At 36.7% G+C, this 144,179-nt stretch overlaps 2 protein-coding genes across 2 annotated transcripts; both read left to right on the top strand.

The window, feature by feature from the left end:
• The first annotated feature begins 54,685 nt into the window (after positions 1-54,685).
• On the top strand, positions 54,686-86,958 carry Samtor (S-adenosylmethionine sensor upstream of mTORC1). Its single transcript, XM_090333179.1, has 5 exons — positions 54,686-54,896; positions 68,270-68,411; positions 71,628-71,798; positions 77,561-77,675; positions 83,826-86,958. The coding sequence occupies exons 1-5, from the start codon at positions 54,737-54,739 to the stop codon at positions 84,453-84,455; spliced, it is 1,218 nt and encodes a 405-aa protein (XP_090189305.1). The 5' UTR covers positions 54,686-54,736; the 3' UTR covers positions 84,456-86,958.
• A 7,230-nt stretch (positions 86,959-94,188) lies between these two features.
• Tmem168 (transmembrane protein 168) lies at positions 94,189-132,259 on the top strand. The gene is made up of 8 exons (XM_090333178.1): positions 94,189-94,376; positions 98,876-100,120; positions 104,081-104,223; positions 106,971-107,245; positions 112,101-112,834; positions 115,691-115,780; positions 131,231-131,314; positions 132,083-132,259. Exons 2-5 carry the CDS (start codon positions 98,993-98,995, stop codon positions 112,646-112,648), a joined length of 2,094 nt encoding a protein of 697 aa, XP_090189304.1. The 5' UTR covers positions 94,189-94,376; positions 98,876-98,992; the 3' UTR covers positions 112,649-112,834; positions 115,691-115,780; positions 131,231-131,314; positions 132,083-132,259.
• The last annotated feature ends 11,920 nt before the right edge of the window (positions 132,260-144,179 follow it).

Genomic DNA, 144,179 nt, shown 5'->3' with positions numbered 1-144,179 from the left:
CTATGTTTTTATCTGTACAGAAACTTTTTATTTTTAGGTAGTCCCATTTATTGAGTCTCTCTCCAATCTGTTGTGATCCTGGGATTCTGTTCAGGAATCTGTTGCCTGTGCCTATGAGTTCCAGTGTCTCTCCTACATTATCATGTAGCAATTTCATGGTTTCCGGTCTGATGTTGAGGTCTTTGATCCACTTTGAGTTAATGTTTGTGCATGGCGAAAGGCTAGGGTCAATTTTTAGTTTTCTGCATGTGGCTGCCCAGTTTTGCCAGCACCAATAATTGAATAGACTGTGTTGGTTCCATTGTATATCTTTGGCTCCTTTGTCAAGTACAAGTTGCCTATAGGTATATGGTTCTGTTTCTGGGTCTTCTATTCTGTTCCACTGATCTTCTGGTCTGTTTTTGTGCCAGTACCAAGCAGTTTTTGTTACTATAGTTCTATAGTAGAGTTTGAAGTCTGGTATTGTAATACCACCAGCATTGCTCTTTTTGTCTAGAATTGTTTTGGCTATTCTAGGTCTTTTCTTGTTCCTCATGAATCTTTGGATTATATCTTCAATTTCCATAAAGAATGTCTTTGGGATTTTGATGGGGATTGCATTGAATTTGTATATCAGTTTTGGCAGTAAAGCCATTTTCACTATGTTGATTCTCCCTAGCCCTGAGCATGGGATGTCTTTCCATTTCCTAGTGTCCTCTTTACTTTCTTTCATTAGGCTTTTATAATTTTCATTGAATAATTCCTTTACTTCTTTGGTTAAGTGTATTCCTAAGTATTTTATTCTTTTGGGGCTATTGCGAATGGGATTATTTTCTTGATTTGGCCTTCTGTTTGTGTATTGTTGGTGTACAAGAAGGCTACTGACTTCTGAAGGTTGATTTTGTATCCTGCCACTTTGCTAAAGTGGTTTATTAATTCTAGTAGTTTGTGAGTGGAGTTTGTTGGGTCACTCAAGTAGAGAATCATGTCATCTGCGAATAAGGATAGTTTAATTTCTTCTTTCCCTATGTGGATCCCTTTGAAGTTCTTTTCTTGTCTTATTGCTCTGGCTAAGGGTTCCAGCACTATATTGAAGAGAAGTGGAGAGAGTGGGCATCCCTGTCTAGTTCCTGATTTTAAGGTGAATGGTTCCAGTCTTTCACCATTTAGTATAATACTGGCTGTAGGTTTTTCATATATGGCTTTCACTATTTTGAGGAATGTACCTCTTATTCCTATTTTTTCTAGTGCTTTCAACATGAATGGATGTTGTATTTTGTCAAATGCCTTCTCCACGTCCAGAGAAATTATCATATAATTCTTATCTTTAGCTCTATTGATATGATGTATTACATTGATTGATTTGTGAATGTTAAACCAGCCTTGCATTTGTGGGATGAAGCCCACTTGATCATAGTGTATGATTTTTTAAATTTGTTTCTGGATTCTGTTGGCTAATATTTTATTGAGGAGTTTTGCCTGTGTTCATTAGAGAGATAGGTCTGTAGTTTTTTTTGTTGTTGTTGGGTCTTTCCCTGGTTTGGGGATGAGAGTAATATTAGCTTCATAAAATGAGTTTGGTATTGCTCCTTCTGTTTCTATTTCTCAGAAGAGTTTCAAGAGTATAGGTGTTATTTCATCTTTAAATGTCTTGTAGAATTCCGTAGTGAACCATCTGGACCTGGGCTTTTCTTGGTTGGCATTTCCCTGATTGCTTCCACAATTTCGTTGTAAGAGATTGGTCTGTTCAATTTGTTTACCTCACCGTTGTTCAGTGTGGGTAGCCTATATTTATTTAAGAAATCATCCATTTCTTCTAGATTTTCTTGTTTCCTTGAATATAGGCCCTGGTAGTACCTATTCATTATGGACTGGATTTCTTGGGAATCAGTTGTGATTGTTCCCATGGGGTCTCTAATCTTGTTTATTTGAGTCTCCCCTTTCCTTTTTTTGATTAATCTTGCCAAGGGTCTGTCAATTTTGTTGACTCTTTCAAAGAACCAACTTTTTGATTTATCAATTTTTTGTATAATAGATCTTATTTCAATCTCTGAAATTTCTGATTTTATTTTTGTTATTTCTGTCCTTCTAGCTGTTTTAGAATTAACTTTTTCTTGCTCCTCTAGGTGTTTCAGTTTTTTTAAGGTTATTTACGTGCTCTTCTTCTGTCTTTTTAATATGCGCTCATAGTGTGATAAATTTGCCTCTTAGAACTGCCTTTGCTGTGTCCCATAAGTTTCTTTGTGAAACTGTTTTCTTGATTGTCATTACATTCAAGGAAGTTTTTAATTTCATTTCTGATCTGATCTGTTACCCAGGGGTTATTCAGAAGTGTGTTGTTCAGTTTCCATGTGATTGAATGTTTTTTGACTTTGACTGCATTGTTTAGAATTAGTCTGACTCCACTGTGGTCTGATAGGATGCATGGGATTATATCAGACCTCTTGTATCTGCTTAAGTTTTCTGTATGAACTATTATATGATCTGTTTTGGAGTGTGTTCCATGTGCTGCTGAGAAAAATGTAAAAAGTTTCGCCGTTGGGTGGAAGACTGTCTGTATATCTGTTAAGCCCAGCTGGGCTATGGTGTCATTTAAGTCGATGGTGTCTTTGCTTAACTTTTGTTGAGTTGACCTGTCATTTGTTGAGAGTGGAGTATTGACGTCACCGACAATGATTGTGTTTGAGTCTATCTTGTTCTGTAGTTCTAAAAGAGTTTGTTTGACGAATTTGGGTGCTCCCGTGTTGGGGGAGTAGATGTTTACAACTGTAATATTATGGGCATGGATTGTACCCTTTACTAATATATAATGGCCGTCTCTATCTTTGTGTACTGATTTTACTGAGAAGTTAATTTTATCGGAGATTAAGATTGCTACTCCTGCTTTTTTGCATGGTGCATTGGAGTGGAAAATTCGTTTCCAGCCTTTCACTTGGAATTTGTTTCTGTCTTTGGCAGTGAGGTGTGTCTCTTGGAGGCAACATATGGATGGGTGGTGTTTCTTAATCCACTCTGCTGCTCTGTGTCTTTTGATTGGATTGTTCAGCCCGTTCACATTTAGGGAGATTATGGAGAAGTGGTCAGTGTCCAATGTTGTTATTTATTTTTACTTCTATGTTTCTTTCTCTTTTTTCCCCTTTTGTGTTTAGTGAATTATAGATGTTTGCATCTTGATGGGGGTTCTTGATGTTCTACAATTTGTTCTCGGTTAATTAGTATTCTTTGTAACGCTGGTTTAGTGTGCACGTATTCATAAGGCTTCTCTTTGGAGTGAAATATTCTTTTTTCTCCCTCAAATGTAAATGCTAATTTTGCTGGATATATCAGTCTGGGTTGGCAGTTGTTGGTCTTCAGGACATCAATGATGTTTTTCCAAGCTTTTCTTGCATTTAGGGTTTGCGTGGAGAGATCTGCTGTAATTCGAATGTTCTTCCCATTATAGTATAGCTCCTTCTTTGTTTTTGCAGCATTTAAGATCAATTCCTTGGTATTCGGGTCTAATGTCTTTACTATGATATGTCTAGGTGAGTTCCTTCTAGGATTTTGCCTGCTTGGGGTCCTGAAACCTTCAATAATGTGAGTATGTTCCCTTTTGAGGTTGGGGAAGTTCTCTGCTATGATTTTGGTGAATAAAAGTTGCATACCTTTGTCCTGGAATTCGGCCCCCTCCTCAATCCCTATTATACGAAGATTAGACTTCTTTGCTGCATCTGCCAGTTCCTGGAGCTCTCTCTGGTAGATTCTGACTGATTTTTCCAAGGTGGTGATTCTCTGTTCCAGCTCTTGTATTTTGTCTTCCGTTTCTGATGTTCTATTCTCCATCTCCGTCTGCTTAATGCCTCCATTTTTGCTTGAAGTGTGGACACTGAGCTGATCATGTCTGCTCTGAGGGTATTAATTTTTTCTTCCATTTCTCTTTTGAATTCAAGGAGCTCTTTGGAGATTTCCTGCTTATGTTCCTGGAATTGTTTTTGGAGTTCTGTTTTAATCTCTTTAGTCATGTTCACAATCATCTCCTTGAATAGGGTCATGTTTCGTGTCTCTTCAGGTGTCATTTCTTGGGATGGTGACATCTCTCTCATCCCTTTGCTCTTGTTGCCTTTTGGGCTTTGCGTGGGACTTTGATTATTTATGTATGTTGTGATTCTTCTTTAAGCTCTCCTCGGCATCGAGAACTGTTGTTGTAGTTTGCTCTGTGGTCAGTAGGTAGCGCTCTTTACTTGGACTGGGAATATGTGAATACCTGTGATTCTGGGCCAAATTGATTCCTCTGCTGACTATGTCAGAGTTTGCCGTTTTTGTAGGTGTTAGGTCGATTCCCAGAGGCTGTGTGCTGCTGTACGACTAGCTCTCAGCCCAGCCAGTGGCCTCACAGTGGGCCGTGGGATGGATCTGCGAGCTTCAGTCTCAGCGTGCTGGGCGGATGGTTGGTTTTCCTGTGCTGCTTCTAGGGGCGGCCCCCTGGCCAAGGGTCTGGGGTTTGGGAGTTTCCAGGGGCTCTCAGCAGGACCTGCAGCTGTCCACTCTGTTCCCAGGGGCGGGGCCCAGCTAAGGATGTGTGCTCCAAGGGCGGAGCCGAGCCTTTCTGATTCTCAGAAGGCGAGCTTGTCTGCTGGTTGGCCCTTCAGTTCCCTGCTGCTTTGTCAGAGAGTCTGTGACTGTGGGGGGGCCCCTAGGTGCTGTCTTGCTCAGGATTCCCAGCTGGAGAATGCCCGGCTCAAGATTTGAGGGGGACAGATGCTGGCTCCTATTGTCCCATACACCCCACCGCTGTTGTAAGGCAGGGATGCAGCGCTCCCCACTCTCCAGACCCAGTGGCCTGGGAGAGGAACCAGGTGGGTGGGTGGGAGCTGGGACACCCCCGCCTCCCCTAGTGGGGTGCTGGGTCTTGACGTAGCCCGCCTGTGAGTCTCCAGTCAGAAGCCTGGGAGAGTAACCTGGTGGGCGGGTGGGGACTGGGACACCTCCGCCTCCCTTGGTGGGGTGCTGGGTCTTAGCGCCGCCCGCCTGTCAGTCTCCAGTCATTGGACTGGGGGAGGGGGCTGTTGAGGGAAGGGACAGGATTCTAAATTCCTTGCCCCACTCCTGCTCCTCTCAGGCAAGGTGGAGGGGGCTGAGTTAAGTTCTATGGCTTGGCACCCTCTCTGTGTTTGAGGGCCCGCTGTGGTACTCATGCCTCTGCGCTCGTCTGTGGGTGCTGCATGGTGTTGGAGAATCCTTCACTCCCCTCAGATCTCCGCTGCCGCTTGTGGTCCGTGTCTGGGTTCCTCTGCTTGCTGTTCTGGTTCTGCATCTGGGTTCCGCTGCTTCTGTGGCTCGCTGACCTGGTTCTATGCTGGTTTGTGCGGGTTGAGGTTGCCCACCCGGCTCCCTCCACCGCCCCCTCCGCTGCCAGCTTTTCTTGGCTCAGAGCTGGCACGGTGGGGGAGGGGTCCTCGTGTTCCGAATTCTTTGAGAAAGTTGGATGTGAGCTTTATCTGGATTTCTTTTCCGGTTTGGGTCCTTTTCCATTGCTTCTTGAGTTTGTTGTTGTGTATTTCTTAAGGTAATTGATTCGTGGGACTCCCTGGTTCTCTTTTTTTGTGAGAGAGAGCTAGGCAGCATCCCTTTTGTCTCGGCGCCATCTTCCTTTCCCCCTTCTATTATTCTTTATCATAAAGGTTAAAATGAGACAATGAAAATTGTCATTTGTAGAATTTTCAATGTTATGAAATAAGGTAAGATTAACTGGATACATGTAAATGACACAAGATAAAAATTGCAAATACCGCAATGGTGTACACTAGACACTGTGGAAAATAAACTGGATATTTTCTGGAAGGGGATAGAAAAAAACTGGGAAAGAGTAGTGGAAGGGGAGATGTGGTTCAAAAAACCTAGTACTCATACGAGGGGAGTTTGGCCTAGAGATAGAGTGCTTGCCTACCATGCATGAAGACCTAGCTTCTATTCCTCGGTACCACGTACATAGAAAAAAGCCGGAAGTAGTGTGTGGTTCAAGTGGTAGCCTTGCGAAAACCCAAGGACAGTGATCAGGCCCTGAGTTTAAGCCCTAGGACATGCAAATTAAAAAAAATAGTACTCATTATTCACTACCTGATTCGTGTAACTATAAACCTTTTGTATACCAACTCTGCAATAACAATTAACAATTTTTTAAAGTATATGTGTTTCCAAGCTACTTTGGGTCTACATGTAAATCTATTTAATTTATCCTATATTAGAAATAAAATAGTGAGAGTAAAGCAATCAAGCTTTTTTCTTTAGCTGTTGGCTATATTTATATATTGCATTTTATTGTAGGGATAATGTATAGAGGGGTTTGTTAGGTAGTGGGTACATTACTTCTCAATCCTTGATACTTATCAAGTTTTTGTCCCCCTTTCCCTCCTCTCTTCCCCTCTCAGTCATTTTGTTTGCCCCTTCCCTATTTCAAATAAACAAATAAGTGCATATACAGTATATCAGTATACAAATTCAGATACAATAATCTTATGAGATTAACCATCAGTGGAAAAAATGAGAGGAGAAATAACTACACATAGGAACATTGATCACAAAGATAAACCTCTTGTTTCATTAACCTAGAGTTCATTTTCTTTAGATTCATCCTGTATGACTTGATGTATACAGCTTTTGAGCCATTGTGATCCTCTGTTAGGAGAATCCTGAATGTGTATTAATTACTACAAATGAGGGAAACCAGTTTTTTTTAAAGACCTTACTTTTAAAAATTCAAAGTTCAAATAGACCCTTTGATCAGAATCAGAATAGACTAGAAGTTATGCATGATGGATTCCAGCTATTAGTCATGATTAGAACTATTAGAATACTTACCAGAGAAAAACTCTTCTCATGCCAATGAAATTATTCAGGGTGGTTTGAGTTGATGCATTTTGATTTATCTGAAATAAATGTGATAAGTTTTATCAATTATATTGTTGTGCCAAAATAACATATTGCAGACTGTCTCATCTTCAAAGAGTCTACCACTTAATTGCTTTTAATCAATCTTACCACATCCAAGATGAGGACTTTAAATGTCCAGAAATGGTTACATAGAAATAGTATTTTTGTAACTTCCTCCCTTCTTCTTTAGATATACAACAGATGTTTAGGTGTATTTTTTTCCTATGTATGCTTTTGAAAGCTTGTGATTTTTTAATTTTTAGGAATCATGATTTTATATAAAAGATATTGATAGTTATGAAATTTTTCTTCAATGAAGTTTGCAAGTATGTAAGTATGTATATATGTAAATATCTATGTGCATATATGTACACCTATGTACATATATGTATATGCTTTTTTGTTGGGGTACACACTATAATGGATAGTTTGTATCTGACTTCAGAGCATATATGGATTCTGGGTAGGTAATCTTTGTGTTTTCCTTACAACAGTAGTTCTTGTCCTGGATGTGTGAAAAGGATAAACTGTTGAGGGGCTGTCCTGGAAGAGAAGTCAGCATGCCCTATTCCTTTGTGCGCCTTGGCCAGACTCCTGGCTCAATGAGCAGCATGTGGCTATCTTCTCCTTCTGTGTCTACTTTTCATTTGCACTCACACTTTTTCACCTGCGGATTGCCAGCGGGGAAAGAAGGTCCTCACCCCCAACCCCCTTACACCCCAGCAATGCCCAGCTACCTCCAGGTGGCTTTAGCTCAGGACAAGAGAGCTGCTGCCCACAGGTGCAGGCTGTCTCATGTCTCCTGTCCCTCCCTGCTCTTACCTCTAGCCAGAAGATCACATGTGCTTCTTCCAGACTGGCTCCATCTCACCCCATTCTAAACCTCATCTCACACCAGTGAGAGGCATTGGGACTGGTAATGGAAACTCGAATCCTCCCACCCTTCTGGGGGTTTGCTCCTGTATCTGCCTTTCAGAGGGATTGTGTTAAATGTTTACTTAAGAAATAACCCTATTTACAGCTGGAGGAGAAATGTGCCCACACTAGGGTGGAGATATCATGGACTGGACCTGGCCTCCTTTATGGCACTGCCAGTGGTAGGCACAGAGTGAATGTGGCAGAGAAGGTGGGGGCCCTCCAATCCCTCTGCTCCTTGACCCTGTGGTGCTAGGACCTCTCCCACCACCACCATTCCCGTCCATGGTTCTCAGCTACTCAACATATCACTTGTCTCCAATCTTAGAAAACCAGTGTTTGGAACAATAAGATTATTATTTTTGCTTGAACTTCTAAGAAAAGGCAAAGAACTGGTGGTATGAGATCTTTGTTATTATTGTTTACTGTTTTAGAAGACAACTTAAAAGGATAGATATCTGAGTTTTAGCCTCTGGGGTATTTGGGGAATTTTGAAAAGGAAGAGTCAGGCTCTGCCTGCTTAGGGGGGGACCCTAACTACCCTTGCCCAAGAGCACTTCCAGCCTCTCCTCTCCTCCGGGGCTGCTGGCTCTTGTTCTAGGTGGATCTCTTGGTTATTCCTCCCTCTCCATCTCTTCCCCTCACCACCCCAAATCTGTCTGGCTAGCCCTAGACTTAGCTGCTGGAAGTAGGAGGCCCAGCAGCCTCAAGATGGTCAACTTCATTATTCAGCTCTCCAGGCCAGCAGATTTGGGAGGGGGAGGCCCAGAGAGACTTGCCTCTGACCTTGACCTACCCTGGCTTTGAGGTCAGGGACTCCTATCTGGAAAATGCTCTTTCTCTTGGGGTGGGGGGAGGGTGTTATGCAGGGTCACAGCCCCACCACTTAAGTGTGAACCCAGTGCCCTCAGTTGCCTGAGGACACCCCACTCCCCTCCCCTAGGGTTGCACAGGGTACCTAAAGTTACATGCCCCCACAGAAACTTGTTTTTCCCTGGCAAGACCACAGGAGGAAAGAAGCTGATTTGGGGGCATTTTAAGGAAATCTTGTGCCCCTAGAGCTTCTTACCATCAGCTGGGGAGGGCATTTCAGTGGCCTCCTGACTTGTGTGGGGCAGATTTGTGGTGAGGGAGGTTTTAGGCCAGGCACAGGTTAGTTTCAAATACTTAGTTCATCTATTTTCTATTTTCTTTTTTCACACAGAAGCAGATAATCTAGGACCTACTTGTGAATAACTTTATATGAATATATTTGTACTTGGTTTACTTGGGTTGATATAATACATTATATTTAAGTTCCCTGAACACCGTGGATCTCCTAATGTATGAGTAATGTGTAATGACTGAGGCTTTGTAAATTAAGGGATGTTTGTGTGAATAAAGTTATTTGATGGGGGTCAAAAAAGCCAAAAAAATCTAGTGTTTTATACAAACACATGAATATTTTCATAAAACATGACAACAAAATGTATGGAAAGAAGAGGTGACATTGACCAAAATACATTATACTCATAAACTGAGTTGTTAAATTGATGCCCCTTTGTATAACAACTTAAAATAGTTTAAAATATATGAAAGTACATTGGACTTTTTGTGTGTGTGTGGATCATGGGGCTTGAACTCAGACTGGGCACTCTCCCTGAGTTCCCCAGCTGAAGACTACTACCATACCCTTGAGCCAAACCCCACTTCCTGTTCTTTGTGCCCGGGCTGGCTTTGAACCTTGATTCTTAGATCTCAGCCTCCTGAGTAGCTAGGATTATAGGCATGCGCTACTGCGCCCAGCTCTGGACTTTTTAAAACAAAATGGACCAGTGAGTTTATTAAATGGAAGGTTAGATTTATAGCTTGTTGACATATCTCATGGCAAATGGATTTATTTGCATATAAGTTGACAGTGGAATCATGGTTAGCAGAAGCTAGGAGTGTAGACAAGATTGGTAGGTGACAATAGCTTAATAAATCACAGAAGTTCTGTGTGTTATTGTGCAATAGGGCTACTAGAAAAAGCAATGATATACTTACCGCACATTTCAAAAATAAAGAATTTAGAATGATTTCACCTTTGAGATGTGCAAGTGATTAAGGAGAGTGTTCCTAAATTGATTTGAACATCATATGATAAAAAATATGCTATACTTCTACCATTATATACCAATTCAAATCAATTTAATTATGTAAAGAAAGAAAGTAAAATTTATCTGCTAAATGAGGAGCATTTTGTTCCCATTGATGGGAACCCTAGTTCATGCTAACACTGAAGGAGAGATAAAGTCTCACACAGAAATACTGGGAACAAAGGAAGATATTTTGAAGCAATTTTGGCAAGTTCAGTACATTAATTTTGACTTTCATACAAAATGAAGCAAGTTCTGTATTTTCAAGATTTATTTTTATTTTTACTTTTTTTTGCCAGTCCTGGGCTTGAGCTCAGGGCCTGAGCACTGTCCTTGGACTTTCTCAAGGCTAGAGCTCTACCACTTGAGCCTCAGCACCACTCCGGCTTTTTTGTATGTATGTGGTACCAAGGAATTGAACTCAGGCCTTTGTGCATGCTAGACAAGCACTCTACCACTAGGCCAAACTCCCGGCCCCATCAAGATTTATTTTAAATGCATGATAGCCAAGTCTGGAGGTGACTCTCCAGGATTGAGAGAATTCATTGTTCTTATCTTCATCTACTCACCATTCAGTGGTGAGAAGTAGATAACTGATTTCAGTCCTGGTAGAAACATTTATACCATGGCGATCAGCAAACACAACTAGTCATAGTTCTTTTTTTTTTTCCTCAAGAGAGTTACTAACAAATACTCATGTATCACTGAATATAATTAATACTAATTTCAAATTTCTATAGTAAGGCAAAATGAGATTGTAAAATTTGGAATATTCCAGGTGCTGTTTTCAAGATGTTCTCATTTGTGATCTTTTAGCACTATTATAAAAAGAGTAAAGTGTCATCCTGAATTGTGTAAAATAACTAGCCATTCAGTGTGTATTTATATTATTGTCTCTGTGTATGGACAAATGTAAGCATATGCTCATGAAACCACAAGTAGGAGCAATCTGATACCACAATTATAAAACAATAATAATAATAGTAATATATGTGAAAAGTTTTTTTAAAGTGATTAAATAATTACCTTTATATTATATAAAATATAATATTATACATAATAAAATATGAATTATATATGTGACAAAATATACTGCCAAAACTCCACTAATTTCTTCTGCATAAGAGCAAATATGTAAAATGGCTAAAAAAAACTTTGAAAACAATATGAAAAGAAAAAGTCACAGTACCAGGGGAAAGATAACGTATTGAAAATCAAATTTATAGCTTATACCTAGTAGCAACAAACCATGCTTAAAGAACTTAAATCTGAGAGAGAAAAAAAGCTGAGAAATTGTGCTATTGTTATTATTGTTACTATTACTGTTAGTATTATAATCCTGAGAAAATAGCCCATCAAGGTCAGCCTTAAACTAATTATCTTCCTACTTCAGATTCCCAAGTGTCAGGAATACAGGCTTGGTTCACTATGCCACGCTGGAAATTATACTACAGTACAATCAAAACCATTATTAAAGGAAATGGGAAGAGAATCTAAATATTTGGCAAATCCATATTCAGATGGCTATCAAAGAAATATTAAAACAAATGACCAAGTTGTATTGCTGGCTGATGAGCAATTCTCTCCTAAAGAACATGCTATATGATTCTAACTTGTGATATTAGATTAAACACATGCCTACAGCCACATGAAAGCCGGCATTCTCACTTACTCCCCATCACAGTTGTCCTAATTTAGTGTATGTTAACCTTCAAGACCACTGAGCAGCAAACCAGGTTTTCCTATCAGAGATTTCATAAATGATTAACATCTAACTTGCTTTATTGATTTATACTTAATTAAAGGAAAAGTGCAGTGCAAAATAAATTGAAAGTTACTAATTCTAAGCTTTAGGATAAGATAATTTTCTTTTTGAAATGTTGTAAAAAAATGTTTGTCCCCCAAAAATGTTTAATGCATTAGCTCCACCCCATTGTGTTGTATTTTTCTTGGATTAGTTATCATTTTATGCTATTTGAATCTGAATTCACAGCTCTGCAAAAAATGATTACCCCCATAATAGCTTATAAAGTGATAAACAAGACTTAAAATAATGAACTATAGTTTTAGAATCCACAGAACATTCTTGTAATAATATTCCGACACTTCTCATTTGCAAAGAAACTTTGCTAGGAAGAAATTCTCTGCTTTTAAAATTATATGAAGGAATATATAATCACTCTGTTTCTTGCCTTTTCTTAATAAGAAAGGTAAGAAAATCCTCATCTCAGTGGCTCCGACAAGCTACTTAACATTGGCTTTCTTTTAAGCCATCTGTTGATTCCTTGCCACCACAGCCTTTAATAACTCTCAGTAATTGCTTAAGTGCCCAGTGGTTTTATCCACTAGAAATACCTTCCTACACATTTTCTTATTTTCAAAGACAAAATAAGGCTTATGTCAATCTTAATTTTTAACAATAATCATTTAGTAGTTATGACCATCATTCAAGGTTAAAACATAAATATCATAAATAACACTTGATGTAAAGATAGAACAAAAACCTCATGCCCTAACTTCTGCTTTTTTCCATTAGTGATTCATAATTCTTCAAAATTAAAACTATAATAATGATGACAGAATTCTTAGAATTTTCCAATAACTATATAATTGTACTTAAAAATAATTACTTCATGTAGATTTTTTCTTTGGGGGGGGTCACATAAGATTAGAAGATATTGCCATTGTGCAATAATAGTAAATAAGATGATAGTACAGATCCTTTTTGTGCAAAAGGCCCATTTCCAGGTTTATATATTTCTGTATATTCTTTATTCATGCTTTAGTCACTTCTTGTTGCTATAATAAAATACCTGGTAAAAACGAAAAGAGGAGACATTTATTTGTACTCATATTCTCTCTGATTATTTTTGTGGCTGGTAAAGTAGAACACTCTGGTAGGGAGCATGTGCATATGTAGAGCAAAATAGCTCTTCTAGTGACAGGGAGGAGACCCAAAAAGATAAGGCCAGCAGCCTTCAGCTTCTTTTACCATCCTCTTGTGTTATGTCTGGGCCTCCATTCTTCTTGATGGTATTGATCATTTATGGAAGGTTTCTCCCCTCATTTAATTGTTTCTGGAAATACTCTCACAGAAACCCCCATAGTTGTGCCTTATTTGTCTACTATAAACATTAATAAATTACATATGCATTTTCTTTTAAAACACTTTCCTGAATATTCCTCCTTTGAAGCATTTTGGGAAATTCTTTTCTTTCATATTTTTTATTGTAATTAATAGAAGGGTTACATTATATTCACCAGATAGAAGGTGCATTAATTCACAAACATTGATACCCTTTCTCATGTCTTGGTCCTCATTTCCCTCCCACCCATGCCCACCCCTCATCTTGTTTTCCCCCTTCCCTATCCAATTTCAAATAACCAAATACAAATATATCCAATATTTCAGAAAACAAAGTGAGATACTGTAACAATATAAGATAACCAAGGGGGCCGGGAGTTTGGCCTAGTGGTTAAAGTGCTTGCCTAGCATGCACGAAAACCCAGGTTCGATTCCTCGGTACCACATACTTAGAAAAAGCTGGAAGTGGTGCTAACGCTCAAGTGGTAGAGCTCTAGCCTTGAGAAAGTCCAAGGACAGTGCTCAGGCCCTGAGCTTAAGGCCAGGACTGGCAAAAAAAAAAAAAAAAAAAAAAAAAGATAACCAAGGGACAGCAAAAGAGATGAGAGATAACATAGTACATTAAGGACAACAATCACTCATTATATGGTTTTTGTTTCTATATCCTAGAGGTCCTTTCATTTAGCTTCATATTGTATGGCCTTATGTATCTAGGTTTTGCTCTATTGCAATGCTAAATTCTAAAAGTCCAATATGGGTGTTATTTTCAGTAATACATCAAGAACAATGCTTGAATAAATAAATTCTACAAGTAAAGTTATTTTTCTCTCTGGTAATCCATATGGTCTCCACTATATAGACTCCAATAAATTACCACCAGTGGACATACATAAGAATGCTGGTATTGAAAGGGCAATGAACATCTTACAGTTGTGAACTCAAAGAAGACAAGTTGCAGGAAAGCTATTATAAACTTTCTTCACTTTCGAGGATTTCTGATATTTGACTATAGAATGTAAAATTGCCATGTCTATATTTTGCTTTCTGATCTGTGAATTTAACCATTTCAAGCACAGAAAGAAAAAATAATAATGTCCTTATTACTTCTTTAAAAAGAGTTACAAAAATGCAGGAATTCTTCTATCCATCCAATATTCAAAAAATGTACATGCCATCTTACTTCCTATTTGCAGGCATGGTAAATAACTCATCTTAATATTTTCCTTTCATGTTTATGGAAAAGAAAATAATATAAGGTAGCTATAAGTTTTACATGTCAAATTGAAAGAACATCAACTAAATCTGTGCTTTTTAAAATTTATTTTTATTTTTCATTTTTGATAATAACAGGGTTGAACATAGGGCCTCTTGTTTGATTAACTCTTCAACTAAATCTTGACCTCTATTTTCTTGGAATGGTTATTAGTGCCTTGTAAATTCAAGTCAATAAATGAGCAAAAAATCCATTACATACATATACCACCGATGTAACAATCTAATTGATTATATTGTGTTTGGCTTTATGAATGAAACACTATCATACAAACTATTCATCAACTCAATATTGATTGGATAATTTTTTTTAATTTTATTGTAGGGTACAATGTGTAGAGGGGTTACAGTTACATTTGTCAGGTAGTAGGTGCATTACATCTCACACATTGATAACCCCTTCTCATGTTTTTGTCCCGATTTCCCTCCCTCCCCCAACCCCTCCCAATCATCTTGTTTTCCTGCTTCCTTTTGCTATTTCAAATAAACGAATAAATGTAAATGCAATATACCAGGTAACAAAGTCAGATACAGTAACAACATGAGACTAACCATAGAGCAAAAAAAAAAAATAAAGAAGAGAAATAACAGTACATTAAGAACAAAAATCACACAAGATAAACCTCTTGTTTCCATATCCTAAACAGCCTATCATTTAATCTCATCCTATATGACCTTATATGCACAGCTTTTGAGCTATTGTAATCCTCTGCTGGGAGAGTCTTAGATGTGTACTAATTATTACAAATGAGGGAAACCATTGAGCCTATGTTCCTTTGAGTCTGGCTTACTTCATTTAATATGATTTTTTCTAAGTCTTTCCATTTCCTCATGAATGGGAGGATGTCATTCTTTCTGATGGCAGCATAGAATTCCCTTGTGTATAAATACCACATCTGGTTGATCCAGTCATCTACTGAGGGGCATCTGGGTTGGTTCCATATCTTTGCTATATTAAATAGTGTTGCAATGAATTTCGTTGTGCTAGTAGATTTAGTATGCCCTTGTTTCTGGATGATTGGGTAAATGCCAAGTAGTGGAATTGCTGAATCATAGGGGAGTTCTATGTTTAATCTTTTGAGGAATTGTCATACTGCTTTCCATAGTGGTTGAAGGAGTTTGCACTCCCACCAACAATGCAGTAGAGAACCCCTTGACCGTATCCCCACCAGCATCTGTTGTTATTAAATTTCTTCATCATGGCCATTCTAACTGGAGTGAGCTGGAATCTCAAAGTTGATTTGATTTGCATTTCTTTTATGGCTAGAGATGTTGAGCATTCTTCCTATGTCTATAGGCCATTCTTATTTCCTCTTCAGAAAAGTCTCCTTAGCCCACCTCTTAATGGGATGCTTGTTTCTTTGAGCTTTTGTTTTGGAGAGATCCAATTTTTTTAGCTGTAGGTATATTTTAGATATGAGACTATTGTCTGTTGTATGGTTTTCCCACTCGGTGGTCTTTCTATTTAACTTGCTAGCTATGTCCTTTGCCATACAGAAACTCTGCAGTTTAAAGCAGTCCCATTTGTACAAACTTTGTTTAATTTGTTTTATTTCTTGGTCTTTCTTTAAAAAATATCAACTTATGCCAAGGAGCCCTAGTTTATCTCTATTCCTTCTTGTAACGTTTTCAGGGTATCTACTTATCCTTCAAGGTCTTTAATTCATTTGGAATTAATTCTGGTGCAGGGTGACATAGAAGGATCCAAGTTTAGTTTTCTGCAGCTGCTTAACCGGTTCTGCGTGCACCATTTGTTGAAGAGGCCGTCTTCCTTCTATCCTATTTTTTTGGCACCCTTGTCAAAGATTAGGTGGCCACATGTCTGTAGGTTTATTTCTGGGTCTTCAGTTCTATTCCATTGGGTCCTCAGGCCTGTTCTTGTGCCAGTACCAAGCTGTTTTGGTTTCTTTTTTATTCTGTTTTGTTTTGTTTTTTGCCCCTCCTGGGCTTGAACTCAGGGCCTGAGCGCTGTCCTTGTGCTTTCTCAAGGATAGAGCTCTACCACTTGAGCCTCAGCACCACTTCTGGCTTCTTTCTATGTATGTGGTACTGAGGAATCAACCTGAGTCTTCATGCATGCTAGGCACACACTCTACCACTAGGCCAAACTCCCGGCCGCTATTTTGGTTTCTATGTTCTACAACAGTATCTAAAGATGAGTATTGGTCTTCTTCCAGCACTGTTTTTTTTTTTATGAAATAACTGGGATAGAATTTTTTATTCTGATTAATAGAAGGGTTACATTATATTTACCAGATAGAAGATGCATAACTTCACAAACATTGATACCCTTTCTTATGACATGGTCCCCATTTCCCTCCCACCCTCTCCCCGCTTATCTTGATTTCCCCTCTTCCCTATCCAATTTCAAATAACCAATTAAGCACATATAAAATATATCAGATAACAAGGTGAAATATCAGATAACAAAGGGATGGCAAAAGAGATGAGAGATAACATAGTACATTGACAACAGTCACTCATTACATGACTTTTGTTTCCTTCTCCTGGAGGTCCTTACATTTAGTGTCATACTATTTGGCCTAATGTCTCTAGACTTTGTTCTATTGTAAATCTCTGCTAGGAGAGCCCAAGGTTTCTACTGATTATGACAAATGAGGGAAACTATTGGGCCTATGTTCCTTTGAGTCTGGCTTACTTCACTTAATATGATTTTTTCTAAGTCTATCCATTTCCTTACAAATGGGGCGATGTCGTTCTTTCTGACAGCAGCATAGAATTCCATTGTGTATAAATACTACATCTTGTTAATTCACTCATCAACTGAGGGACATCTGGGTAGGTTCCATATCTTTGCTGTGGTAAATAGTGCTGCAATGAACATCACTCTGCTAGTGGCTTTAGTATGTCCTTGTTTTTGGATGGTTGGGTAAATGCCAAGTAGTGGAATTGCTGGGTCATAGGAGATCCAGCACTGTTCTTTCTGCTAAGGATTGCTTTTGCTATATGGGGCCTTTTATTATTCCATATGAAATTTTGAATTGCTTCCTTTATTTCCTTAAAGAATGGCATTGGGATATTAATGGGTATTGTATTGAATTTGCAGATAGTCCTTGGCAAGATTGTCATATTCATGATGTTAATTCTTCCAATCCAGGAGCATGGGACGTTTTTCCACTTCCTCAGTTCTGTTTTAATTTCCTTTTTCAGGTTTTTAAAGATTTCATCATAAATGTCCTTTTCATTCTTAGTTAATTCCTAAGTTTTTTATAATTGGATACAAAAATTTTTTAAATTTATTTCATGTCATATTCAAATTACTTGCTTGTAAGTAAGACTATATTTTTTGTTGGTTGTGGGGCTTGAAATCTGGGCCTGCGTTTTCCCTGAGCTCTTTAGTTCAAAGCAATCACTCTGCCACTTGAGCCACGGCACCATTTCTGGTTTTCTGGTGGTTAAGACTTGTTATTGGTTTATTTACATCTGTATTAGAAGTATTAAGATTTGTCTCTGTACCATTTGAGCCACGTGCTCAATCTTCTGCATTAGGTTACTTTCCATATAGGTTCTCATGAGTTTCCCTGGATTGGACTGGGTCCAAGATCCTCTTATCTCTAACTGCCACATAAGTGGGATCACAAATGTATACTACCAAGTCTAGTTCACTTGTGAGATTGGATTCCACTAACTTTTTACCTAGATTGATCTCAATATGTGACTCTTCCAATCTCCAGCTCATGTAGCTAAGATTGTAAGTGTGAACCATAGGTCTCAATTTTAGTAAGCAATGTAGTCTTTTGACTATAGTAGCCTTCAGAAAAATCTTTTGTTGAACAGTTCTAAAATTAGAAATAAGATAAATTGCATAATACTATTGGCTACCAAATAATCCATCTTTTCTCCTATTCTTCAGTTGAGAAAAATCTCAGCTTGGGTTTCAGGGAAAATAAGTACAGATAATCACTTTTTTGTCATAGAAACTCTTTAAGTTGCTTGCAATATACCTTTATTTATTCTTATTTATAACAATATAACCACATTTATCTCTGCAGAGGCAATGTAATAGTAAAATAAAATACATTTAATGTAACATTGGTGAAATTGTAGATTACAGAACTTTTTTAAACAATGTTTTGGTAATGATTTCTATCCCAATGATTTGGGGGACAGAAGAGATTACAGCTTGATTTCTTATTTTCAGTACATTAAATTCACATTGCTGAAATATAGCATATATGTCTATTAGTCTTGATTCTTATCTTTTTCTCTGTTCATCTTTATTTGTCTTTCCTTCTACAGGAAGTAATAATAACTGGTTAGTTAAAATGTTTATGACCTTTCAAAAAATTAAACCAGTAATAACTGATTAGTTAAAATAAGATGTTTATGATCTTTCACAGAATTAAACCAGTATGGGCCGGGAGTTTGGCCTAGTGGTAGAGTGCTTGCCTAGCATGCATGCAGACCCGGGTTCGATTCCTTGGTACCACATACTTAGAAAAAGCCAGAAGTGGTGCTGAGGCTCAAGTGGTAGAGTTCTAGCCTTGAGAAAAATCCAAGGACAGTCCTCAGGCCCTAAGCTCAAGCCCAGGACTGGCAAAAAAAAAAAAAAGAATTAAACCAATATTGCCCAAATCTAAAAATTAGTTTAGAAAAATATCAATTGAACTGGAAACTAATAGCTAATAATTGTTCCTTCTCCTTGGTCAATATGTTCTTCTATTCTTCTGTCTCCCTCTGGTGGCAAGTGTAGCATGGAATTCTAATTCTTTTCAACAAATATAGATATTCACATTTCTCTTTGTAAGGGCAATTTTTTTACTGCTGTATGAAAAAGACTTCTCTGTTTTAATGCCACCTGCAAGTTTGATGTAACCATACCACTGTCAAAATATTTCAATCAATATGTAGATAAACTAAATCTCTGAATTAATATGGAAATGGATTAAATCTTTGAATTAATACAGACATAAATCTAATTTTTGTCAAGGACCAGCCTGGAATTAATATGCAATAGTTATACAGCCTTTAACAATAAAAAATAAAAACCAGGGCTGGGAGTTTGGTCTACTGGTAGAGTGCTTGTCTAGCATGCACAAAGACCCAGGTTCGATTCCTCGATATCACATACACAGAAAAAGCCAGAAGTGGTGCTGTGGCTCTCAAGTGGCAGAGTTCTAGCTTTGAGGAAAAAGCCCAAGGACAGTGCTCAGGCTCTGAGCTCAAGCCCCAGGACTGGCAAAAAAAAATTAAATTAAATTAAAACCAGCACAATTCATTACAGAAAATGACTCTCCAAGCCCAATTCTGAATTTTCATTAACAGTCATATATAAAGTGGTCAAAATAAACCTGTGTCCACATCCAAAAAATATCTTTAGAATTCCTAAAAACATAATAGGCAATGATGAATTTGAGTTTCCTCTCTGCTACCTAGTGAGTAGGTATCATAACTCAATTATGTACCTTCTCTAAAATGTGATTTTCACACCCATAAAATGCAATACTACCTTCTTTGAACTTGTAAACATCAACAGGACATTGGATTTGAAACCTCATACTGAATTATATTTAGTGAGGTACTTCCTGTCCTCATAGATTCTCCTTTTAATTAACAAGTTGAAGCAAAGAGAGCTAGAAACTTAGTATCTCCCAAATTTGCTTCAAAATGTACCATCCTTTTTTCTTTTTTGCCAGTCCTGGGTTTGAGCTTAGAGCCTGAGCACTGTCCTTGAACTTTCTCCAGCTCTACCATCTGAGCCTCAGCACCACTTTCATCTTTTTTCTATGTATGTGGTACAGAGGAATGGAACCTGGGTCGTCGTGCATCCCAGACAAGCCAAAACTCCAGGCCCATGTACCATCTTTTTCTAAGGCTTTTAAGTGCAATACTATTGAATACATAATAAAAATATGTTACAGTCACTATGGAAAGCAGTATGGCATTTCCTCAAAAGACTAAACATAGAGCTCCCCTATGACCCAGCAATTCCACTACTTGGCATTTACCCAATTGTCCAGAAACAAGGACATACTAAATCCACTAGCACAACGATGTTCATTGCAGCAAAGATATGGTACCAACCCAGATGCCCCTCTGTTGGTGGAATTCTATGCTGCTGTCAGAAAGAATGACATTGGCCCATTTGTAAGGAAATGGAAAGACTTAGGAAAAAATATATTAAGTGAAGTAAGCCAGACTCCAACATAGGCTCAATGGTTTCCCTCATTTGTCATAATCAATAGAAATCTTGGGCTCTCCTAGCAGAGATTTACAATAGAACAAAACCTAGATACATAAGGCCATATAGTATGACCCTAAACGAAAGGACCTCCAGGTTATAGAAACAAAAGTCATATAATGAGTGATTGTTGTCCTTAGTGTATTGTTATCTCTCATCTCTTTTGCTGTCCCTTGGTTATCTTACATTGTTACAGTATTTCACTTTGTTATCTGATATATTGTATATATGTTTATTTGGTTATTTGAAATAGGATAGGGAAGGGGGGAAAACAAGATTAGGGGCAGAGATGGGGGGAGGGACCAAGACATGAGAAAGGGTACCAATGTTTGTGAAGTAATGCACCTTCTATTTGGTGAATATAATGTAATCCTTCTATTAATTACAATAAAAATGTATGTTATGATCTGCTAGCACTGAGATCATGTGTGTGCGCACACGCTCATACACACACACACACACACACACACACACACACACACACACACACACTAACAAAACTAAGGTAGAAAAAATTAAAACAGAAAATCTCCCATGAAGGCATAATGTGTAATGTGTTCTTTAGATGAATGTGAGTTCCAATATCAAAATTATTAGAACTTATTCCCCAAAAAATCCTGATACTCTATTCGATACTTTCTTTGATTTTATCTCCTCTGCAGGACCACATTTTCCATCCTTTCCCATCCTCTTACAGATCAGATATAGTAACATTCAATTTACTCACTCTGCATAGTAAGAAAAACAATATGACCTAGCCGAAAGAAAAACAACAACAAACAAAAGAACAGACTTGAACAGACTTATGCAGACTTAAAGACCAACAGAACAGATTAGAAGACCCACCAGCAAATCATGTATATATCACACACGATGGAGAAAAGATAGCTTATTTGACAGAAGGTGCCAAGAAAACTGGGTATCTGGATACAGGGACCACATCTCTTACTCTGTAGGAATATCATTTCAAAATGGATCAAAATGCAACATCTGAAACAGAAACTAGTACTGGAAAAAACAGGGATGGCATGGAAACTTATTTTGCAGGAAATAGCTTCTTGGATAGTACTCCAGTAGCTCAGCAAATAGAAATGAGGATTGGCTAATGGCATTATTGCATCTGAACTGTAAAGTCACCAGAATGAAAAATAACTGGCTGAATGGAAAAAGTCTTTGCTACTTATACATTTGAAAATGGACTAATATCAAAGAATTGATAACCAGCTCATAAATAGACAAATTAACTGAATAGGCATTTCTTCCAAGAGCTACAAATAGCCAATGAATACATAAAGAGATGGTCAACATCCCAGCATAAAGGAAATGCATTTCAAAATGCACTTCAGTCTGCATGGTCATCAAGGACACAACAACAAAACTGGTGAGGATATGGGGAAGCTTTCCTCATGGAGTTGAGTCAGGAATTACATGACAAAGACAACCATAAGAAAATCTGCTGGCTGGATGGGTACCGGTGGATGGAGGTTCAAAGCCAGCCCTGGCACAAAAGTCTGGGAGACTCTTATTTCCAATTAACCACCAGAAAACCGAACTAATGCTGTGTGGTTTAAGGTGTAGAGCACTAGTCTTAAGCTGAAGAGTTCAGGGACAGCACCCAGGCTCAGAGTTCAAATCCCAGGACCATCAACAATGAGAGAGAGGGAGGGATGGAGGAGAGAGAGAGAGAGAGAGAGAGAGAGAGAGAGAGAGAGAGAGAGGGAGGGAGGGAGGGAGGGAGGGAGGGAGGGAGGGAGGGAGGGAGGGAGAGAGAGAGAGAGAGAGAGAGAGAGAGAGAGAGAGAGAGAGAGAGAGAGAGAGAGAGAGAGAGAGAGAAATCTGGTGATTAGACAGAAGATAGAAAGTGCAAAAGACCCCTTGTCTCTGGAATCTTGATAGCAGTATGCTTCATTAACAAGATCCAATCCATAACTGGATTATAGAAATCTTTTTCCCAAAAAATATGATTGACACTTTTCTCAATTTGCCTAGACCATTTTCTTGACTAGATCAGTCACATGGGCTAAAAATGAGTCAAAAATGCTGTTGAAGACCACTTAACCCAAAGTTCACAGGTAAAATGAAAGAAGATGGTAAGAAAGATTCCTAAAAATGAGAAAAATTAGAATGAACTGAAGCCTGAATTTCATCAACAGAATATTATTTAGACCAAAATTATTTTTAAAATACTTTCCCTAAAAATGGGGACCATCACATGAGAAAGGGTATCAATGTATGTGAAGTAATGCACCTTCTATTTGGTGAATATAATGTAACCCTTCTATTAATTACAATAAAAATATATGAAAAAATTTTTAAAAATCTTTTCCCTAGGTTTTCTAGATTTACCAAGTTTATGTGAGGGGGTTGTTAGTTCTTAGGAGAGTAAGGAGGCAACATTTGGTAGAGCACAAATGTCATAAATTTGATTACTTTAGGAATCATACTATAGAAGTAGTTTTATTTATCTTTTTCTTCTTCATTTTCTTCTTCTTTCTTCTTCTTTTTCTTCTTAGTGTGCAAGACCACATTTAGGTCTGGTTGTATAAATAAATTAATCACCATTTAGAAGTGCTCTATAGAAGTGCTTGGGAGAAAATACAGAACAGACACAAAAGCACACACTATCTCCTAATCTGGTATTCACTAGGTTCATACTTAGGAAATCTGGACAGTTCCTTCTACTCCCTGTCTCAGGGAGTTAAAAAGAACTAGTGGCAACCTCTCAGCATCCCAGGAAAAAGGCTGAATGGTAAATCTCAGGTGACTGTTATAGATGTCCACTGATGCAGAGTCTTGGGAAAACTAGCCCTCCACTTCAGGATTATGAGGTATAATTGATTAGTGCTGCTAAAGTAACATGTAGTAAAGTTTGTAATGTCACTGGATTGAATTAATTTCTTCCTGAAGGAGGCATTTGTAATTTTCTTAAGTGATGGATTTAACCTAATAACCTCAGTGGTTAAAATCTTGATAGTTAAAAATTAAAAGTTAATGGGCTTCTAACGAGCAGATTCCCACCATACGCATAATTCGTTTTCATTTCCATGAGTAGTCCCAGGTTGAAAAGGTAATGCAAATCTCTGCTTCAGATATGGCATCTGAGATCAATTAAAAATGCAGATAAGATAAACTTCCATTCCCAATGAAAATAAGAAAATTTCAATTTTTATTGAAAAATGCTATCATTTTCTAATTGTACAGAGAGGATACTCACTAATAAATGTATTAAGCTATATATAAACTATAAAGTAAGAAGGAATAAGTGGGTAAATAATGAGAAAATAAAAAACCTAAATTCACACTTAACAATAATTATAACATGACTAAAGGCACAATAAAATATAATAACATAATATAAAAGAAAACTACAAACTGTATTCAAAGCAGTATTTACATCAGTATGAAACTTTGATTAATACATTGAAAGCATTTTTTTTTTGCCAGTCCTGGGGTTTGAACTCAGGGCCTGAGCACTGTCCTCGGACTTTTCTCAAGGCTAGAGCTCTACCACTTGAGCCACAGCACAACTTCCAGCTTGTTCTGTGTATATGGTACTTAGGAATCAAACCTGTTTCTTTGTACATGCTAGGCAGGAACTCTACCACTAGGCCAAACTTCCAGTCCCATTAAAAGCATTTTTAAAATAGGGAAAACATTTGTATCTTCAGTTAATTCTCAACCTCTTCCTGTAGAGAGTAATAATTATTTTTGTTATATTTACAACGAGATGTCTAAAGTTTGGAAAGTTACCAGACTGTTTTCCAAGTCACACAGTTAACTCAATAGAATCTAATTATATTATTTTTAATTAACATCCATTGGGCTGGAGATGCAGCTTAGTAAATGGGTGTTTATCATGGCTAAGGCTCTGGGTTTAATTCCCAGCATCCTCCCACCAAATTCTAATATATAAAATATGTAACTGTAAGTATGTACATATAATTATATACAAGTATGTATCCTATACATAGTGAAAGAGTTCAGTGTAACATTTCACTCCATCCATATGACCAGTATTGATTGAGTGATTAGCATTTCCATCTCTTTATCATTTCATCTTGTTTGAAAATTTGAGCTCCTTTTATCAAGATCTTCATAAACTATATAACAGGTTATTGTGAGCAATAGTTATAGCACTACACTGCAGATACCTAGAACTGATTTCTTCTGTCTAATGATGCTTTGGTCCTCATTATCCAGCCTCACTTCATCTATCCTCCTCTTTAACCCTTTCTAAACTCAACTATTCAATGTTCTCATGGAATTATTTTCAGCTTGTACATATAGAAGGGAACATAAAACACTTTTTTTCTGTGTCTGGGTAATTTCACTTGACATTATGACCTCGTTTTACCCATTTTGTTACAGGTAAAAGGATTTCATTGTTCCTTATGACTGAATACTCTTCATTGAAATCATGTATATATGGCATACTTTCTGTCTTTATTCATAATCTACTGATGGAGACTTACTTGGATCCTTACTTGGATCAGTTATTATTCATAGTGCTGCAATAAATATGGCAGCACTATGGTATACTCATTTCTTTTCCTTTCAATGTATAAACAGAACTGGATAGTTGGATCATAATGCAGATCTATTTGTAGTTCTGTAAAAACTACAGAATGGTTCTACTAATTTACATTCCCTTCTCCTCAAGATACCCCATCAGCATTTGTTTCTTGTTGTTGTTGTTGTTTCTTTTTTGTTGTTTTGTTTTTGCCAGATGTGGGCATTGAACTCAGAGACTGGGCACTATCCTTTAAGCTAGTACTATCCTTGAGTCACAGCACCACTTCTGGCTTTTTCTGTGTATGTGGTTCCAAGGATGTGAATCCAGGGCTTCGTGCATGTTAGACAAGCACTTGACCAGTAAGCCATACTCCCAGCCCAACCATTCTGACTGGAATGAGAGGATAGCTCATTGTAATTTTGATGTCTGTGTCCCAGGTGGCCAGTGATATGATATGGAACTTTTTTCCCACATCTTTGTTGGCATCTGTAATTCTTTTGAGATTCATCTCTTCAGACCATTTGTCCATGCCAAAATTGAGTTAAGATTTTTGTTGATGTGTTATTAAAATTTGTTTAGGTTTCCTGACCTCTATTAAAAGAATTTAATGCTGGGTGTTTGGCCTAGTGGTAGAATGCTTGCCTAGCATGCATGAAGACTGGGGTTTGATTCCTCAGTACCAGCTACATAAATAAAAAGCCAGAAGTGGTACTGTGGTTGAAGTGTTAGAGTTACTTCAGGAAAACCTAAGGACAGTGTGCAGGCCCTGAGTTCAAGCCCCAGGACTGGCAAAAAAAAAAAATCTTTCTTTTCACAAAACATTTTGTTACTTACAATTAGTGTTTAAATTACCAAAGAAATACGCGATTCTTAACATAAACCTGTATGAGAACCAGAATGAAAATATATGGCTTTTATTTAAACGTAGTAAGCTAACTTGCACTTAACAAATTAGCCACATTGTCATGGATGATGGTAGATAAGTCAGTCTCTTGGGAGAAAAACAAATAGTAACTTTTTGCTCTGGGCTGGCCTTTAAGAGAGGGAAGCTTTAGTATTCTGTCTGTCCATTGCTTCAGAAGGAGAAACTTATACTTCCATGTCTCAAGACCATTAGAAAAGCTACTCTTTCTTTGAGGGAGACATTATATTTTCCAAATCTGTTCTCTTGACAAACATCCTTGCAAAGATAGTTGGGACTAAAGGTCAATCTGTACTTCACTATGGAGATATGCAGGTCATGCAGAAATTGCAACGTATCCTGACTTGTCTGGAGAGAAGTGTCATGTCAGACTGGGCTGCATGCTGAGGAAGTAGTTTGGGATCAGCTTCCACTATATCTGACAAAATAAAAGTCCCATTTCCAGTTCTCCCTTTTTTTGTGTCCTAGTCTTTCAGTGTCCTGGGACATATCATAGTTAAGGTCTTGGCATTCTGAGTCTTGACTCGAAAATCAATTGCCTTAAAAATAATTTATAGTAGCATTCCGATGCCCAGACAATTCATCTCACTGCCTACAAACTCAGTCTCCCCAAAGGCCCTATTAACCCATAATGTATCTGATTTATAGAACATTCAGTTTCAACTGCATTGTAAATTAAATAAACCTGGTGAGCTAGCTGGAGACAATACTACCATTTAAAGAGTCTCCAGTGTGGGAGAAATGTGTTTTTATTAATGAATTCATTTAACAAATGTCTTTCTGGATCATGTCTCTTATTAGATTACATTTTTATTTAATAATTCAGTTTTAGGAGGAAGTTTACTTTTGCAACTGTCAGTGAAACATGGTATTATTTTCTGTGGCAGCAAAAATATTATCCTAAGCCAAAAGCCCAGAGGAAAAAAATAAGCTTAATTTTTTAATAGGGATTAACTTTAAGAGTGTATGTGCCAACATACTCTGTCAGATTATCATATTTTCTCCCAAGAGAAGTCTGATGGGTAAAAGTATCAAAATTAATATTTTATGAAACTCTTACAAAATGAGGAGTTTGCAGTATGCATGAAAGAAAAATAACAGTGAATTACCTTCTCCCTGGAATAAAAAGCTGTACACCTGAGAACCTTTCTAAATAGTCCCAGTTTATACATTAAATTCTCTTTATGAGGCTTTCACTAGCAATAGGACTTTACCATTTATCATCAGTTTTTTTCTGGGATATAGAACATTACTGACATATTTAGTATTCTAGCCTTTTCATATTATCTGTTCTATGAATTTGTTTTTAGAATTTATGCTTTCTCCAGGTTGAAAATTATCCAGTTAGATTTTTCCCATATGGAGAAACAGAAAGCAAACTAGCAAAGCCAAGTGTGATCTTTCCAAGTTGTGATGAGAGAGGCAATCACTATTTTTGTGCTCTAACAGATTGCTAACATTTTTGTTTATCAAAGTGAGGATTTGGGTAACTTTGCCACCTTTAACTGTCATTTAAATTTTCATATTTCATGTTTTTCTGGGGAGGGAATTTTTTCCATTCTTTTGTATTTGTTACTATTATTTGATTTATTTATCTTATTATATGTGACTTATTTTTAAAGATTTTCAGGATGTAATTTTGAAATTGTATGAAATTTTGTTATTTCATTGTATCAACTACTCTAGAAAATAATCTTGATTATTCTAAGAAAACTCCTATGAATTCATCCCCAAAACTTAAAAAAATCAAAATGCATATTAATTCTTCAACATAACTGCATTCAGAGTTTCTACCTTTATTTCATCAGTCTTGTTACTGTTTAAAATAACAATTTCTTCAGGTTCCATTTATACATTGTAATTTAGATCCTGCTGCTTTGTTTTTACTAAACTCAGTGGGAGTAAACCACTGGCACCTGGCTGCTAATTTTTTTTCAGTTATTTATGATGAGTTGTTTTCCAGGATGTTTTGAAGGAACATGTAGCAGAAAGAGCACTATGAATCTGCTGTGCATTAAGACCTTCTGTATTAAGTTTCTATCATTATATCATCATACGGTCTTATTTCACAACACAATGAAAGAGAGGAAACATATTCTCAGATTAGGACTTAGTTTAACCTTAGTATCTGCTAATTTGTACCCAAATACAAAGCTACAAAGACTCACCTTAGTATCAGAAAGCCTAATTCTGTGCTCTAAAAATCATATTTGTTTGATCTGAGAATTAAATAAGGAATATAGTTTGCTTTTCCCCCTCAAAAATGTAAATTATGAAGCTATGAAAATGCTAAATAAATTTATGCTATTCATGAAATGTTTATAGATAATGACAGGTTTGCCAAAATTATGTAATCAGCCATTTCTAAATCGGTGCTGGTATAATTAATGTTTATTTGAAAACTCCTCAGAGAGCAACAGAAGATATATCTCCAGTTTTGTTATTCTCTTGACTGTTCTTCCAAACACCTGGGTTAACACCTATGTAAATCAGCTCATGCTAATGTGTGCATATTAATGAAGGTCAAACTTTACTGTTCCCACAGCTAATTTAAAAAGGAAATAAAACTAATTTCCTCTCTCAGACAGTATTATTACCAACAGATTATCATTTCCACAATCCAAACAACATTAAAGAGTAGAAACCTTCCCCAATCAATCCTTCTAACAGTCTGTATCTTATTTTAAGATCCTTTTAACTGCTATGTCTAAAAGTTTTGTCTGATATGTTGTGAAAATCTACTGTAGTAGGAAGAACCTTGTTCTTTCATTGTGAAAAACCAAATTTCAATCCTTTAGCTACCATTAAAGGAAACCACTTTTCCTTTGAACTGCATCTTCTGCATCTCTAAAGGGGAGATGGTCAAAGTGGCTTTTAAAGTTAGTTATTGTGGCTGCTCTCAGAAAAAGGAGAACGAGAAAGAGTGAAAGAGAAAGCGAGAGAAAGAGAAAAGAAGAAGAGGTAGGGGAGATATGGGAAGAGGAGAAAAAGAAAGAGGAAGGAAGGGCTATGACAATGTGGAGAATTTGTAAGCCTGTGTACTGTTGGTAGGATTGAAAAACCATGTAGCCACAACAGAAAACAGCATAGACGTTCATCAAAAACTTAACAATATGGAGCCAGGAGTTTGGCCTAGCATGCACAAAGACCCTAGTTGGATTCCTTGGTACCACATACATAGAAACAAAGCCAAAAGTGGTGCTGAGACTCAAGTGGTGGATCTCTAGCCTTAAGAAAGTCCAAGGACAGTGCTCATGACCTGAGCTCAAGCCTAGGACTGGAAATTTTTTTAAAAATATTTAAGAACAGTGTTACAATTATCTCCAATAATTACATTCTGGGTATATTCACAAAAGTATTGAAATTGGTGTCTCTCAAAGCAGTATCAGGATACTCATGTTCATAGCAACATTATGTGTAATAGCCCAAAGGCAGAACCATCCCTAATGTCCATGGATGAATGGATAAATAAAATGTGGCATACACCTAAAATAAGTTACTGCCTAGCCTCTAAAAAGAAACAGATTGGGCCAAGAGTTTGGCCTAGTGGTAGAGTGCTTGCCTAGCATGCAGGAAGACCCGGTTCGATTCCTCGGTATCACATACATAGAAAAAAGCCGAAAATGGTGCTGAGGCTCAAGTGGTAGAGCTCTAGTCTTGAGAAAGTCCAAGGACAATGCTCAGGCCCTGAGCTCAAGCCCAGGACTGGCAAAAAAAAAAAAAAAAAAAGAAAAGAAAAAGAAACAGATTCTGACACACATAATGACATGTGTGAATATTCAGAACATCATTCTAAGTGAAATGAGCCAGTCACAGAAGTATAAATTCATTGTGTTTCACTTGTCTTTGTATCAAAGCTATCAAACTGTCTTAAGTATATAAGCTATCAAATTCTGGAAAAACAGAGAATAGAAGACAGGTTGCCAGGAGATTGAGGAAGGGAAACATGGAAAGAAGCTGTTTAATGGGTATAGAGTTTGAAATCTGCAAAAATTATAAAGATTGGTTGTACAATAATATGCATATACCTCATATTACTCAGCTGCAATTTAAAGAAGATTGTAACAGTATATTTGGTGCTGTCAATTATCAGTATTAATTTTTAAACAACTTAACATTATTATTATGTATGTGCCAGGCCTTTTCCTGAACTTTTTTTAATATATATATATTTACACATATATGTATATATACACACATATACTCTGTATGTGTATATACTATTTGTGTACATGTATATATGTGTATACATACTTATATGTGTATATATGAGTATGTATACATATAATTTTATATGCTTATAATTTAATTATAGCTGGACACTGAAATCTGACAATGATAATCATAGCTGCTCACAAGGCTGAAATCAAAAGGAACCTCAAAAATGTCATATAAACACAAAATAAAATCTGGCCTCTGTCAGCAAGCCAATACATTAAGAAAAAAAGATCTTACTTGGACATGTTTGAAATAAATTAATAATTGCTAAAGATCATAGAACACTAGCATAAAAAGAGTCTGAATTACTATAACTACAGGAAAGAAAATTGAAGGAAGATAAAAGTTTCCAATATAGAGAGATTATTCTAACATTCAGTTTGAAGAGGAAAATTATCCAATAATTGAAGCTAGCTATCAGTGATTTATGTAAAGCATTAATGGATTGCTGATAAACACAGGGTAAGGAATAGAAATATTCAAACTCATGGGGTTTTCCTGAGCCCAAGGCTCAAATCAGTTTTATATATATATATATATATACATACATATATATACATATATACACATATGTACATATATATACACAATTATGTTTATGTATATACACATATATTTAAATGTATATATTTATGTGTGTACACATATATATCTCAACTATATATATGCATGTGTGTATTTATGTATATATATTGGTTAAATTCTTACTCTCCAACTCTAAACTCTTTTCCACAGCCCAAGCAAGACTGGTGTTTGAGAAATAGCTCATTGAGCATGTTAGTCAGGATGCATTTTCTCTGTGCAATGAAGTCTGCATCAGAATAGAGGAACTTGTACCCCAAAGGGCTACACCTGACAAACAATAGATGACTGTTTGCTAAAATGGAAATGTAAGACAAGGACATAAACTGGATTTCTGTGACTTCCTGGGGAGGAATGAAGAGGTTTAATCTGAGGTCAGAAGAAAAATGATACAGTAGACAAGAAAGAGGAACAATGAAGGAGAGGGTGATAGGGAAAGGCCTAACAGGAAGTGGTTAGTTTCTGCTGTGCACTGAGCGATCTGAGAACTTTTCTCCAATCCCTTACAAAATTTTTAAGAAAAAAAATCCATTTCTCACTGGTTCAGTCAATTCTACTTTATAGATAGACTAATGAATTAAGTAAGTAGTTTAAAGATAGAGTAAATAAAGGCTTCCCCTTGGGGACATTACAATATTCCAATACATTGTGTACTGTATTTGTTGACAACAAAATGAAAGGAATTGTTTTCACAGTCTAAATAATGTATTTTGAATTTTCTACTATTATTATTATGTAATTTTACATAAATTATTTTTTGAAGAAAGAGCTCTGGGCTCGTGTATCTTTGAGTGAGGAACAAGGGGAGGGGAAACAGGGGGACAGTGTTGGGAAAGTGTAACAGCAAGATCCTCACTGTGGCCTCGTCTGAGTCACATCTTGGCCACAGAATCATGTTCTGCTTCTCTGCAGGTTTCATAGACTCTCAGAATTCCCAAACAGACTGTGGATTCTCAGAAAAGCTTCTTTGCATCTTAAGAACATAACAAGCCATCAGGAACAGAGTTGAATATGCCTTGTAAAACCAAGTATTAAACTTTCAGCAGGAATGGAAAGCCACTGTACACAATGATCAATAATGTTAACTAAATCAAGCTTGAGGGGCTTAATAAGGGTGTTTTCTTGGTTTCACAATATATGCCTTTTCACCTGAGGAATGACAGTCATAAGCTTTTAAGGAAGACTGTCAAGATAAATAAAATAACATGGGAATTGTTTGGCATATTTATCCATATTATGGATCCTTTAGGCTATGTACGAAGTGGTAATATCTGCAAGCAATGATGTCTAACTAAAGCTTGTTAAAAGATTCCAAAAGTCTACTTTTCTCATTTTGTTTTGCCAGTCCTGGGGCTTGAACTCAGGGCTTGGGCATTGTCCCTGGACTTTCTCAAGACTATTTCTCTTCCACTTGAGCCACAGCATCACTTCTAGCTTTTCCTGTACAAGCACTTTACCACTAGGCCATGCTCCAAGCCCTATTTTTCTCAAAATTTAATTCTACCTAAATTCACAATGTCCTCACTCATGCTTTTTCAACCACGTATGCTTCTTCATATCAAGGTATCCCAAGAACACAACCATCATAATGGAATAAGAACAGTGAAAGCATTTTCACAGGTGGTGAATTCTATGAAAACCAAATCTAAATAACCTAGAGATGAGACATGGAATTAACTGGTTTCTCTATGAAACATCTCAGCTTCCTCTGAAGTATTTCTGATTCTACCCTCAGTTTTTATAATTTAATTAATGATGTTATTTAGAAATGTCACTGTCTGTCTAGCATATCTGAGCATACAGGTGGAATATTGTATCTTGTTTGCTCCAGTGGAGGAAGAAAAAAATATGTGAGGGTCACAGGAATAATAGAATAGTCACTAACCTAAATCTGGAATGCCTAGATTCAAATCCAGCACTTCCTCTTACTAACTGCATGACTCTACACTAACTTTTCTGAGTTTCATTCTCCTCATTGGTATGGTGGCAACAATAGGTATATGTCTTAAGAGCTGGACAAATTGAACAAATGGGTACATTCATGATTTCACCTTTCATATTGTAATTGTTCAATAATTATGCCCATTAACAATGGAAGGCAAGTTCTAATTTTTATTTTAATTTAAATATAAGCTATTATCATACAGTTTCTTTGTGGTGGTCACTGGCAACTGAGACTCAAGGTAACAGAAAATGGTTGTTGTTAATCCCTTGATTCTTTTGAAGAAAGTTCAGCATATGAGTAGAAGTCCACAAGTTTCCAAATAATAACATAATTTCAGAAAAACACGACATAGATATTTTAATTACAACTCAATGAGATTGACATAACATGAAAACTAGAGAGAAAAAAGCAACTTTATTTCCTATTAAGTAAATTTTGGTGTGAATATTAATTAGAAAAAATGACTTTCCCCTTGTTTTCACAACTATAACAAGCACAGCATGAACTTTAATAGGTTTCGAGTCTTGCACAAGGAGTTTGGCCTAGCGTTACAGTGCTTGCCTGTAACCAGGCAAGCTTGCTTACCACATACCCAGAAAAAGCCAGATGTTGTGCTATGTCTTAAGTGGTAGAGCACTAGCCTTGAGGAAAACTCAAGGACCATACCCAGACCCTGAGTTCATGCCCCAGGATTGGCAAAAAAAAAAATCAATTCTAATTAAATAGAAAAAAATAGAAATACATATGGATATATTTGGTTTTTTGCATGCAAAGAGAAAAGAACAGATTTTTTAGCACTAAGAAAACAATCCTTTACTTTATCTGACAGCTTAATCACCAATATAAAAGTGAGACAAAATCTGACACCTGCAAATTAGACAGAGAGGCAAGAGAAATTGGTATTATATTGCACATGATAATACTTGGAAACAGAAATACCAAAGAATGAGCACAAATGTTTCCCAGCTGGATATTTCAATGGGAAGAAAACAAAACTAGATTTAAAAAATAGGTAGGAATTTTTGAAAGAGGGTTGTGGGTTATGAATGTGAATCTGACATTAAAATGGAGAGGAATGTTCATCAAAGATAGCCCTAATAGTCACTGTACATACATAATAATGGGTTTGGAAGAGATAAGTGAGAATAGTATAGATGGGGGCAAGAATGGTGGGAGGGGTGACCCTGATCAAATATAAATCAATATGTTGTGTTCATAGTTCTTCCTACAACTATTTAAAATAATGTAAACTATGTTTTAGAGCATTAGAAAATTTCCCAAGCTTTTCTTAACTATTCCAGATAGAAGAATATTACTAAGGTTAGTGTTATTTAGGTTACAGAGAAATTGTTTTAAAGTCTTCTCAGATTAAACAATTAGCTGCACAATAAATGGAATAACTGAAGATAGTATTTATGGTGAATTGTATTAATAAAATAGACTAAGTTTTCAGGACTGAATCTCACAGACTGTGATCAAGAGTTAGTGATAAAGATTTAAACAATATAATACCATCCCTCGTGAATGAATCAGAGGTAACAAATGCCTTGTCTACAATTCAGGCTGACCCCCGTGCTGGCCTTGTTTTTCCAGGCTGATCTCAGTACAATCTACACTGCCCTATCCCTTTCTCAACCATAGGTATCTTCTCTCTGCCAGCATGTCACTGAAAAGGGATAATCTGCAACTTCAGACTCCCTTGCTAGTTCCAAAGTCAAGTGTCAAGACTTCTCATTCAAGGGGATGACTAAAGTAAAATTCCTAGGGAAGTAACACATTTTCAGTAGTCATATGATGTTGTTACGATTATGTTCCTGCTTTATGGTTGCTGAATTCTGAGAAATCTTTGGAAGGATAACAATACTTCTACTCTACATTTCATTGTCACCTATGAGCTCTTTCAAGCTTCGTGGGTCATATCATCAACAGATCATATAACTTGCAAGTAGGAAATGTTATACAAGCCACAGAGCCCCAACAATAAAGGCCTAGTTTTCCTCACAGCGGGTAATGATCAATTTGGTACTCAATGTTTCTAAATTTGTTATGATAATATCCTTCTAAGAATCCTCTTGCCATTTTATCACCAATTTCAGCAGAACAGATGTGCAATTATAAAGCTTTTCATTGTTAATTTAAAACACAGAAACAAAAGTAAGAGAATAAGTGGACATAATCCAAATCAAATTGCCTGTGTGCCAAACTTCAAATTGTCCAGAGTTAAACTATATTTTAGGGTTTAAGTATGGATTATGATATCAGTTATGATATAAATTATAAATTCAATATTACACTAGAATGGATTTTAGTTCAAATATCTTTATAAGAAAGTTCGATGGGGGCTGGGAGTTTGGCCTAGTGGTAGAGTGCTTGCCTAGCATGCACGAAGACCAGGGTTCAACTCGTCGGTACCACATACATAGAAAAAAGCCGCAAGTGGTGCTGAGGCTCAAGTGGTAGAGCTCTAGCCTTGAGAAATCCCAAGGACAGTGCTCAGTCCCTGAGCTCAAGCCCAGGACTGGCAAAAAAAAAAGTCTGATGGTTGGGCTGGCCATGGTGGCATATGTATGTAAATGTGTGTAATGTAGTCCCAGCTAAACACATGATAGAGATGGCCACAGGCAAAAATGAAAGACCCCATTCTGGAGATAAGGACTTAAGGATATAGTTGAAATGGCAGAGTGTCTGCCTATGACCCATAAGACACTGAGTTCAAAGCCTAGTAACAATGTTCCATATAGAGTCTTTACAATAATAAATTAACCAATACAAGAAAGATACAGCCGAGAAACTTCCCTTCTCAGCCTGGTTTTCTTCCTTAGAAAATAACCATAGTAATTATAACTTGCAGTGGCTATAAAGATTAAACAAAGAAATGAGACTTGCATACATTCAACATTCCATTGTAAAATATTTCCCTATGACAGAATTTAAAATGTGATTGTATCTTTTTTGTCTTTTTTTGCAAAAATTTATATACTATTGATTATAACCCTGCATGCATATTCAAACCTAATGGGAAAAATTGATTGGAGTATTTAAAACCTCGATTTTTATATTTTAAGAATAGGGGGGCCGGGAGTTTGGCCTAGTGGTAGAGTGCTTGCCTAGCATGCACGAAGACCCGGGTTTGATTCCTTGGTACCACATACTTAGAAAAAGCTGGACGTGGTGCTGAGGCTCAAGTGGTAGAGTTCTAGTCTTGAGAAAAATCCAAGGACATTGCTCAGCCCCTGAGCTTAAGCCCAGGACTGGCAAAAAATAAAAATAAAAAAAAAATAAAGAATAGGAAAATATCAAAATATCAATATACCCCCCCACATTAGATTAGTATCATAGTTATATAAAATTTTTAACTATTCACAATTTCTCATTCGTACTTAATTTGTTTTTCACCTTATTTTTAAGTAAAAATTAAAATTCAATGTTTTCTGCATTTAATTTTTCCATTTTCATATATCTAATCCTTCTAATTTATGCTTGAAATTATAGGATCTTCAAAATTATTTTTATATTTTAAGTAGATAGCATTAAGCCTCTTTAAAAATACTCTATTCTGGGCTGAGAGTTTGGCCTAGTAGTAGAGTGCTTGCTTAGCATGCACGAAGACCCGGGTTCGATTCCTTGGTACCACATACTTAGAAAAAACCAGAAGTGGTGCTGAGGCTCAAGTGGTAGAGTTCTAGTCTTGAGAAAAATCCAAGGACAGTCCTCAGGCTTAAGCCCAGGACTGGCAAAAAAAAAGAGAAAATACTCTATTCTGAGGAGTTAATTTACATAACTCAAGAATTATAGTATCAAGTAAATTTTCATTCTATGAAAACCAATATTGAGTTTAGGGAGAACACAAAAGTTTTTCTAAGAAATTAATTTAGATGTCTTTAGACAATAGTTATAGTACAGATTCATACTATATTGTGTTTCATAAAATTATTCTGAGACAACGATTCTGAATTTGTAAACTTTAGTGATAAATGCAATTTTGTATACATCAAATTCATCAACTTAAATTATGATATTGATATAGGAAATAGTCCTCTGCCCTCATCATCAGATTTTACTTTTAAAATAGAAGAGTTGATTAATAGGTACATGTGTTCTTAAGGATGTCATTAATTCATTTTCATTAAGCAATTATCTCATCAAGGTGAGTACAGCAAATTATTACTTGACAAAATAATCTAGCTTCTTGAGGGAATATTTTATATTCAAAGATTTACTTTATCTCTAGGGAAACAATAAATGCCTCATGTAGAGAAATTGCTTAAATTATTATTGTTTCTGGGAAAATAAAATTCAAGAATAAAATATTTTAAGTCTTACTAAAAAGTAATATGAAATGCTAAAAATGCCTGAGTACAATGCAACTAAAAAGTTCTGCTAGAATTAAATAGCTATCTCCTACTAAGATTTAATATTTTACAAATTGAGGCACACCCAACAGTGTGCAACCAATGAGCTTCCATCTATCTATTTATAGCTCCCTCCTGTCCATCTATCGGTTTCCCTATTGATTAATCAATGGATCTAGCATCTATGAACATATTATATCCATGGAGCCATGTCAGAGAAGATTCTCATGCCCTGGAAGATGATGAACAACCTAGACAATCAGGTAGGGTATGGAAGAATAAGGAGGTTGACAGGGGCACAAAATGACTGACTTGGCATATAGGGTCTCCAAAGCTTTAGGATACTTTTGAGAGCATGAGCACACACACGGAGGAGTACATATAGATAATGCTGAGATGTATATGCAAAAAAAAGTACATTGACTTTTGCCATGGAAGCAGGCTGTAATGGTGTATGGGGAACAAAGAGAAGGACATATAAAGAGATGACTATACCACATATTTTGGAAAAGAAACCTGTGAAATGCTGGCTTCTTACTAGTCATCATTATGGAGTCAGCCTTTAAAAGCCCATATGAGATGAAAAACTTGGTTTACTCCCACTCCTTCAACCCCCAGATACAGAGACACAAATACACAAACACACTATAGTTATCTATGCATTATCACAAAAATATTAAATGTTAATTTCATAACCTGTTTCCAGGAGTTCTTAATAACCTAGAACAAGGAAAATATCCCTAGATACATACAAAATAGTAGCATTATTTACAAATGATAAAGAGTATCGATTCTTATTTATTTATTTTATTTTATTATTGTTACTATTTTTTTGTATGTGTGGATCATGGGGCTTGAACTCAAAATGGGCGTTGTCCCTGAGCTCTTCAGCTCAATGCTACCACCCTACCCTTGAGTCAAGGCCCACTTCCCATTTTCTAGAGGTTAATTGGAGATAAAAGTCTCAGGTCCTTTTGTGCTGGGACTGGCTTTGAACTTTGATCCTCAGATCTCATCCCCCTGAGAAGCTGGGATTACAGGTGTGAGCCACAGTATTTTATCTCACTGTTGTATGGTAGATTCCAATACTTCTATTTCCTATTAACAGGCCATAGTAAAAATACAAACTCTTGTTGCATAGAGCAACAGAACTGTTCCTAAGTCTAAATTCTTTAGGAGGCAAGAGACAGGTATCATAAATTGTATATATGAAGTGACCTACAAGTGGTAATCCTGTCATTGTTACTCTTTTGGGAGATAATTTTAGCTATGAAAAAGAAAAAGACTTAACAGAGGAAAGAGATAGTCACAGGTAGCAAAACTCTCCAAATTTCCCCCAACAATTTATTCTTTAAAGTCTACAAATCAAGGGATATACATACTTTCATTGCAAAAGTCAAACAATAAATAGAGGATACACTTTGCTACAGAGTGATCTCAAACACCCCTTTTAATACCTTCAAATAGGAGAAACCATGACTTTTCCCCTAAAGGAGAACTGCAGAGAAGTCAAAACAAAGACAGACTGTTCACCAACTCCATGACGCCAAACATACACCTATCTGCCCTTTGAGAGTCAGAGCCAAAAACATTATAGACCCTAGGGAATGAAATCAGGATACACTTGAACTACAGATTTTCTTGGTTTGGGATCAGCCTGTATTTGGAAATTATAGTTTTGTCTATACACTTGGTGTCAGAAGCAATCCTGAATGCAATGTATTTGTACAACACACTTGTGGAATGTATCTATATCTGATATAGATACAGACAAGAAATCCCAGACAAGAAATCTGGGATTAGATTTTATCAAACTGAAATGTGTTGCATAGTATCAAAATTAATTTCTTTGCTATATAAATAGAGTAATTCACACTTCAGAAAGAAATCTGTTATTTTTAAGTAAATATGATACATAATTGTTACATGGTAGTTTTTGTTTTGTTTTTTGTTTGTTTTTTGCCAGTCCAGGGCTTTGGCTCAGAGCCTGAACACTGTGTCCTTGGGTTTTCTCAAGGCTAGAGCCCCATCACTTGAGCCACAGTACCACTTCTGGCTTTTTTTCTATGTATGTGGTACCAAGGAATCAAATCTGGGTCTTTGTGCATGCTAGGCAAGCATTCTACCTCTAGGCCAAACTCCCAGCCCTACATGGGTTTTTATGTACTAAGATTTACTTGGAATTTCAGCAGTATGGGTTTTTAAATACAATATCTCACTCCTTTGAATCTACACATTGTAATCAAAATTTTCACTTGAAGAATGAGTATTATTTTCCGCATTTATTATAAGTAATATCAATAATAATAACTAACATTTTAAACTCTCATACAAGTATTAAGAAATTTAAAAATTGAATTTCCTTGGAGCTTAAAGCATTATTATATGCACAGATTATTAATAGTATTTTGAGGTAAATTGAGTCATGTATGTTGTATTTGTAGTTGCCACTATACAGATTTTGATTCCAAGAAAAGACCACAAAGGATTAAATTAAATACTTGGAATTTCTAAAACCACTAAACAGTCAATAGGTGCATTAACTTTGTAACACTTACTTGTGACCAGCATATGATTTCATAAGTCTATCACGTACTACCTATGACATCTATAAAAATACCATATTTATACATATGGTATATATTCATATGCAATATGTTTTTTGTAATATAAGTATTTAAATAATATATGTATATACAATATATAGATAAATATAACTGGTTATAGTCAAACATGTCATTTCTAGAAAGTGTACTAGTTTTAGCAAGTTTATTTCAAGTAAAAGTAGTTTGACATTCCTATATGTATATTTATCAGATCATGGGAGAATGTTAAGGGGAGCAGGGAGTGTTAAGGGGAGCAGGGACTGGCGCCATCCGGAATGCCTAAGAGTTTCCCGCCCCATTGTGGAAGGTCGACAATGGTACTGCCTAGCCACCTTTGCCCTTCCAGGGAGGGGCAACCTTGACCTTCTCCCCACCCACCATGAGAAGGGATATCCGGGCTTGGGTAGGGGTGGGCCTACTTTGTGTGGAGACCTGCCCAATTTGCGCCCAACTCCAACTAAGGTGATAGGTAAATTCAAGCACTGGGCTGTAACCCTATTGGCTACCTGCATGTGGCCAGAGCTGACTATGATCCCTCTGTGTATGTAACTATCCCATTGGCCACCTGTGTGGCCAGGTTCGATTGCATGGTTTTGCCCTTAAAAACCCAGCTTGAGGGTGCTCGGGGTCACAGTGTCAGCTCCCGAGTCTGCACTGTGTCCCTGGCCGGTCAGTTCAACATCTATTTCCCCTGGCCAGTCAGTTCACCATGTACTTACCCAATAAATTCACCTTTTTATATGAAAGTGTCTCTGTGTGGTGGACTCTGGTGGGATGTGGAATCCCCTCCTCTTGACCCCATAACAAGAAGAGACATGAAAAGCATTGGAAGGACTTCAATGAATCAAGGTCAACATTGAAAAACAAGGACTTGACATCATAAGAACCCAAACATGGCAACAAAATGTTTTAATGAATTATAGTTAGGTCTCCCTAAATAAATAATGATGTATTTAATAGATAATAAAATTTAGAACAAAAGATACAATAAAATAACAAATTTGAAAAATTAAACAACTCAGAGTAAAGTTTAAAACAGTACCAATACCTGGGGAAAATTTGAAGGTATTTTTTTAATGTTATAGTTGAATCGCTTGGGTTTTTTTAATTTGTTTTGATTTTTGACTTTACCTCCAAATCTCAGTAAGTGTGGATTTTTGAAAATATACTTTTACTGTCATTATAAAGGTAATATATAGAGGGATTGCAATTTCATAAGTTAGGTAATGAGCACATTTCTTTTTGGATAATACCTCTCTCTTTGAACTCTCCCAGGTTTTCCTTTCTGTCCCCAGCCACAAGTTGTAGAGTTCATTTTCAACATAGTGTCTAGTAAGTACCACTGCTGCTTTTGTTCACCCTTTGTTCTTCTATTTCTATGCTCCCCTTATCCCCCCCCAAGCGTAGAGAAATGAACTAACAAGACATAAAGAAAAGAAACCAAACTAACAACAGAGAAAGAAATCCTCATTTTTCTTTCCTGAAGTTCATTTCAATTAATATTTCATGACATGATCAGTGGCATATATGCATTGAATCTTTTTATCCTTCCCCTAAGAATACTCTTCTCTGGTCAAACTGTATGTGAATGCCTAGAGTTCTGCATAAATTACCCTGCCTTGGTGTATTTTCATAGATCTAGCGTCTGCCTATGAAGGAAGACATGCACCTTTTGTCTCTCTGAGCTTGGTTTATCTCATTTAACATGGTTTTGGGGGGGCAATCCATTTCCCTACAAATGACAATAGTATTCTTTCTAATGGACATTCCGGTGTCTTTACAGTATCCTGGTCTGTGATGTTGTGGGTGAATAGATACTGTGTTTTTGCTAATGAATTAATCTATTTCTCATTGGTGTTATGAAGAGTATACATCTTCTCCAACCTTTAAAACTGAATGCATAGCTAGTACCAAAAAGCTCTAACTAAAACTCATAAGCAAAAGGTAGCTACAGGGACTTTTTCTGATATCTTTTATCTCCAATCAACACCAGAGGCTTTGCCAGTTGTTCCTAAATTCCCCCTCCAACCCCCATTGGTGAAACAAAGAATGTAAAATTGTGCAGATTTCACTATCCTCCCCTCCTCTCACTGTGAATGAACAGTCTAGTATTATAGGATGCTCAGTGTCCTAACCCTTCAGAATAACTCCCGTTTTTAAATATGAATATATTATGTGAATGACTAATTGATGTTCTTGTCACCAATCTCTCAAATATTATAGTTGGCTCCAAAAAATCACATTAGTGTCTACTAAAGTTTGCCAAGTTGCTGTTAGAGTGCCTAAAATGGTATTTCATATTATAAGTCTATGAGACCATTAACTTTTAGAGATCATGCCATTTGCCCCTAAAATGAACTTTTTTGTACTTGATTAGAGAAATATGCACACAGAATTAGAAATTTAAGATTGAATCATAGCTTTCACGTACTTCTTTGTTCCCAAGCTATCCAAAGATCTCTTATCATAAACTCAATTTTTCAACCTTTTCTAAATCTGAGCTTTCCTCTCGAGATATGCAAAACATTCTGCTGGTTTTTCAATCTGCAATGCCAGGAATTTGATTAAAGCCTTTGATAATTCTAAAGCTAAATGATTTCTGACAAAAATCTGCTGACTCAGAGATATCCTCAATTGGTAGTCGAAATAGAATCCTTCTCAATGTAGATTTCTTCATTATCATACATTTGCCATCATTTATCATTTCTGGCTACCTGCATTAACTGAAATAGTAATTTCATAGTTAACTATGAGCCTTGTGGCTCATTCCTGTAGTCCTAGCTATTGTGGAGGCTGAGAATGGAAGGATTAAAGCTCAAGGCCTCCATCATAAAACTATCCAGAAAAAAAAAAAAGATTGGAAGTAGCTCAACATCAGTACTACCAAAAATGATATTTGTGCATTTTAACCAGTTTCACAAAATTTAAGTCAACAAATCCTCTGCAGTAATTATGTTAATCAATTCTTAGGGTTTTATATCATTTAGATCTGTTTAACAAGTTATTTATTCTTAAAAGGTAAAAGAGTTCTGAAGAATAGTTCACATAATTTTGAATGTTTTGCCTTTGCAAACATAAGTCTTCTGTGTACTTCTTGATATATCACTTTTGCCTCCTAAATTTAACATACATTCAGCTTCTCTGCCTCATGATCCTGTCCTCCATTTCTTAACAAAATGTTTAACTCAAAGCAATAATCTCATAATATTTCATCTTCACATTAGGTACCATTTTCTACCTTGTCAATTACTGTTTAGGTAAAAATTACAGGAGATTCATTTATACTTTTAATGTGAATCTAGTTCACTTCACATTTGGTGTTGAATTTTCATACATGATTAATTAGACATGCTCATCTGATATCTGTAGAAATAGATGTTAAATAATTGCTAGAAACCAAAACCTGCCAGAGATCTCAAAGACAGCTAATCCTGTGCTCTTATAGGTGAATTGTGTTTCTCAAGTGTTTTTGCAAGTTGCTCAATCATCCAACAAGTTAGCAACAAAGTTGAAACCAACCCCCAATCCCCAGTTTCCTGATTCTAGGCCATTTCCACTGAGGACTGATAACATCCATGCCGCTCCAATTTTATGTTCATTAGACTTTCCTGAAAAGTCTAATTCTTCAGCCCTTAGCAAATATTATAGAAAATTTAAATGCAAATTTTAGTCTGTTAAGATCCAGTTAATATCCTAAGGAAAAACATTGGCAATCAGAGCCTCAGTTAAGACCTGACTTTGAGTCTGAACACTCACCTATAAGACAAAAATGACACTACGTGGAGAAGTGAAAAAAATGAATATCTTTATATTTTGGGCCAAAACTTCAGAGAAATAAATTCTCAACTTGTCTCCACCTTGCCTGTAGTAGTGTCACCATTTACACTGAAAAGGGAACAAAAGCCAGAAAATATGTATGTAAAGAACTCTTTCTCTTAGTGTCAGGATTTCTGGAATTGACTTATATTCATGTTCATAATGGAATTTTCCTATAGGGATCCAAACTTCCAGGCCCCTCTACCCTTCTTTCTAGTAAAATTAGTTTCTTTTTATGACTTTTTTTAAGATCCAAAAGCCATATTTGAAAATAATTATTTCTCCTTTGTATTCCAAGATGGGGAGCTTGGGATTTGGTGGTCTCACTCCTTGTTGGTCTCTCTGATGTCATCATATAAAATTAGTAATCCTTAGCTTCTAGTGGTGGAATATGCATCACGGTTAGAATGATTGGCCAGCATATGTGACACATCAGATCCCCAGCATCACAGAAAAATGAAACAAATTAGGATCCTCAAAATCTTGCTGAGATTGAGCCATTATTGAAGCATCCTTTTTAGAGCCCACTCCTTGTGTAATGAAATTGTGAAAGCTGTTGACTTCCTTCCCTGTCATTTCCTCAATCTTACTTGAATGGAGAATAATAAGTAGACAGGCCATAATCTGATAAAACTAGAAATGTATACTTCCATCCAGATGACAAGTTAATTTTTAACTTCTATACATTTAATACTTTCTGTCAACTGGCACAAGTACGTGAATGGTATTGTATCAAAATGAATATCATGTTCTATAGCATAGAAATACTTGTTAACAAGATATGGTAAACTACCCAGCAAAAGCAAATATTTTTATACAAAAATCTAATGTGTATTAACAGCATTAAAGGTTTTGCTTAAAAGGTGGAAATAACAAATAAAAAGATTAAGATATTTCCAATGCTTTGGAAATAGCTAAATATTGCTTATTGATTCTTTAAATTCAGCTTGGCATTTTTTTGTTTTCTGTACACATCTGTTGAATTTTTAGTCCCTTCTCTAAAACCCTCAGGGTATTTTTGCTCTTCAATCTACAGAATCAGGGCAACCTCATTTCTCATCCTGTACCTTTCATTTCTTATTCTCATAATGTACTTCCTTTTTTCCCAAATGTCAAAAATTAACATTTGCAAGCAGGAAATTCTACCTAGCCTCAAATGCATGAGGATTAATACACTTAGAGAAATGACTATCTGAGTCATGTTTATAACTGAATTCAGGCATGGTTTAATGAAAGAACATCATTTTGTCTTTGAGGAATTATCTCAGTGATAAGCTTCTAAGAATCTTACTTTCCGTACTTATAAAATAAGGATTGGATTCAATAGGAACATAGGCTCCATGGTTTCCTCATTTCCCCAGGTAAGTCCTGGATGCATATTAACTATTAATTGCTTATTTTGAATCATGGAAGGAAAGGGGAAAACAAGATGATGAGTTAAAAGACTAAGGATGGACTAGTATAACATCAATATTCACAAGACATTATGTTGGAAATAAACTCTACAACCCGGGAGGGAGAAGTAGGGAAAGGAGAAGAAAATATAGGAAGAGTTAATAGTGTTCCAGAAGTAATGTAGCCACTATCTTATGACTGTAACTGTAACTCCTCTTTACACTACTATGATAATAAAAAAATAATTTAAAAAAGAAAAGAAAAAAATATTGAAAATGGACAATTCAAGATCAAAATACAGAAAATTCAATCATCCATTTGAACATTTAAAATCATATATACATATATTAGAATTATTGGTGGCATGGCTTAAAAGTGGAAAATAAGCCAGGCATGGTGGCTCATGCCTGTAATCCTAGCTACTCAGGAGGCTGAGATCTGAGGATCGCTATTCAAAGCCAGCCTGGTCACTAAAGATCCTGAGACTCTTATCTCCAATTAACCACTAGAAAATGGGAAGTGGTCCTGTGGCTCAAGAGGTAGGGAAGCAGCCTTGAGCTAAGAGCTCAGGGACAGTGCTCGGGCCCAAAGTCCAGGCCCCAGGACTGACCTAAAAAAAGTTAAAAATAAAAACTTAGCATAGCAATATAATCCAATAATAATATTGCCCAGAAAGTTGTTGGCTTGCAACTTTATCTTTTCTTTCCTGATGCATGCCTATACTCAAGCTTTGAATAAATATGCATTTCCAAAAGGCCAGCAGAGGTCGAATTATGGTATATTTCCTTTCATAGTATAGCTGTGGTATAATTATCATTTTTAATTATAAAATCACAACAAACATGAGATGGTAAGCATTATGATAAACCTAATCACCTTACATTTATATACAAACTAACTAAAGAAGGTTATAATTAGGGGAGAAAGCCAAAGGTATATCCATCTAATGTACTGTTTATCACAATGAATACCACAAAGTATAATCATGTTTTGAGGGGTGATCCAAAGGGGACACAAGATGGAGGCAGGAAGATAGAACAAATTCAGACATTGTATTCAATGTATCCTATGCAAAAAAAAAACACTGAACTATCTAACTTGAGGATAGGGATGGGAAAGGGAGAGAGAAGGACATAGTGACATTGACTAAGAAGTACGGTAGTCATAATCTGACATAGAGTTGTAACTCCTTTGTATAAACTATGTAATAATAGTATAATTATTATAATACAATTTTATAAACACTATTCAGAACCTGAAAGATGAGCTAAGGTAGTATAAGTAGAAGAAAGTGATGGAGAAGTTAGGAATAAATAGTACTTTAATGAAACATTAAAAAAATCAGATTTAGCAGAGCCAGGAATTGAAAGCTAAAAATCACTGAGAACACCAAACATTCCTACCATCACACTCTCCTATTGTAGATTAAAAGTAAGTTGTAGGGCTGGGAGTTTGGCCTTGTGGTAGAGTGCTTGCCTAGCATGCACAAAGACCAGGGCTCGATTCCTCGGTACCACATACATAGAAAAAAGCTGGAAATGGTGCTGAGGCTCAAGTGGTAGAGCTCTAGCATTGAGAAAGTGCAAGAACAGTGCTCAGGCCCTGAGCTCAAGCCAACGACTGGCAAAAAAAAAAAGTAAGTTGTATACTTACTATTTTATGGGAAGGTTTCAAATTTTAAATAGTATTTATAAATCTTAGTTACTAACATAGTAAGTTCAATATTAAATTTTCAACAACACTTAAGGGTTGATGTATATGCCTGTGGGGAATTCCACAACAATTATGTAGTATAAACAGCAGCACTTTATTTTCTTACAGTAGATGAAATACATGTTCTAGATGCTAGTAAATTTAGGGCATATAGAGTGGAATTTATTTTTCTTTATTGCCAGTCCTGAGGCTTGAACTCAGGGCCTGAGCACTGTCCTTGGGTTTTTTCCTCAATGCTAGTACTCTGCCACTTGAGCCACAGCACCATTTCTGGCTTTTTCTATGTATGTGGTACCAAGAAATCAAACCCGAGTCTTTGTGCATTCTAGGCAAGCACTCTACCACTAGGCCAAACTCTCGGCCCCGGGAATTTAATTTTTTAACTATGAAAAATATTACTGGAATAATAATGTAGCTAATATCAGATTACATCATATATACTCTAAAAAATTTAAACATATTGTTATACAACAATCAATGAAGTCCATGTTCATATATCTTTTCACTTAAGGTTCTGGAAGAACCTTTGGCAATGCCAAAGGAACAGGGAATAGGTACAGAAGACTACTCTCTAAATTCTTGATACAAATTGTCTTCTAAGTTTACAGGTTCAGGGAAGATTCCAGGAAGCTCAAGGAAACATAGTGGCTGAAAGGTTTTAAAAGCCAGGAAAGGAATCTAGCTGATAATGACTTCTGCAAAAAGCTAGAATTTGGAGAACTTTTGAGTACAGTCTACTTCAGTGGGTTGGGTTCAATGCTTTGTGCTTCTCATTAAAATCCCAAAATGACTTTGATTGCAGATTAAGAAGAAAACTAAGTTCCAATTTATAAGACTAAATTATGTATTCGAAGATCAAGAGAAAAACTGAACTCTAAGACTGTGATCCAATTTTTAAACAATGAAGTAAAAAATTCAATCCTTTACAAGTGTGAAATAATCAGCCTGTAACTTCACTATCTAATCACATATAAATAGGCACTCTAAGGGAAATATTTAAGAAATCAAAGACCAAACAAAACTCATTAAATTACCATGATATTAGAAGTATCTACAAACAAAGAATTGAATTTCTAGATGAAGGGGGTAAGACCAGTAGAAACTAATCCTTAGTTGATCTGGATGCTACATTTCACAAAGACTTTGTATTAAAAAAATTATAAAGATGATCATGATCAAAGATGATCAAAGTGAGTGCTCAGATGAACTCAACAGAGAAAAAACTGATACAAAAGAACTCAGTGGGAAAAAAAATACTTTTCTGTGCTGGGAATTTGGCTTAGTGGTAGAGTGTTTGCCTAGCATGTAAGCCCTGGGTTTGATTATTCAGTATCAAATAAACAGAAAAAGATAGAAGTGGTGCTGTGGCTCAAGTCATACAGTGCTAGCCTTGAGCAAAGGGACAGTGCCCAGGTCCTGAGTTCAAGCCACAAGACTGGAAAAGAGAGAGGGAGGGAGAGAAAATATAAAGAAGGAAAGAAAGAAAGAAAAAGAAAGGGAGAAAGGAGAGAGAAAGGAAGGAAGGAAGGAAGGAAGGAAGGAAGGAAGGAAGGAAGGAAGGAAGGAAGGAAGGAAGGAAGGAAGGAAGGAAGAAGTGCTTCTCTCTTTCCTTAAACATTAGGAAATTACACAATGAAATTCTAATCACAGCCTTAGGATAGCTAGAATGTAAGTTACAACACAAAATATTGGCAAGGAGGTACATTGCCAAGAGACATGTAAAACAATACAGTAGAACCACTTTGGGAGGAAAACTGTATACTTTCTTATAATGTAAAAGCATATACCTAGGATCCAGAATTTCTGTTCTCAGGTATTCATACAAAACAAGCAAAAAATGTAAGCCCATAAAATCTTAACAGAAACAGTTCAAATATCTACCATCATATGAATGGATCAACTAAGTATAACCAATGTCATAATACAATGGAATATTGTTATTTTAAAAAGAAACAGAGAATGCAGTATTGCACAACATGAATGTGAAAGATGTTGTTTGCAAGAGACCAGACACACAAAAAGCAAATGCTGCAAAATTCCTTTAACAAGAAACTGAAGAATAGACACATTATTCTCATGATGATAAAATCAGAATATTTGAGTATGGGGTTAGACAAAATGTATTAGTAGTGAAACAATGAAACTTTCTGGGATGATAAAAAAATGCCATATCAGGTCAGGAGTTTGGCTTAGTGGTAGAGTGCCTGCCTAGCATGCATAAAGACCTGAGTTTGATTCCATTGCATACACAGAAAAAGATAGAAGTGGTGCTTTGGCTCAAGTGGTAGCGCTCTAGTCTTGAGAAAAGCCCGATGACAATGCTCAGGCCCTGAGTTCAAGCCCCAGGACTGGCAAAAAGAAAAAAGAAATCTGTATCTTACTACAACTGATTTTTATTTGGTTCTATTCATCCATTGAAACTCACCATCATATATATATATGACATATATATATATCATAGCAAGGAATAAAATAGTGTAAAATGTATCTGTAGATTACACTCACTTCTACACTTTAAATTCCTTAGCACCATTAGATTATAATTATTCTCTATGAGAGAATATAATCTCTATGGAATGAAATACTATACATAGCAAATACTAACTATAGAAAGAACTGCAAATATGGAAAAAGGAATAAGAAAATTTCCTGTCTTACAAAACAAGGACTTGAGAAAGTGAAACTGCAAAGAGATTTTCTGTTCCTTATTAACATTCTGCTGCCATCAAGATTCAATGGAAAAGAATTCAAATTGGTACGCTCTTTTGGAATGGATTCTATTGTAATGGATTCTAGATAGAAGAGTAGACTACTTAGCATAGAACTTTATATTGTAAATGTATGCATTTATATTGTATTTTTATAGTCTTACAATTAAAAAGTAAATAGCATATTGAAAGTGAATATATTTAGATAGAAAAATATCATTATTATAGGTTATTATATGATTAAGAAGTAAACAACAAGGCAATAAGTGCTGTTTGTTAAAGCCGAGCTCATCCCTGGAGTCACCTAACCAGATTTTGAAATAAATCAACAATTTGAAATAGTAGAACAGTCTTGAGCCTCATTAATTAAAAAATAATCTTTGAGGTATTAACCTTGACAGACTATAGCTTAATGAAAAAAGGTTGCTTTTAAAGATTTTTTTAAATTATTATATCTCCAGATGTCATTGCCCAGCACATAGTAGGCTCTCCAATGAGTATTTTATGAATGAATAAATGAATGAATGAATATGAGATAACTCATTTTTACAAGCTAAAAAATAATTTTAGTTTTAAATGTGATGCAGAATTCCTTTACAGAATGTTGCACAGAGCAGGGCCAAGCATTTGTTTGAAGTATTTCATGATCTGTATTTGTTTTACTTGAAAATTGACTACTTTTTATTCTAAATTTTTACTGAAAATTTCCTGTAGATCAGACATTGTGCTCAGAGGAGGGTACATAAACATCATCAGAAATGGTCATAATTTAAAGCTGACAGTCTATTAAATACTAGCCATATATCTAGGAATTAGATAATTAAAAAGAAAGGGTACTACATAAACATGGAGATTAACAAATCGAACAACAGAAGGCAACACTGGTAGAAACTTGAAGCAAGGCAGGTAGTATTCAAACAATGGACAATGTCAACATTATTAGAATCAACATTATTGAATCTATTATTTAAATAACTTCTAGAAAGTTGTACAAAGAAGAGTATAATAAATTTGCTATATTAGATTCATACCGGTAAGTCTAATAAAGAAATCACAAAGTGTCCAAGCCAAAAAAAAAGAAAAGAAAAAAGGTGGGGTGGGGGGGAGAAGAACCTGAATTAGGACAGTAATAGTAATAGCATTCACAGATACAGATGCCAGGCTCATTTCAAAGATCCAATAAACTTTTCTAACTACTTATGTTTACAGTTAATTCCCATTTATTACAGTTAGAAGGAAAGAGTACTCCAAGATTGCAAATATGGACAGTGTATTAAACAAGATTGCTGGTAACTGAAAAGAAAATTACAGGCATGAGAAGACAATCTCAACTTTGGTTAAATGTCACATCCAAAGTTCAAGAAAGCTTATAATTCAATATTTGAGAGGTACATAGAAAAAAAGATAGAATTTTAGGGTTATATGACATTCAAGAAAAATCATACAGAGATTGCAGTAGGTTGAAAATTGTCTGAAAAGAAATAGAAGCAGGGCACATGGCCTGCTCTTTCAAAAATGAGGTATAAACTGGACTTCATGCTAGTATATGAAGATTTATTATATTAGCATATATTCTTATACTGGTTGGAATAAAACTAAATCATCAAGGAGCTACATTTGAACCATAGACTCCTGGAGGTCAACTTACACTTAGGCAAATTAATTCCATGGCCTTTTGTAGAAGTAGATCCAATGGCATTATAGCTCATCTTTATTTTCACTGGGTTACATGGTATTGTCTTTAATGATTTTTCCAACCATCATTCCTTTTTACTCCATCTCAGCTCCCAGACACATGACCTTTTTTGCCAATCTCATTAAAGCTTGTGCTCATTTTCTCAAGATTCCTATCAATTGGGGTAATTGCTTCCTACACAAAACTCAGTCTCCTATTAACTGGCTCATTACCCTGAGTTAAAAGTTCAGAAACTTCTTCAAACTGAAATCACTGCAGTGTTCTGAAAAGAACACTACTTTTGAAGATGCTGACACATCCATGAACCAAGGTATTTTTTGGATCATATTTACTGATGTACATAACTAACTTAGCCTTGTCAAGCTCCTATTGGAGCTCCTATTTCTTCCCCTACTCTAGTAACAAATTTATTACTATCTAACTCATAATAATGGCTGTCACACACAAATAGTAGTAGAGGGCAAAATCAGTGTGTTGGTCACAGTTTTATCCATGTTGATAGTGCTAATGTGCTTCAGAAAAAAAAGAAGACTGTTAAAGTTTCTATAGTTCTCTCCTCAGCTAAAGACAATTGTGCTAATAAACACTTTTACTCCATGCTAACTAGTTTCATCTTTGCATTTTGTAGGCTTAACTCATTGACTATACAAAGTATTCAAGTTATACATCGCTTTATAGGTAAGAGTAAAATCTAAATAAAAGTAAAGTGAATAAATATCCCAGTAACTGGAACCATTGCCCTATCAAATAGTTATATTACAAATATTTGGGGGGAATACTTGTCATAGAAATTTCTCAGAACACACACACATATCTTCAAGGATCATACAGGGACTTCGGAATCCAGAAATACTATCCAGGAAAGTAAATACAATATATTTTCACTGAGACATGAGTAGTATGGATAGATTTTAATAAAGGAAAGAGCTACCATACCAATATGGAACAATCTGAAAAAGTTTTCATAAAGGAAATTTTTTATATACTTGCTCTTTGAACTGGATCTGCCAAGAAAGATGAGATGAAGATAAGCAACAAACAAAAAACAACAAAACAAAATTTTAAAAAGCACATGAGGAAGATGAGAAAGGCATTATAAGTAAAGGAATCAGTGATCCAAAGATGTATTAGATGTATTCAGCTGGCCTGAAAATAGCATGTTAGTGTCCTCTTTTGTGGGAAGTTATCCCCCAAGTAAGAAGCCGAAACATGAAGAGTTCACTATGCAATGAGAAGCCTTACCCACTCATGTGGAGAACTGATATAACTGTCCCTGACTGCCCTTGAAACAAATTCAAAATGTCAGCAGGCTGAGAGAGGCCATTATACAAGTGCATCCCCTGATCCTATAGTTGAGCTCACCAACTGATAACTACTTTTGATGTCTGCCAGAGTTTCAGGATTCTTGTACTACAAATGATCAATATTATTTTACATGATAATATTTTGGGGTGAATCATTGATACTTATTTTGATAGAGGTTAAAATGGGGAGAGAAGCAGTTAGGCTTCAGAATATATATCTTTTAAAATTTATTTTATGTTTTATTATCGGGGTAATGTATAGAGGGGATTACAGTTACATTCACCAGGTAGTAGGTACATTACTTCTCACACATTGATACCCCTTCTCATGTTTTTGTCCCCATTTCTCTCCTCCCACCCATTCCCAATCATTTTGTTTCCCCCCCTTCGCTTTCCTATTTCAAATACATGTATATACAGTATACCAGGTAACAAAGTCAGATACAGTAACAATATTAGATTAACCAAAAGGCAAAAAAAGAGAGAAGAGAAATAGCATAGTACAGTATGAACAACAATCAAACAAGATAAAGCTTATTTCCATATCCTAGAGACCCTTTCATTTAGTCTCATCCTATATGACCTTCTATGCCTAGGTTTTGAGCTATTGTAATTCTCTGCTAGGAGAGTGCTAAATGTGTGCTAATTATTACAAATGAGGAAAACTATTGAGCCTATGTTCCTTTGGGTCTGGCTTACTTCCCTTAATATGATTTTTTCCAAGTCTTTCCATTTTCTTACAAATGGGGTGATGTATTTTTACTTTTCTTAATATTAAAAAGGAAGTTAAATAAAAACTAAAATAGTTAAAAATGTCAAACCTTTTATCCAATGCAAAAAAAACATGTTATGCTCTTTAACAAATATTTCCAGCTTCATTTTCATCTGATACGATCTAACATATTGAGAGCCAAAAGAGATACTTTTCTTTCGCTTTTCTTTTCAAGTAAAACGCCCCCAAATAAGACCACCATATTCTCATTTTATTAGGCATCGCCCTGTAATTTCTGTTCATAATTATAATTATTTCTTTTGAAGTTTATACATCCCCGTCTCCTTGTTTGATCTGCCCTTTCACAGTGCTCATAGGGATGCTTCTTTCACCCATATTCTTTCACCCAATGTTCCTCTTGTGATCTGGACAGCAAGGAAGGCTTTGTTTGGGCAGAGCTAATCTTTCTCATTCAGATACAATCACATCATTTAAGCGCCATTCACATGTCTAAAATCATGACGTTTTCATTGCAACAATTTCCATACACTATGATGGAATCCACAACTGTAAAGTGGAGGTCATCCACAATGTGACAACATTCATCCCACAGTTTCTACCTGTTGAATATCTGAAACTCCTGGGCCCTCAGTACCACTTTAGAAGCTGATGCAGTCTCACAACAGTCTTCTCACCTTCTGGACAGAAGTAGGCAACACACTTCCCAGGCCCAGAGAAAGGAGAGACAACTGAGACAGAAGGGGGAAGAGGGGGAGGGGAAGAGATGGGGGAAGGGAGGGAGGTAGAACAGGTTGCCAAACCTGTCTGCTGCACAGATTCCAAATTAAAGTGAGGGCAGTCAGCTGTGCGGCCTTTAGAAGCTCTCTAGAGTTCTGAGGCAACCTACCTTGGACCACGGTCACTGCAAGGGCTATTAAGGACAGCTCTGTGTGTGTGTGTGTGTGTGTGTGTGTGTGTGTGTGTGTGTGTGTGTGTGTGTGTGTGTGTCCTAACTGTCCCCCACTTTCTATTGCTTTTCTTGAAACATCCTCACCCCTTTCCCTATTTTCTGTGTTCTTCATCCAGCAGCAAGCAGCCATGCAGGCATTTGCCATTGCTGGCCTGTGGACTAAATCAGGATTCCATAGCCTGACCTCTCCTGGCACCAAAGAAAGCATGTAAAGCTTCTGCCTCTGGAAGTTTAAAATCTCTGTGAAGTCATCTTTAAAGGGCCTCTAGCTATGGGAAACCTACGTAGGTGTGGTGAAGTGCAGCAGGGGGTCTTGTAGTGGGCCTTGATCGCGCTGTGCCAGGTGATAAACCACAGTGGGAGGAAAAGGCTGGACGACTGAATTAAACACAATCTCGCAAACTGGGAGCTGCAAAAGCTCCCTGCATCCCCACAGGCCTCACCACGGCGCCTGCGTAGAGAATCCGGGGAGGGGTGTGCAGAGGCTCCGAGGCCCCAGCTCTCATCTCCCCTTGGAACCCCGCCCCCTCCAGCTGCTCGCCTTCCCAAACAACCCGGTGCGCAGCCACTGCTGCCCTCCGATTGGCTCCCAGGCTTTTCCGTTTCCGCCCAACCCTCCACCGTTCACCAATCAACGTGCGCCCTTGTCGTAGGGTCCTCCTTCGAGGCCGTCGCTCGGGCTCCGCTGCCAGGCTCGGGCTGCTGCCTCCGCTGCTGCCTCCTCCTTCCCCACCTCCTCCGTCTGGGGAGCGTCTGCGGGGGCCTGAGGGGCGGCGGCGGCGGCGGCGGCGGCAGCGGCGGCGACATGGAGCCAGGAGCCGTCGGTCGAGGCGCTGCTCGCAGGCAGGGAGCCGGGCCTCCGAGCGCCCCGCAGCCCCGGGAGCAGGAGCGGAAGCTAGAGCAGGAGAAGCTCTCCGGAGTGGTGAAGAGCGTCCACCGACGGCTCCGTAAGAAGTATCGAGAAGGTAAACAGCGAGCGGGGCCTGGGGGCGGGGAGGCCCGGGCACCCCCTGACCCCCCTGTCACCTCTCCTCCCTCCTCTCCGACAGGCCACCATTGGAACCTAAGGGAGCTGCACGTCGGCCCGAGCCTGAGTGGCTCACCGAGGCCGGGTCCGAGCCCTGGGTCGGCGTCAGCGGCGAGCTCCTCCCGCCCCCTTTTCTTCCCCGGCCGCGGAGTGGGGCGGGGGAGCGCGGGGCCTGTGCGGGGCCTAGGTCCCAACTAGCTGCACGCTACTGATGCTCACCGGGGTGCTGAGAGTGCTGTCAGCACACACCCGCGCGTGCACACACTCACACTCACGGAAGGGAGGGGGGTCGCTCGCCAAGGTGAAACAGGTAAAATGCATTTGGGAGGAAGTCCAGTTGCCTGCCCCTGGCTCCCTTTTGCTTGCCCCATCAGTGGCTGCCTTCCCTCACTGGAGCTCAGACCCTCTTCCTAGTACGTCTGGCCACAGGCCAGGTCGAAGCTTTCTTCCCTTTGGCGTCCAGGGCTGCTAAGTCAGCAGGCCTTTTAGTAGCCTGCCCTTCACCTGGTTGCAAAGGGAAGGGAGGTGTGGGGAGTACAGCCAGACCTACACCCCAGATCCCACATCCCTCAAATGAGGGCGCTAAGCATTTATATGGATAAAGACTGGGATGGATCACTACAGTTCTGCCTGTTTAGTTTGGATTAGTCTTTAGCCACTAAACCCCCTGAAGACCCAGATAGAAGCCAGTGAAACCAGCAGTCAGTGGGCATCCCATCCATGCAAGATCATAAGCAAGGGAAGAAGCCTGCTGACTTTTGATTGTAACTGTGGAGTATTGATCGTCGAAGTCTACAGATATCCTGGGTCATACTAAGTATAAGCCTTTGTGAGATTTTTGATACCGGAAATTCTCAGTATTTTTATATGCTCAGGAGAAATTTCTTCTAAGATACTATTGTAAGTTAACTTTCAGTCTGCTCTCATTTAAGCTTAACTGCACGTAGGAAAATGTCAGCAGCCTTCTAGTGTTATACTTAGTTAATTTGTGATAAACAAAATTGTGACAGTGAAGGAACAAAGACTTGTGGGATCATGTTACTTAGACACACTTTTCAGTTACTGTAGAAAGTTCAAACTAAGTGTCTTTGTTCTTTTGAATGTAGTTGATGCATTTCATTTTTTAAAAAAACTATTCAAAGTGTCCTTCCTTAGACAACTCAAGCTTAGCTTTGAACAGAGGCTAGAATCATCTCCCAAATATGGCTGATAGTTATTGTTTAATAGGATCCAATAGGAGAGACTTGTCAAGCATAGTAAAGATAACTGAAAATCATTTCTTTAAAGAATGCTTTAAACTCCAACCATAATTCAATAAAATGAGTAGTTACCATAGCAACAATTGCATCATTCTTGATAGCCAAAGAATGCACTTACATAATGACATTCACTGTATATTTTTAAGTTTGGAGAAATGAAGAAATAAATGGACACTCTTCCCTTGATTTATTATGCAATTTTATACAGATTTAGTTAAGTGCATCTTTTTAAAGAAAGAAATGACTAATATGTAATTCTGTTTCCATTTTTACCCTTTTATAATAGTTTCATTGTTATTCATTATTCATTTATTCATAAAGGAATAGGTACCACTTAAATTAACACACTGCTAATGTGTCATCTTCTAGTCAAGTGCTGTTTATGCTTGCTTAGGCCCACATGTTTAAGCATGTCTTTAAGCAGGAATATTAGCCACTGAAATACTTATCTATGAGAACTGATAGTTGGAAAATAGCAGAGCTAGAGTAGATACATTGAATCCAAAAATGAATGATGTGGTGTACTTCTGGACAGGTTAAGTTCTGGCAATTTAAACATTTGAATGAGACTATTCTCCATTTTAATGCTCCTGGATTCTACTGATGATCTAGACTTCTCTAGGCTTTGGTGGGGTGATGCACAAGGCCCTACTAGTGAACTAGCAAAATAGACCATCCTGATGAGCATGTGCTTTCTGCCTTTATTTTTGGCATAGGCCTAATCTTAATTATAAAACAGCTAAAAACCGTGATTGTGCACATAATCCCAGAGAACAAATTTTTAGTGTTTTACTTTAAGGACCTGGTATTTGAATACTGATGGCCCCCAGCCAGTAAATGCATTTTATGTTTTTCCAAGTCAGCTGTTTTCATAGCTTAAATGGTGCTTATGTTTTCGATCAGCCTACAGAGATCTATTTTATCAGTAATATATGTGAACTGTAGTATGTATAACTATGCAAACTGTAATTCTTTTCTAACATTTTTTTTTTCTTTACTGAAAATACTAGCTTAGAATTTTGGAATGCATGACTGGAAGGATCCTTAGTTTTTACCATTGATTCCTACATGGCTCTTCAGCATGTTCACGTCTACACCTTTTAGAAAATTCCCACATTCTACTTAAGATTTAACAGTTTCCAGAATTCCTGTCAATAGGATCTTGAAATTGATCAGCCAGATTTATATAAAAGGATATAAGTTGATTTAACTGGATGATCTATGGGAGAGTTAGGATTTGGGGGAAGAGATAGTTGAAAAATATGTGGCAGAAAGAAGAAAGAAGAACAGAATTCTAAATAGTGAAGCCATTAATGAGAACTGGATAATGGGTAAAGAGTTATCCCTTTCTTTGTCTCGGGTATTGAAATAAAAAATGAAGCAGAAAAAAAGAAGAGAGATTTTCATGCAGTAATAAGAAAATTTTTCCTCATTGCCCCAGTATGTTTCTCCTACCTAATCTGTGTGATAGTGATAGTAGACTTGGGCTTGAGCAGCAGATAGCTTTATAAAAACTAGCAATTTGATTTAATGTATTCTTGCACCACAATTTCACTTTCTACTCCATTTTACTCTCTCTCCTGTGTCACTTCTTTCGTATCCTGTGCCAGTTTGAATAAGCATAAAGTGAAAATTGTAGATAAAGGTCAGTGTTTGAGACAATATTGTGTGTATAAAGTAGTAACTAAAAGAAAACCTTAGGGAGATACTTAGCAGTATACTTAGTATACTTAGTGATACTTAGTAGTATCACTACTACTTAGCAGTAGTAGTGATAAGAAGTGTCAGACATTTGTGTATGGGGAACAGTCTTAGGTGGGCAGTGATTCATGCCTTTAATCCTAGCTACTCAAGAGGCTGAGAGCCTGGGTACAAAAGTCTGAGAAACTCTTATCTCAACTAACAACCAGAAGATTGGAAGTGAGCTGTAGCTCAAAGTAATAGAGTGCTAGCATTGATCTGAAGAGCTCATAGACAGTGCCCAAGCCCAGAGTTCAAGCCCACAACCGACAGGAAAAAAGAAAAGAAAAAAGAAAATCTTTCCTATTGAATTTATATAAACTGAGGTGTTTCCTGCCCTTGCTGTTCAAAATTTTAAAATATGATCCCACATAGAGAAATTTTGAATTTATTTAAAAAAGCTTATTAATAAGCAGCTAGTTTTGCCTTCAAATGTGTACTTCATTGCTTAATAAAATGTGCCTGATAAGTACATCTCAAATTGAGATTTGAACTGTAGCCATGTGTATTTTCAGTTTCCAATACCTAATTTATTTTATAATTCATTTCATATGAATCTTATTCGTGTTATAGTTATTGGACCTAGTATGTTCTTTTTCCAAACTTCATGTAAAAATTGCCGGAAATGTAAAAATTGCCACAACTAAAAGCACAATTTTTATTCCATTTAATATTCAAAATATACTTCCTGAATATGTCTAAGAAGTTTTATCAACTATTTAGTTCCCATCTTTGCATAATATTCATTCATTTATTTATCCATACAATCAATGACAGTACTAGAAATTGAACATTGAGACCACTTGTTCAGTTTTTCCACTTACAGCTGGCACTCTACTGCTTGAGCCACACCCCTGCTTTTAGTCTCTTGCTGAATTAGTTAGAAAAATTTCTAAGATGTCTGCCTGAACTGGCTTGGAACTGTTGTGATCTTCACATTTCAGCCTCTTAAGTAGCTAGGATTAGAGGAGTGAGCCACCAGACTGTGTTTGGTAGTCTTATTGTTGTAAAGAAAGGATTAAAACATGTAACATAAATCCATTCTGTTTTTATTGAGATAAAACAGATCTCAGGCTGAGATCTGAGGATCCTGGTTCAAAGCCAGATGTGACATGAAAGTCTGTAAGTGTAGCTGTGCTCAAATAGTAAAGCAATAGCCTTGAGCAGAAAAAGTTCAGGGACAGGACCCAGGCTCTGAGTTCAAGCCCTAGACTGGCACAAAAGCAACAACTAAAAATAGCCGCAACAACAACAACAACAACAAAATACCAGGTTTTGAATTCAATATCCAGAGCTGAAAAAAAAAATCAATGCAGGTAACAATGATAATACTCTAAAAGTAGCAGTTAAGTAGGAAAGATTACTGATATGGTAGCAGAAGTGGAAAACATAGGCTAGCTTGGCTCTGTAAACTTAAGTCCAGAAAGAATTGATAGAACAAAGTTAAGAGTGGTAAAAAGATAATCTGCATTAGATGATAACTGCTTGTTGATTATTTAGATTCTTCTAACTAGTTTGAAAAAAAAGGTAACAGCAATATTAAAGTTAGATTGAGAAATACAGTTAGAGTTGACTGTTCTCGACCAAAGATCTGAAGCAAAGGAATTGTGGGGAGAAATGGAAACCTTTAAAATAGAAATAATATTAAACTAAATCTAGAATTGTAGAAAGATTAAATGTGGATATTGCCAGGTGCGGTGGCTACTGCCTATAATCCTAGCTACTCAGGAGGCTGAGATCTGAGGATCTTAGTTCAAAGCCAGACTGGACACTAAAAAATGTGAGACTCTTACCTCCAATTAACCACTAGAAAAACAGGAAGTAGGGCTGTGGCTCAAATTGAGATCTTAGACTTTTTAATCTGAACTTTTAAAAAACTTCATTAAGGGCCCTTCAATTCCCTGACCCCAAGAAACTTTAAGCAGATTCTTCTTGTCTTACTCTTTTTTTTAAGTGCTATTTTCTTTTTATGTTTTTCCCCAGTCATGCACATTCTGATCTGGCATCTGAATGACATTTTGATAGAATCTTTGCTGATATCAGCAAAGAAAAGTAAGGTAGTTACTCTCCACACAAAGTCTCTTTAACTTTCTTTTCTTTTTTTTTTTTTTTTGCCAGTCCTGGGCGTGAGCTCAGGGCCTGAGCACTGTCCTTGGATTTTCTCAAGGCTAGAGCTCTACCACTTGAGCCTCAGCACCATTCTGGCTTTTTTGTATGTATGTGGTACCGAGGAATCGAACACAGGCCTTTGTGCATGCTAGGCAAGCACTTTAACCACTAGGCCAAACTCCCAGCCCCTCTTTAACTTTCTTTGCCTTAGGAAACTGAACTTCAGTTGCAGAAGGGGAAAATAAAAACAAATGTTAATAAAAACACTAAAAGATAAAAGAGCATGGATGTACTCAATTCATAAAAGAACATAAGGATGTGAAATATGCCTTGGTTCCATAGAAGTATCATCTTTGGAACAGTGTAGAATACAGGCATTTGTATTATTTAAAAGCTCCATTGAGTATACCCTGGACACTAAAATAAATTGCTATAAGCTGCATTAGAAAGGAATCCAGAAGAAAAGACTGGTTAGGTGATATTTATACTAACCTGATTAGGAGTTGATAATGACAATAGCAGAGGTGATATTGAAAACTGAAAAACAACAAACAGTTTGAAGGTGACAATAAACAGTTTCAGTAAAAGTAAAGGAGAAGAGACAATGAGAATGTAAAGATTTCTTGATGGGAAAATGTAAATCATAGTTTTCAGTTTGGAAATGTATGTATGAATATGGTGTATGTGAGAGTAGGTAGACAGACTTGTTACCTGGTGGAGGCAACGATTTAGTTTGGAATGTATTCTTTGACATTTTAGAATTGGAAACCCTATACAAGGGTGTCAGACATTGAGGTCAGGTGAACCGCCACGTGGACTAATGTGTAACTGAGGAGAGATCCTCTAAAGACACTGGTAGTGAGGGGTTAAAAGAAAAAAGTAAAAGTGTTTGTAGAACACAAAGGATACTCAGGAATTCAAGTTTCTTCTGTTCTGAATGTTAACACAATAGAACAATTATACCCAAAATGTGCTCAAAATGACAACCAAAAGTACTCAAGGAAATTCAAAATTATTAGTATTATTGCATAAGTCATTTTATGTTGATTCTGAAAGATTCTCACTCTTTGTCTTAAGTACAGTGTCTCTCTCTCTATATATATATATAGCTATATATATGTATGTACGTGTGTGTGTGTGTGTGTGTGTGTGTGTGTGATGTTTATAGCCTTCAGTATTTTTTTTGTATTTTACTGTGGCAGAATCCTACAATGATTCTTAAAACGTCAATACCTAGGTCTCCTTAAAGCAGCCCCATGGATCAAGATTAGGACCTAGGAATCTGAAAATTTAATTATCTCTTATATGAGTCTCAGGCAGGTGTACTTTTTGTACATTGAGATAGCTATGTAAGTTAATGATTTTTCAGTACTGAGTATTTCTATGTTACACTATTGTGTAGAGTTAGTAGTAGTTTTTATGTGTCCTTTTATTGGGGCTTCTGTAGTTAGGATTAGAAGTATGCACAATCAGCCCCCCACCTGAGTTACTTTTTTATTAAAGCACAATGTCCATGTAAATAGTTATTTTAAAATATTTCTGTTAAATTTTTTCTGGTTGTACTAGGATTGGAACTCAAGGCTTAATGCTTGCTTGGCTTACATGTTCAGCTTGTGTGCTACCACTTGAGTCATACCTCCACCCTGACTTTCTATTGGTTGTTCTGGAGATAGAGAAGTTAATATGCATACTTCCAGATAATTGTGGTATTAATTTTTATATTCTTTTAAAGTTCACCTTTTTGATGCAAATGCTTACAACTGAATTTATGTTCATATCATCTTAATTTTGTTTGAACAAAATTGATACATTATTCCCAACATTACTCTTAGTTTTTATATATAACAGAAAATATAGGTATTGTGAAGTGCTTGTCTTTAAGAATTGTGAAATAACATTGAGTACAGTGATATCCATTTACCTTTCTTTATCTGCTGTTTTCCTCCTTTGCTGCCTATTGGCGCCTACATATAAGGTAATAGTTGGGGGAATTTGCCTGTATGTGTATGCGTGTATGTGTGTATGTGTGTTTGTATGTGTGTATGTGTGTATCTTACCCTAAGTTTATAGATTAAAAAAAGTTCGATATTAGCCTCCTAAATTTTGGAGGTTATGGGCTTGAGCTCAGGGCCTGAGCACTGTCCTTGGACTTTCTCAAGGCTAGAGCTCTACCACTTGAGTCTCAGCACCACTTCCAGCTTTTTTCTACGTATGTGGTACTGATGAATTGAACCCTGGTCATCGTGCATGTTAGGCAAGCACTCTACCACAAGGCCAAACTCCCAGTTCTGTGGAGGTTAAATTTTATACTAGTAACAGAATACAACATCTGAGATACACTGAACTAAACCATACTGGTTATTTTCCCTTGAGTGTAGCTATACTGATGCTTATTGCAGGGATTATTTAGAATAAATGTTTAGTCACCATGCATTTAAAGGGACAGCTCATATTACCAATTTTACTTATAGCAAAAATCTGTCTGTTCATGAAAATTAGGTTAGAAAGTTCAGTATTAACACTACATATACACATTTATAAAATTAATTTTTGCAAGAGAGTAACACATTGACAACATTGATCCTGACTTTTTTGAATTTATTCCTTCTCTTACAGGATATATTTAAAGGCTTTTGCATTTTGGATTAATTCTTTTTAATCATAAATATGTTTCTAATTAAAGACTGCTCCATGAAGCTATACCATGAGCCAAATTGTGTTTGTAGGTACTGTGTTCTCTGCACTTTTTTGTTTTTTAATTAAATTTGTACTTTACCGTAAGCCTCACAGCTCTCAGTAGTATTTCACTAGACATTAGAGTTTATAGTCTTGACATGGACTGTTGGCTATGAGCCATGAATATATAGTGAAATCATCTGGGGAACATTAGAATAAATGACCAGCTCCCACTCCAGATCAATTAAATGAAATCTCTGGGTGATTCCAGTGTGCATCCAGACTTGGCAACTGAAGGTGAGAGTCACTGCCAGAAAACTAACAAATAATGCAGTTACAGAGATTAAATAACTGCACTTGACTGACAAAATCTACTTGTTAGTTGTGGTTAGTGTACTTACTGTACTTCATTCTGCTGCAAACCTTTGTTTATATCCAGGAATGTTCATGAAGTTAGAACTCATGATGTAAGGAATTAAGAGCATAATTTTGAACACTTTCTGTTTTAATGTCTTGAACTTGTTTCCACTTAATCATGAGTTTCTAAACCTATGTCAGAGGAAATGACCTTTAAAAGTTATTTGAACTTGACTTTGGTAATCAGGTCACCTACTGATAAAGCATTTTGTTTATTGTTTTTGTTGTTGTTGTTTGGTTCTGGGGCTTGAACTCCGGATCTGGGCATTGTCCCTGAGGTCTTCAGCTCAAAGCTGTGCTCTACCACTTGAGCCACAGCCCTACTTCCCAGATAAAGCATTTTATAGTCTATTTGTAATTTTAGGCCTAAATAAAGATAAAATGGTTGTTCTAAACTTAAAGACTTGAGATAACCAGATACATTTTTTTTTATTTTGTGACATTTACCATGCTCATTCTATTTTTTTTCTTTTAATTTTTGGCTAGAAAGGGAACTAAAGCTTGTTCACTTGAACCATATCTTTGTTGCTTTTTATTTTATGTATTTATTTTTTTTCAGATAAGATGTCACTAATATCTCCCAGCCCAGTCTCAAAAAAATCATACACTAGTGGTGCATGCTTGTAATGCTAGCTAGCTACTTAGGAGGCTGAGATCTGAGGATTGCTGTTTGAAATCAGTCTGGGCAAGAAGATCCATGAGACTTTTATTTCCTAGTCACTGTGCATGTGCACACACACACACACACACACACACACACACACACACACAAGCTGGAAGTAGAGATGTGACTCAAGTGGCAAAGTGGTAGCCTTGATCAAAAACACTCAGAAGGGCTTGGAGTTTGGCCTAGTGGTAGAGTGCTTGCCTAGCATGTATGAGGACCCGGGTTCGATTCCTTGGTACCACATACATAGAAAAAAAGCCAGAAGTGGTGCTGAGGCTCAAGTGGTAGAACTCTAGCCTTGAGAAAGTCCAAGGACAGTGCTCAGGCCCTGAGTTCATGCCCAGGACTGGCAAAAAAAAAAAAAAAAAAGAAACATATTCCAGACCTAAGTTCAAGCCCCAAGAACAGTGTATGTTCGTGTATGCACACACACAAACACACAAAAACAAAGATAACAATCTTATATCCAATTTCAAGTATCTGTTATATTGCAAGTTGTTATAGCAGGTTTTACCATTATCCCTGATTTTTCATTTTATCCTTTAATTCATAGAAAGAGACCACATCTATTTTTGAAATATATATCTATATATCTTCTATCTCCATAGGTTTAATACTTACATATCTTTGGAATCATTATCACACTCAAGATCAATTCATTTCTGCTACTCCCCAAATTTCTTGATGCCTCTTTGCATACTATTTTCTTTTTTGCAGTCAATCACTTTTAGGTAGAATTTCTATATAAACTCCATACTGGCCTTGAACCTAAGACCCTCTTGCCTCTACCTATTATTCAATATTGGGATTACAGATAGGCATCAGTGCCAAGCTACTTTTCAGGTCTTAGAAATATAAAACCTTATCATCAACAAACTGATTTTTTCCTTTCCTGCTTTTACTCCCTTTACTTCTATTACCTTGTTCTCTAAGTTCCGAATACTACTTGTGATACAGGACAACCTTGTTACATTCCTGGTTTATGTAGGTTTTTTCTTCTTCATTTTCTTTGGCAGTACTGGGGTTTCAGTGCAGAACTTCATACTTGCTAGGCAGGTACTTCACCACTTGAATCATGGCACCAGCACATTTCATAATTTTAGAGAAAATGCTTTCAGTTTTTCACTGTTTGTTAGCTATAGATCTATCATATGTGATCTTTATTACTTTATAGTATGCATTCCCAGAATGAATCCATCCAAATATCAAGTGTGCTCTTTTTAATGTGTTGTTGAATTCAGTTTGTAAGGAGTTTCACCTCTGTTTTCATCAAGGAACTTGGTTTATGATTTGTGCGTGCGTGTGTGTGTGTGTGTGTGTGTGTGTGTCCGTGTCCATGTGTGTGTTTCCGTGTGTCCTTCCTTTTTTATTAAAAGTATGACAGAATTCAGCAGTGAATCCTCCAGTATGAGGTTTTTCTTTGTTGAGAGATTTTTAAATTATTTTAATCCTATTGCTCATTACTGATCAGTTTGTTTTCAGCTTCTTGCTTCAATTTTGTTTGGTCATTATATCTAGAAAATTGTCCATTTCTTCTATGTTTTCCAATTTACTTGAGCATAAAATATTGCCTGATGATCCTCATTTCAGTGTTGTCTATTGTGACATCTGTTTTCACCTCTAACTTCATTAATTTACATATTTTTTGTTTTCTTTTGCTTTGCTTGCATAAGAATTTGTCAATGATGTTTATCCTTTAAAAGAACCAACTGTTGCTTCACTGACCCTTTGTATTTTCTTAGTCTTTATTTCATTAATTTCACCTTTGTTTCTTTTATTAACTTTTTGATTGTCTTGCTTTTTCTAAGACCTGGAGATATTTCTGACTTTAAAGAAAATGTGGGCATTTGTAAATATAAACATCCCTCTTAGAACCACTTCAATTGTATCCAACAGGGTTTGTTATTTTGTGTTTTAATTTGATTCTGGGGATTTTGAAAATTAACACCAGATTGTTTGATGACCCACAGATCATTCAAAAGTTTGTTGTTTAATCTCCGTGAGTGTATATTTTGTGTGGTTTCTCTGGCTGTTGATTTCTAATTTTATTTGTGTGATCTTATGAAATGCAAGAAATCATTTAAATTTTTTTGTATTTGTTAAGACATACTTTATGTCCTAATATAATCTATTTTGGAGAAAGCTCTGTTGGCTGGCAGGAATAATATATAATTAGGCTCTGGAAAGAGAGTCCTAGATGATGTGTACCAATTATTACAAAAGAGGGAAACCATTGAGCCTATGTTCCTTAGGGTCTGGCTTACTTCACTTAATATGATTTTTTCCGAGCCTTTCCATTTCCTTCCATGTCATTCTTTCTGATGGCAGCATAGAATTCCACTGTGTATAAGTACCACATCTTCTCGATCCATTCATCTACTGAGAGGCATCTGTGTTGGTTCCATATCTTAGCTGTGGTAAATAGTGATGCAATGAATATTGTTAGGCTGATGGCTTTAGTATAGTCTTGTTTCTGGATATTTGGGTAAATGCCAAGGAATGAAATTGCTGGTCATAGGGGAGCTTTATGTCTAGTCTTTTGAGGAATTGCCATACTGCTTTCCATAGTGGGTGTATGAGTTTACACTCCCACCAGTAGTGTAGTAGGGATTCCCCCTGGTCACATCCCTGCCAGGATCTGTTGTTATTAGATTTCTTGATAATGGCTATTCTAACTGGAGTGAGATGGACTCTCAAAGTTGTTTAGATTTGCATTTCTTTTATGGCCAGAGATGTGGAGCATTTCTTTTATGTGTCTGTAGGCCATTCTTATTTCCCATTCAGAGAAGTTTCTAAGTCTTTATCCCATCTTTTAATGGGATGGCTGTTTCTTTGAAGATAAGTTTTGGAGAGATTCAATTTTTTGAGCTGTAGATATATTTTAGATATGAGGCCTTAGGATATATATCTTAATGGTACCTTCTTTTTAAAAGTAATGTTTAGATTCTGTATTATGTAGCAAAATGGGACATATACTTGTTAAGATACTATATTCTTTGTCTTTTTGGATACATTGAATTTTTTTAGGATGCTTGTAGGAAATAGGTAAGAAAAAAGTGTCACTAAAACAGAATGATTTTTGTCATTCACAAATTCCATTGTATTAAAATAAATCATAATTATTAATTGGAAACATTGATTTATTTTAAATGCCTAATATTTCTTATACTGTATTCACTAGATCTTTGGGAGGACCTGAAGATGTTTTAGTTCCTGACTTATGTTTGTTAATTAGTTGGTTTTAGCAGCACTAGTGAGGGCTTCATGCCTTAATTCAATTGTTTTGCTCACAGATTGTGCTCTAACACTTAAGCCATGCCTCCTGCCCAACTTTTTGGTAGTTAAAGATAGAATGTCATAGACTTTTCTTCCTGTAGCTGCCATGAAATACAGAATGAAAAACAGGAGAGACTAAGAACATGGTTCCCTGGTCAAGTGCCTATCAAGTGGGAAGCCTTAAGTTCAACCTGAAGTATTGTCCTGAGTCCAAACTCCTCAAATAAATAAATAAATGATTAGTGAACAAATAATATTGTCAAGACTTAGGAGAGGTTTGCATGATTAAGAGAGGTTTGCATGATTCTTTTTTTTCTAAGAAACTGTTTGGCCTGGTATTATAGATTTTTTATGTACGATATTCTTTAAGTACCAGTGTATAAATAAAACATTTCCTTGTTTGGTAATTTACATTGTCATCTCACTGACCAGTTCCTCTTTAGTATAGGTATTCTGCTTTTATCTTGCAAATTCATATTTCTCAATGATAACAAGAAAACAAGCGCTTGATGCGTAGTCCAAATGTCTGGAGTCATCATCACTTTATAACTGATAACTTTTATGTATATTTTATCAAATGTGTTCAGCTTTACAAATCCATGTGTTTTAAATGCTAAAATTTACTTAATTTACTTGACTATCATATTGTCAAAATTAAAATAATGTATCCATTTCCAGAATTTTTTTTGTGTGTGTCAGTCCTAGAGCTAAAATTCAGAGCCTCAGGGCCGTCCTTGTGCTTCTTTTGCTAAAAGCTAGCACTCTTGCACAGCTCTCCCTCTGGATTTTTGATAGTTAATTTGAGATAAAAGTCTCACAGACTTTCCTACCATGGATGACTTCAGATTTCAGTCCTCAGATCTCAGTCTTTTGAATAATTAGGATTGTAGGAATGAGCCACAGGTATCCAGCATAGAAAGGAACTTTTAAAATGTTTAAATTTTAAAACATCAAGGCTGGAGTTTTGACTCTGTGGTAGAACACGTGCCTAGGAAGCATGAGGATCTGAGTTCAAATCTCAGAACTGCCCCAAAAAAAGAATGAGAAAAAATTTAATATTGTTTTCTTCTTATTTTAGAGTATTTTAAAAATAAGTAGAATTATATTGTATGCCTGAATTAGATTATAGTTTTTTTATTTAATTTACATTTTTTGGTTTGCTTTCAGTGGGAGATTTTGATAAGATCTGGCGAGAACACTGTGAAGATGAGGAAACACTTTGTGAATATGCTGTTGCAATGAAAAATTTGGCAGATAATCATTGGGCAAAAACTTGTGAGGGTGAAGGTCGCATTGAATGGTGTTGTAGGTGAGTAATATTATGAAATAACATTTTTAGTTTCTAATGGTTTTTTAAAAAAACTCAAATATAATGCTATAATAATTGTAACCAGACAGAAAACATTCTTTCTCCGTCTCTCTCACTCTCTCTTTCTCTCTCTCTCTCTCTCTCTCTCTCTCTCTCTCTCTCTCTCTCTCTCTCTTCTCTGTCTCTCTGTGTGTGTGTCTCTCTCTCGCTCCCTACATATATATATTCTTTTTTTTTTTTTTTTTTTTTTTTTTTTGCCAGTTCTGGCGCTTGAACTCAGGGCCTGGGCACTGTCCTTGGGCTTTCTCAAGGTTAGTTCTCTACTACTTGAGCCACAGCACCACTTCTAGTGTTTTCTCTGTAGATGGTACCAAGGAATTGAACCCAGGGCTTCATGCATGTAAGACAAGCACTCTACCACTAGGCCACGCTCCGGCCCTATAAATATTTTTTAAAAGATGTCTTTTAACTTTTTCCTTCTTGTTTTACCCATTATCCTAACCTCTAAAATAGAAATCTGCATCAGAGGTATGTATTTTCATTAGAATTGTGAAACTTATAATGATACATTATTATCACCAAAATATTATTTCTATTAGGTTGGTTTGTGGTATTGTATATTTTAGAGTTTTAAAATTATTCAGTTCCATGTATGTGCTATTACTGTATCATATAGAATTATTTTTACATCTCATTTAGTTGGAATCCTACATTATGTAGCCTTTGAGATTAGCTTGTTTTTCTTTTTTTTTTTTTTTTTTTTTTTTTTTTGCCAGTCCTGGGCTTGAGCTCAGGGCCTGAGCACTGTCCTTGGACTTTTCTCAAGGCTAGAGCTCTACCACTTGAGCCTCAACACCACTTCCGGCTTTTTTTTCTATGTATGTGGTACCGAGGAATCGAACCCGGGTCTTCATGCATGCTAGGCAAGCACTTTAACCACTAGGCCAAACTCCCAGCCCAAGATTAGCTTGTTTTTCATTTAGGTAGTATACATTTAGGTTTCTTCCATATCTTTTCATTGCTTGATAGCTTCTTTCTTTTTACCACTATATTCCATCGTCTGGATATATGGCTGTATATTTCTCCATTCATCCATGGAAGGGAGTATTGGTTGCTTACAAGTTTAGTAATTATGAATAAAACTACCATTAGCAATTGTGTTGGCTTAAGTTTTCAGTTCTTTTAGACAGATACCAAGGACCTTAATTAATTGTTGGTTAATATGGTAACACTAGATTTAACTTTGTAAGAAACAGTCTTCCAAAGTATTTGTGCCATTTTATATTCCCACCAATGAGTGAACATTTCTGTTGCTTTGACGCACTTGATGCTAATGTTCTGTATTTTGACCCTTCTAATGTATATACATAAAATATGCATCTATATTTTGAACCTTCTAATACATATTATGTGTAATATATATTATGTCTAATATATATCTAACATATAAATATATATTATATATTTATATATATATTTTTTAACAACATATGATAAGCAACATGTTGAGATGTCTGTTCAGGTCTCCTTGTCTTTTTTTTGTGTGCTATGCTGGAGCTTTCCATGCTGGAGCTTGGAACTCAGGACCTGGGTGCTGTGCCTGAACTTTTTGCTCTGCCACTCGAGCCACAGCTCCACTTACAGTTTTCTTTTGTTGATTAATGGCAGACAAGGCTCACAAACTGTCCTGCCTGAGCTAGTTTCAAACTGTAATCCTCAGGTCTTAGCCTCTTGAGTAGCCCACATTATGGATGTGAGCCACCAGTGTCTAGCTCTGTTGTTGTTGTTTGTTTATTTGTTTTTTCCAGTCTTGTGGCTTGATCTCAGGGCCTGAGCACTGTCCTTCGCTTTTTCCTCACGGTTAGCACTCTGTCACTTGAGCCACAGCACCACATCTGGCTTTATGTGGCTTTATATTTATGTGGTACCAAGGAATCAAATCCCTATCTTTGTGAATGCTAGGCAGTCACTCTGCCACTAGGCCAAACTCCCGACTCTGGTTTTTTGGGGGGTTGTTTTGTTAAGAGTTCTTTGTATGTTTTTAGATAATAGTTTTTTATCATAAATGTCTTTTACAGTTGTTTACTGTTACTTATAATTTCATTCTTTTAACAATATCTTCCTATGGCAGAAAAAATTAATTTTCATGAATTGAGTGAATCCCAGTTTATCAGATCTTTCTTTAATGATTTCTGTCTTAATGTTACTATTGTGTTGGTTATAAACATACTTCTGTTAAAGAAAATAAAAAACTATGGATCAGATCTGGGTCTTGAACTTAGGACCTCAAACTCTCACTCAGCTCTTTTGCTCACTGCCAGTACTCCTCCATTTGAGCCACGTGTTTTGGGTTCTAGTAGGAGAGGGAAGCATTTAGTCTATAAAAACGGGAAAAAAAATTCCCTCATTTTTCTTCTTAATCTTCCTTTTTTAAAACTTCTGTCTGCATCTCCTACTCACACTTCAGACTTGGATTAGAACTTAATTAACTGACCTGATGAATGTAACTGTAACCCTCTATATATTACCTCGATAATAAAAAATAAAAAAAAAAAAAGAACTTAATTAACTGGCTTTCATGCCATTGGATTTAGACCAGGAGTACACTACTTATTTTCCTGTTTTTTTTTGTTTTGTTTTGTTTTTGTTTTTACTAACTTACAAACAATGGATTATGAGACAGCTCTGTGAGTCAGTTCCTTATTGTTGTTTTTTTTAAATAATATATCTGGCTCAAGTGGTAGAATGCTTACTAGGGCCCTAAACTTAAAGTCCTATGCTTCCCCTTCCAGTGAAAGAGTAGGAGAAAGGGAGACTCCAATTAATCACTAAAGAACAGGAAATGGTGGGACTGGTTCAAGGGGTAGGGCTGTAGGCCTGAGCTGAAGAGCTCAGGGATAGTACCCAGGCCCAGAATTCAAGCCCCATGACCCACAAAAACAATATATATATATATATATATGTATATGTATATGTATATGTGTATATATATATAAAGGCTAGGATGGTACAATAAAATATGAGAATGAAATTTCAAATTAGTCTTGTTTTTCTAGAGGTTAATTGGAGATAAGTGTCTCTCGTCTTTAGTTCCTGTGCTGGCTTTGAACACTAATCCTCAGATTTCAGCCTCCTGAGTAGCTAGTATTATAGGTATGAGCCACCATGCCTGGCTCCAGCCAAAATTTTTAAATGCAAATTTATTTTCACTTGTAGTGTTTGCAGAGAATATTTCCAAAATGGTGGGAAAAGAAAAGCACTTGAAAAAGATGAAAAAAGAGCGGTACTCACCACTAAGACCACTCCAGCCTTAAACATACATGAATCTTCTAAACTTGAAGGTCATTTAACCAACCTCAACTTTACAAACCCTGAATTTATAACTGAGTAAGTATACTTTTTCCATTTCAATTAACATAGCTGTGTTAATGTAAAGTAATACAATGGCTTATACTAAAGGAATGGACAGTTTACTTGTTCCCCTGTTGATAGATTCAGACAAAACACATTTGCACTTTTATTAGACATATGACTAGAATATAACTTTTAAGACATCTGGAGAACTAGTCATTCTATAGCCTTACTTAAAATAAGAAAAATAGTTTATTAAATAATTATTCTTATTCAGATGGAAATAAAAATAATCACTTGAACAGTTTATATAGTGCTATTCTAAGAAATTACCAATAAGAAAACATGAAGACAATAAAAATATACTTGGGGAAAAAAATGAAACATTATTTATAGTAATAAAATGGATTAATACTCAGATTTACTGTTGGTTTGAAAGTCAGCTTGCTGGTAATGTATAAAAGAAAACTTTTTTCTTTTTTCTTTTAAAAAATTTATTTTATTATCAGGTTGATATACAGAGGGGTTTCAGTTACATTCATAAGGTGTAGTGTCTTACTTCTTGATCATTGTTGCCTCTCCCACTTTCCTTCCCCCCATCCCTCCCAAGTTATAAAGTTTATAAGCACAATTTTTTGAATATTTTAAGAACTTACATGAAGGAGTTACCATTCACTAAAATAGTGTGTGAATACAGTGTATCTTAATCACTGTCACCCCTTCCAACATTCTTACCTCTACCTCCCAACCCACCTCCTTCACTGAATGTAATAGAATATCCAGTGAGTTTCTACCTGCAGTCTCACCCCTTTTCCCCTTCATTATTCTACCCCTCTCCTTTGGCCCCACCCTCCCCTCTTACAAGTACCCATTTCCTGGCACTTATTTTGTTGTGCCTTGACTTTGTCTTTTTAAAGAATTACACTATTCACAGTCTCCATAGAGTCTATTACATTTCAGATAATTTATTTGTAACCCTTTGTTTACTACCCATGTCTTTACTTGTAGATATATAGGCACATTCTAACTACCACAAATTAGGGAAACCATGCACAATTTTGTTGTTGTTGTTGATGATCGTGGGGCCTGAACTCTGGGCCTGGACTCCGTCCCTGAGCCCTTCAGCTCAAGGCTAGTGCTTTACCAGTTGAGCCATGGCACCACTTGCAGTTTTCTTGTGGTTAATTATAAGATTCTCAGGGACTTTAGTCCTGGGCTGGCTTTGAACCATCATCCTCAGATCTCAGCCTCCTGAGTACCAAGGATTACAGGCATGAGCCATTGGCGCCATCCTCAAATTTTATAAGGACATAGTGCTATAATCCAATTATTAATAGCATTAAAATTACTTAAATGTTCTAGTATCATATTGAATATCTTGTATCAAGTAATATTTTCTTGTCTGAAATGCTAAGCTCTACTAATTCTGGAAATATCTTGCTAAATCCTGAAAAACTGAAAGTAAGTTAAATGCTTAAACAATTCCAAAACTTTATATATCAATGTAACATTATTTTTGGTTGATTTGGTTGAAAGTACTGTGTACTTCTGAATAATCCCACTTAAAAATGAATTAACATATCTTTGATTAGTTCAGCAGAGAATAGGCATCTTTTCCTTTATTCATTGGCTACTACAAAAAATGAAAAGCGTAACAACAGACTAAATACCCTATATCTCAGATATTATAAAATATTTTGAAATGTTGACCAATGTTAGCTATTATATAGATATACTTTTTTTAATGTGTCAATAAGTAAACAATGAGAGATACTAAACAAAAGAACCTTACAGAAATTGTATAGTTGGTGCATTCATAGTTACCAGTTTTTGATAGTTGTTCCTCAAACGTATGGCCTTCTACACAGCTGGTACCAAAGATGCAACACCACCATGTTCAGCATTTTTGTTGAAATAGTATCTAGCCTACTCTTTTGGCCCAGGCTGACTTCAGACTTTTCAGTTTCTCCAAGCAGCTGAGATTACAGTTGTGAGCTGTGGCTTTGGGTTCATAAAAAGTAAGAGTTATCCCAGTGAGCAAAACATGTAAAGGAGAAATTCAGAAATTTGCACGCGTGTATGTACATACCAGGGCTTAAACTCTCATTCAGCCTATTTGCTAACAATTGTCACTCTACATTTGAGCCCCTTCTTTAGTCTATTCTACTAGTGAATTGGACATGGAGTGCCTCAAACATTTTTCCTGGACTGGCTCAAACCTTGACCATCTAGTTCCCAGCCTCCTGAATAGCTAGGATTATAAGCAGGCGTGATCCACTAGTTCCTGGCTTAAATGTCCTTTAAAGTAATTTAAAATGTAAATACATTTAATATTTCAATAGTAGTTTTCAGTAATGTTTCCTGGTAGTTTGCAATATATTACACATATAAACACACAGATGCACACACAAGAACCTGAATGTGAACTTTTTCATTTTATTTGCTGTGTTCATAGAATCAGTTTGTAATTACAAACGCCAAATCTGGAGACTTAGTAAAATTATCAAAGTATCAAGTCCTATTTTAAACAACCTATGATAAAGGTTTTAAAGATATTATTGTCTAAGCTGTGCTCATTGCTAAGTCTAAAATTATAGTATTTTCATACTTGTTTTTTGTTTTGGTTTAAAAAGTACATGTTAAAGGCTATATAGCGCAGAATACAAATAATCTGTACTTACCAAGTTGTTCCTGTCTTAAAACTTCCTTTCTTAGGAAGTTAGAAAGCAGTAGCTTGAGCAAAAAGTGTGCAAGGCCAGCCCTGAGTTCAAACCCCTGAGTTCAAGCCCCAGGACTGGCAAAAAAAAAAAAGAAAGAAAAAAAAAAGTTAGGTAGACAGTTCCTTTCCCAATTTTAGCAGGTGCTCAAAGAGGTATTACGGAAATAACTTAATCTCTTTTTCTCTAAACAGTAAAATAATACTGTGTAGTCTTAGAGCTATTTTTTTTTAATGGGAAGCACCAAGCTTCTGATTAAGACCCAGAGCATTAGCTGTTGAAAACGAAAGCAATAGTGATTATATAGGCTCCACACAATTGACAAATCTTAATGAGACTAATACTGTGATTCAGATTTCTATTAGTGTGACTGTGTGTGAAGGAAAATGATGACTACAGAGTATTTCAGGCTGAAATTATTTTTTTCTGGAAGAAATCATAAAGCAAATAGAGTGAAAGCATTCTAAAAAATTTGTGCCGATCTCAGTTTATTAGATTCTTAATGTAGTCCTGTGAACTGTGTCACCAACTTTAAAAGATTTACTATCTAAAACAAGTTATATTATTAGTTTAACAACTGGAATGATTTGATTGAATGAAAATATAAGCTAATTGGACTTATGCACAATTACAGAAAGATAATATAGAAAATGGATTCTTCAGTGTTTTTATTAAACTAACAAATTATAATCTTCGTCTATAAGATACCAAATAAAAGGATGTTTTGTCTTTAATTAAAAAGTCATTGACTTTGAGAGATTTGTGTAATGTTAAAAGTGGCAGCTCTAAATTTGAGTTTGAAGTTTAAGCAGGAGGCTTATCGAAAATGATACCCAACCAAGTATAAGTACACATTTATTTTGTGCATGTATGTTTCTAGAGTAATTTCTTTTATTACCTGTACCAACTAAATGAATTCATTTTTAATGTTCATACATTTATGTCTATAGAGTAATTTCTTTCATTATCTGAACCAACTAAGTAAAATGAATTCAATTTTAATGTCCTAACCACATTTACAAAATTTAGAGATAGCAATGGCTGGAGCCAAAAGTATATGTAGGCATAGTGTTGGATTGATTGAAAAGTAAATTGTATAATACTTCAACATTAAACGGTACTTTCCTATATCCTTATAAGGTTCGATCACCTTTTGTTTGACAACTAGGAATTGAATTTAGGGCCTGGCACTTGAAAGGCAAGCACTCCACCACTTGAATCATAACTTTTTTTTTCATTTGTTTGTTTTTTAGATAAAACATGATAAAAGCAATCCTGAGGTTGCCTTGGGAAAAGCAGTGACACAGTGTAACCTGAGAAGGGCTATCTGATTACTAGAACTGACTTAGGAGTTGAAACAGTACTTGAGCCAAAAGTTTCATGGAGAGACCCTCCTAAGTGACAGGATTTTTATCCATTCTGCTTCTGTCATCCATTCTGCTTCTTCCACTGTTGAAGCAATGAAAGATGCCCTTTGGTTCACTGTCACTGAACTTAACAGTATAATAATGGCTTACTTTGTATCCTGATATGACATATTGAGTTCTTGGCCAGCCTTGATCACACAGCAAGACTCTGTGTCAAAAGGGGTTGGGGGAGGGCAAGGTAGGGCAGATTGAGGAAGAGAGGGAAGGAAGGAGAGAAAGAGAGAGAGGGGGGGGATGGGGAGGAAGGGAGGGAGGGAGGGAAGAGGAAGAAGGGAAGGAGAGAGGGAGAGAAAGGGGGGGAAGAAGAAGGAAAATATCTGAAGTTTCTGAAATCCTCATATTGTTTTAATAGGCATTAGAACTGCAGGTTTGGAAACAGCAAAATCCACTGTTTTCCTTCACTATTATTTGTTGCTACTTCGAATCATACAGAGTTGCATTATGTGGAGCCAGGCACTAGTGCCTCATTCCAGCTACTGGGGAGATTTAGATCTGATAATTGAGATTTGGAGCCAGCCTAGGCAGACAAATGCTTGAAATACTTATCTTCAATTAACCAGTAAAAAGCCAGAACTGGAAGCATGGTGTAGCAGTAGAGCACCAGCCTCAAGTGAAAAAGCTGAGCAAGAGTACATGGTTCTGAGTTCAATCCCCAGTAACTGCAAAAAAAAAAAAAAATGAAGAAGGAAAATATGTGGCTTTAAATTTTTTTCAGTTTTTGTTACATTACTAAGTTATTATGTGCCTCTTTTTTTTTTTTTTTTTTTTTTTTTTTTTTTTTGCCAGTCTTGAGGGTTGAATTCAGGGCCTAAGCACTGGCCTTGGGTTTTCTCAAAGCCACAGCACCACTTCTGGCTTTTTTTTTCCCTATGTATGTGGTACTAAAGAATCACACCTGGGTCTTCATGCGAGTGAGGCAAGCACTCTACCACTAGACCAAACTCCCGGCCCTCATGTGCCTTTTTTTGTTTTTTGTTTTTGTTTTTTTGCCAGTCCTGGGCTTGAACTCAGAGCCTGAGCACTGTCCTTGGACTTTCTCAAGTCTAGAGCTTTAACACTTGAGCCTCAGCACCACTTCTGGCATTTTTCTATGTATGTGGTACCAAGGAATCAAACCCGGGTCTTTGTGCATGCTAGGCAAGCACTCTACCACTAGGCCAAACTCCTGGCCCCTCATGTGCCTTTTTTTAAACTATCATTCTTAGATGAATAAAAAGTAGAAGTTCCTATACTGTATGGCATATGATAATTTGAAAGCTTAATTGTAAAATCAGATGTTATAATGCACAGATCTTTTGTTATAACTGGTTTAAGAAGACACCCAGAAAATGTAAAACAAGATCTCACTTTTTACAACCCTTTTCAAACTAGTATTTTTCACTTCAAAAATCCATCACTAATAATATACAGTAGATTTTTTAAAGTGAATTTTTAAGCTTTTCCACTTTAACTTCAAATATTATAATAGATAAGATATCCCCATAGACATAGGCTTTTGAGTCCTTCATTCTCAGACCAAAGAATTAAGAAACCAATAATCTACATGGTATTTATTCTCAAATGCTCAAAAAGTTTATTCTTTATTTTCAGCTTGCCTCTAATCCTATGAAGTATCTTCCATTTGTCTTTTGTGATGTGAAATATCTATTTTTAGGTTGCTACAAGCCTCAGGAAAAATCAGATTACTTGATGTTGGCAGCTGCTTTAACCCATTTTTGAAGTTTGAAGAATTTCTGACTGTTGGCATTGACATTGTGCCTGCTGTAGAGGTATGTATAATTTTGTTTTCATAAAACAAATATTTTATACATACATTGTCAGAAAAAATTATATGTGTGCATGTGTGTATGGTTTTAAAGTTTGAACACAGAGCCTTACTTATGCTTACTTGCTTTCTTATCTTTTACTCTACTAGTGGAGTCCGGACTCCAGGTCAAAAGTGCTGTATTTCTAAAGTAGGAAATAAATTGAAAGATTTCCAGGTAGCTCAAGTGTTTGAGCTTTGAATTTTGTTTCATTTGGTTCACTTACTTATTTTTATTCATCTCTTTCTGAAGTGTACCATGTTGGAGAGCCATTTTAGTGTGGTAGAAATAGACAAGAACCTTGGAATTGGCCAAAATCCTATTAAATTTGTGCATGAATAGACAAAACTCCTTTAATGTTGCATAGACTGACTGTTCCTCTACTTTTATATCTTTTTTTTTTTTTTTTTTTTTTTTTTTGCCAGTCCTGGGCTTGAGCTCAGGGCCTGAGCACTGTCCTTGCACTTTCTCAAGACTAGAACTCTACCACTTGAGCCTCAGCACCACTTCTGGCTTTTTTCTATATATGTGGTACCAAGGAATCGAACCCGGGTCTTCATGCATGCTAGGCAAGCACTTTAACACTAGGCCAAACTCCTAACCCTGTTCCTCTACTTTTATGAGAGTTATAAAAATGCTTAACTAAAACTTGGCCAAGTATAATTCTATTCTTTAAAGATATTATACTCAATTTACTGTAATACTGTCACTACATTTTAGTGAAGGAGGATCACCTATTAGGGTTTGAAACTTTGGTTTTTTTCATATATTTTTTAATGTAATTAATAGAAGGGTTGCATTATATTCACCAGATAGAATGTGCATTACTTCACATACATTGATACCCTTTCTCATGTCTTGATCCCCATTTCCCTTCCCCAACCCCCGCCCCTTATCTTGTTTTCCTCCCTTCCCTATCCGACTTCAAATAACCAAATACGCATATATACAATATATCATATAAGCAGGGAAATACTGTAACAATATGAGATAACCAAAGGACAGCAAAAGAGATGAGAGATAACATAGTACATTAAGGACAACAATCACTCATTACATGGTTTTTCTGAAACTTTGTTTTATATTCATATTATATGATGCCCAGAGTTTGTGATAGAAGATATATTTTTGAGATAGATAATTTCAGGTCAAACATCTTCCATATTAATATTAGAAAATAATTTGATTTTTTTTCCAGTTGTGGGGCTTGAACTCCGGGCCTAGGCACTTTCCCTGAGCTCTTTAGCTCAAGGCTATCTCTCAACCCCTAGAGCCACAGCACCACTTCCCGTTTCCTAATGATTAATTAGAGATAGGAGTCTCATGGTCTTTAGTCCTTGGACTGGCTCTGAACCTTGATCCTCAGATCTCAGCCTCCTGAATAGCTAGGATTACAGGCATGAGCCACCGCACCTAGCTAATTTGATATTTTTAAGTGAAAAACACAAATTAATTATTGTCATTTTACTTTCAACATTGCGCCACCCACAAAATAAATATATAAATATTTGTTTGTTTTGTTCTGAAGTTCTAGTAATTTCATCCAGACCCTTATGCATGCTTGGCCTTTGCTTTGTCTTTGACCTATACGTTAGCCCACAGACTTCATTTTAATGTTGAGTTAGAGATTTATCACACACACACACACACACACACACACACACACACACACACAGAGCTATCACAGCTATAGTCCTAGTACTTGGAAGAAGTCATACTTCAAAATTTGGCGTGAACATTTACACAACCATTTCTGGTCTTTGAGTCTCTTGTGTGTATAATGAGACCAATAGTGGCTCACATTTCAAAAGATTTTTTTTCTTTTTTTCAAAAGATTTTGTAATGCTTTCTTGGAGAGAAAATATTTCAAGCATGTAGCACATGTAGAAGGGCGTTTAATATATAAACAATAACACTTAGAATTCTTCCTATAGAGTTTGAATATTCAGCAAATGATGGAGTATTGATTTTTCATTATTTAGAGAAAATTGTTTACTTAATAATTTGTTTCTATAATCAAGTTCATATAAGTAAGAGCTTACATATTTACTCCAGTGTATTTTAGCCCTGTAGAAATTTTATCCCATCACCTGTAGTGCTTCTCTTGCTCATTTGACTGTGTCAATTAAATTTAATATGTAGTTTTCTTCAAACCAGAGATAAACTTTGTAACGGTCTAGAAGTCATAGGTAAAATTACATTTGAACTGATTGGCAGTTAATACTTTACTAAACCATTTTCTTGACCTTAAAACATAGGTGTGATTCTGCCTGTACAAATTTTATAATATCTCTTTATTACTATTTAGCTTTCATCAATGAAACAAAATACCTAAGAAAGTCAACTGACAGGAGGAAAGATTTATTTTGGCTCAGTGTTTCAGAGGTTTCAGTCCAAGGTTGTCTTAGCTCCATCACTTTGGGCCTGTGTCAAGACAGAATAAATAATCACAGGAGTGGACGCTGAGCAATAGACTGGGGAAAAGGTGCACCTTCTAGTCCACTCAGCTGTGACAGATCCATTAATGGGACTAGATTTCTTGATTCAGTGTCCTCCTGCCCCTAAATATTGCTACATTGGAGACAAGTCCTTCAATATGTGAGCTTATGAAGGATTATCCAAACTGTAGCATTTTGCTTTGGTCCCCAGAGGCTCATGTTCATCTACTAATGTAACAAACATTTCCACCCATCTCCAAGAGCCCCTAAAGTTTCAATTTCACCAGTGAGACTCATGAAATCTGAGATGTGAGTGCCTATACATTTTTTTAAGAAATGTTATACATGTACAACATAAAATAGCATGGGCAAACATCCTTTTTCCAAAAAGAATAAAATGAGGAGAACTAGTCCTTCTCACTGTCTTTGGCTTTCTTTGGCCAACATTTTACCTTCCTAGGCATCTGTATTTCTTTTCTTTTCTTTTCTTTTCTTTTCTTTTCTTTTCTTTTCTTTTTTATTTCCCAGTCTTGGGGCTTGAACTCAGGGCCTGAGTGCTGTCCTTGGGCTTTTTCAAAGGTAGAGGGTTAACTACCACTGAGCTACAGCATCACTTCCAGCTTTTGTCTGTGTACATTGTACATTAGGAATCAAAATCAGGTCTTCATGCATGCTAGGCAAGTACTCTACCACTAGGCCAAACTTCTGGCCCCTAGGAATCTTTCTTAATCTCCTGAGGACTCCATTGCAGTTTCACCTTCACTTCTGCAGCTTTGAAGAAGCATTGCCCTCTCAGGTGCTGCCCACAGAGCTTCTGACTGTCTCACATTGCCTGGCCTTTCAGACCTTCCCATAAAGTCTCGGTGGAGGCTTCTGTGATTCCACAACCCTGGAATTCTGCATGCATAAAAAGCTAGCATCATGTGGATGACATGAAGAATGTCTGCCACCAGCACAAGCCATAGCCAGAGCCCCTTGGACTTCAGCTTCAGTGACTCTCAGTGCCTGAAAGACTAAGCATGGGGTAATAAATACAGGGGAAGAGTGTTAGCTTTTCTTGTCACTATGACATATTTCCTGATTTAAACAACTTTAAAAAGGGAAATTTATTTCAACTGACAGTTTCAGTAGTTTCAGCCTGTCATTTCTTGGCTCTATGCACCTGGGCAGAACATCTTGGTGGAGTATGTGGTAGTGAAGAGCTGTTCACCTTAAGGCAGATAGGGTACAGAGAGCAGGGAATGATTCTGGGGACCAGGTGTAGCCTTCAGATGCAGGCCACCGGGGACCTGCTTTCTCCATCAAATAAGGTCACATCTCAAGTTTCTAGAGCATTGCAAGATAGTGCCACCAGCTGCGAACTAAAATATTCAACACAGGAACCGATATCAGATATTTCATGGTTAAACCATAACAGGAATAAATCCCCTAGGCTGCCCTGGCAGAGCAGGACACCCCGAAGCACTCTTCTTAAAGCAATGTTGGAAATACATTTATTCTTGTACATCCTTGAGCCTGTGATAAATGGAGCCTGGCTAATTGCTGAGATGCCTCAAAAACCTTTTTCCTATCATCCTGTTGCAAAGTACTTAGCTTCTACTATGGTTCTTGTTATTACTATTATTACTTTGAGACAGGTTTTCACCAGCTGAAGCTCACTTCAAGCTCACAATGTTTCTCACTCAGTCTCCCAAGCAAGATCCACCACAACTAACTTGCTTTATTTATTTTATTTTACTTTCTTGGTGGTACTGGCATTTGAACTTTGTGGCTTTGTGCTTTCTAAGCAGGCACTCTACCACTTAAGGCATACTTCCAGCCCTTTTTGCTTTTAATGACTTTTCAAGTAGGGTTCCACATTTTGTCCATCTGGCTTGGCCTAAGAGCCTCGTATTTATGCTTCCTATATAGCTTGGATATTGGGCATTTGTACTACATCTATGTTTTCATTAGTTGAGATGAGTTTCATGAGCTTTTTTCCAGGTAGCTTCCTGAGCTTTTGTGATTATAGATTTGATCTACTGTGGCCAGCTTTGCTGCTTTCTAACAGTGTTTATCTCTTAAGCAACCATACCACTCTGGGTTACAGTTTTTTTTTGTTTTTTGTTTGTTTTTGTTTTTGTTTATTTGTTTGTTTTTTGCCAGTCGTGAGCTTGAGCTCAGGGCCTGAGCACTGTGCTTGGATTTTCTCAAGGTTAGAGCTCTGCCACTTGAGCCTCAGCACCATTTCTGGCTTTTTTCTATGTATGTGGTACCAAGGAATCGAACCTGGGTCTTTGTGCATGCTAGGCAAGCACTCTACCACTAGGCCAAACTCCCGGCCCTCTTGGTTACAGTTTTATGTGTGGCTCTTATCTGGCCATACTGCAAGTTTTTCAAATCTTTCTGCCTTGGTTTTTATTCATGATTTTTATTGTAATCTGACTTAAAGTAGCCATCAGAACCTTGTCCTATTCAGTGTGCCTTCAGATTTCCTCTGCCAAATAAACTCATCCACTATCTTTCAAGTGAGCCCACACAGTCTCAAGGCATGTAGAAGTCTTTTCAAGATTCTAATACAAATGGACTGTAGTCCAATTCTCTAGAATCTTCCTTTCCATCTCAGTGTTCATGTGCACCATCTTACCATGGCACTCCCAAGAGCATTCTACTTTTCTGAGCAACTACCAGAATCACCCAGGAAGCTCTGCTTTCTATATTATAAGTGTTGATAGCCAGCTCCTCTAAATTTGTCAAATTCCTCCCCATTCAATCATATTGCCAGATGTAGTCACAGCAACTACCCATTTCTCAATATTATTCACCATCTGTCACCGTGTGACAAAATTGCCTGAGAAAGTCAATATCATGGTAGTGAGAAAATGTGATAGAGGAGGCTGCTCATCTCATAGCACTCTAGTAAGGGTCTTGAAAAAGGTGTGCCCTGCACAGGCAGTACCTCTAGTAACCTACTTCTTTCACTTGGTCCTACCTTCTGCATTTTGTTCCATCTCCCAATTCAGCTGTGAATCCCTCTATTACTCCATTGAAGAGATTGGCGCCTGTCTGATTTAGTCACCTCTGAAGTTGCAGCAAATATGAGCCCTTAGGGAACATTTCCAATTTATACTATAACAACATTAATGGTCCTTGGCCTCTCTGATTCATCCTTATTTTGTGGTAATTTGTTTCTATATTAGCTTGATTTTGAGCACTATACCTGTGAAAGTGAATGTAAATATGACTAAACTAATAAATCTTCCTATGTCTCTATTTCAAATTTAATTTGAAATATACCCGTGATTTTTAAATATATGTATACAATTATTTATGATTTCAAGTTAGAAAAATGTCATTATACATTCATATATATGTATGTATATGTGAAAGATTTGTGTTTGTATAATAAATGATAACTAGAAATTTTCTAGACAGATTTTTGTGAGTGTAAGTTTTGAATAAGTTTATACAGACTTAGTTTAGAAAGGAAAGGAATATAAGGCTAAAATTATATAGAAATGTTTTAATATAGTAAAGTGAACGTTACTGTCTTTGAGGCAAGAGTCCTATTGTGTGTATCACAGGCCGACTGCCAAATTGTGGCTCTCCTGCCTCATCCTCCAAACTGCTGAATTTACAGATACATGCCACCAATACCTTGAAATTCTTACTATGCTTTTTTCCTTTCTTTCTGCAGAGTGTGTACAAGTGTGACTTCCTGAACTTACAGCTTCAGCAACCACTTCAACTTGCACAGGATGCTATAGATGCTTTTTTAAAGCAGCTGAAAAACCCTATTGACTCTCTTCCTGGAGAACTTTTCCATGTGGTTGTTTTCTCTCTCCTTCTTTCCTATTTTCCATCACCCTACCAGCGATGGATTTGCTGCAAGAAAGCCCACGAGCTATTAGTATTAAATGGCTTGCTGCTTATCATCACACCTGATTCCTCCCATCAAAACCGTCATGCCATGATGATGAAAAGCTGGAAGATTGCTATTGAGTCCCTGGGTTTTAAACGCTTCAAGTATTCAAAATTCTCTCATATGCATCTGATGGCATTTAGGAAAATATCCCTTAAAACTACAAGTGACTTGGTTAGTCGGAACTATCCAGGAATGTTATATATTCCTCAAGATTTCAACAGTATAGAAGATGAGGAATATTCTAACCCTTCCTGCTATGTTCGATCTGATATGGAAGATGAACAGCTAGCATATGGTTTCACAGAGCTACCTGATGCTCCGTATGACTCAGATTCTGGAGAAAGTCAAGCCAGCTCCATTCCCTTCTATGAGTTAGAGGATCCCATATTACTTCTAAGTTAATACAAAAGCAAACTGCCCTTTCAGTCCAGACTCCTAAACTAATTGCTTACACTAATCAGAAATACTAACATGAACTCAGTACTTAAAATCTGGTTTGCATAGAAGAAATGGAGAGGTTTACAGAGTTTGCTATTTTTTTCTACTTCTGGATTTAAAATTTTATTCTTATATAGAACGCTTGAAATTTCATGCAGTGAGTTCTATCCTAGCAGAAACCACTGTTACTTTAGCATTTCTCACTAAGATATAGAAAGGTACCTCTTTTCTCTTTAGTGTTATTGTTGAAAAGATGAAGCATAAATTCCTACATATTTTCATTTTCTTCAGTTGTTCAATGTTAAAACTATTGCATTGAGAAACTTAAGTAGAATGTTGTAGATTGCACTTTGATGACTCACAAGTTAAATATGCCATGGAAATAGATTGGTTTAGTTGTTTTGTAATGCACTTACTTTTGTCTTTTTTTCTAACTAAATTGTTAACCTGTTACATAAGTACATTTTCTATTCAGTCTCATCTGATGATCCAATATTTTCTGAGAGTTTTGGAGTTGGTGATAATGCTTTTAGTTTTAACAGCAGCAGACACTGAAAGAGAAAATTTCCCCAAAGTGTATATTCTGATTTCATTAGCACAATACAGTAAACACCATTGCCAAAGTATTATTTTCTTTTCTTTCTTGTTGATTTGGGCCTTGGTGGTAAGTATATTTATCTGTGAGTGTTCACTTTAACTTTTTTTGAAATTAGGTTTTATTTACAATTTTTCTATTTCAGCAAGGAATTATGTATAATAGTGCTGACTGAAAACACCTTTGTGAAAGGGTTGTACTTGTAAGAGACTTTATGTTCTGTTGAGACCAGCTCTGATACAGTTCCACCTTCCCATTAAGGAGGTGCTGCACTACAACTTTGGAATATATAGGAAAATTTAAAATTAACCCTCTATTAGTAATCTCACAAAATGATCTTGACCTTTTGATATCCTAATTCCTTTCTAAACCCTAGCAGAAAATTTTCTTTGAATAAAAATCATTAGTTGGCTGTGGGAATTTTCCCTTTCCACATTGACAAATGCCTTTCTGTGCTTCTGAATCAGAAGCAAATAACTAAGGAAAAATATAGGTCCAAACAAGACAAGTTATAAACAGCTAAGAACATTTAGTCCATGTTGTCTTGTCAGCCAGCAATTGTCATGTAAACTGTCATTTTTAAGAGTGCCACTGTGTGGATTTTTTTCAAGTGGTTATTACATTAAAATTACCTCATACTGAGGATTTTGCACTGAAATATCACAATTTCAGATATCATGGTTAATATTGTGTGTATGTTTGTATTTTAAAGGAAACTTGCATTTTCCATAGTTGATCCTAAATTTCATAAACTGCACTTCTTTACTCTGGTAAAACTGAGATTTTTCTGCTTATTGTGATTGCTGTAATTTACTTTGAATGTTAAATTTTATTTAGAAATACAAACTCGTCCTTGAAAATTTTGTGTGTGTACCCAGAATTCCAAAGTAAATTTCACATACTAAATTAATGAAAGTAACAAGATTGTAATTAACCTAAAAAAAGTCAGTTGACTAAATTTAAGAAATGTTGGTTGCTCAAATACACTATTAAGTAACTGCAAATTTTCACGTATTTTAATAGCATATAATCCCTTAATGATTAGGGTTGATTTTTTTTTCCAGTTAAGTATGAAGGACCAGACCTTACAGTTCCCTCAAAAGAAAAAAAAAAAAAGGAAAAGCAGTTAGCATGAGAATTGTTTAGTATTACACATGTTCTTTATTCTCTTTGATTTGGCTAAATCTAATTCTAAGAGCAAAGAAAACAATACACCAAGTGAAAGGGCTTTGAAAGTAAATGAAAAGCAGTGCTTTTGAAAGGGTGATCTAATGACCTATGAGACAGCTTTTGTGTTATAGCTAAAATGTTGGTGCTATAGATTCTTCTGTTTACAGATGTTAATTTTGCTTATGCTCCAAAATGTGCATGATGTATTTTAAGTAGTGCTTTCAAAACTTATCCTTTTGTAAAACTTACTACCCCTTAGTCTAAATTTATTTGAATCTGTTTCATTTGTTCAACTTACTCTGAGTTGGCACAAGATTTAATCTAACGCTTACTCCACCAAGGCCAGTTCATTGTGTAAATGTGGAAGTATAGGCAGACATTGTAGCTTGGTGCCAGATGATATGTGTAATGACAAATGAAGTTGTTAGGGTCTTCTAATTCTATATGGGTACTCTTAAGAATAATTTTGTTTTGTTATAAAGAAGTTAATGAACCTCCTTGTCATGTTCATAGCTATTCTCCAAAATAATTTGATATTTTAAAAACAAATGACAATAATGTGGATGGATTCTTCAGGATCATGAATAGATCATGTGTTTTACCTTAGTTGCCAAGTGGTTGGAGGTAGCATACCTGAAAGTGTATGTGTTTGTTGTATTTTTTCACATTTTGTGAACAAAGCACATTTATTAAAAATTTTAAATTTTCTAAGATTCTTTGTCTGTTATTTATAAAAGTAAAGTTTTGTGATCTTTAGTATATCTCACTAAATAACTTCAGAATTGGGAATAATTTGGGGTCTTGACTATTAATAGTTTTCCAACTATTTCTTACCTGATCAAATTCCTTAATTTCAAAAATTCCATCACTGAGATTCAGAGATTTCAAGTGGCTTCTCCACTTTCCTGCATCATTATTCTGTTTGTGGCAGAAAATAGGGTAAATTTCCAGTTCATCATGTCAACCATATAATTAAAATTAAAGAATATGAAATATGATAACAGAATGTTGCTATGCATAGCTCTTCTTTTATGGTAACAGTATTTTTGTGAGCAGTGTTGTTTCTACGAGGTGTAATATATCACAGTGACAGCAGATATTGGGGGTATTTACAGCACCTGCTTACATGGAGCTCTTGATCTAATGGAAAAGACAAGCATTCCTTGCATAATATCTGTATTTAAGAGGGACTTCTTACTGATCTTACAACTCATACATAAAAATTTTAATTTGCTTCCTAGAAATGAAATAAGATTTTTTTTAAAGGAAGGGGCTTTCTTCAACAAGAAGTAGAGTAAATGGCAAACACATTGTGAATAAGAATGATGTACATTTCACTACTCCAGAAGAGTAAACACACACACACACACACACACAGAGTCAACATTTTGCTCCATTTCCCGTTCTTGTGAGCATAGCACACTGGTAGGATTTCTCTAAGAGATAAAAAAAAAAAAAAAGTAGATTTAGATTTGGGCCTAGGAATTTATCTCAGAGATGGAGAACATGTTTTAGCATGTGCAAGGCCTTGGCTTCAATCCTAGCAGCACTACGATAAATTCTTAGTGCTGCAGGTTTGTAGTTAACAAAGGTAGAAAACAAATTTATGTTATTATTGAACAAACAACATAAAGGCTTATGATAGTGATGTTTTATAGGACCCTGTGTAATATTTCATGATTTAAAAATTCTTATCTATAATCCATTGTGAACTCAAAATTTCAAAAATATTAGTGGTGGTTTGTGCTACACAATACCCCAAGAATTGCCACTTATTTTTTTTAAGTTTATTTTTTAAAGATAGTCTTGTCCTGTGGCCATTTTCCTTCTTGTGAGAGCTGGGATTCTAAGTGTGAGTATGTAGCTAACCTAAATGTAACTTCCTCTCTTCCCTTACTCCTGCTTTCCCTCTCCCCTCTTCCTCCTTCTCCTCCTTCCTCTCCTCCTCCTCCTCCCCCTATCCCCCCCCACACCCAGTGCTGTTTATCAAACACCAGGACCTTGTTCATGCTTGCATGCTTTTACAAGTACTCTACACTAAGTTATATCCCCCAGCCTAAATGTTTCACAAAAATATTTTTCATTTACTCCAATTGTACTCTAAAGAAGAAAGTATTAAGCATATAGATATATTTTGAAAGGCATGGTGGGAGAACACTGTGTATAAGATAGACTGGAAACCTATAAGATTCAGAGACCTAGAATAAGAACGTAGCACAGAGAACAACTGTCTCAGCAATGACTACCCTGTGTCCTCAAGTTCAGGAGGAAGTATTCACACTGTTCAGGATGTAAGGGATCTTGCAATCCCTTTGAAGTCCTAGCTGTTATGAAGTTTCATAGTCTTCATAGATTTGTACAACAGGCCTACACAGTAGTCGTTTGGCTTTGTAAAAGAATCTTTTTTTTTGCCAGTCCTGGGCTTGAACAAGGGCCTGAGCACTGTCCTGGGGCTTTCCTCAAGGCTAGTGCTCTACCACTTGAGCCACAGCACCACTCTGGCTTTTCTATGTATGTGGTACCAAGAAATTGAACCTGGGTCTTCGTGCATGCTAGGCAAGCACTCTACCACTAGGCCAAACTCCCAGCCCCTGTAAAAGAATTTATATTAGTGAATCACCAAGATGTTACAGCAGGGAAATGATGCCTGAATTCATTACATATTGACAGAAATTACTACATATTCCCATCTCTGTACAAACATTCTACTTCAGTGACCCAGGAGCTAGTTTTTTTCATAAATACAACTTGGTCCAAAAGTGTCACTACAGCCCAAGTCCTATGGAGCACCCACAGGAACAGATATCCAGGACATCAAGGAGCTTGCCCTCTCACCACCTCTTGGTTGTATGGCTGATTGCCTGCATACTTAATGCCACCCCTCCTTAGGCCAGATGCACAAGCCTGTCACTGAGAAGGATGGGGAGTTCAACGCTTGCTTGTTCTACAGAAACGGTGTTGACAACCCTACATGCTATAGCATTTTCCTCTCCTATAGGTTTACACAGACAGTAAATAGCCCCCCTAAGGGAACCCTAACTCATTCTAGGATTTGTCCCACTCCTGAGAAGACACTATCAGGAAAGCGATAGAGAGTGGAATGCCACAGTTCTTGCTGTTGCCCCACCTCCAGGGTACCCACTCCTACTTAGGCACACACCTTGTCTGACAATGCATTGCTCTCAGAACTTAGTGTGAACACCCCAGAGAATCCTGCCATGTCTGCCACTTCCTCCCAGATTCTGGACTTGTGCCAGCAAGTGGTTGGAGGGCAAGTGCTTCGGGCTCTGCTCACTGCTGAGGCCATCAATACCAGCACACCTTGCTAGAAGCAGACACAACAGTCCACTATTTTTAGAGGAGTATCCACACAGTGAGAATCCCACACCTTCTGCTGTCTACAACACATCGACCTAGATTGTCAGCTTGACCTTTATTACTCTGCTACAGGAATGCAGCATGCCTAAGAAGCTATGAGACACATCAGAATGCCCAAATAGAGTAAAAACCAACACCACAAAACAAGCTGACACCTGAAGGCACATTGTCAGGAGAAAGTTTGCTATTTAAAAAGGCAACTCCAAAAAAGTGATAAATATAATTGAATGGCAGCATAAATCTCAATGTAGAGCAGAAGAAATATGTAAAAACAAAGGAATGTGATCCCTCCAAAGGAGCATGCTAGCTCTTACAACTTACTAAAACAAAAAACAATGGATCAATACCCAAGAAAATATACATGAAGAGTTCAAAATGAAATTAGGAAGGCAATGCCATAGATGAAAGAGAAAGCAAAGAGATTTTTGAAAAGGTACTACATATAAATCTTGGAAGCAACTTAAAAAGGCAAATGAGGGGCCAGGAGTTTGGCCTTGTGGTTGAGTGCTTACCTAGAATGCATGAAGACCCGGGTTCTATTCCTTGGTATCACATATATGTATAAAAGCCAGAAGTAGTGCTGAGGCTCAAGTGGTAGAGCTCTAGCCTTGAGAAAAATTCAAGGATAGTGCTCATGCCCTGAGCTCAAGACCAGGACTGGCAAAAAAAAAAAAAAAATCCAGAAGTCATGTTCTTTTATTTTCTACTATCAAACAAAAAAAATCACTTCTTATACATTTGTATATATAAATTGCACAATGGTGTTTCACTGTGATATATTTCCTAATATGTACACCCTTTATTATTATTTTTTGGCCAGTTTTGGGGCTAGAACTCAAAACCCGGCACTGTCTCTGGGCTTCTTTTGCCCAAGGCTAGCACTGAACCACTTGAGTCACAGCAGCACCACTTGAGAGGTTTTTTCTGTTTCTGTGGTACTGAGGAATGGAACTTAGGCCTTCATGTGTGCTAAGCAAGCACTCTACAACATTACTTTGTCCTACTCTTGGATTTTAAGCAGCTTTTAATAGGTGTCATGCTATGGATTTCATTCGTGCATATAATGTATCTCAGTCACACTCACCCCTCAGCATCCTGTCCTTTTATTCCTCCACCCTTTTGCTACACATACAGTTGCCCCTACTTGTAGAGTCCTCATTCTACATTCATTTCATTTCTCCCTCTTGGGTCTTCATGTTAGAAAAATGTAATAATTTCTAATTCTAGCTTATTATTTTGCTTACCTTGAAAATCTCCATTTCCAGCTATTTTCTAGTAGATAATCTCAAAACAAAGAAACAAACCCTTGATTGTAGAAATGAACCTTTGATTGCTCATAATCACCACAAACTTTGAGTAAATATGGCTATTCTTAAATAAATAAAAATCCTTGAGAGCTATCTGCCCTCTACTAGGTGGTGCCCTGTAAGGAAGATAAGTCTTAGTCATGAAAACAGCACACAGACAAGATTTTGTGGCAGAGGATTATAGACGTGGGGAGACTAGAGTTAGCAGATTCTTCTACTCCATCCATGCTAAAGCAGACATACCCATATGGTTTTTCCAACCAGCCATATACCTTGAAAATTCCTCATTTCAAAATGAAAAAGCTTTTCTCATTCTTTATGTTAACTAAATAACTCCAGTGCTGATTTACACAGTGATATTGAAAGCATTTGTGCACCCAGCTCTGTGGTAAGGATCCCTAATTAGTGCCTTTCAAATGCTAATTACTCACAATGGATTATGTAGATTAAAGCTAACTTTCATATATATCATCTCACAGAAATGTTGTAGAGTATACAAACAAGATAATAAGCATCAAGATGACTTTCAAGGTCCTATGGCAGAGGATCATGTTTGAGGAAGAAAAAGCACTGGTTTTAATGAGGATATTAGTACTAAGCAATAGAAAATACCATAACTAATTTAAGGAGAAAAGAAACATAGTAGAGGATATTGGGTAGCTGAAAACATTGCTAGCAATGGAGGTCTGGACCCACCTGGCCAGAATCTACTAATGGCTAAATTTACACAGCACCTATAAAAGGTTATAGAGAAATTCATGTAGACTACAGCAAAATAGAGAATTGATGAAAGAGGCTCCAGAATGGTCCTGGGGAAGCACAGGCAACTGGCATCCTTTTGTCACTCATATTCAATACCAGATACACATTTAAGACAGCCCTAGGTGTTTCCATTGATCCTGCAGTTACTCAGGATGTGTAGCTGTTTTTTCTTGCTTTTTGAAAATGTGTGTGTGTGTGTGTGTGTGTGTGTGTGTGTGTGTGTGTGTGTGTAAGAGAGAGAGCATGAGTATTTTGCAGATAGCAAGACCAGAATTAAAGATTTAAGACCTGGATAATGATTGCATTTAGAATTAGAAATCTAGAGACCATTTGAACTCACTTTTCATTTGAGTCTGAGGAATGGTTCAAACCTACAGATGAAAGTCACTCTAATAGAGAACACTGAAAAATATTTAGAAAATACTTATACAAAGTAGGTAGAGAGAACTAGTGATTATCAACAACCTGCGGTGTGCTATAATCATTTACAACTATTTATTAAAGTGTTAATTCTACTTATCTAGTATCACACTACATTGGTTAAAACAAAGCAGACATCTCTCTGCATTTAAAAAAATGAGAGCAGACTTGGTTGCAGAGTTACAGAATGTGTAGGAATTTCCTTAAATACAATTGTATTTGGGGCCACGAGTTTGGCTTAGGGGTAGAGTGCTTTCCCAGTATGCATGAAAACCCAGGTTCAATTCCTTGGTACCACACACATAGAAAAAAGCTGGAAGTGGTGCTGTGGCTCAAGTGGTAGCCTTGAGAAAAGTCCAAGGACAGTGCTCAGGCCCTGAGTTCAAGCCCCACGACTGGCAAAAAAAAAATATAATGTACTATGTTGTCTCTCATCTCCTTTGCTGTCCCTTGGTTATCTCATATTGGTATAGTATCTCACTTTGTTATCTGATATATTGAATTTATTTGTATTTGGATATTTGAAATTTGATAGGGAAGGGGGGAAAACCAAGACGGGTGGGGCGTGTGGGGGGGAGGGAAATGGGTACTAAGACATGTGAAAGGGTATCAATGTATGTGAATTAATGTGCCTTCTATCTGGCAAATATCATGTAACCCTTTTACTAATTACAATAAAAAATATATACAATTATATTTATTTAAGGAATTTTTTTTTGCCCTCTATCTGTGGTCCTACTAGGCATGCAAGGCAATATAACACACTTAAAACCTATTTAAGGATATTGAGCTTATCCTAAAGGGATAAATCTATCCATAAGTTTTAAAGCATTTTTGTGTACATTTTCACTAAAAACTACCAATCACTCTAAGATAGGTGTACCGGTATTCTTTTACATATAAGAAAAAATAAGGGTGTGAGGTGGTTTGACATGGGTAAGAGCTACATGCAGTAGAAAATTTTGGAGAGAATAACAGCCAGGCAGGAAGGAAGGACTTTTGGGAAAGGCAAAGAAACTTATATTTTTGGTCTGGCCACATTTTAGTCTTCTGAATCTTTCCCCTAACTCAGCTGTGCACTCCTTTATAATATCTACTTTTAGCAAAAGAACCTCATGAAATCACGTTGGCTAGAATCCTTTTTTGTCCATTCCTTATCCTGTAGCATTCCTCAGGTGAGTGTTCACTCTAGTTCTTTCAACAAGAATGACCTTAGCTACTGTAATCCTAGCTACTCAGAAGGATGAGATCTGAGGACCAGCGTCAAAGCGTGCCCGAGCTGGGAAGTACGTCCATGAGACACTTATCTCCAATAAATTACTGAGAAGCTGGAAGTGGCGCTGTGGCTCAAGTGGTAGAGTATTAGCGTTGAGCTAAAGGGTGAGTTCAGTCCCCAGGACCAGCAAAATAAATAAATAAATAAGATCTCAGGGGTGGTTTACTCGGTATCTTATTTTGTTTCCTCTCTCACTAATTGTCCAACCATTCACCCCTCATTCTGAAGTCCTACCTGCCTGCGCTCTATCTGCGGGGAAGATGAACTTTGACTCAAAATAATGAGTAGATGTGATGGTAGCTTTCATTTAATTAGAAACGCAGGGTCGAGCTCCAAAGGCGGGCAGCAGCAGACACAGTCCTATGTTACACCAGAACTGTAAAGGAGCTGCACTATTAAAAACCGTATGGAGAATTTACACTCAGTCCAAAGTGCACCACTTTTCCTCCTCTGAGGAAGTGAATTAGATGCGTTAGAGGCCTGATATTTAAGAGTGGAGGTCGGTCTGTCTGTCTGTCTATCTATCTATCTATCTATCTATCTATCTATCTATCTATCTATCTATCTATCATCTATCTATCTATCTACCCAGCTATTCTGTCTGTCTGTCTGTCTGTCTGTCTGTCTGTCTGTCTGTCTGTCTGTCTGATAATCTATCGCACACTGGTGGCTCCAGCGCATGTGGGTCCTGGTTTAGAACCGGGAGGAGCCTGGGCTGCGGACGGAAGCGCGCTGCTAGGTTTGACCACGACAGCGATCCGTACCATCTCGGATTCGGCGGCGCAAACATGGCGGCCGTAACCCGGCCGGTAACGGAGAAAGTTTCTGCTGAGACCGGCTTAAACTAGTCGGCGCGGCCTCGGGTCCAGACTTCCCCGGGTGTGGCGCCTCGTTGTTTCAGATCGCAGGGTGAACCCCGACTGAATCTGTTGGCGTGGGAGCAGCTGTCAGAGCGCTGGTGACCGGGGTCGAGTCAGGTACGCGCCGCAGGGTGGACGGTGGGACCCGGGCCCTGACGCCGCCCAGGACCGCGTCGTGTGGGCCGCAGGCTCCGCCCCGCCGGCCTCGCGGGCCCGGGCGGGGGCGTGGGGTCCCGACCGCCGCCGCCGCCGCCGCCGCCACGTCGTCCTCTCCGCCCTCTCCCCACAGTGGAGGAGTGCTGGCCCCCACATTGTCTCCTCCTCCTCCTCCCCACAGTGGAGGGGTGCTGGCCTCCACATTGTCTCCTCCTCCTCCTCCCCACAGTGGAGGGGTGCTGGCCCCCACATTGTCTCCTCCTCCTCCTCCCCACAGTGGAGGGGTGCTGGCCCCCACATTGTCTCCTCCTCCTCCTCCCCACAGTGGAGGGGTGCTGGCCCCCACATTGTCTCCTCCTCCTCCTCCTCCCCACAGTGGAGGGGTGCTGGCCCCCACATTGTCTCCTCCTCCTCTTCCCCACAGTGGAGGGGTGCTGGCCCCCACATTGTCTCCTCCTCCTCCCCACAGTGGAGGGGTGCTGGCCCCCACATTGTCTCCTCCTCTTCCCCACAGTGGAGGGGTGCTGGCCCCCACATTGTCTCCTCCTCCTCCTCCCCACAGTGGAGGGGTGCTGGCCCCCACATTGTCTCCTCCTCCTCCTCCCCACAGTGGAGGGGTGCTGGCCTCCACATTGTCTCCTCCTCCTCCCCACAGTGGAGGGGTGCTGGCCCCCACATTGTCTCCTCCTCCTCCCCCTCCCCACAGTGAAGCGGTGCTGGCCTCCACATTGTCTCCTCCTCCTCCCCACAGTGGAGGGGTGCTGGCCTCCACATTGTCTCCTCCTCCTCCCCACAGTGGAAGGGTGCTGGCCCCCACATTGTCTCCTCCTCCTCCTCCCCACAGTGGAGGGGTGCTGGCCCTCACATTGTCTCCTCCTCCTCCCCCTCACAGTGGAGGGGTGCTGGCCTCCACATTGTCTCCTCCTCTTCCCCACAGTGGAGGGGTGCTGGCCTCCACATTGTCTCCTCCTCCCCCTCCCCACAGTGGAGGGGTGCTGGCCTCCACATTGTCTCCTCCTCCCCCTCCCCACAGTGGAGGGGTGCTGGCCTCCACATTGTCTCCTCCTCCTCCCCACAGTGGAGGGGTGCTGGCCCTCACATTGTCTCCTCCTCCTCCCCCTCACAGTGGAGGGGTGCTGGCCTCCACATTGTCTCCTCCTCTTCCCCACAGTGGAGGGGTGCTGGCCCCCACATTGTCTCCTCCTCCTCTCCCCCCCCACAGTGGAGGGAGGGGTGCTGGCCTCCACATTGTCCTCTGACTTGAACTCTCCACTGTAGACGGAATGCCCATGTCCAAGGACTTCAGTGTTGCCAATGCCACCTTTATCTTAAGAAATGGGCCTTAAAAAGTTATTATCACGATCTGGAGGAAAGGAAACACTCTCCCAGCCTGGCTTCTCAACATGGCTCTGTCAGCCTTTGACCTGATGGAACAACAGTAGATTGCCAATGAAAGATGAGGGCAGTCATAAAGGGTCTTGAATCCCTTGTCTAAAATTAGGACCTGGAAAGAGTACTTAACTGGTCTGTAGGAACCTGGAGGTGAATCAAACTAAGGCCAGAGTAAAGTGAAAGAGAAACAAGTTAACAATTCCTTTAACTCTACTACTTGGGACTATGATTTAAGAGACAAGTTATTTTCATGTGATTTATTGATAGCCGACTAGCATTACTTGAAGTTGTAGTTTCTATATTATTATTGTTAATTATTATCTATACAAATCCTGGGGCTTCAACTCAGAGCCTAGATACTGTCCCAGTGTTTTTGTGTTCTGGGCAAGCACTGTACCACTTGAGCCACCACTGCACTGCCAGTCCAACTTTCTAGTGATAAGAGATAAGGGTCTTAGAGACTCAAGGGCCTCATATGCTATTCTGCTGGTGCTAGCTTCAAACTGCATTCCTCACATCTCAGCCTCCTGAATAGCTAGGATTACAAGTGTGAGCCAGCTGTACCAGTATTATTTTTTTTCCAAGGAGTGGTCCTTGGATATCTATTAGATCAAGCTTTCCACTACACACTGGGTATATCTTTTGGAAGATTGGAGATCTTTAGTGATCTGGTGACCTGGGGAGGAATGCAGAAGATACAGTCTTTGTCATTCAACAAAGTTAAAGGTTCTTTAAAGAGTGTATAGATTTAGCCAGGTGTGGTGGCTCACACCTGTAATCCTAGCTACTCAGAAGGCTGAGATCTGAGGATCAGGGTTCAAAGCCAGCGTGGGCACAAAAGGACATGAGACTCTTATCTCCAGTTGGAAGTGGGGTTTGGCACAAGGGTAGGGCAGTAGCCTTGAGCTGAAGAGCTCAGGAACAACACCCAGGCCCTGGGGTAGGGCAGTAGCCTTGAGCTGAAGAGCTCAGGGACAACACCCAGGCCTAGTTCAAGCCCTATGACTGCCCCACACAAAAAAGTGTATAGATTGGCCAGGTATCACATCTGTAATCCTGATACTCAGGAAGTATAGATATAGGGAGTTCTTGTTAGGCCAGCCTAGGCAAAGATAGTTTAAGATCCTATGTGAAAAAAACAAAAGGGATGAGGAGTAGCTCAAGGAGGCCCTGAGTTCTGTCTCCTATCCATTATGTTTAGGAATGTGCCTATCATTTCAGAACCCGGAAGAGCATACTTATGCACTGGGTACTCCCAGTTAGTGCTTTGAAATGAGTGAATAAGGAGTAAAGAGGGAAGAAGGTTGAACTTGGTAAAAGAGGGGATGAACAATAATTGATTTTGATTTGGTAATTTTGTTTCTTTATTATTTGCTCTTGTATTGTTTTAAAAGCCAGATCTAAAAATATTTAAATGCTAAAGGGTAAAAGGTAAGTGGGAATGTGGAGGGAAAAAAGATATGCTGGAAGAGGCAGAAAGAAAGATTCATAATGCATGAAAGATTTAACTTTTGAGAATGGAAGAAAATCAATTAGAATATTTAGGCATTTACATAGGCTTAGTTATAAAAATATGCTGATTAAACATATGGAAGTAGAATTAGTAATAACACTCCAGAGACAGTAAGGTTGCTTTAGTAAGTCTTCTCTATCCAAGTGAGTACTTTGGGATTAATTCCAGGTTTCTTCATGTTTCTGTTGAGTCTGTTTTGATTATAGTGCTGCTATTAAGAAAGTGTAATCCCTGAATGGTGGAGTTTATGTGTGTTGTTGGCCATGTACTTGTTGCACAAGCTTTGTGCCACTGAGTATACCTAGCCCACCAACTACTTTTTAAATACTTGAATTTTTCAGTGTTGTGTGACCATAAGCTCTTGCAATAGATGAGGTTTTTGTTCTGTTGTTGTTTTTACAGTATGCTGTAAAGTTTGAAAAATTGCTTAGTGGATTGTTAAATGATTGTTTTCACCACAGTCATCGTTTAGCATAATTTAGGTACAATTTGTGGAGGAGTCACTGAAGTTGAAATAATTATCCAGGTCCTCTAATCCAGGTCCAGTAACTTTTTCCTTTTCTTGTATTTTTTTGTTGTTGTTACTCATGGTGCTTGAACTCAGAGCCTGGGTGCTGTCCCTGGGCTCTTTTGCGCTACCACTTTCATCAACAGCTCCACTTCTGGTTTTCTGCTGGTTAATTGGAGATAAGAGCCTAGCACACTTTCTGTCCAGGTTGGCTTTGAACTGTGATCATCAGATCTCAGCCTCCTGCCTAGCTACGATTAAAGGGATGAGCCACCACAGTGCTAGGCTCTTTCATTTTTGTTAAAAGAATAATTGAAAAAGTACTTTATATACTTTATAATGACTCTTGATTAGTATTCTAGTTTTTTTGTTTTTTAAGTTTTGATCTTGGAAGTTCAGGAATTGATCTGCTGCAGATATAGTATTTAGATTTAAAAGTAAATTGGTTATCACAGTAATAAACTTCAGAGATGAAGTGCAGGAAGTGTTATGGTTCAATATTAGAGACTAGGTAACATTAGTATTATAATTTTATTTTTAGTTAGCTATTAAAGAATGTGAAAACTGAGATTTTAGAACTGCCTTGTTAAAAGATGTAGGGGATATTAGTCAGGTAGTAATGATTACTATTTCTGTGTACTTTTCAAATTAGAAGTAATAATGAATAGTTCCTGATGTTATTTAATTACTTCATAGCTCTCCATTGCACTAGAAACATATGCTACTAGTTAACCCACATTGAACATTGGAAAGGAAAATGGATTAGACAAATTCAGATTTCATCCTCTCTGGAAGGACAATACATTGGTGATGATTTAGTTAGGCATTTTAGCAGGATAAATAGAAAACAAGCATTTTCTGTTTGACAAACTGTAGAGTTTTAACTATTGAGTTCTTTTGATAACTGTAGAGGCAGAAATAGTTACTGCTAAAGTATGCAAATCAAATTTTAAACTGGATTACAGAAAATCTTTATTTGTTTCTTATTACTTTGATTAAAGAAGATGTACTAAAATATTGTGTAAAATTAATTTTTTTTCTTTTTAGATCACTATAAAGAAAAATTCCGAGAAAAATGTTGGAATAGGAGTTACCAATTCTTTGGATTTGTTGAATGAAATACAAGAAGTTAACGTGGGAAAACAACCTGAATTGCCAGAGTACATGTGTAAATCACTGCGTTACTGCTTTAGTCATTGTCTCTATCTAGCAATGACAAGACTGGAAGAAGTAAATAGAGAAGCGAACATGCATTCCTCAGTTCGATATCTTGGCTATTTGGCCAGAATCAACTTATTAGTGGCTATATGCTTAGGCCTTTATGTAAGATGGGAGAAAACAGCAAATTCCCTAATTTTGGTCATTTTTATCCTTGGTCTTTTTGTTCTTGGGATTGCCAGCATCCTCTATTATTATTTTTCAATGGAAGCAGCAAGTTTAAGTCTCTCCAATCTTTGGTTTGGATTCTTGCTTGGCCTTCTGTGTTTTCTTGATAATTCATCCTTTAAGAATGATGTGAAAGAAGAGTCAACAAAATATCTACTTCTAACTTCCATAGTACTAAGGATATTATGTGCTTTGGTGGAGAGAATTTCTGGTTATGTTCGTCATCGACCCACTTTACTAACCACAGTAGAATTTCTGGAACTTGTTGGATTTGCCATTGCCAGCACAACTATGTTGGTAGAAATGTCTCTGAGTATCATTTTACTTGTTGTAGCTTTGGCCCTGCTGATTATTGACCTGAGAATGAAATCTTTCTTAGCTATTCCAAATTTAGTTATTTTTGCAGTACTATTATTTTTTTTCCCACTGGAAACTCCAAAAAATGTAGTTGCTTTTGCATGTTTTTTTATTTGTCTGATTACTGATCCTTTCCTTGACATATATTTTAGTGGACTCTCAGTAATAGAAAGATGGAAACCCTTTTTGTACCGTGGAAGAATTTGTAGAAGACTTTCTGTTGTTGCCACTGGAATGATTGAGCTTATGTTTTTTATCCTATCAGCATTTAAACTTAGAGACACTCATCTCTGGTATTTTGTAATACCGGGCTTTTCCATTTTTGGAATTTTTTGGATGATTTGCCACATTATTTTTCTTTTAACTCTTTGGGGATTCCACACCAAATTAAATGACTGCCATAAAGTATATTTTACCCATAGGGCAGATAACAATAGCCTTGATAGAATCATGGCATCCAAAGGAATGCGCCATTTTTGCTTAATTTCAGAGCAGCTAGTTTTTTTTAGTCTTCTTGCAACAGCAATTTTAGGAGCAGTTTCCTGGCAGGTAAGGTTATTGTTTTTTAATTATTATATGTATGTTTGTGGTATGTGGTAAAATAGTAACTTTAACTGTTGAAATTAGGATTGTACAGGGTCCTGATTTCAAAAGGAGTTTCTTTTTTTGGTGGCTCTTTGTTTTTCTTCACGAAATGAAACATGGAATATAATTTTGACAAGTTAATTTAGTTTGATTGTGATCACCAGAGTCACCAAATTGTTAAGAATATTCAGTGTATTGCTTCTTGTTTTCAGATTTTTTTATTAGTGAAATACTAATTGAAAATTTTTAAACACTACATTTTGAATACTTTCAATTTATCCATAAGGAAACAGAAAGCTAAAGAAGATATATCCAGTACTGATACAGCCTTAACAAAGTACTTATCTTTTGTCTCATCCTTGTTTTCACAATGGTACATTTCTTTGAAGATTTTACATGAAAGAGCATTAGATAAAAAGATAGGCAACCTCTTACAAAAGGAGAAATAAGTTTTACAATACATTTGCTGCCCACAATGTATTTTAAACAAGTCACTGTGCAACCACAGATGTTCAGAGGTATTCACACTATAAATTTGGAGCTTGGATTTTGTATTATCAACTATGCACAATATTCCAGGGATTGTGCTGGGTTTTGCAGGTCTCAGGATATGTTTTTCCTTAAAAAGGAACAGTATAATTGCCGAATTGTTTTATTTCCTTTTTGGCTGTCTTGATTTTTTAGTTGTTACTATTTTCTATATACTTGAAGCCATATTTCCAGGTGTTAATCTCCTTATAGGTGGCTTTCATCATCATGATAATTGGTATAGTTTAGTAGTCTTAACATAGACTCTGTTGCCTACAAAGCTTAAAAATATTAACTTCGGCAATTTACCAAAAAAGTTTGCCAACGTTTGTGCGTGCGTGTGTGCTTGCTTGCTTCCTTCCTTCCTTCCTTCCTTCCTTCCTTCCTTCCTTCCTTCCTTCCTGTCAGTTGTGGGGCTTGAACTCTCAGCTCAAAGCTACTGCCCTATCCCTTAAGCTATAGCCCCACTTCCTGTTTCCTAGAGGTTAATTGAGATAAGAATCTCATGAACTTTAGTGCCCTGGCTGGCTTTGAACTGCAATCCTCAGATCTCAGCCTCCTGAGTAGCTAGGATTAGAGGCATGAGCCCCACACCCGGCAAACCTTTGTTCTTAACCATTGCTTCTCATATGCAAATGAATCATGTGAGGAACTTATTAAAATTTTGAAGACTAGAATTCAACGATTTTGGAAAAGATTGACACTGCATTTCTAAAAGTTTTCAAGATGATCAAAGTCCTAGAATAATATGAATTTGCCTAAGATTGTCTGCCTTCCCCAATTAGTTGTTTTTTGGTAACTGAGGTTTACAGTGTGGGCATTGTGCCTTATAATCATTTTTTACAAAATGAACTCTAGAAAATGGCAACATGAGCTTTTGTTGTTATTGTTGTTGCTAGTGATGTTTTGTTTTCTTGTGTGGGTAAAAGGAGGGTACAGAAAGGGAGGGTAGAAGGATAAACAAATGCAGTCATATTGTTGAATATATTCTGTATAGAAAATGACCTATGTAATTTATGGGCAATGATGAAAGGGGGAAAGTGGTACAAAGGAGAGAAAGGGCTGACATTGTCTGGAAATATACTCATTACATGACTTCTGAAATAGTAACCCCTCTGTATAACACTTCAGTAATAACAATAAAATTACTTTTCAAAAAAACTTAATATCATAGCAAAAGAGTTACTAAATTTTTCCGTGTGTTCTGTGAGATATTAAGGAGTCTAATCAGAAAAAGAAAACTGCCTAAAGGAATATAGAAAAACACTCCTACACTTACTTGACCGTCAATTCTTGTTCTACTACTCATTAATATTGTTACTCACTTCCCTACCCATGAACTGTTTTTCAGACTGCCAAGATCAGGATCACTGAGTTTCAGTCCACCTGAATGTTGAATCCAAAAATTATATACTGAAGTGCAAATAAAAGCTTTGCTAGACAAGATTGTTTGAGAGACAATGATACCATTGTTAATCAAGTTCTTTAAAGTGGTATTTAACCTTTCGGTTGAGTTGTTTTATTCATCATTTCTAAATTTTATTTATATTAACTAGATTTTTAATAATATATCTAGCTATACTCATTTGTCACATTTCTGTAAAGGTAATACAGTTAAGATAGGTTTTTTTGTTTGTTATTTGTTTTTCTCTCTGTCCCATAATGTGTCTTTTCATGGATTTGCACTGAAGCAGTTTTCCCATTGATTAGCTGGTAATGGACCCAAAATACCAAGGGGGAAAAAATGAGCTTTTTTTAGTAGATCAGTTTGTCGGCCATGGACAGGATTGATGAAAATAAAATTGTTTAATCCAATTCATTATTTACTTTTCTTTTGCAAATCTCTAGATGACATAACCCTTTATCTAATTATATATGAATAGCTTTGCTTTTCTGTAGTTTACCAAGTTTAATAATGTCAGAACCCGTCAAGAGTATCATTCCAAGTCACTTACATTAGAAAGCTAGAATTTTACCATTTACTTTTGTGGTGTTTTGTTCATAATCTCATTCCGACTTTAAAATGGAACAGTGCAGCTGTTGTTTCCTATACTTTGTGTTATGTTCATTGAATGTGCTCTTTTCTTTCCTCTTTTAAATTTTTTTCTAAAATAAGTCAATTAGAAAGACAGTACCATAACATTTGCTGCTAGCTTTGCAGCTCAGATGTTGAGTTTTATGATAATTGATAATTCCAAGAAGGATAAAAGAAGGAAGAGTATCCAGACACTTAAGGAAATAGGCCCCATGGCATTTTCTCATCTTTATAATAGTTCCCCCTTTGAAATTTCACACATGGAAATTTCATATGCTATTCCTTGCCAGCCGTTGTCATTTGCAGACTCCACCAGAGTCTAATCCAGCTTTTTTTTTTTTTAATAAAAAGTCCTTTTGACCCAATCCAGAACAGCAATAATCATAACAGATTTCTCTGTTGGGGAAGGATGGGCAATCACTGGGTGTGACAGATGTTTTAAATATCAGCCTCAAATCTAGAGAGGAGATGAAATCTAAAGGTAGAGTACAGATTCATTTCTAGTAAGACAGTAGAATCAGACATTCATTTGATACAAGGAGTAGTAAGTTTTCAAATCTGCTGTATCTGCTGCTCATGTTTCATAACTTTGTCTTTATTTTTTTTTCTGCAATGTTAAGCCATTGTCTAGATAAGAAAAGAAACTTTTAACTGAAGCTTTTATTTATTATTTTTTTATTAAGTAATCCATTCTGTGTTGCTGTAACAATAACAGTCTATATGGTTTATAAGGGAATGAGATTCATGGCAGTTAAAAAGGCTAGAAAACTCAGTATCAAGGTAATGACATATGTCTCTCCTAGCAGAAGGAAGGAAGGAGAGAAGAGATCTAATGAATAGCCTCAAGCCCTTTTATAATCAGCATGGTGATCCAGAACCAGAACACCTACCATTCGACTACACTTAACACTGTTATATTTAGGGTTAATGTAATATTTCACAAATTTTAAGAAGAAATAACATGTGATACTGTGCTCCTAAAAAAATTTAGAGAAAGGGCTGAGAGGGTGGCTTAGTGGCAGGGTGCTTGCCTAGCCTACATGAAGCCCTGAATTCAATTCCTTGGTACCACATACACAGAAAAAGCCAGATGTGTGCTGTGGTCCAAGTGGTAGAGTACTAGCCTTGAGAAAGCCCAAGGGCAGTGCCCAAGTCCTGATTTCAAGCCCCAGGACTTGCAAACAAGAAAAAAAAAATAGAGATAAACGTAAGGTTTATCTTATCCATGTATGTCTCTTTTAACTTTATTTAAAAATTATCCTTACTCTTTTTATTCATGATATAAATTGTGAATCAGTATGCTTGTATGTAACATGTATAACTCACACATACAATGTAAGCATTTTTAAAATTTCTTTTAGACAACAAACGGAATCTTCCTGAGCATGTTTCTTATAGTTTTGCCATTGGAATCCATGGCTCACGGGCTCTTCCATGAACTGGGTAACTGTTTAGGAGGAACATCTGTTGGCTATGCTATTGTGATTCCTACCAACTTCTGCAGGTACTGTGAATTTAGTATAGCCTAACTTATTTCATAACGGTTTCTTAGTAATAGTGTAAATATGAATGTAAAATATCATAGCTTATTTTTTTTAACTTTGAAGATCTGATTTTCAATTCTGTACTAATTTATTCTAAGGTTCTAGAAAACTGTTAAAAGTGATAATGAATCTTTGGGATTAAATTTAAATATCTTGATTAAGTATGATTAGTTCATATCTTAGGTAGAAATGAGAAAATATGAAAGAAATTCTCAAGAAGAGATCCTTGGGAGTGGAGCATGGCCTAGTGGTAGAGTGCTTGTCTATTATGCAGAAATCCCTGAGTTCAATTCCTTGGTAACACATACACAGAAAAAGCTGGAAATGGTGCTGTAACTCAGGTGGAAAAACGCTAGCCTTGAAAAAGCCCAGAGATAGTGCCCAGCCCCCGAGTCCAAGCTCCAGGATTGACAAAAAAAGGAGTGATCCTTCCCTAATAGGGATATCTTAAGTTGGTGTTAAGCAAAATGATATAAAATAGAATATGTGCTAGATGGTTGGATTGTGTCTAGATATTTTGAACCTTAAGTGTAATAGCAATATGTATTATGTATTTTGCCCATTTCAAAGAAATTTTATGGAAAGCTAATGTGAATTGAACTGAAGAACTTTCTGCAATCTGAAACATGCTGTGTAAACACCTAAAGTTCAAAAGATTAGTAATGAGTTTGAGTTATTTGATTATAGGCTTATTCAAAATAATTTTGCCCACAAATGTGTGGATAATCTATGAATTTGAATATTCCTAAAATATTTAATATCAACTATTTCTAAGTATCTAACGTAGTTGTTTGCCACTCGTGATTTTTGATGTCCATGTTTTCTTTATAACTTTCTGGGATATGGAAAGGATATTTAAAAAAATTTTTTTTTGCCAATCTTGGGCTTGAGCTCAGGGCCTGAGCACTGTCCTTGGATTTTATCAAGGCTAGAGCTCTACCATTTGAGCCTCAGCACCACTTCTGGCTTTTTTCTTTTTTTTTTTTTTGCATTTTTTTTATTGTAATTAGTAAAAGGGTTACATGATATTTGCCAGATAGAAGGTGCATTAATTCACATACATTGATACCCTTTCACATGTCTTGGTACCCATTTCCCTCCCCCCCACACCCCCCACCCGTCTTGGTTTTCCCCCCTTCCCTATCAAATTTCAAATAACCAAATACAAATAAATTCAATATATCAGATAACAAAGTGAGATACTATAACAATATGAGATACTATAACACTATGTATGAGGAATCGAACTGTGTCTTCGTGCATGCTAGGCAAGCACTCTACCACCTGGCCAAACTCCTGGCCCCAGAAAGGATATTTGTAAACCTAATAGTTTTTTCACTTAAAAATAATACTTTCTAAGGAGCCAGGAGCATGACCTAGTGGTAGATTGCTTGCCTAGCATGCATGAAGACCTGGGTTCAATTTCTCGATACCATATACACAGAAAAAGCCAGAAGTGGTGCTGTGGCTCAAGTGGAAGAGTGATATCCTTGAGAAAGCCCAAGGACAGTACCCAGGCCCTGAGTTCAAGCCCTAGATCTGGCAAAAAGAAAAAAAAAAACATTTGCTAAAGCTCCTCAACAGATTATAATAAATACATTGTTCCATGTTAAAGGCTTGATAAAAGATTGGAAATTAAGGTGAGAAGTGAGAGTTTTGGAAGCGTCCCACAAATGAGACATGGCAATTCTGAAGAAATAGTGTGTGGAAATAATAACATACAGTAGGAGAGTTGTTCTGTTATAATTTTTGCATGTTATTATTTTAGTTTTTGTCACCATTAAGTGTTCCAAATTTGAAACAAAATATTTTGCTTCAATAAGTTTGGCCTAGTGGTAGAGTGCTTTACCCAGGCCCTGAGTTCAAGTCCCAGGACTGGCAAAAAAAAAAAAATTCTTAAGTGTTTCTAGAATGTTATTGATAGTACATGAGACTAAGGTTTAAAACTTTCTACATCCCTAAGAGAAATTCCTGTTCTGATAGACATGACGATTTCTATTCCTCCCCAACACTGACACTGACTGCTAATTAAAAAAATTGGTTAGTGGGCTGGAAGTTTGGCCCAGTGGTAGAGTGCTTGCCCAGCATGCAGGAAGACCCGGATTCGATTCCTTGGTACCACATACATAGAAAAAAGCTGGAAGTGGTGCTGAAGATTAAGTGGTAGACTCTAGCCTTGAGAAAGCCCAAGGACAGTGCTCAGGCCCTGAACTCAAGCAGGACTGGCAAAAATAAAATAAAATGAAATAAAATAATTGGTTAGTATGTTTATTAGGGTGTCTTGAATTCCAGGACCAGGACCTAAGTCTTCAATTAGTACTCACTGGACCTAAATTTTAATAATCAAATTTACTTATATTTACAAGTAAATAATTTCTTCTGCCATTGCCTCTTTTAAGTTAGTACAATTTGAACTTTATAAACACCTGTGTTTTTCAGAATAGATATTTGAGTGTACAATTTTATTTTGAAGAATAAAAGTTCTCTCCAGGTGTTCTTGAAACAGTATTTTCTCCTTATCCATTAGTTGATAAGGAAATTAAAATAAGAAATAGTCTATTGTGGGTAGAAGTTGAAGTACAACCTATCTCAGAACTACATTTCCAGTCTTTAGTTCTTGTTCTATTGATAGGAGTAGAATTTTTGGAAACCAGGTTTTGTGACATAGAGTACTGGCTAAACCTCCAAATAATTTCTTCTTCTTCAGTCCTGATGGTCAGCCAACATTACTTCCACCAGAACACGTGCAGGAGTTAAATTTGAGATCTACTGGTATGCTCAATGCCATCCAAAGATTTTTTGCATTTCACATGATTGAGACCTATGGATGTGACTATTCCACAAGTGGACTATCTCTTGATACTCTACATTCCAAACTGAAAGCTTTCCTTGAACTTCGGACTGTGGATGGACCTAGACATGATACATATGTTTTGTATTATAGTGGACACACCCATGGCTCAGGAGAGTGGGCACTAGCAGGTAAATCCACCTTTTTCAATTTCACGAATCTGCAGATCTACCTGTTCTTCACACAGATGTGTTCAGTTTCTATTGGCTGTTTAATGATTTATTTTTGTAATCTATAACAAGGGTTTGACTATTGTAGCATTTATAGGGAGAAAAATCTGCTTTATTTGAGACTTAGAGTTTTCCTTTAAAGTACTAAAAGTAACCATATTCTTAACTATTGCTACATGTTTTAGAAGCAGTTAATTTTATTGACCAGTATTTTGAAGTCCCTAAATGTGCACTGCCGTAGCCAACTATTTAAGGAAATAATTTTGAAAGTAAGCTTTTTGCATGTATTTACATGAAAAATTTATGCCGTAATATAAACTTTTTCTCAAAAACATTTACTTTTTTTGTCTTTAGTATTGTGAAATTTATTTCAAATATTTTAAGGTAGTTTTGGAAATAAACTTAGGCATTAATTTTTATTACTGTTTATATCAGCTTTCTTTTTTCCTAGGAAAAGTAAAAGATACCAAGATATATCATTTAAAAATCAGTATTGTTAAATTTTATTATGATCGAGTAACTGTAAAATCTGTGAAGATGTAATTTTGGTAAAAACATTCTCATTACATTCAGGAATGATACCTTTATATTTTTTGAAACCTACTACTATGGAATTGACCATAATATAATTCCTGTGTTGTCCAAGAAAATGTGTTCCTGGGTAAATTTGTCTCAGAGGTTATTGTAAAAAGTAAGATGATAGAGGAAGCATAGCTTGACCTAGTCCTTCCTTATGCACAGTAAGGCAATTGATTACCATGGTGCCTGGCCTAAGGTGCCTGGCTCTCTTTCAGGTATGCAAATTGAGCCAGAAACTTTTCAATAAGCCTGTACCCAGGGATGCCTTCAATACAGTGCTCCAAGACCACTTCTGTCTTGAAATAGAATTGAACACCTACTCTGAGGAAATGCTTTTTGCTAGACCAAGTGACAAAGAACTTAAAGCCCTGATAAGTGCTCAAGAATTATTTTTCTAGTACTTTCAAAGTAAAGAAGCATTATGACTGGATTTTACTTTAATTAGATGTTAACAGCAGGTCCCAATACCATGGGATATTTCTCTTTCTCCTCCCCCCTTCCTCTTCCTTCTTTCCCCCATACTTTTACTCACAGTACTTTCTAGAATAATCTTCCTATATTTATGGAGTTTCATAGTATGAAGCCTGGTATTTTTGTCTCTTTGCTTTAGGGTAAAAAAACAATTATGATAATTATGACGGATAGAAATAAATGAAAAAATGTAGATAATCCATAAAGCAGTTAAACAAATCCTTTAAAAAGCAGTCTCAATTACTTGAAATGCATCAGACAGCTTTTATATTAGGTAAAATGTAAGTACTTTGCATCTGGGCCAAAAGCCAAACAGCATAGAACCTATTCATAAAAGAAAACAGGCAAAACAACACAATGGAAGAGAAACAATTTAAAAACTTTAATGTTGCTTTCTCTTGTTGATATCTAAAGAGCATTTAAAAAAGAGAACAGGGTAAAATGTCTTAATGAATGCAGCAGTAGTTGTGCATGTCATGTAAGATAATGATACTTTGTGGCAGACAGAATTTATGTAATAAGCGCTTAAAATACATATTATCTTCTGATCTCTAGGAAATTAAATGAGGTGGAAAAATTAATATTTGACCATATTTTTTTAAAGTATTTTTTGGAGATCCTAGTAAAGCAACACATTAGTCTTAAGCACAGACCATTCAGTAAAGTAACAGATTATAAAATAAATATACAAAAACCAGTGGCTTTTCTATACCCCAGTAATGAAGATTCTTATAAAGAAATTAGTGTAATCCCATTCACAATAGTCTCAATAGACAAAACAAACTGAGTAATTGTAGCTACTCTGAAGGCTGAGAGCTGGAAAACCTGGTTCAAAGCCAGCTTGGACAGGAAAGTTCATGTGACTCCAATTAGCTACCAAAAAATTGGAAATGGAAGTTGTAACTCAAGTGGTAGAATGCTAGCTCTGAGCAAAAAAAAAAAAAAAAAAAGATATCATAAACAGTACCCTCGTCCTGAGTTCAAACCCTAGCACCAGGGGGAAAAAAAGAAAAGAATGGAAGAGAAAGAAACAGAGAGACAAAACAAAAAACCCAGAATAAAGCTTAAGTAAGACCTCTATCATGAAAGTTACAAACACTGAAGAATTTGAAGAAGTATTATAATATAATACTGTATCATATTTGTCTGAATGTAAAGTGTCCTTGTTCTTTCTTTATGATACATAGTAGTGACTAGCTTTAACAGAGGTGGTTTTAACAGTGTTATTCCAAAATATTATGTTTCTAGATGACGATTGGAAAACGAATAGAAAATGGTGCCAGGTACCATAATAACAGAACTTCACTGTTTTGATTGGTGATTTTTTTTCTTAACCTTTTCTGTTTTTCATTTTTTTATGTGTTATACTAGAAGTCTATCATTCAAATAACAGCAGAATGTAGAAAAGCAGTTGCTGTTAAAGATACATTCAAAATTCTGATATTCTTTTCATATATGTATATACATATATGTGTACACTTTATTTTTGGAAACTTTACCTGGAAAAAGATTCCCAGTTTACTATGTTAAGTTGACATTGTACAGAAATTAGCATGCATATAGGTCTAAAAACACTAAACTCAATATTTTTCCACTTGCACAGGCATAACGTACTATATTAAATATGTAAGGTCTTATGTATGTGGATTTAGTCATAGAAAGTAATAAAATACTCTAATGAAAAATATATACTCATCAAAATAAGTAATATTTAATGTCACTTTCTTTCCTTCCTTCCTTCCTTCCCTCCCTCCCTCCCTCCCTCCCTCCCTCCCTCCCTCCCTCCCTCCCTCCTTCCTTCCTTCCTTCCTTCCTTCCTTCCTTCCTTCCTTCCTTCCTTCCTTCCTTCCTTTTTTGTTTTTTTGGTTTTGAACTCTGTGCTTGGGCACTGTCCCTGAGCTCTTCAGCTCAAGGCTACCGCCCTACCCTTTGAGCCACAACCACTTCTGGTTTTCTAGTAGTTAGTTGGAGATAAGAGTCTCATGGTCTTTAATGCCCAGGCTGGCTTTGAACCGTGATCTTCAGATCTCAGCCTCCTGAGTAGCTAGGATTACAGGCATGAGCCACTGTGTCCTGCTGTCACATTCTTTAAAATGAAAATTAATGTAAAAAATGAGACATAGGGCCTGGAGTGTGGCCTAGTAGTAGAGTGCTTGCCCAGCATGCATGAAGCCCTGGGTTTGATTCCTCCATACCACATATACAGAAAAGGCTGGAAATAGTGCTGTGGTCCAAGTGGTAGTGTGCTAGCCTTGGAAAACTCAAAGACAGTGCCTAGGCCCTGAGTCCAAGCCCCACAACTGACAAAACAAACAAACAAAAACATTAAGTAATGTGAGAGATATAAAGCATACCTACTAGAAAACAGGTTTCTAGGTTATTTGATTTAGACCTTTGTAATTCTTTAAAAACTTTAAATCCAGACTGATTTCAATATAAACTCATTCTTAAAACTTCTCTTGATATAGCAAGAATATTGTTTTCTTTCATTTAATAGGGGCCTACTTATCAGTGAAGAAACATTGATATATCCATTATCTAGAACAGAAGTTAGCAGACTTCTTGTATAGGTCAGGTATTTGGAAATTGATACATTTTAGGCTGCAAGATCACTATTCCTCTGCTCAACACTGATTGTGAAGTGTGAGTTTAGCCATAGACAGGATGTGACTGAGTGAGATTATAAAAATGACCCTGTGGAACAGGAGTGTAGTGTAGTGAGTACTTGCCTAGCATGCATGAAGCCATGGGTTTGGTTCCTTAATAACACCTGCACAGAAAAAACTGGAAGTGGTGCTGTGGCTCAAGTGGCTGAGCACTAGTCTTGAGCAAAAAGTTTCCAAGGACAGTGCCCAGGCCCTGAGTTAAAGCCCCAGGACCGGCCAAAAAAAAAACAAAAAAAACCATGACCCCTGTTTAGAATTTTTGTTTGGTGTCAGGTTGATTTGAGTTTCCAGTATTTGGCTAAGTAATCCCACTATCATGTTCCAAATGAAGTAGTGTCTCTTTAGAGAAACAATATAGTAGAAAAGCATTTAAAAATGATTCACATGTTATTTTTAGAAATTATGTGAAGTTTAAATTTCCTATAATTTTTATTTGTCACAAGCACTTTGATTTTTTTCAAACTATATTAAAACAATCTTCTCAGCTTTTAGAGAGCTCTAGTTTGCTGCTAGGGATGTTTGCTTTTTTACATATTTTTATTTTACTTTATTAAATCTGACTATGGTCCTCTACTTGCAACAGATAATAATACTTGCAGCAAGTAATTTTTCCTACTTTGTAATAGTGTAAAATGCATATGTATCAATAGAAAATATGCTTCAAATTATGATCAGGCTACCAATATGTAGTATAGTAACTTCAAGGAATTCTAGATAGTCACTGAGCTGCAGCCTCTGCAGTGACAGAAGTAGTATATTGGTAGTCCACAGTGTACTGTGTTGATTTTCAGTAGGTAAGCTATTAAATGAATTTTGACCTAACAGCATTTTCAATTTAGAATTAGTTCAACAGGATTCAGCCCCATTTTGCACTAAAGAGCATATGTATATATTATTCTGAAATCTGAAGAATATTTTATATAATAAGCGATTTTTAAACTTAGAATTGAAAATCCATTTGACAAATATCCCTTGAAAGGACATTTTTAAATGTGTCTTTAAACTACTCAGTAGCTTTTTTGCTTACATTTTTAATTCTAAGAACTTGATGAAATGACTTTATAGATTATTGTTCATTTAAGTTTTTTTCTTGTCCTCAGGTGGAGATATACTTCGTCTTGACACACTTATAGAATGGTGGAGAGAAAAGAATGGTTCCTTCTGCTCCCGGCTTATCATCATATTGGACTGTGAGAACTCAACCCCTTGGGTAAAAGAAGTGAGAAAGATTAATGACCAGTATATTGCAGTGCAAGGAGCAGAGTTAGCAAAGACAGTAGATATCGAAGAAGCTGATCCACCACAGCTGGGTGACTTTACAAAAGACTGGGTAGAATACAACTGCAACTCTATTAATAACATCTGCTGGACTGAAAAAGGACGCACTGTGAAAGCATTATATGGAGTGTCAAAACGGTGGAGTGACTACACTCTGCATTTGCCAACAGGAAGTGATGTGGCCAAGCACTGGATGTTACACTTTCCTCGTATTACATATCCATTAGTGCATCTTGCAAATTGGTTATGTGGTCTAAACCTTTTTTGGATCTGCAAAACTTGTTTTAGGTGCTTGAAAAGATTGAAAATGAGTTGGTTTCTTCCAACTGTACTGGACACAGGACAAGGCTTTAAACTTGTCAAATCTTAATTTGGACCCCAAGAGGGGAATATTATTCAAAGTTCATGTTACCAATTATCACTAACTTGACATTTTTTGTATGCTTTATTTTTTATTTGTGGAAGATACTTTGCTACTTTTTGTAGCTGCTCTCACTCTGTCTTTTTCAAGTAATTATGGGACCTGTAAGGTGTTGGGAATAAAAATTATTTAAAAGTAAGTAGAGTCATAAATGCTGACTCCAAATGTACAAGAAAAATGAATAACGTTGCACTTTTAGGAACGTTTGCATTTGCCTGATTAGAAAATGAAACAAAAGTTTTCTATTCTTTGCAATGGCCATTGAAAAATTATTAATGCCTTATTTTCTAGGCATACATTAGAGAATGTAGACCAGACAAATGTTTGTGCCTCTTAAGAAAACTGCCAATTTACTAACAGAAGATTCTTGTTTGTGAAGAGTAGGTTGAACTCTGAGACCATTGGAAGAACTCTTAGAAAAGGAAGAGGTCTGCCTATACTGAATGCAAAATTCCCTGGTACTTCCAGCACATTCAAATGTCTTGGTTGTGACCTGTTACCAGTGTAAGAGAGAAGCTCAAATTATTTTTAGGCCAAAACATTTTTATATAGAGAATAGTTTAGAGTCTACAAGTTGTTCCTTCATGAATTATTTAAGGCCTCTGAAAACACAGAGTCTTTCTCAGGGTAACTTAGTGTTTTCTTAATGAATAGTGTTTCCAGCCACAAATTCTTTCTAAATAAATTGCCTTCTTTTGAAGAAGTACTCTTATAAAAGAAATTTAGCCATTTCTCATGGACTAAATCAGTCCATTTTAACCTTCCAGAAAATATTTTGATAGAGTGCTCCAGTGGTGCAATTGGTTAGCGCACTGTACTTATATAACAGAAAATATTTTGATCCCTGTGGTTTTAATGCTCTGCCATGAAAACTATTTTTTAGATTCCCATTTGTGATGTTTTTTTCTATTGAAGGTCAAAGATAGGTAATATTTTTCATTTATACCTATAATGTATTATGTGAAAAAGTATTCATACTGATGATTTTTTGTTAAATATAATGGTGTGGCTGTAATTTTTAAAACTTAACTCAATTTTTTTTGATCAGTAAAGCAGGCACTGATTGGAGTAATTCACTTCTTATTCCCATCCAATAATCCTTAGCTTCTAAATTTTCATCTTTCAGAAATAAGAGGGGAATATTATTGGGAGATAAAGCTAGTCTTCATTGTTCAAATGACTTCTCACCATTGAAGCCATTTTATCAGCCTCAGAGGAAATAATGCCTCTACCATTTTCTACTGTTGAGTTGAGTTGAAAACTGAAGTTTTTATTAGGAAGAAGTCTCTTAGTGCCAGGGAAATCATATACCACTATCTATGCAGCATTGTTGTAGTACAATTATTTTTATGTTTTGAATATGGTTTTCCTAATGCTTTGGACAAATATTTGTTAAAATTTTAAAATTTAATATGCATTAAAAGTTTCTGGATATTTTAGATTATTAAAATTAGATGTTATAAAACTACCCATGTTTTAGAGTTCCATGTTTGGTGGCAGGTTGATTTGAATTTCCAATATTTGGATAAGTGTTCACATAGTTTTATTATCCAAATCAAATAGTGTAATGTTTCATGATCTCTTCAGAAATAATATAGTGGGAAATTCATGTTTTAAAGTTATTTACTATTAAACAATGCTTGGTAAAATATCCTTTTAAACATTTCAACAAATTAACTACTGTAAATATATTGGCAAGCAAAGTATAAAAGTATATTCTGTATTTTTATAAAAGCCAAATATGAAAGTATATTCTACATTTTTACAAGTAGTACTAATATTATTACACTTAAAAGAGCAATTTTATAGCCATAAATCTACCCTTTTTGGTCAGTCATGGGGTTTGAACTCTAGGCCTGAGCTTTGTCCCTGCACTCTTTAGCTCAAGGCCTAGTGTTCTACCACTTTGACCCACAGCTCCACTTTTGGTTTTCTGGTAGTTAACTGGAGATAAGACTCTCATGGACTTTTATTCTGGGGCTGGTTTTGAACCGTGATCCTCAGATCTCAGTCTCCTAAATAGCTGGGATTATAGGCTGAGCCCTGGTGCCCAGCTCATAAATCTAACTTTTTAGTTTGTATTTTCTATGAGAAAAAGCAAAAAATGATCTTTGTGCTAAAAATGTGACTTGAGCTAATTTATTTACTAAAAAGTTATAGACTTCCCACTTCATTGAATTCTTCTGCCCAAATAAAAGAAACTATAAATGGACCTTTGGGATGGTATCCTACATTAACATTGCCAACTTAAAAATAACTGTAAAGTCACAGTACAGAGTAGGAACATAAGAACAAGGCAGTAATACATAATGTTACCTAAAAATTAAAACATAGATACATCAATTGATGAGACTCTTGTGTCTGTCATTTTACAGATTGTATGTTCATGAAGGATGTATAGTGAAAGGAATTATTTTAGGACAATATTTTACTATTGTAAAAAGATATACCATCACAATATTTTTGTACATAACTTTTCATATTTTGCTTGATTTAATACTTTGCTAAAAATGCGAGCATCTAAATACTTCTTTTTAAGAAGTATAGACCATTGTAGCATAAATTGAGGAGCCCAAGATCCTTCTGTCTTCATGATCTTTCCATTAAGCTATTCAACTTTTCTTGTATCTCGTCATGATGGTGCTTATCTGAAATCCTGAAGGCAGGTGCAGTACAATCAGAAGTTCACAGTCAGCCTAGGCCACATAGCAAGACGACCCATACTAACACGCTTGTTTGCTTGTTTGGATTTATCCTTGCATAGATTTTTATAAGTTCAAAACCCTGTGGAAAAGAAGAATCTTTCATAATCAGTTTATAAGTTCCATACTTCTATTAACGTAATGTATGTATTTAGCGCATTGGTGGGTAGGAGTAAATTCTTGAGCCCATTTGTAGCATTTGTTAATAAATTTTTAGTGTTCTAGTACTGCTTCTTTAACATGGAGAGCTTAGTCTCTTGAAATACTATTCTCTATTATCTATCCATAGGTGATACAGTTAATGTTCTGTGTGCAAAAAGGAAATGATTTAATCATTAAAATGTGAGTCGACGTATTTGAGGGGAAGTGCTCAAAGGAGGTAAATGTGTCAGCACTTTTGAATGTCTGTGTTGGAAATTACTACTGTCCTCATTGTACTTTAGTATGTATGCCCTGGTAACTAGAAATATTTGGTATTTCTTATACATCTTGGCATTTCTGTACATAGTTAACAGAAGAGTACCCTGCCTGTACAGGAGGAATCTAAAAATATTTTCAACCAATGAATCTAAAAATCTTAAAAATCAGTTGGAATAACTTGATTGTAATTTACATTTTCTTTTTAATTATATTGAATGATATTATTTCAAGATCCTCATTAATCAAAGGAACGGAAAACCACCCTCACCTTTATGTCAAAAGAGTAAATGTCAAGAAGAAAAAAAGTCTATTTCACAGGTTTGGATAAACAGAACTGATGTCACTAATAAGTCTTTCTGCAGTGAGACAATTTTACACTATGACTGGGCCTCTTCATATCCCCATTTTCAATTACATCTAGACAGGCATTGATCACAAATGGAACTTACAAAGTTCTGATAAAGAAAAGAATTTGGACTCAAAATTATTGGCAACTAAACTCTAAAGTAAGAAAACTAAGTTTATTACTATAAAACAAAATGTTTTATTTTTCAAATGTTATGCCCATGGACTATTTGCAGTATATAAAGACAAATATGAACAATGAAATGTAAGCAGTAATTCTTTTGTTCAATATTCTATTTATAATGCAATTCATATTTCTGCTTATCAGAAAATACCCATTACTTAGACTAAAGTGGATTCAAAATTGAGATTGTGATAAATGAAGTTACTAAAACGCATAAAACACATTTTGATTGATTAAAAAAATCAAATTGACAAGTTACTTTGTGTGATGACCTCACAATATTTTGTAAGTTTGAATTAAAAATAAGTAGGTAGGGTAGTTATTTTTAGTAAACTTCTGTTATTTGATCTAGACCTAAAAAAAATGCCAATGTATTACAAATTAAACATTTTTAACACAGTGCCAGAGAAGTGTGACTCATAACATATGTTCTTAGGTTAGTGAGGTTTATGTTAAATAATTTTTTTTTTTTTGCCAGTCTTGGGCTTGAGCTTAGGGCTTGAGCACTATCCTTGGGCTTTCTCAAAGCTAGAATGTTACCACTTGAACCTTAGCACCATTTCCGGCCTTTTTCTATATATATGGTACCAAGTAATCAAACCCGGGTCTTCGTGCATGCTAGGCAAGCACTCTTCCACTAGGCCAAACTCCCAGCCTTATGTTAAATAATTTTTTTTGTTTCTTTTTTTTAATATTTTTTATTGTAATTAATAAAAGGGTTATATGATATTTGCCAGATAGAAAGTGCATTAATTCATATACATTGATACCCTTTCACATGTCTTGGTACCCATTACCCTCCCCCACCCCCCCCCACCCGTCTTGGTTTTCCTCCCTTCCCTATCAAATTTCAAATAACCAAATACAAATAAATTCAATATATCAGATAACAAAGTGAGATACTGTAACAATATGAGATACCCAAGGGACAGCAAAGGAGATGAGAGATAACATAGTACATAAAGGACAACAATCATTCATTATATGGCTTTTGTTTCAATATCCTGGAGGTCCTTTCAATTAGATTTATACTATATGGCCTTATGTATCAAGATTTTGCTCTATTGCAGATCTCTGCTAGTAGAGCCCAAGGTTTCTATTGATTATGACAAATGAGGGAAACCATTGAGTCTGTCTTACTTCACTTAATATGATTTTTTTCTAAGTCTTTCCATTTCCTAACAAATGGGGCGATGTCGTTCTTTCTGACAGCAGCATAGAATTCCATTGTGTACAAATACCATAACTTGTTGATCCATTCATCAACTGAGGGACATCTAGGTTGGTTCCATATCTTTGCTATGGTGAATAGTGCTGCAATGAACATTGTTGTCCTTGTTTCTGGATGATTGGGTAAATGCCAAGTAGTGGAATTGCTGGGTCATAGGGGAGTTCTATGTTTAGCCTTTTGAGGCACTGCCACACTGCTTTCCACAGTGGTTGAACGAGTTTGCACTCCCACCAACAGTGTAGTAGTGATCCCTCCTGGCCACATCCCCTCCAGCATCTGTTATTATTCGTTCTCCTGATCCTGGCCATTCTATCTGGAGTGAGGTGGAATCTTAGAGTTGTTTTGATTTGCATTTCTTTTATGACCAGAGATGTTGAGCATTTCTTCATGTGTCTATAGGCCATTTTTGTTTCTTCAGAGAAGACTCTCTTTAAGTCTTTGGCCCATTTTTTAATGCGATGGTTGTTACTTTGGTGATTAGTTTTGGAGTGATTCAATTTTTTGAGTTGTTGATATATTTTAGATATGAGGCCTTTGTCCGTTGTTTGGTTGGTGAAGATTTTCTCCCACTCTGTAGGCTTCCTAATTAATTTACTAGCTATGTCCTTTGCCATACAAAAGCTCCGCAGTTAAATGCAGTCCCACTTATCCAGCCTTTCTCTGATTTGTTGTGATTCTTGGTCCTTATTAAGAAAGTTAGGACCTGTGCCAAGGATGCCTAGTGTATCTCCTATTCCTTCTTGTAAAGTTTTCAGTGTGTCGCTTTTACCTCCAGGTCTTTGATCCATTTGGAGTTAATTCTAGTGCAGGGTGACAAAGAAGGATCCAACTTTAGTTGTCTGCAGGTGCTTAACCAGTTCTGCCAGCACAACTTGTTGAAGAGGCTGTCTTTCTTCCATTCTATTTTTTTGGCTCCCTTGTCAAAGATTAGGTGGCCATAGGTCTGTGGTTTAATATCTGGGTCCTCAGTTCTATTCCATTGGTCTTCAGGCCTGTTCTTGTGCCAGTACCAAGCTGTTTTGTGAATTATAGCTCTGTAATAGAGTCTAAAGTTTGGAATTGAAATTCCTCCTGCGCTGTTCTTTCTGCTAAGAAGTGTTTTTGCTCTACGGGGTCTTTTATTATTCCATATGAAATTTTGAATTGCCTCTTCTATTTCTTTAAAGAATGCCATTGGGATATTGATGGGTATTGCGTTGAATTTGTAGATAGCCCTTGGCAAGATTGTCATTTTCATAATGTTGATTCTTCCGATCCAGGAGCATGGGAGGTTTTTCCATTTCCTTAGTTCTGCTTTAATTTCCTTTTTTAGGGTTTTAAAGTTTTCATCGAAAAGGTCCTTTACATTCTTAGTTAAGCTAATTCCTAGGTACTTTATTTTCTTTGAGGCTATTGTGAAAGGAGTTTCTTTTCTGATTATTGCCTCGTTCCTCTCACTGTTGGCGTAAAGGAAGGCAGTTGATTTTTGAGGGTTAATTTTATAGCCTGCTACTCTTCCAAAGTTTTGAATCAGCTCAAGGAGCTTGGGAGTAGAGTCTGTAGGATTCTTTAAGTACAGAATCATGTCATCTGCAAAGAGGGATAGTTTTATTTCCTCTTTCCCTACTTGGATCCCCTTTATGCTTGCTTCTTGCCTTATTGCACTGGCTAGGATTTCTGGTACTATGTTAAAGAGTAGTGGAGAGAGTGGGCATCCTTGTCTCGTTCCTGATTTTAGAGGGAATGGCTTTAGATTTTCACCATTAAGTGTAATACTAGCAGTGGATTTCTCATACACAGCCTTTATTATATTGAGGAATGTTCCATGGATTCCTAGTTTCTCCAGAGCTTTTAACATAAAGGGGTGTTGGATCTTGTCAAATGCCTTTTCCGCATCTATTGAGACAATCATGTGATTTTTGTCCTTGCTTCTGTTGATGTGTTGAATTATATTAATTGATTTGTGTATGTTGAACCAGCGTTAAATAATTTTTAAAAGCAAAACACCTGCAAATGTATTGGTGAACAGTTATTGCATTAACTCATAAATTATATTTTAGAGCAGTTTTAAACTTGCAATGGGTCATTTATTCTCTTCGCAAAATACTGAAGGTACAATTTTGCAGGTTAATGACATTCCATACAGAATAGTGTGTGTGTGTGTGTGTGTGTGTGTGTGTGTGTGTGTGTGTGTGTGTGTGTGTGTTGGTCCTGGGGCATGAACTCAGGGCCGGTCCCAGAGCTTCTTATGTTCAAAGATAGTACTCTACTACTTGAGCCACAGCTCCACTTCTGGCATTTTTTTTTAATTTTTGTAATTTATTGGAGATAAATTTCAAACTTTGCTGCTCAGGCTTGCTTTGAACCAGGATCCTTAGATTTCAGCCTGTAGAATAGCTAAGATTATAGATGTGGGATCTACTGGCTCCCATCTAATCCAGAGTATTTTTAAATACTCTAGTGGTAGAGTGCTTGCCTATCATGCACAAAGCCTTGGGTTTGATTCCATGGTACCACATACATAGAAAAAGCTGAAAGTGCTGAGGCTCAAGTTATAAAGTTGGTATATTAATAGAACAATTTTCACTAAACAAGTCACATACACATAATATACATACATATAGATATATGTGTACATACGCACATATATTTGTATGGATACAGATGGATGTCATTAATGCAATTTTATAATAGGTATCTCTAGGTTTTTTTATACTAAAAATGATTCCTTGATCCAGCAACAAAGATAGGTAAGAAAAATGAGGTGGTGATTTTAATTTGCAATACACATTAAAGCCTACTGGTATTTGGTGTCTCCTTCCTAAATGGAATGGATATTCCTATTTCCAACCTTTACCTTTCGATTTCCTTTTATTTGCAATCCTGTGAGATTTGAGTTTTCAGCATCTTTAATGACATTTACCCCCTCAGAATTTCTAGAAGTGTTTTTTTATAGTGAAATCTTTCTTCAGTCCCACACCACACAGACCACACACACATTTAGTTTCCAGGTTTCTGACTATATTTCCTATCCATAGCAATCTGAGATCTACTTTATTTGCAATAATCTTATTAACTCACCAATGATCTTCCTGTTGTCAAAAATAAATGTTATCTTAGTTGATCTCTATAGAATGTATTATTTCTCTTCTCCTTTGGTCTATGATCTCCATCTATGTTTCTTCTTTTCTCTATCTTTAGCCTGTGGTCTTCATCTATGTTTCTTCTGGCTTATGGTCTCCATCTATGTTTCTTCTGGACACATCTTAGTATTTTTGATATGTTTTACCAAACCAGCTTCTCTGTAGACTTCTTCAACTACTTTCAGTAACTATTCACATTGTGAAGTTCAGCCATATCCCATTGATCTGTCTTTGCCTTTGTCTCTGTCTGTCTGTTTCTCTCCCTCTCCCTCCCCCCCCCCCTCTTGACTGTGGGGCTTGAACTCGGGGCCTGAGTACTGTCGTTAAGCTCTTCAGCTGATTGCTAGTGTTCTGCCACTTTGAGCCATAGCACCATTTCTTGTTTTCTGGTGGTTAATTAAAGATCAGAGTCTCACCAACTTTGGTGCCTGATCTGGCTTTCAACTGATTCTCAGATCTCAGCCTCCTGAGTAGGTAGGATGACAAGCGGAGCCACCAGTGCCTGGCTCCACTGATTACTATTAAATGTCTGTCTCACTCCAGATGTTTCTGGCACTTCAGTCAGTTTTTTTTTCTTTTCTCCCCTTGGCTCCTCAAGTTTAACCAGTTCAAATCGCAGTCCCACCTTAGCCTCCAAATTGATTTATTCCTCCAGTTCATATACAAATGAATGGCATGCCTCCCGATTTATTATTCAAGCCAAAATGTTTTATCTTTTACTTCAAATGCTTTCTTTGACCCTTGTTCCTCATTCTACCCGTTCTTACATATTATATAGTTATTTCTTTGTTTTCATCTCAATCACCTTAATTTTATAAATGCCTTCACCATTTTCGTTATGGGCTATTATAACTTAACTGGCTTTTAATATTTTTTTTGCCAGTCTAGGCTTGAGCTCAGGGCCTGAGCACTGTCCTTGGACTTTCTCAAGGCTAGGGCTCTACCACTTGAGCCTCAGCACCACCTCCAGCTTTTTTTCTATGTATGTGGTACCATGGGATCAAACTCGGGTGTTTGTGCAAGCTAGGCAAGCACTCTACCGCTAGGCTAAACTCCTGGCCCCTTAACTGGCTTTTATTTCTGTTTTAGGTCCTGTTTTGCTCCAGGATAGCCTTTGTATTTTCTTGCCAAAATGATCTCTATATTGCTGGTGGCTGTGTTTATGATTTGGCAGTTTCTAGATCTCTTTATCCTGAATCCCAATCTCCCTCCCTCTCTTAATATTTAGAACTATTTGTAAGTCTGAGAAAATACCCTGTGATTAAAAGGAAATAGTTTCATGTGGGTTAATATGCTGGTATCACCATATATTAGTCACAGGTGAAGTAGCACGTTAGTCACCTTGGCAGGGTGGAAAGACTGTTGGTGGCATAATTCTCACATGCGAAGTGTTTTCATATGTATGAATCATAGTTTTACATTCAGAAGAGCTGTTGAGCATGGAGGTGGAGTATGGACAGTGACTAATAAGTATAACAGCTTGACTGTTGAACTGTCATTTTTGTCTCCAACAAGACATCAGGTAGGAGCTGAAAGAATTATGCAAATGAAGAACAATAAATGTAGTAAATAGTTAGGTGGTGAGGTTCACAAATTTATGTAACAACACCAAGAACCTCTTTAATGCAGAGACAGGAACTTACCACTTGAGCTTTACTGTCCAGATGATGGTGAAAGATAGAACTGGAACTGTGAACCCCAGGAATGAATTATGATGTCCGGTCTGTTGCAATATGCTCCAGAGCTTTTTTTTTTTTTTTTTTTTTTTTTTGCCAGTCCTGGGCTTGGGCTCAGGGCTTGAGCACTGTCCTTGGACTTTCTCAAGGCTAGAGCTCTACCACTTGAGCCTCAGCACCACTTCCAGCTTTTTGCTATGTATGTGGAGTACCGAGGAATTGAACCCGAGTCTTCGTGCATGCTAGGCAAGCACTTTAACCAGTAGGCCAAACTCCCGGCCCAGCTCCAGAGCTTTTATTCACGATGGCCACCTGTAGTAGTGTTACTTCAACAGAGTAGGAAGGGGAGCAACATGGCTGATGGCTGTGACATACTAAATAAAGTCAGTCCCCAATGGCTCTTTGAATTCTTAAGTTGGTCTTATCATCTAAGAAAGATCAGGGATTCAGGAGCTGTGATTGTTATCATGCAGGATGCTTCTCACTCCCTACTCTCCACTTACATGGAATTCCACACTGGAGAGGCTGTCTTCATTTTCTATCCTAAGCTTCTAAGCAATGCATAATAGGTCTGAATCATTCTATTCAGTTAGGAAAGCTAGACTCTGCAAAGAAGAGAACTGCATCCTTCTGATCCTAGATTCAGTTTGGTCATCATCCACCTTTCCAGCAGAACCACCATATTTGAAGTTCAGTCAAATATCTTGCCAAGATGCTCAGGAAATGTTGGAAATAGAGATAGCTCTATCTTCTGTCAGATAACTTCACACAGGAAATTCCTTGTGCCATGAATTTGCTGCCTAAGATATTGAGAACTTGTGAAAGGAGAGTACTTTTCAGGGTACCAACATTTCTTGTACTTTTTATTTATAGAGAGAAACTCTTAGCTATGAAAGAAATGTGAGCTTTTATTTGTCCCCAGACCATAGTTCATATCAAACCACTGGATTTGAGCTGAAACACTGATCTTGGAAGTCATTTCTCAGTTCTAAAACAGTGAAGGACTGAGGTTGTTGTGATGCCCTTGATGATCCATGCTTGTAGTTCAAAGCTACTATTGCTGCTGAAGTGCAGTCAAGATGAAGGTTGGACTACAGAGTAAGGGTTCTAGCTGACCTGGAACTGATCACAAATGGAAAGTAAAGCTCAGCCACAGAACTGTAAAATATATCAGACCTTTGGTTATGTCACAGTTTTAGGAAAAGAGAAAACCTAAGAGTCTTAAAAAGAAACATTAGATAATTATACTTTTGCCTTAGCCCTGGCCAGCGAGAGGGATCTAGAGTAGACAAAAGGAGCAAAGGGTCATGGCTTAGGTTCTTGAAGAGAAACAGAAGTGAAATCTCAGCAAACTATTAGCTTGAGTATCAGTAGAGTTGGAATGAGAGAGAATTCAGCCTTGAGCCAACAGGCCAAAGGTCAGGATTTGGCTGTGATGTGCAGAGAATTTACAAGGAGTAAGCTTCATATTTTTTATACAGTTCATCTCAAAGTAGAATATTGTAACTAGTATAATGAAATATCAGAATTGATGCCATATAATGAAGTATCTATTTGATTTTACATTATTTGCTTTTATTTGATTAGGCCTCCTTTGTAGACTAGAAAAAGTTCAAACTATTCCATTGGAGGTTTTTTGTTGTTGTTGTTGTTGTTGATGTTGTTTTGGTCCTAGGAAAATTCTGGAGATAATATGTTTAGTAATGAAAGTGGTTATTTCCTTCTCATGGTCAAAGATTGAAATTATAGCTAATCCTATTGCTACCTTTTAATGGAAATCTAGACACTTCTTTTTCCTTTTCTATTGTTCTTCAGCTTTAAATGTTGAACCCTTCAAAAGATAGGAATACTGCAGAGGGAAGATAAAAATAATAAGGGAAGGAAATTTTTTTTAACATTTTAGCAGTGAGGTATTCTATCTAGTTCCTTATCTCAGCACAGGGCTGGTATTTACAAGCATACCCCATACCTTATACTCCTGGTTGTGGGGTTTTGCCACCTACATGACATTGCTGGTTTACCTATGCTTAGGTTATCTTTAGGAACTCATTAGAAACTCAGCTTCTTGACATTGAGGTCTATTTGCTTTTCTGGGGAAGCAGAATCATTGACAGGACTTATATCACCACATACTGCCTCTCTGTTCCTTTAGTTCCTTCCTTTAGTGCATAGGAAACCCTTTTACCACCTTGCCTTGGCAAGTCCGGGCATGCATGAAGATCTGCAGCTATGTCTTCAGTTTGCTCATTAACACTGGCCACTCCTACTCTGAAATTTCAGATTTCTCAGAGAAGAGTCAACACCGTTCCACTGTGTACATCAAATGTAAAGCTACTTGCTCACTTTTTTTTTTTGGCCAGTCCTGGGGCTTGAACTCAGGGCCTGAGCACTGTCCTTGGGCTTTCTAAGGCTAGAGCTCTACCACTTGAGCCTCAGCACCACTTCTGGCTTTTTATATGTAAGTGGTACTAAGGAACTGAACCAGGGTCTTCGCGCATGCTACACAAGCACTCTACCACTAGGCCACACTGCTGGTGTGTGCCCACTTCTTTGAAGAAGCCAGTCGAGGCATTTTTCACTTGAAGATATACAGAATTTTGTCTTTCCACAGAATGTGTTAAATAATAAATTTACAAACTGTCAATTTTGTTAACATTTATTCACCAAGTATCACTAGGACCACTTGATAGCCTAGGCTATAGGCAACACAGTTTCATTTATTACAATGCTAACTACTAATGGTAACTCTTAGGTTATACAATACACTTTGCATTAACATAGAGGCTATAGGAGAGCTAGGAATGGTTAAAAGGGCTCCAGAATTATAAGAAACCTACCTAAAGCAAGAGCAGAGAGAGGATACAGTTTCAAAAAGAGCCTCTGCATGTGATCAGATGCAATACTAGGGATCTTAAAACTGTCATGTAAAGGTTGAGACTTAGTGATGTCAAAATGCATTGTTGCTCGAGTGTCAATGCTAGTTGAAGGTACAGCACTGATATCAGGAGATTTTGAGTCCAGGCAAGGAGCTGATTCTCTAATTGGATCTGGAGGGACAGCAGTTTGACTGGGTCATGTTCAATAGGGGCTAGAGCTGAATTTAAAGTCCAGTGACAAAACTGATACTTGAGGCATGATCTGATGATGGGTTGGGAATGCCGCCATTTCCCAGTGCTAAGTGTTTATCTTTTTACATTGTTTTGGTAAGAGGGTCTGGCCAATCCTGTATACTAAATCCATGCCTCACATTTCTTGTATGGTTTGACATATTTATTGATGTAATTGTTGATTGGCACAAATAAAGTTTATCAGTTTATGTCGTATAATATGCAGACAGATGGTTGTTGTTTACTTGCATTAAACAACATATGAAGTCCTTTTTATATTGGCACATATACTGTATGTGAAATGGCTTAGGGCAAAACAATGTCTTTACAAAATGGAGTGGGTCAAGCTAGAAACAGCCTTAAAACTGCTGAGTAGTTACACATTTGAGGAACACAAGACATCCCAGCCTATTCCCTGTTTAAACATCCTTTTCTCCAGTTTCAGAGACAATAGAATAGTAAAATAAATCTAATACAAACCTAAATAAAATCTCTTTTTTTTGCCAGTCCTGGGCTTGAGCACTATCCTTGGACTTTCTCAAGGCTAGAACTCTACCACTTGAGCCTCAGCACCACTTCTGGCTTTTTTTCTATGTATGTGGTACCAAGGAATCAAACCCGGGTCTTCGTGCATGCTAGGCAAGCACTTTAACCACTAGGCCAAACTCCCGGCCCCTAAATAAATCTTAATAGCAGATATTTGGAACAAATCTGTAAATAATGTACTGTTTTTTAACTTACCATGCCAATTTTTAAATTTATCATCAATTCCAGATATAATCTATGAATTATCTGCTTACCTGATAGATGAGATTTACTTTACTTAGTTCTTTTCTTATCTTTCCAATAGATTCTACAAAAATGTGATGGCTTTCTCAGTTTCTTCATTTGAATGTAATTATGACTATCATTTCCTCAATTGTGAACACTATCTCTGGCCTCCTTTTCTTTTTTTTTTAATTTATAAAGACCACATTTATTTTTTTAGTCAGAACTCTGGTCCTATGTCCATCCCCACTTCTCCCTCTCCCCCAAGAACTAGCCCCCTTGTTTGGTTTGGATCTCTGCAAACATTTTTGTGATCAGTGGCATATTGTATGTATAATTACACCCATGGATATCTGCTTGAAAAAGCAGACAGGTGAGGATTTCATGGTGTGACTCTCTACTGAAATGTGTATGTCTTGAGCCAGAGTGTGCATGCGCTTTCCCAGGTAGCGCATGGCAACTTACCAAGACTTGTCTTAAGCGCCTGTCTTAGTCTGGCCTCCTTTTCTTCCTCGATGAGAGTATTAGCACTTCTGCCACTTCTTAACCTTTTACTTGCAATCTCTGTAGCCACAGACTCTCTAAAAACTCACCTAGATCTCAGCTGCTCCTTCCAGAAGCACTTCTGTGAGACTATTATCACTGGCTCCTCTCTGACAGGCTAGCTGGTACCAGTTTGTTTTTATTGTCTAGATATTGAAATCTCTGGCTTCATGACAGATCCTCCTATTGCCTACATATTGGTGATACAGTCATTTATTCCTTTCCTTTTCATTTAGTCGGAACTAGAGGAGATGAAATAAAAACATGTTCACTAGCTTGAACCAAAAGTCAATGGTAGTTTCATGTTTTACAAGACATTGCAACATTGACTTCCACTTGTTAAGATATAAAATGCTAAAGAAAAACTTCAGTGGAAACAACAAATTCATTATTAAGGGTCCTGTGCACATAAAGTCTAGAAGAGAATGACTTCTTCAACTAAATGAGGAAAGATCACAGCAGCTTCCATACCCGGGGCCAGTGCCAGCCTGGGAGCTGGTGGGTGAGGAGTAGAGCTGCTGATTTTGCAGGGATATAGAAACTGGCTGAGTATTTGACAACATTGTGGGTTGGTGAGATGGGTCTTCATTGGCATTAAGTTTTCCTGCCTCTTTGGAATGTGATAAGGTAGCGGAAGTGGAGGAGGGGCTAGTAAGCAAAGAGACTCCATATGGCTTTAAACATTCTCATGGTGCTTGGATTCAAGTGCTTGTATTTGCTGGAGTTAAGACTAAATTTTAATCAAAGTTATCTCAGAATGAGACCCATTTCTCTTCCAGTTCAAACACTGAGAAGATCAAATTGCATAGTCTGTTGGTAGCTGATGTTTGTGAGGTTAGGGACTGGACTGACTAGAAGAGAACTCAATCTCAAGCTGTAGCCCACTTCCAACACAATTAGACTTGCAGAGGATTCTGAAAGATAAATAGAGTCTTATCATAAGCCCCCAAATGAATGGCATATGCTTCTGAGCACACATACACACACACATTTTACTTTCCAATTTTTTAATTTAATTTTTGTAGTTGTAGAGTTTGTACTTAGTGCCTGGACACTGTCCCTAAACTCTTCTGTTTAGGGCTAATGGTCTACTACATTGAGCCACAGCTCCATTTTTAATGTATGAGTGGTTAATTGGATTTAAGAGTCTCATGGGGACTTTTCTACCCAGGCTAGCTTCAAATCACAGTCTTCAGATCTCAGCCTCATGAGTACCTAGGATTGCAGGCTTGAGCAACTGGTACCCAGCTACCTTCCAATGTTTTAGTACACAATGCAGAATTCAGGAAATGGTAGTAAAACATTATCAAAAATTATGTGAAGAGTAAGGTGTTAATAGACTTGTATACCACCAGCAGGCAGCTGAGAGCTAAAGATCATGGTTCAAATCCAGCTAGGGAAGAAAAGTCCAGAAAGATTCTTATTCCCAATGAATCACCAAAAAGCCAGAAGAGGAGCTGTGACTCAAGTGGTAGAACATTATCCTTGAGCACTAAAGCTCAAAACAGCACCCAGGCGGGGTGGGTCCTCGGCATCTCCTGCCCCATCTGCCCTAATGCAAATCAAAACAACTCTAAGATTTCACCTCACTCCAGTTAGAATGGCCAGGATCAAGAAAACTAATAACAACAGATGCTGGAGGGGATGTGGCCAGGAGGAATCACTACTACACTATTGGTGGGAGTGCAAACTGTTCAACCACTATGGAAAGCAGTATGGCTGTTGCTCAAAAGACTAAACATAGAGCTCCCCTATGACCCAGCAATTCCACTACTTGGCATTTACCCAATCATCCAGAAACAAGGACATACTAAATCCACTAGCACAACAATGTTCATTGCAACACTATTTACCATAGCAAAAATATGGAACCAACCTAGATGTCCCTCAGTTGATGAGTGGATCAACAAGTTGTGGTATTTGTACACAATGGAATTCTATGCTGCTGTCAGAAAGAATGACATTGCCCCATTTGTTAGGAAATGGAAAGACTTAGAAAAAATCATATTAAGTGAAGTAAGCCAGACTCAAAGGAACTTAGGCTCAATGGTTTCTCTCTTTGTCATAATCAGTAGAAACCTTGGGCTCTCCTAGCAGAGATTTTCAATAGAGCAAAATCTTGATACAAAAGGCCATATAGTATGATGCTAAATGAAAGGACCTCTAGGATATAGAAACAAAAGCCATATAATGAATGATTGTTGTCCTTAATGTACTATGTTATCTTTCATCTCTTTTGTTATCTGACATATCAGATATATTTGTATTTGGTTATTTCAAATTGGATAGGGAAGGGGGGAAAACAAGATGAGGGGTGGGGGTTGGGCGAGGGAAATGGGGAATAAGACATGTGAAAGGGTATCAATGTATGTGAATTAATGCACCTTCTATTTGGCAAATATCATGTAACCCTTCTATTAATTACAATAAATATATGGAAAAATAAGGAACAGCACCCAGGCTCTGATTTCAAGCCACATGACAAACAAAGACAAAAAAAATTTAATGAAGAACAGAATATCTATAATAAAGAGACACAAAACCAATAGAGGAAAATATGCTAAAGATTGTATTGAAGGTACTATAGAAGGTAGGAAAGGAAGAAGTAGGAATGAAAGATCAATAGGACAAAAAGAAAACAAAAGGCTAAATTTAAAGTTAATTTTATGGATATTATATTAAATGTAAATGAAATGCTTCAATTAAAAATGAGAGGTTCAAAGTAAGAAAGAATTTCTCAGTCTCAGCACTGTTGATATCTAAAACAAGATAGATCTTCATGGTGTGAATCTATCCTGGGCATTACAAGATGTCCTATAATATCTCTGGCTTCTACACAGGAGGTACCAGTAATATTACTTCCCTCCCTTCATGTGTGATAATCAAAACTATCTCCACATATTTCCAAATATCCTTTGATGAGATGAGAATTAAAAGACTGATGATTAGATGGTTTGGAAAAAATATACATGTGGAGATATACTATGATAGTGTTCAAGGAACAGGATATAAAATTATTCTATGTAACCAACCATATTAATCTATATTAACCTATATTAATTACAGATAAAGTAGATTGGAAGACAAATATTAGCACAGATAGATAAAGTCTTTGGTATCTCTAAGGAGTTTAATGGGAAGCACAAGATAATAGATCTTCAAAGTACATGAAGAATTAATTGACAAATAAAGGGAAAATGATAATTATACAATATTTGGACATTACAACCCTGCTGTTCCAGTTGCCAGAATATACCAAAGTCAGTGAGGTTATATAGAATACTTGAAAATACAATTTAATCAACTTGACTTAAATGATACTTCCATAATATTAAACTCAATGATTTTTACAATAGCCTTGTTTTTAGAGTTGCCCAGAAAGTTCATCAAGAAAGACCATGTAAGTCTCCACACCTGGAAACATTCTCTTTATGGTATCCAGGTATAAGTATACTGTGAATTCCAAAGAAACTGCTGTTGAGGTAAAGGTGTGATTGCTCAGGATTCAGAGTTTAGTGCTATATTATAGATGCTTGATACATATTTTTCATACTACCAAACTTCTACAGAAAACATGCCATCTTTCAACAAATCTAAAATTATTACTTTGCTACTTACATTAAGCACATTTGCTTTGACCTTGCTTTTAAGGTACCATTTGCTTTGGGGCAGGTGTGTTTCACAAAAATACTACACCACAATTTAAACACAATTAAAGATAGTGAGGGACTTACTGTGAGCATCTCAATTCCACCTGAACTGGGGACATATTTTGGTTTTTGAAATTTGTTAGCTTGTTTATTTATTTGATTGTTCTACTAGAAACCATGTGTTATAAATCATGTGTAATGGATAATATGAGTTTCCTTTTCTTAATGAAATGGGGCCAACATTTCAACTGAGTACCTAGAGTATTGGCAAAAATGAGTTTCTTCATTGATACAGTCATTGAAGTCCTTTGCTCAAATAAGAATATTTACCACAGAGAAACAAATTAGCTCATTCTAATCTTATAATAAAGCAGACATTCCTAACTCGGGTAGTATCAACAGCTTTGTATTGGCTAAAATAAAAAAAAAATCCAATAATAAAAACTTTACCTAGATCTACAAATGGTATATATGCCTGTACTACATATTCAACTTTCCAAAAAGAAAAAAAAACAAAAACCAAAAAACAACTGAGCTGAGCAAACTTCTGTCTTGATTGTTAAACAGAAATCTTCCATTTAAAAGATAAACTGCTTAACTTTGGAATCATGCTTGTCAACTTTTTGGTTGCAAATATTTTCTATAAAAGATTGAAAAAAAAACCCTACAACTGATTCTTGTGCCTAACACACATTGGATAGTCAGGAAAAGTTTTATTGAAACAACATCGTTGATTTCTGTATCTCCTCCGGCAGTCACTTACCCTTCATTTTTTTCTTACAGGAATAACAGAATAGGAGAGAATAACAAACAGGGGAGAACAACAAAAGCTAAATCAGACAGGATGAAAACAAGAAGAGTAAAAAGGTAGATTTAAACCCTCACTACTTTAAGACTTTATAATATGGGAGTATGCTAGAATAGAGTATAACTGACATAAACTCATTTGTCTAGTCCTTAGAAGTTTTCGTCTAACAAATAGAAGTTTTACAACTACTCTGTCATTGGTGCTGTAGGTTCACAGCACCCAGGGATGTCTCTTAGTTTTCACAATTCACATTTGAAATAGATGTTGTGTCCCCTATTTAGAAGTGAGAATTACCTAAAAGTGCTACAACAGTAAGTGTCAGAAAACGAATTCAAGTCATGTCTAAATCACATTTCTCACCATAACAATTTATGTATTTAATAACATTCAGTTTGGTCACGATGCTCAAATATAGCCTACAATTTTAATTATCCATAAGGAACAGATGGACAAATGTTTTGCAAGAAACTCGCCTTATTTTCAAAAGCAAACTTCATGTTAAAGAAATATATCTGTAAAGTCTATGTAGTAATCTTAACCTACATTCTATGTACAGCTATTAAAAATTTAAATCAATCATTTATAGAAGCATTATGTATCCTATTTTGTCATATTATGGAGTGCAATGCACATACATTTCAGTTCTGCTCAGGTCTCTAATTCTGCTAAACATTTCTGAAGTGATTTATAACATAAGACAATATAATCCTATTAGATGATACTTAAATTTGCAAATTCATTTCCAGTTAAGATTTGTGCAAAATAAAATCGAATTATGCTGAGGAATATCAAATCTGCTAATCAATTCTGTTTAAATGAATTCCCAGGAAATAGCTGGTGTTGGCTGTGATTCTTCGTACAACAGTTATCCTACAGCTACACTGCTTTGTAGAAGTATCAATCTTGTTATGCTTTTGCAGAAAAGAGGATTGCATTATCTACTTACCACAAAATGAGAATTTTGCTGCCAAAACTATTAAAAGCAGAAGCACTCTGGTTGTTTACCGGTGGTCATTCATTTTCAGGTACATTCATTTTTATTTTCTTCATATCTTTACTGCTCAAGTCCCAGTGCTTTCCTACTGATTTCACTGTATTTTATGTACAATTATAGCTATAATACAATGTGGCTATCGTTTGTCACTAGAACATTTAATGGAAATAAGCTTAAAGAACACCCATCCCTAGAAAAGATATATGGATGGCACTTAAACCTTTGGTCCTTAAGTCATCTATGTAACGGGAAAGCCCATGCAAGAGATGAAAAATTTCCAGAAAACATGAGCCATCTCACTAATTTTATGCCCAAATCCATCAATAATTGTGCTTATCATTTTATGAGCCTCTAGTATTCTTTATATGCATTTTAAATTAAAATTACCTAATTGCATGCATACTGCATCATCTAAAGCATCTCAAAGAATAATTCTCAGAAGAGAGCCAGAAAGCTGATGAGCTAGTATTGTTTTGTGATAAAAATTATTAATTATTAAATGCCAAGGGTGCCTCTACACTTGTCATTTTATTTGAAGTAAACTAAAATTTGCCAACATATTATGAAGTATACTTTTTTGCCAAACCAAAATAACATAGTTTTCTTTTATTGGATTTCCACAGTGTCAGTCAGTTCAGGTTCCTAGCTACACAAAGACAGGCTATCAACAAAATATTTATTATTGATAGAAAGAGACTGATTTGGCAGTTGCTGCAAGTCAAAGCAAAGGAGATTAAAGTGAGCCAAACACATTCCTTTTCAAAGTGAGCTCCAGAAATGACAGTTTCAAAGACATACTAAACAACCTGTTTAGATTTTGTTGAGTTGCTTAGAATGACTAATTTTTAATAGGAATTGTTTTTCAAGCAAATATGAAAATCAGGTCTTAAACAGAGGTTTATAAGCCTGCTTATGATTAGTGAGACAGAATTTTTAAACGTGTTCTTAATGGTACTAAATTAAAAGTTGAAAGGAGTGTGTGCATATGTGTGTGTGTGTGTGTGTGTGTGTGTGTGTATGGTTGTGTATGTGTGTGTGTGTTTGTGTTTTGGAGTTTTTTTTGCCAGCCCTTGCTGGGAAGGCAAAGGCCTGAGCACTGTGCTTGGTCTTTCTCAAGGCTAGATCTCTACCACTTGAGCCACACCACCACTTCCGACTTTTTCTATGTATGTGGTACTGAGGAATTGAACCTAGGTCTTCGTGCACACCTCTAGGTCAAACCTTTTTTTTAATGTACTAGAAATAAGCTAACAGGGTAATGCAGACAACTGGTGGTCATTTACCCTTTTTCACAAACCTGTGAAGAACTCCTGCTATTTTTATCCATGTTTTAGGAGTGAGGTAAAAATAACCTCCAGATCACTCAGGAAGGCCAAGGGAAGATTCGTTCTGGGTTGGCTGTTTCTAAAGCTGGATTTGAAGCATTCCTCTTTCTTTAATTAGTGTGCCATTTGAGTGTAAAATGTTCTTCTTCATTAAAGGCACCAAAGACTAATATATTCAGGAAGCTCAGAATCTTCAAAATTGAGTCAGTCACTGGATTATTGGGCTTTCATCATGTTTTTTTCCTTTCCAATAGAGTTACTCCACACTTGTACTTTCAAGCTCCTGACATTTGAATGCTTACCTCATGCTCTGTGTTCTTCTGATTTAATCCTTTTAACACCTCCACAGTCTAGTTTTCACTATCTCCAGTTAAATTCACATATAGCATAATGCTAAAATTTGGATATCTTAAATGTCTTCCTGAAGCTCACATGTTAGACTCAATCCCTAATTAGGTGATTTGGGGAGGTGGTGGGAATTTGAAGGGGTGAGGTCTAGTGGGAGGCCTTTTAGTCACTGGGAGTATGTCCTTAAACAGATTGTGAACTCTGGCCTCTTCATCTTTCACTCTTTTCTTCTCTGGCCATCACGTGAAATTCTACTGCAGGCTCCTGCCACAATGTGAGTGCACCCCCTCGTGTGGGGAGCACTCTTCAGTTTGATGTAATTCCATTTGTCCAGTTTTTATTCAATTCATTATGATTCTGGATCTTTGTTTATGAAGTTTGTACCCGTGCCTAGGCACCTTCGTGTGTCTCCCCTATCCTTTCATGGTATCTGACCTTACATTGAGGCCTTTGACCCATTTATAATTGGTTCTGATGTAAGGTGATATATAAGGATCAGTTTTCTGCACATGGGTAGCCAATTTTGCAGCACCTTGAAGAGACTGTCTTTCTTCCAACCTGTGTTATCAAATATGTGGGTTCATTTCTGGGTCTTCTATTCTGTTCCATTGGTCGTCTGTCCTATTCTCTTGCCAATACCAAGCTGTTTTTATTACTATGGCTTTATAATAGAGTTTGAAGTTTGTTATTGTTATTCTTCCAGCACTGTTCTTCCTGCTAAGGATTGCTTTTGTGATTGGGTTCTTTTATTATTCCATATGAATTTTTGGATTGCCTTCTCTATTTCTTTGAAGAAAGTTGTTGGATTTTGATGGGAATTGCATGGAATTTGTGAATTGCTCTGGGCAATATTGCCATTTTTGCTATGGTAATTCTTCCCATCCAGCAGCATGGGAGATTTTCCCAATTCCTTAAATCTGCCTGAATTTCCTTTTTCAGATCTTTAAGGCTTTCACAATAGAGGTCCTTCACATCTTGGGCTAAGTTAATTCCTGTTTTGTTTTTGCTGTTGTTGTTTTGAAGCTATTACAAATGGAATTGCTTTCCTGATTTCAGTTTTGGTCTTCTCATGGTTGCATACAGACAAGTGACTGATTTTTGTGGCATGATTTTATACCTTGTTACTTTGCCAAAGTTTTGAACCAACTCAAGAAACTTGGGTGAGGAATCTATAGGGCTTTAAAATATAGGATCATGTCATCTACAATGAAGGATAGCTTTACTTTCTGTATTTGGATTCCCTTTATAGCTTTCTTCTTACTTTGTTTGTTTGTTTGTTTATTTTGTGGGTCATGGAGTTTGAACTAGGCCTGGGTGCTGTCCCTGATATCCTCAGCTCAAGGCTACAGCCCTACCCAGGGACCTGGGAGTTGTCTCTGAGCTCTTCTGCTCAAGGCTACTATCCTACCCTTGAGCCAAGCCCCACTTCCCATTTTCTAGAAGTTAATTGGAGATAAAGAGTCTCAGGTCCTTTGGTGCTCAGGCTGACTTTGAATCTTGATCCTCAGATCTCAGCTCTTCAGTAGCTAGGATTACAGGCATGAGCCATCACACCCCACTTGCTTTATTACTCTTTCTAGAAAATTCCAGTGCTATGTTGAAGAGGACTGGAGAGAATGGATATCCTTGTCTTGTTCCTCAGATTAGAGAGAATGGTTTTAACGTTTCATAGTTAAATGTAAGGCTGCCTGTAGGTTTGTCATGTACGGGTATCTTTTATTATATTGAGGAGAGTTCCATGGATTCCTAGCTTCTCTAGAGCTTTTATCATAATGGGGTTCAAGAGACATTTTTAGGATGTTTCTGTTTATATGTTTTGTTTTTCAGGGCTGGAATTGAACCTACAACCTCATGCCTAACAGGCACTGTACAACTGAGCTAAACCCAAAGAATTAAAGGGCAGCATGTAACTGATGACCTCTTCTAGTAATACACTATAGTATGCAGGGGACATAATAGTATTCCCTGAAATTTTTCAGAATAAAATTTTTCACATCTTTTTTTTTTAAATTTGAGGCAATCTTAGTGTTCTCCGTTTAATGTGTATTTTTTTATGTGTTACTGTTAGGATAGTAGCCCTGAAGTGAATTTGAAATGTAGTTGAGGTTGAAGAATTTCTGAATCTTTTAAATTTCTCTCTTCTCCCCTTTTTTCAGTTATATCTCGCCCTCCCTCACTTCTTCCCTCCTTTCTTCCTCCATCTTTCCTCATCATTTGGTGATCCCCAAACTTAAACTATCCACCATGAAAACTACATGCTTTCACTGGTTAGAAAGCTGTGGAATTACTTTACTAGTTTGTATGGATGAATTTTATCTATTTACAGCATATAACCCATTTATAGTATTCAGCAATTAAAACATTGAAGAAATCCAAAATAGCCTTCCCTCTTCTCTACTAATTGCTGTATAATAAAAAGAAAGCAAAAATCAACTTACATTAAATCTTGGTACAAGCTATGGAAAAACCACAAGTCAAAATGTATGTGATTATTTCATATAAGAACATTTTGGTTATCAGATACCTAGCCTAAATAGATAAGGAAAGCATTTTATTTTGAAATAATCATGCCATTCATTTTTTTGCATTGCAGCTCTAATTACTCTTCCCACCGGTTACACATGATGGAGCAGGACCTGTGCAAATCACTTGTTTGCATTACCAAGGGTTTGGCTATCAAATCCTACGCAATGTAGTGGTGTTTTTGTGCGTGTGTGTGTGTGTGTGTGTGTATGTGTGTGTGTGTGTGTGTAGGATTGGAGAGTAAGCTGGAGGGTTGGAGAGAAAGTAGAAGACAGAAGGAGGAAGGAATCACATGCTCTGTCCTGTATGCTTTTTTTTTTTTTGCTGGAGCATCAGCCCTTTAGTGCTGCTTCTCCCAGAGAGTAGTTCCTTCCTGTCTCAATATTAGCAGAAGCAGCATGTTTGTGCCACCTTGAAGACATCAGTTCAGCTGTCTAGAGATATCTTTTCAGAGATAAAAATTTCATAGGGTTTCTTCTCAAATTTCTGTTTTACTATGTCCAACCTCTTGTCTTTGTTCTTCATCTCAAGGGTATTTCTTTTAACAAGGAAGCATAAAAACATTGTTTTGGTCTCTTTTTTTATTTTGGGTGAAATCTTATTGTAAAGATTGTAATTCATTCCTTTAAAGGTATAAATGAATTGTATTTCTCAGACCTATTACTGCATGAGTCATATGTAAGTAAGTGAAGCCCCAGACCCAAGGTCTAATTTCTTTAGGATCTTGATAAAAATAAAGATGAGAGTTCTAGCAGATAAAGATAAATTTGATTCTTTTTGATGATTTGTGATTAGAAGGGTTAAAAATGTGAAAAGATGATATAGTGATTGCTAGCTATACAAAAAGAGCAATGATTACATAGAGAACCAATGATTATATTATCAAATTAGATTTAAGTTTTGGTTTTCTGCACAAAGCAATAACCATTTCTTTTATGAACAAGTAAAATAAAAATGGAACAAATAAAATAAAGTTTGCCCTTTTCCTCCAGATATTTGTTCTTTTTATTTATTTTTTGAATATTCCACTGTTCATTTATTTTTTAATTTAATTTAATTGTCAAGGTGATATATAGAAGCTTATATAGAGGGTTAAGGTAGTGAGCACATTTCTTGTCAAACAGTGTTATCATCTCCCTCTTTTTGTTCACCCACTATTCCTCCCCTTAACCTCCTACCCATGTTGTAAAGTTCATTTCCAGCATGTTTTCTTGTGAATATCACTGTTGCATTGATTTTCCATTTACCCTTTGTCTCACCATTCTGTTCTTCCCCTTTCCTTTCCTAATTCACTTATACATGTATATATCATACACACAGTACCAAATATTAGTTCTTTTTAATAATGGGAAAGTGCAGTACAATTACTAAGAGTTGGAGATTTTCAAGACTAACAGGAAATACACAGCCAAAAGAACCAACCATTAGACATGTGGACTAAGATTATGGGGAAGGAAGAACCTGGATTTTGAGTTTACAAAAAACTAAAAGTCAAGTCTAAGAGTACATCAACAGTGGAGGGTAGAAATACATGCTCAAAGTACTAGAAAAAGAAAACTGTCAATTGAGAATTCTACAACCAGCATATTTGAGAGAATTAAAAATTCCCTAGCAAGAAAAACTAAGGTTAACTTTTAGATTAAAAGAAAATAATGTAATACAGAGGACGAAATGGCATGGTAAGTAATAATTACTTAAAAATGTATAAATATATTCTTCAATTTCATGACATAAGGTTATAAAACAGTTATTATAGCTGGGTTTGGAAAATAAATAGAAATAATATGGCAATAACAGCACAGAGAAGGACTGGAATTAAGTTTGTATCAATGTAGCACAGACTATCGTGAATTATGTTGCATAGAGGGGTCCCTACCACAACAGCTAGGAAAATAAATCATAATGCTAAAATTAAACTTTTTCAGGGGACTGAAAATGATGCCTTAAAACTCTGACACAAAAGAAGACAATAAACGGTTACAAATTAAAAATTTAATTGAGATTTACAAGACAAAGAGCAAAATGGTAGAATTACTTTCAGTGAATTCAATAGTTACATTTAAAGTAATTACACACTAAAAAGCAGACTGTGAGAATGTATTTAGTTTAAAAGATATAATAAGAGTTCAAGATACAACTGACTAAAATAAAAAGATATTAATGAAATTATGATGGATATATTAATATAAGACAAAATGGAACTTAGCATATATCACTAGATAGGGAGAGGAAAAGGGAGAAAAAACATGAGAAGGGGTTTCAAGTTTCAAGAAATAATGCAAACATTACTTGACAAATATAACTGTAATTTCTCTATACATTATCCCAACAATAAAATATAATTTTAAAAAGATATATTAAATATTAAGATATGTTAAATATATTTAAAAAGAGACTTTAAAGGTCCTTTCATAACAATAGGAGTCAAGATAATCTATTACAGAGCTATAGTGACCAAAACAGCTTGGTACTGGCACAAGAACAGGCCTGAAGACCAATGGAATAGAACTTAGGACACAGATATTAACCCAAAGACCTGTGGCCACCTAATCTTTGACAAGGAAGCAAAAAAGAAACAGAATGGAAGAAAGCCTCTTCAACAACTGGTGCTAGCAGAACTGGTTAAACACCTGCAGGCAACTAAAGTTGGATCCTTGTTTGCCACCATGCACCAGGATTAACTCCAAATGGATCAAAGACCTGGAGGTAAAAGCAGATACACTGAAAACTTTACAATAAGGAATAGGAGATACACTAGGTCTCCTTGGCACAGGTCAAAACTTTCTTAATAAGGGCCCAGAAACACAATAAATCAAAGAAAGTCTGGATAAGTGAGACTGTATTAAACTGCAGAGCTTCTGTATGGCAAAGTACATAGCTAGCAAGCAAATTAACTAGAAAGCCTACAGAGAAGATCCTCACTAACCATACAATGGACAAAGGCCTCATATCTAAAATATATCAACAGCTCAAAAAATGGAATCACTCTAAAACTAATCTCCAAAGAAACAATCATCCCATTAAAAGATGGGCCAAAGACTTATAGAGTCTTCTCTGAAAAAGAAATAAAAATGGCCTATAGACACATGAAGAAATGATCAACATCTCTGGCCATAAAAGAAATGCAAATCAAAACAGCTCTGAGATTCCACCTCACTCCATTAACAATGGCCAGGGTCAAGAAATCTAATAGCAACAGGTGCTGGAGGGGATGTGGCCAGGAGGGATCACTACTACACTGTTGATGGGAGTGCAAACTCGTTCAACCACTATGGAAAGTAGCATGGCAGTTCCTCAAAAGACTAAACATAGAGCTCCCCTATGACCCAGCAATTCCACTACTTGGCATTTACCCAATCATCCAGAAACAAGGACATACTAAAGCCACCAGCCCAACAATGTTCATTGCAGCACTATTTACCATAGCAAAGATATGAAACCGATCCAGATGTCCCTCATTTGATAAGTGGATCAACAAGATGTGGTATTTATACACAATGGAATTCTATGCTGCTGTCTTAAAGAATGACATCACCCCATTTGTAAGGAAATGGAAAGACTTAGAAAAAATCATATTAAGTGAAGTAAGCTAGACTCAAAGGAACTTAGGCTCAATGGTTTCCCTCATTTGTCATAATCAGTAGAAACCTTGGGCTCTCCTAATAGAACAAAACCTAGATACATAAGGCCATATAGTATGAAGCTAAATGAAAGGACCTCCTATGTTATCTCTCATCTTTTGCTGTCCCTTGGTTATCTTATATTGTTAGAGTATTTCATCTTGTTATCTAATATATTGTATATATGTATATGTGGTTATTTGAAATTGGATAGGGAAGGATGGAAAACAAGATGAGGGGTAGGGGTCGGGGGAGGGAAATGGGGACCAAAACATGAGAAAGGGTATCAATGTATGTGAAGTAATGCACCTTCTATCTGGTGAATATAATGTAACCCTTCTATTAATTACAATAAAAATATATGGAAAAAAAGTCCTCAGAAACTTGTAGACATTTTGTCTTGCCAAAACAAGATGAAGTCTACCCTCTGACATTGAAAAATTTCAGAAGAATTTTGAATAATTTAGAAGTTTCTAAACCTCGAGGCATAATATTCTCATTATGAAATCATTATTGCACAGCAAGTATTTTAGGATTAGTCATTCTCAGGAAATCTGAAAGCAACTGAATTTATGTGTAGAAAATATTCATGGTCTGCCAATTCTGGGCTACTCTTGATCTTAAGAATCTTATTTCATTAAATATATATATCTATCTATCTGCATCCTAAGCCAAATCCAAAAGACATCATGAGACTATACTTTCATGGGTATCAACAGAGGATTTTCGGTTTGGGTATGGCTTAAGTTAGCATTAAACAAATTCATGCATTCAAGTCTTGTTCCTCAGTGTAGAAGCAGGGCCTTTAAGAGATGAAGACCCTTGAGAGGTTCGTTGAGAAGGCCCATAGGAGTGACTGTGCTTGCAGAACTGCACATGGTTCTGTTTACCAATGGGCTTCCATTACAGCCTGCACTGGGCTATTTAGGCTTTCAGTCTTCAAATGCATGAGGTAAATATAATTGTTTTATTTATAGAATTACCTTGCTGCTAATATTTTAATATAGAACAATAATGAACTAACCCACTGACCATTTTAGTTTAACATTTTGTACTAATTTCTACACAGTTCTACTAAGTCACTCACCTCTGAGTATTTGATTGTGGTGATACATATCCCCAGGCATCTAGAAATCCTATTTCCATCCCTGCTGGTTTCCCAGCTCCTTTTATAAAGTCAAAGATTATGGCTCATCTTTGCTGATGTTTTTATCATCATTCTTCCAGTTTGGAATTGTTACAATGTCTCTTTGTTCCTATCAGTAATTTATCTTTTTTTTTTTTTGCAAGTCCTGGGCTTGAGCTCAGAGCTGTAGCACTGTTCTTGGACTTTCCCAAGGCTAGCACTCTACCACTTGAGCCTCAGCACCACTTCTTGTTTTTTGCTATGTATGTGGGGTACCGAGGAATCAAACCGGGTCTTTGTGCATGCTAGGCAAGCACTCTACCACCTAGGCCAAACTCCCGGCCCCCTTATCACTAATTTATGAACAATGTTCATCTCTGCTAATTTGTATTAATTTACTGTTGTCTTCATGACAATACAATTTTATTAAAATAATTTTTTCTACTAAGCCTATAGATATTCTTTCCTTTTTGACATTTCTAACTTGATCTATTTTAATTTATTACTGGCTTGTCTGAAGCAGTTACATTTTTGTAATACTCAATATGTATTAAACAAATTTTCCATATGCCTAATATTTTCATTGTCTTGTTGTTGGGGATTTTGTGGTGAAAAGGTGAATATATTTGCCTAGTGGTAGAAACAGACATTGGAAGACCACACAAGTAATTACCTCTCAAAAGTTATAAGAAAAATATGCTAGGAAAGTTTAAAAAGGGGGGGTAGCAGAGGCAGCTTCGAGCTGAAAAGTTCTTCATTAAAGGGAAACAGATAACAGAAAATTAGGAAAATGTGGATTATAGTATAAAATGCAACATGATGCTTTATCCAGGAAGTCATTTTCATATTCTTCATAACTCTACTGCTCTCACTACCAATGCTTCCTTCTTTCAGTCCTTTTGGAAGAAATCACTCAAAACAGAGATTTTTTTTTCAATCTCCTTCACATAATTTGCCTATTGGTGAAATAAGTTTCTTGTGAAAAGGAAAACATTGACTTTGTTACTCATTTTTACATGAGCCTGGGTGTCAAGACTATCCTGAATAACTACTAATATAACAAGTTTAGCAATTGTCATACTATGAAAATAACTCATAAACATCTTGATAAAGAGAAATTAGGCATGAAATTTATACTGTTAAAACAGTAGTTAAATTATGTGCTCATGAAACTAAATTTCCTTTCTTGTATAAGAATTAAAAGCATAATTTAAAAAGTTCTACTCATGTCTCAAGTTTATTTTGTAAGAGAATATATTTTAGAGTGTTACCAATGCTAAGTAGCCAATATATATTGACAATATATATGATTGTGAAAGCCATAAATAAGTTACGTTTTTGAAATAAGTACCACAGAAGCTTCTGCTTTGAGTGTTTATTAAAGATCATTTCTCTTGAAATCAAGAAAATGATTTATTTCCAAAAGATGACAGAGTACACACACAATTTGGCTAATGATCCTCTAGTCAGTTGATAACCTTTCAAAAATGATTAATGAAGTTTATCAAATAAATACTATAGCATTTTATGTCATGGGATGAACTTATTTGTTACTAAATCCGACTAATAAAAGCTTAACATGAACTTAATGAAATGCATGAATCCAATGAAAACATTTTTAGTTCAGTGAAATGCAAACAGGTCAGCATATAGGATGGGAATAATGATGCCTAGTGCATAAGTTGGTTGTGAGAATTAGAATGAATTAGCATTTGGAAAGCATTTGAAACAGGCTCTGACACACGGCAAGCCAAATTTGTTTTGGCTGCTATAGCTGCTGCTACTTACAAATATAATTCCTGTTTATCTGCATTAGAGGTTATTATCAGGATGGTGATCATAGCTATATTGGAATTACAATCACTTTTAAAGAAAATATTGCGTTTGTTACTAAGCAAGAATTTTGCACATACATCAAAACAGTTTCTAAGACCCTGGAAGAGCCACTATTCAACAGAATTCTTTCAGCACATAATTGCTTTCTGAGGAACACTATAAAGATGCCCATAAGAAAAGTAATTGTTCCTTCGGCAGCTCGATTCCCCTAGCAGCTGTTCCAGTTTGCTTCTGTGGCAGCCTGCTTGAGAATTGGTTCCAATCTCAGTTAGAAGGGAGGATGAGACAAGAGCTGAAACAGCAAATGACCTTGGATGCTAACTCAATCTGAAAATATCCTCCCCTTTCACTGTAAGTTTTTCCACCCTCTCCTGAATGATGCAGAGGTAGTTGTTTCCCTCCTCACCCTTGCGTGGATCTTTTCCAGCCTCAATAGAAAGAACTCTTGACCCTCAGCCACCTTCTCAGTGCTGCCTTGAACAACTGATGACATTGAACATTGAGATGAACTTGTATACCATTCTAGTCTCCTTTCCCTTTTTTGGAGATTCCACTGATATATAACCTAGCTTGGCCTTGTAATCAAGATCTTTCTGCCTCTTCTCCCTGAGTGCTAGGGACTACCTAGGCACTCACCTGCCCATCTTGTTTGTTTGTTTCTTAACCTAGTACAAGGGTGTGCACTCAGGGTATTTTACTTGCTCAGCTCACTTGCTTATGACTGGCACTGAACTCCACCTCAGGCTCCATTTTTATTGGTTAGAGATGGAATATCTCAGGGGATCTTCACTCAGTCTGGAATATCAAACCTTTTACTTCATTAAATGTTACCTACAGAAAATATTTATGAGTCAGAAGCCAATCAGTGGGTAGGTAGAAAACTCAAACACATTTCTTACACTGTAATCTCAGACTTTTTAAGACCCTGAGGACAGTTAGAAATTTATATGTGTATATACTCTACAGGATGCTTGTAGTTCATTTGACAGCAAGATAGATGCTATTCAGGTTACTAAAATGAAGGTGTTAATTCCCTTCATCTGTAATTCTCTCCAATAGACCACAAATAGAGACCTCTTGTTCAGACAGCCACTTGGCAGTATGCTTTGTGTGTTTTGTTAACCACTCACCCTCAGTGTTATAATGAGTGAC

The sequence above is a fragment of the Megascapheus bottae genome, chromosome 5, assembly GCF_031878675.1.
Source record: "Megascapheus bottae isolate mThoBot1 chromosome 5, mThoBot2.hap1, whole genome shotgun sequence".
NCBI classification, from domain to species: Eukaryota; Metazoa; Chordata; class Mammalia; order Rodentia; family Geomyidae; genus Megascapheus; species Megascapheus bottae.
Note: the sequence above shows the minus strand (reverse complement) of the source record. Positions and strands in the feature narration are given on the sequence as shown.

Excerpts from the sequence above, each read along its gene's own strand:
- Samtor (XM_090333179.1), top strand. The coding sequence starts at position 54,737 with ATGGAGCCAGGAGCCGTCGGTCGAGGCGCTGCTCGCAGGCAGGGAGCC. Across the intron at positions 68,412-71,627 it reads CGCATTGAATGGTGTTGTAG|TGTTTGCAGAGAATATTTCC; the intron begins GTGAGTAATATT and ends TTTCACTTGTAG. Across the intron at positions 77,676-83,825 it reads ACATTGTGCCTGCTGTAGAG|AGTGTGTACAAGTGTGACTT; the intron begins GTATGTATAATT and ends TTCTTTCTGCAG.
- Tmem168 (XM_090333178.1), top strand. The coding sequence starts at position 98,993 with ATGTGTAAATCACTGCGTTACTGCTTTAGTCATTGTCTCTATCTAGCA. Across the intron at positions 100,121-104,080 it reads TAGGAGCAGTTTCCTGGCAG|ACAACAAACGGAATCTTCCT; the intron begins GTAAGGTTATTG and ends AATTTCTTTTAG. Across the intron at positions 107,246-112,100 it reads AGGAGAGTGGGCACTAGCAG|GTGGAGATATACTTCGTCTT; the intron begins GTAAATCCACCT and ends TCTTGTCCTCAG.